The sequence below is a fragment of the Ochotona curzoniae genome, unplaced genomic scaffold (assembly GCF_017591425.1).
Source record: "Ochotona curzoniae isolate NIBS_2020 unplaced genomic scaffold, NIBS_Ocur_1.0 scaffold_4701, whole genome shotgun sequence".
Lineage (NCBI taxonomy): Eukaryota > Metazoa > Chordata > Mammalia > Lagomorpha > Ochotonidae > Ochotona > Ochotona curzoniae.
The window spans coordinates 14,946,164-15,090,342 of NW_024467122.1; the positions used below are offsets into that span (position 1 = coordinate 14,946,164).

At 40.9% G+C, this 144,179-nt stretch overlaps 2 protein-coding genes and 1 long non-coding RNA gene across 4 annotated transcripts; 2 read left to right on the forward strand and 1 right to left on the reverse strand.

Annotated features, from left to right (window-relative positions):
* Window positions 1-11,171: 11,171 nt before the first annotated feature.
* AP5M1 (adaptor related protein complex 5 subunit mu 1) lies at window positions 11,172-27,470 on the reverse strand. Of its 2 annotated transcripts, none has more exons than XM_040969833.1 (8): window positions 27,166-27,470; window positions 22,855-23,500; window positions 19,984-20,211; window positions 18,607-18,746; window positions 17,827-17,912; window positions 17,615-17,733; window positions 15,019-15,115; window positions 11,172-11,837 (listed from the first exon to the last, which is right to left on the reverse strand). In XM_040969833.1, exons 1-8 carry the CDS (start codon window positions 27,237-27,239, stop codon window positions 11,755-11,757), a joined length of 1,473 nt encoding a protein of 490 aa, XP_040825767.1. In that variant the 5' UTR covers window positions 27,240-27,470; the 3' UTR covers window positions 11,172-11,754. The 2 variants fall into 2 exon arrangements, with proteins under 2 accessions (XP_040825767.1, XP_040825768.1); XM_040969834.1 differs by lacking the exon at window positions 27,166-27,470 and adding an exon at window positions 24,387-24,442.
* A 6-nt stretch (window positions 27,471-27,476) lies between these two features.
* EXOC5 (exocyst complex component 5) lies at window positions 27,477-71,689 on the forward strand. Its single transcript, XM_040969832.1, has 18 exons — window positions 27,477-27,910; window positions 40,670-40,764; window positions 41,678-41,825; window positions 43,466-43,660; window positions 46,778-46,842; window positions 49,240-49,268; window positions 49,623-49,732; window positions 50,828-50,872; window positions 50,970-51,110; window positions 52,910-52,992; window positions 54,090-54,299; window positions 56,230-56,377; window positions 59,006-59,114; window positions 61,843-61,963; window positions 62,903-62,989; window positions 68,216-68,324; window positions 68,500-68,715; window positions 69,309-71,689. Exons 1-18 carry the CDS (start codon window positions 27,884-27,886, stop codon window positions 69,495-69,497), a joined length of 2,127 nt encoding a protein of 708 aa, XP_040825766.1. The 5' UTR covers window positions 27,477-27,883; the 3' UTR covers window positions 69,498-71,689.
* Window positions 71,690-73,547: 1,858 nt separating this feature from the next.
* On the forward strand, window positions 73,548-88,568 carry LOC121149191. Its single transcript, XR_005882623.1, has 3 exons — window positions 73,548-74,330; window positions 80,913-80,984; window positions 88,468-88,568. It is a non-coding gene; the product is annotated as an uncharacterized LOC121149191 (long non-coding RNA).
* Window positions 88,569-144,179: the final 55,611 nt, after the last annotated feature.

Here is a 144,179-nt window from a genome sequence, read left to right on the forward strand (position 1 = left end):
AAAAATATTTTCAATGAAAAAGGATTCCAAGAAACCTCAAGAGTTAACAGCTGGTATTAAAAGCACTTATACATATATCAGGTTCTGAGAATGTAATATAACTATGTAGTGTATCTAATCTTACATTTTTCCCTCCCTAGGACCTAGAACAGCAAATTGCATGATAAACACATGCATCATAGTACTCTGAATGCATTTATCTCTCTATTTATTTATTTTTTATTAGAAAGTTAGATATACAGAGACAGAGAGGAAGATCTTCTGTCTGCTGATTCATTCCCCAAGTGACCGCAACAGCCAAAGTTGAGATGTTCCAAAGCCAGGAGCTCCTTCCAGGTCTCCCACATGGGCACAGGGTCCCAAGGCTTTGGGCCGTCCTCGACTGCTTTCCCAGGCCACAAGCAGGAGCTGGATGGGAAGTGGAGCTGCTGGGATTAGAACCAGATCTCTGCCTGCTACCTGGTGGGCTTGACCTACAACCTACCTGCCATCCACATGTGGTGTATGTGACCTGTGACAGGATTGGAGGGTCTGGAGGGAAGGACATGCGTTTTAGCCAATTATAGTATCATAATTGGGCAGGAAGACTGTCAGGAGATGCTCCTCCCCTCTCCCCCCTCCCCCCGCCGTATTCTCCTTTCTTAGTCTATATAAGCTTGTGCTTGCATTACAATAAACAGACATGCTTGATCAGGCTGTCTCTGGTGGTTCTTGTGGCCAAAGAATGCTGTCACCTCGCCCCCTCTGTGGTTTCGGTGACCTGCTGGCAGGAGAAACCCCTGAGATAATAAATATTCCAGATTAATTGAAAGGAAAAATGAGCTGGTATACCTATTCTTATATCAGATGATATGGACTTTGATGTGAAAAACATTAAAATAGATGCAGAAGGACACTACACAATGATCAAAGACTCCATCCGGCAAGAAGAGATTACCATAAAGAATGTATATGCACCAAATGCCAGGCTACTCAGGTACATGAAACAAATATTAATAAATTTAAAGGAAGAAAGAGTCTTTAATAAATTAGTAATGGGGGTCTTTAATACCCCTTTAACATCAATGGACAGACTGACGAGACAGAAACTCAGCAAAGAAACAACAAAACTCATGCAGACACTACAGAGCAAATGCACTTAAACTGATATCTACCCAAACGTTCATCCTACAGAGAGAATACACCTTTTTTCCCCCTTCAGTGCACGGAACTTTCTCCTGGATTAACCATGTTATAGGTGACAAAACAATCCTCAGCAAATTTTTAAAAAGTTGAAATTATGCCATGCATTTTCTCAGACCACCAAAGAGTGAAACTAGAGACCAATAAGTCAGAATACCCCAGAAGACATGCAAATACCTGGGGACTGAATAATATGCTACTAAATGAGCAATGGGTTAGGGAAGAAGTCAAAGGGGAAATAAAAAAATGCTTGAAACAAATGAAGGCATCAACACATCAAAACTTATGGGACACGATCAAGGCAGCGTTAAGAGGAAATTTCATCTCAGTCAAAACTTATGTTAAGAAATTAGAAAAGCACCAAGTAAATGTACTAACCTTACAGTTGAGACAGCTAGAAAAACAACAGCAAAGCAATCCCAAGATTAGCAGGAAAACAGAAATAACCAAAATAAGGGAGGAAATAAACCAAATAGAGACCAAAAGAACAATACATAAGACAATGAGTTAGAGTTGATTCTTTCAGAAAATCAACACAATAGATTCCCCACTAGACCAATTAATAATAAAAAAAAGATACGAATCAATAGTATCAGAGATGAACAGGAAATACAACAACAGATACCTCAGACATACAGATAATTATTAAGAACTATTACAAGCAATTATAAGCCAACAAATCAGAAGACCCAGAGGAAATGGATAGATTTTTGGGCACATACAGTCCACCAAAACTGAATCAAAAAGCAATTACTAATCTAGATAGTTCTTGTCTATAACACGGACTGAGATTAAATCAGTAACTACATCCCTCACAACTGAGAAAAGCTCTGGGCCAGATGGCTTCACTGCTTAATTCTAAGCAAATGTTTCAAGAACTTACCCCAATTCTCCAGAGCTATTCCAAACAATAGAGAGGGAGGCAATTCTTCCAAACTGTATCTATGAAGCTAATATCATCTTAAAGCAAACCCAGACAGAGACACAACAGAAAGAGAGAACCACAGACTGATATCCTTGATGAACATAGATGCAAAGATCCTCAACAAAATACAAGCCAATAGGATCCAACAGTACATCAAGCAGATCACTCACCCACAACAGGTGCGATTCATCCCTGTCATGCAGGGATGGTTTAACAGTCACAAATCAATAAATATGATAAACTTCATCAACAAATTTAAAAGTGAAAAGCATATGGTCATCTCAATAGATACAGAGAAGGATTGGATAAAATCCAATACCACTTTATGGTAAAAGCCTTAAGTAAGATAAGCATAGAAGGAATATTCTATAGCACAATAAAAGCAGCATACAAAAAATCCAAGCCCAGCATCACACTAAATGGGGAAAGACTAGAAGCTAAGATGTGGAACTAGACAAGGATGTCCACTTTCACCAGTGCTATTCAATACAGTATTGGAAGTCCTTGCTAGAACTATTAGGCAAGAAAAACAAATAAAATGAATTCAAATCAGAAATGAGGAACTGAAATTATCTCTGTTTGCAAATGACATGATTCTCTACATAGGAGAACCAAAAGACTTAATCATGAGACTACTCGAACTAATGAGACTTTGGCAGAGTGGCAGGATAAAAATTAATGAACACAAAAATGAAAACCACACTGAGGTTCCACCTAACTCCAGTGAAATTAGCCTATATGCAGAACTCTACTAACAACACCGGTTCGTGAGGATGTGGGGAGAAGGACCTTCTGAGACAGGAACACCAAATGCTTCAAGTTTTGCTGAAAGAAAGGACCCCTTGGCTGTTGTCATCCTAACAGGTGGAGGCAAAGCTTGGCACAGTGTATTGGAAAAAGCAGAGTCACACGTGGCATCAAATTCTTCCAACAGTGCTAGAGCCAGTAATCTCAGGGTAGACTTCAGCTGGAATGCACGTTCTTGCACGCGCGTAAAACCCACCAGGGCTCAGGTTTCATTGATTTGTTTTAGGGGGAGGACAATCACATACTTAACGTTTTGCTACTTCATTAAATCAACACTAAGCCTCTTCAGTGCTTCTGGTAGTACTGGGAATACAAACATGTTAAGACGAATGTCATGTTATTGTCCTCAAAAAGTTCAAAGTGGTGGGGGAGGAAGTAGGGAGCGATTTGCATACTAACATAATGTGAGGCCAGAGCTCGAGACTTTGGATTTTTTCCTTATTATTTTACACACACACAATGATATTAAATTTTTTGTTTATTTATTTATCCCGACTTCTTGAGCCTTCGTCACTGCCTCCTGAGATATACATTAGCAGAAAATTGGAGTCAGAACCTGAGGGAGAACTGAGACGCAGGCACTTGGTGACGGAATGTGGGCATCCTAAGGAGTGTCTCGACCCCCATGCCAAATGCTTTCCTCAGATTTCAAAATGTTTTGCAAAATAAATGTCTTTTAAAAAAAATATTGCAAACCAGTGAAAGGCATGTGCACGCACACACACGCACAGAGTTCTCTCTTCTCTCCCATTTGTGTGGGACACTCACCCTCCCACATAGTCCCTCACAGTACCTGTAATGGCCAGGGCTGGGCAGGTGCCCAATGGTCTAGAATGAAACCCAGGTCCCCCGCAGCGATGGGCACCATCACTGCTACTCTCCCAGGTTCCATGTTAGCAGGAAACTGGAGTCTGAAAGAAGAGCTGAGAATCGAACCCAAGGACTCCTAAATGGTATGATGTCTTTCAGGCTGAAATTTTGGTCTCACTAAATTTAGGTCCATTTTCCTACATTTTGAAAATGCAGGAAAATTGTATATTTTCCTCTACTTGCAGACAGAAGTATATCTTCTCTCAAATATATTTATTCACTCTCTGATCCTTCAGAGGTTTAGGTTTCTGTAATTGCTGATCAGAACTCCATCGGCAGGGACACCAAGGCTCCCTGGAGTCCTTTCCTTTGCTTGCCTAAAGTTCAGTCTGTCTCTTATGCATAGCAAAGGTAGCACCTTGTGGGTGTTATCCTATAGGGTCCAAAGTCTGGAACTATCATTTGTGTCCAGTTCTAGAGTGGCAGTAACTGGACACAAGAGGGGCCAGCGTGTCGTACAGCAAGTGAAACTGCTGCTTGTGACCCCAGCATTCCACATGGGCACCCGTTCAAGACTGCTCCACTTTCAATCCAGCTAGCTACTGAAGTGCCCAGGAAAGCAGCAGCAGGTGACTCAAGTGCCTAAGCTTCTGCCACCCACATGGGAGACTGAGAAGAAGCGCCTGACTTCAGCTTGCTGCAGTCCTGGCCACTGCCACCGCCGAGGGAGTGAACCACCGAATGGAAGTATCTAACCCTGCCTTTCAAAGAAAGAAATCTTAAACAATAATTAGCACAGTAAGATTGAACAGCAATTACAACTTATCCTTGATCAAATGAAGTTATTCATTTCAGCGACATTGCTGTTTTTAATTCTGAATTGCCCCTGAATTTAATTTAATTCTGAATTGCCCAAATGTTTGATTGTTCAGGCCTCCAATATCAAATTCAAAGGCATGTCTATTTTAGTATGTATGAAAAAAAGTCCCCTTGGTGCTCTTAATTAGGAAGCTGTTGACACTACTAGCTGAAAAGCACTTAGGAACTTGGCATTTTCTTTACACACTCCTTGAGATTATCGATAAGGAAATAATTTCTATTGATTCTGCACTTCAATAAATATATGCAACTCCGTAAATGTGTTTTATAAATGATAAATAAAACATCTGGCTAAGAGGCTAATCTTTGGTAATGGTGATAAAATAGGCCTTTTGGGATGAAATGCAAGTGAAACCTGACAGCTTGTCCTGTTGGTGAATCTAAGAAAATTTAAAAATTATTCAATAAAGGATAACAGAGTACGGAAAATGTATTCAGTGACACCTGCTAAGACATCAGGTAAAATACAGTACTTGATTCCTGTCAAACACTACACTTGTACTACTTCTAAGATATGCAAGTGCTTTAAATTCATTTTTAGAAACATAAAAGCCACACATTTAAAACTTACTCATTTTATAGTATATGTGTACTAATAGTACACTGATAAACTTTCAAACAACTTACTACTGATCACAAACACTCGTCAACATCTGATAGGACATCGCCCTGTGAGGAGCAGTTCAACCGATGCCTTTCCAGTCTCCTGTAGGCTGCAGCAGGTGGCTCCAAGGTAACCGTGACCCGCAGAAGTGACCACAAAAACCAGCAGCTATCGCTTCAGTGAACGCATCATACTCAATTGCACATGTGCTTCCGTAAAATTGCTCCATTTTTGTTACTTCCAGATTAAGAAATAGGATCATTTCTATAGTTTCTGAAAGTCACAGGAAATATTTTGAAGTCACTGGGAGGTACCATCAAAAGTGTGTGTGTGTGTTTTTTTTTTTATGGGCTATTTTCCATTTAAGAAAAAACCCTGTCAGGTCTGATACTTAAATATTTCAAGATGGCTGAAAACTATTAAGTCCTTCATTCTTCTAATGTGTACAAGTGACTCCCGTCCCTGGTTCCCAAGTGACTCATTTTTATTGTCACTCATGCACTGTAGAAGTCTGAGTGTAGCAGGTTGCTTCAAGAGGCAACAAATATTCTTTGAACACTTCAAAAAACACAGTGTAAACATTCACTTTAATAATGCTTCCTTTGTTATGGCCAAACAGGAGTGCACTTCTCCCTCCCCTTTGGCTGGGCCCTGACAAGCTGAGTAGCAACAGCGGAGTGCTCCAAGAATTTTTCAACACCAATTCGCCTGTTCTAATTTGCTTTTCAGGGCTGACAATCACAATCATGATGTCGCTTGCAAAAAGATGTGTTTCTGTTCATTTGATTCAGTCATCCCTCTTGTTCTCATCATATTTCGTTTCCCTGGCAGCTTCACCCAGTAAGTTAATTGAATCAGAGGTGCCATTAGCACTCCAGTTCTAGTTTCCTATGCAAAATGTGTCTCTTCTCCATTAGAAACAAATCAGATACACCCCTTAAGTTCCAGCACATTGCAATTAATGATCACATAGACAGACCATGGTGAGGAAATCTGCCTTTTGCTCTTCCAGGAGAAACACCCTTTCTAGTGAGTAGTTCAGTATCTGGAACCAATACCAAAGCATTACCTGTTGAATTCTAACATTTGTTACCCTACAGAAATTCTAACACCTTTTAGTTTTAGCCTGAACACATTACAGTGCACAAAGATAATTTTTTATGATGATTTCAAATGTTTTCGTCTCATGTAATGATGTATGTCGGAAAAAGTAAGGAATGTCTATTTTAAAATGCATAACATAGCAAGCATGTAACGGGAAATAAACAGTTTATTCTCTACATCTTAAACCAATTTCAACATGGCTAGATGGTTCTTCAATCTCCTATCCATGAGGGAACATGGGTTATCGTGGTCTCAACGTTTAAAAAGCCCAGCCAAGCAATCTGGGAAGTTCACCGATGTCACAACCTCATCATTAAATGCAACTACAAGACCAGCAAAGAAACTTCCACCTCAATCGATGGCACATTAATGAAGCTAACAATATAAATGAACGGTATTTTCTTTGGGACTGGATATAAGCAGAACTTGCTTTTAAAAAGGAGAAGTCAACAAGATTTAGAGATACAGCCACTAATTATCTCTTTATAACCTGAAGGGGCACGCAAGTCCCTTGATGAAAAAACAAATTGAAGAGGGGTAATTTTTCCCCCCAATTTTAGTACGTTTACAGATCATTTCTTATAGGAACTTCTGTTCAAAACTGAAACAAAACATAGTTTGGTTTATTAGTTTATGACAATTTCAGTTCCTGCTGAGAAGACCATGAGGAGCAGGTGGCCTCCATGGCCGGGAATCCGTAAGTGCTGAGCACACGTATCAACAGCACCCAGTGGTCAGCTAGGCGGGTTGGCCAGATCCTCAGAGAAATCAACCAGGACCTCCAGAGGGCGGTGCCCAAGGCAGGAAGCTGGCGAGATATGCTATGGCACTGCTCCGGTTATGGAAGGAAAGTCCTGTCACCATCTGACACTACTGATGAAGAAACATAGGGGCTGCTTTCAACGACAGTTAACTATTTTTGAAGAGTAATCTCAAATGACCCATGACTGATCATTTCAGTGAATCTTGTAACTGGGTTTGCAGGGAAGACATTATTCTTATTCCGGCATGGTGCTGACACGCTTCAAAGGGAAACACAGCAGCTCTGACATGCTACAATTGTCTACGTTACATAAATAGCTGTGCATGAAAATACTGCTGCATACTCTGTGTGATGCACATCTTAGATTTACTGTCACATTTTATTAACTAGATATTGCATGGAGGTATTAAAATACAAATATTGCTTTATTTTAAAAATTCATTTTATAAAGGCAGAGAGAGATGGAGGCGTGCTCATTCTCTCGTTCTCTCTCCAAATGCCTGCACCAGTGAGCGATTGGAAATGCAATCGTCAGCTGGGATGGGGGTGACAGAGTCCAGTCCCGAACTGTCACCCACTGCCTCCCACGGTGTGCAGGAGCAGGACCCAGGAAGCCAGAGCATTAGAATGAAACACAGCCACACTACGCAATGTGGATGTGGGACATATGAGCCAAAAATCCACTGTCATTTAAATTCCTTTATGAAGAAAGTCTTGGTTCTGAAAATTATATAATTATTCTTAAGCTTCTTTTCCTCAAGATAGGTGGGAAAAACCTGCCTATACTTACTATTGTATTAATAAGAGCTTTGAAATCAGAAATTTGAAGATGGATAATTACATATTACATCATGTTTCCCCCAACTGGACTTCTGTATCCTTTGTGATATTTTCTAAGGGCGATGATGGTAGTGGAGGAGAAACTGCAGTTTAGTAAAACAAGCATTTTTTCAACCAAAGTTACAGTCATGCCCTCGGATTTTTGGGTTATTCAGGTCTGATAAGTGTATATTTCAGTCAGTTAAACAAAATCAGAAGCTATACTTAAAATGTAACTTTTGTTTCTTCTTTCTTCAAAGCCTATGTTTCCTAACATAATTGTACGTAAAGTAAAAAAAGAAGTGTTTGTTCTATTACGTAAGAAATAACCTTCATTTGGTTTTCAATTGACTTCCTAACTTAGCAGACAGGACTTTCCATCTTCAAATACTGAAAATAAATTGCATTCTTTGCCTTGGCTTTCAGAGGTTATGGAGAGGAAACGCACACCCTGGTGGTGTTGGAGTGATCGCCCTAATCTCAGCCGCACTTTGTCAGAACGAGGTAACTGGTAGTTAAGGGAAATACCCTAGATCAAAGGGGGATTAATCACCAACTGAATCCTTGCTGAATAAACCTGTCATTCAAGAAAATTATTTCCACTGAACTTAGCAGAGGATTGAAGGTATTTGCATAACAGGGACCAACGCACTTCAGCCAGGTTAAAAGGTTCAGAATTCATCCCATGTTTAGCTTTTTGCCTCCTTTTCCTTTCAGCAGCCCGGTACAATGGTTTCTAATCTGATAATACAGCTAACTATCTAAATGATGTCAGAACAGGAAAGTATTGCGAAGTTTGCATGAGGGATGGATCAATTTCACTTTCAGTAACTCCTAAATCTGATTTGTTGGAATTTAACATGTAATCCGAAAAAAGTCCCTTAAACCTGAGGACCGTTTATTAACACCCCTGTTTTGACCTTTGTCTCGGGTAAGCCTTCTCCTGCGACACAGCCCCTGTCGAGGTTCTGGAAGGCAAGACACCTCCCTCGCCCCATAGCACAGGAATCTCGGGATGCCCCTGAATATGGAGGATGTTTGAGGACTGCAGCCAAAACTAGAACAGTATCAGTTTTTATATAAAATGACTGCTTTGAAAGATCTTAAGTCATAGAGTATATAACTATCAAAACTTTAACCCAGTACAAGTGCTGACTTGCCATGAAAAAAATTAAACTATTTTATGTGACAGACTAATGTCTAATAAAAAAATTGTTTCAATTATTCTCCGAAGAGTTGCTCACTAAAAACTTGACATTTAATCATTCAAAAAGTACAAGCATGTCACTACTCTACAGGTATCCTAACTACTTTAAAACAGTCTTTCGAAAGTTTTGAAAGTCTTGTTACTAAACAGTGGAGAAAAAAACTGGTTTCACCAAAACACCATGAGCCCTGTTTCTACTGCTCATCCTGACATGTGCCCCCCGGCCCATTTTTTTTTTTTTTTTTACCTTTTGGGTCTACTGAAGAATAACTGCCCATTTGAAAGACATCCGACTTCATAATCATATTTTGGCACTAAAAAGGAATTTAGCAATTTTGTGTCGAGTAGGTCTGACACCATTTAAATCTTTCACTGGAAGTAGTTGCTCATATTCACTGCAAATGCAAAAGCATCTTTCAAGTTAAAAAATGCAAAGAATAGTTATCAAAGAAAATGAATAAAATCCGTAGTGAGATAATTTTTTAGAAATGATTGAAGTTTTAACCCAAGAAAGGACTCTAAGAGTGTCTTATAGCTTAGAATAAGAACGTGTCAATCACGATTAAGCTTCTGGAATCGGAATCCCTTTGAAATGCAGCTGTTTCTTCTTTAATTGTGGCAGCGGACTCTGAAGAAAAAGAAAGGTCCAGCCTTAAAGATGAGTAAGGAATACAAAATAGCTCAGGATTAGTTGTGGAGTTCAAAGGTCGCTAATTACACTAAGGAGTTCCCAGACATAGGGAAAACATTAAACAGGTCACCTACCAAACGGAAAACAGACTTTGTCTTCAGAAATGATCCTGAAGTGACAGGCTTCTAGAGAAAATCAAAAGCATTGCAGTGTGCCCACATGATCTCAGTGGATGCAAACCCAAGTTGGCTCAGTTCTGTGCTATACATTAGACTGGAATGGCAACAGATGGCAATCGGTTTTCCACCACCCTTACACTTTCCCAATACTCCTAGGTATTCCTCTGGTTTCTAGAAACACCAAATTATAGACCACTGGTCAAGTTTTGTTTAGGGCATGCTTATCTTGAATTTCTGCCTTCTCACTAAAAAAATGCCTGTCTATCTTTGTTATGATCCCCAAATGGTCCTGTCAATATTAATACAAGTGAAATGTTAAGCTTTGTGCTCAAGAGACTGAAAAAAAAAACTTAGGAGGCATGATATTTTCTTTTAGTGAAAGAATAATTTTTGCTACCGATTATCTATGATTAAGCTAGAATAACCAGTTCAACCCCTGGGCAGAGTCTATTGTTACTTGGGATAATTTTGAACATAGAACCTTCCAGAATTTAAGCTGTAGAAAATGAGAACTGATGATGAGTAGAATTGATCTCAATTAAAAAAAAATCATATTTCAAATCCTAAATTCATATGCACTATCCCTTTAAATTCTTATATTGCTCAAGGAGTTAGCAGCTAATTCTCTAAGCTTTTCTTTAGGAGATCCATTAAAAACATGGAACCCAAGATATAACTGGATTGAATATTAACCTATAATGCATATTCTTTAATAGTGCTGCTAATTTTATTCTGTACAAAGAACTTACCATGAATTAAGCGTTGAGGATCTTGAGATTTCATTTTTTTTCTTGAACAGTAACTTAAAGCGAACATGATCTCTGAAAACATAAGGTGATACGCAGCGCAGAGGAAAGGAGGGAATCAAGAGATCAACAAAGTGGTAGTTAGAAAATGAAAGCGACAGACAATACGCTCTAGGAGGCTAAAATAGAATTAAATGGTTCCATGGAATGGCTTTTGAAGTTTTACTTGAATTCATTCATTAAGGAATTTTACTTTCATAAAATGTGAAGAAACAATAATCTCTCAATTTATCTTAAAAAACTTATTTGCAAACATTAGATGGTTACAAATTGCTATGCTCAACTCGGGAAGGTGTCCCACCCATCTTAACGTGCCTACTGCCACCCGGCCAGCACGCTGCAGCAGCAGGTTCCCAAGCGCACTTCCAAGGGGTCTGGAGTGGAGGCAAACACCCCGAACAGAAGGACGCCTGCACGCGTCGGCAGCGCACAGGCCAACATGCGGACAAGCAGGATGATGCAGGTTCTTTATTAGCGCACAGGAGAGTTTTAAGAGCAGGACAGCACAGGCATAGTTCTCCACTGTCTCCATCGGCTGCCGGGTGGTTTCTGGCAGTTAACATGCTGAACGAAGAGCTCAGTACTTGAGCTGGAAGAGCTGAGCGCTGTCTTGCACGTCTTCCACAAATTACTGCAGCAGCGGCCTCCAACTCCGCACTCAGAAGGAGCCAGACCTCTAACCCAGGGAGGCTCAGTGTAGGAAGGAGCTGCGATTGACTGGCAATGTCTGTCGCGCCGAGGCAGGGCAGGAACATGAGGGGCATAGTGGCCCCGGAGGAGTCTGCAGGGAGCCAAAGTGATTCACTCTTTCTCCCTCTTGTGAATCACACTGTGCAAGATTAAAACGACATTGCCCTTGAAAATGGTCCTGTAACAAATGTCAGACTAAAAAGATCAAGTCAAAGGATTTTTTCTAATTAAAAATCAGCCAATGATTTTTCATTCACAGGTCATGAATCTGGGGAAAAAAAACCCCCAATTATGATATCATTTAAACTATGTTACCAGTATTGTAAGTCCCATTTACATATGAGAAAATTATAGCAACAAGGATCCATATGTTACTGGAGCAGGAGCTTTAGAATTCCAGATGTAGTAATCAGAAGAAATTAGTTTCCGATCTAAGAGAAACAAAAAAAAAATTATTATATCTCAGCAAAAACTTAACAAAAGTAGGCATGATCTTTCGAAACAGTGGAACACAATCATTTTTAGGTAGTATGTTTAAGACACTCATGTTGATTCTATTTTACCAAGGTTTTGTTCACTTTTCAAAACTTTACAAATAGGGGTTGAGATGGGGAAGACCTGAGTTCAGTTCCCAGTTCATAGATCTGGCCCCACGCCAGCTGGAAGCTACTATGGGCAACCAGAGAATCACTCCACATAGGAAGGGTGTCTCTCTCTCTCTCCCTTTTTGCCTCTCAAAAAAAGCAAATTAAAATTAAAATAAGAGGTAACTTATAGACAGCAGAATCAAATCTGCATTAGGCATTAACAAAACTATAAAAACATACAGTGGGAATCAGGAGCGATCCTGACAGCTGCTTAACAGGAGGTCATGTGCACAGGGCAGGTGGGAACCCCAGAGTGGAGCAGGTGGACAGGAGGAGGCTTGTATCCCAACCCTGGAGACTCCCAGATCCTCACCTAGGACTGTCAGCACGGGCACCAAGGTCTACATCCCAACTGCCAAGGAGAATACTGGGAAATGGAATGCCCTTGTAGGCCGAGAACTCTTGAGGTCATCCATTCCCTTTCAGAACTCCCACACAGGATGGAAGAAGCCCAGATCCTTCCTCACAGGATCTAATGTCATCAGAACAATAGCCGGGAGCCCTGAATGGTCCTCAGAAACAGAAGAACAGTAAAATTCCTTTGGGACTTGGGACGGGAGCTTTCTCTGGTCCTTAGTTCCAGCTTTGGATCCCCACCCTCTCTTTCAATGACCTCCGGAAGCACCTCCCCCCCCAATTAATCAGATTAGATAGACAGAGACCAATAAGCAAAGCTTAGAACAGACAGGAAATGATCAGCTTGGATTCACATATACCTTACTAGGTAGGACACAAAGGTTAGTTACTCCTCACTAAGGTACTGAAGATTTCTTTGCACACCCTCCTAAAACTTTTCTGTGCCCCAATCGTTAACATATGCCTTGCTAGAATTGTAAGCCTATTTGAACTATCCTAAATTCACCAAGTTCAGTAAAAATCATGGTTCAATACTATAAGGTGCTAAATACAAAAATTAAAATAGACACGAGAAAGCTGAATAATACCCTATAACCATCTTAAGCTGTATAGCAGCCGGCTGTGTATAAACTAAAATTGAAATGTCAATGAAGTAGTCACAGGATGAGGTTAAGAACTTCCATTTTTCTTTTTTTTTTTTTTTGGTTGTTGTTGTTGTTGTTAACATTGTATTATGTGATACAGTTTTATAGGCACTGGGGATTCTCCCCACCCCTCCCATTCCCCTCCCCCCATGGTGGATTCCTCCACCTTGTTGCATAACCACAAGAACTTCCATTTTTCTAACATATTAGTCACTCAATACCATGTCAATTAACTCCATAATGTTGTAAATTGTTGTTGATGTTGTGTTGTGAGTTTTCATTGGAGGGGATGATATTCTGCCAGGTGTATTCTCAGACCAGAGATGGTCTCCCCAAGAAACTGTTGAACTTATCTGGACAATAAGATGCTGGACTCCATGCATGGCACATGCTTGCAATGAGGGAATCATGACTGGATATGAACTGTACTACTGCAACAATGTGGAGGAATCCAACATGGGGGGAGGGCATAAGGAAGGGTTGGGGAATCCCAGAGTCTATAAAACTGTGCCACAAAATGAAATAAAAAAAATTAAAATACAGGCTTTTCAGTTATTGAATAATCCATCTTTGAGCTTGCATGAAATATCCCTCTTTTATGACAAATCTACCATTTCTTTAGGTAAGAAGACGCCTGTCATGATAATTAATTTATATGGGCATTTTCATTCAATAAAATTCATATTCAAACACAGGAAAGCAAAGAATACTGACTTAGGCTGCATTACTACTCTATACCAACAATTCAGTAGTCCTGTGTTCCATACTTTTTTTAAAATACTGAGGTCAATTCTTGTCCTATTCTTCCTATTTCAGGGATCCCAGTCCTCAGAATAATAAATACGAGGGGCGGCACTTTGTGACTCAGTGCCATGGTTTCTGTCACGGGTGGGGATCCCACATTCCATGGGCCCGACTGCTCTCTTTATGATGTAGCCTCCTGCTGATTTGCATCTGGAAGCCAGCAGATGAAGGCCTTGGGCCCTTGATGCTCACGGGAGACCAGCAATGACCTCTAGATCCCTGGCTTTGGCCTTGGCCAGCTCTGGCTGTCATGAGCATGTGGGGAGTGCACTAGTCGGGCGGGGGGAGGTTTCTCTTTTAACTAAAAATAAAATAAACATGCAAAGATTACCTAAAAGTATTATCATCATATTAAGAATTTTAATGAGGATTATCCTTATCTAAATATAATAGTTTATTTTCTTTAACGTATGAGGCAAAATATTTTGCCTTAAGTTTAACTACTTCATTCTAGCCACTTTTCTATCGTCACACACACACACATATATATCTTTGAGCAGAATAGATTATTTTCTTCATTTTATTTGCATGAAAACTCATAGAGGTTTTCCAACAACCAATAAATTCACTGAAGGTAAGAAATAATCATCTTACTGCCTTTTCATTGGCAGAATAAGATGCTAAATATTACCTATTACATTGATAAATATTATTTACATTTTAAATAATCATTATTGCTAACTTCCACTGAATCTCACTATATGCTAAGCATGTAGCATATAGATCATGTAACTGCCTGGTCAACATAATCTTATGTTTCAGAATAACTATGAGGTAAACAATACTATTATTATAGATCAGGAAATTAAAACTTCAAAAGTTCACTAATTTCCTTAAAGATGCCAGTCCCAAATCCTTGCCTGCCCGTATCAAAGCCCTGTGAGTCACTCTGAATAAAAGGGCCGAATGACTGCAACCAACGCAGAACAAACCCAACCTCACACTAAAGCTCATTCTTCCCACTGCTGCTCAGCTGAGCATTTTACACAAAACCGCACAGAGCAAAGTTAACAAACTGTTCTGTCGGGTGAGGTCAGGCCAGATTAAAAAAAACTAGATTTGGATTATTTTTAAACCTTAAATTCTGTTCATTTTAATTTTATACAATAGTTACACAACATTTTAATCCCGTCAAGCTGGTCTGAATCTACACAACTCACGTGTACTTATTTTTGGTTTTCCTGATGCAAAAACTTGAACAGAATGCTGATCCGCGTAACAGCCAGTGAGTGTGTAATCCAAGATCCTAAAATGAAGCTAGGAAACAGAGAGAAATGTACCAAACTGAAGTGGTGATCTGGTAAAAATTTAAAAGAAAGGTCATATTTCCGATTTGACCTTATGCAGTTCACAAATACGAAGCTGTGTGGTATATATACACGTATCTGCCTTCGCATCAGGCTTGTTTCTTCGTATGATGCTGTTACGAGCTGCTTGATCGGTGCCAAGCACCTCACCAACACCACTCTATCCATTCTGTTCTCAGTCATCACTGGACTTACGGTGAGGCAGGGTGTTACTAACAGCAAGGGATGACCCGCAGCCCGTGCTCTCCAGCCACACTTCTTACCATCAATATTTTATTCTGAGTACATCTATTCTATTGGCACATATTTATAGATTAGACATTGCAGACAAGACAACAAATGAATGAAATTCACATCACCTCTATCTTCTTGGTACACCAAATCTAGTTTGTTAAATTATTTTTAACACTATGTTCAACTTATACCTATTTCTTATCTCGTATTTAATGAGTAGTTAAGGCTCTATTTTTACCATGGCTCTCAGAACATTTCTTTGCTTTTCCCTTCTCTTTCTGCTTGTGACTCCTCTTTCATGACAGGATCACAATCATTAACTTACCCCTTTCATTTGGAATATTAATATAACTATAAAATTTTTTGCCTCTAGTTTTTCACTCACCTTCTTCACATTCAATCCAGACTGACATTCATAAAATGTAATGTTGTGAAAACCACTTTATACTTAAGAAAGTATATCATCCAAAGACATAAAAGACTCAATCATTTTATAATACAAAGGTAAATTACGGATCCAGCATTATACAAATTACTATTCTAACACTGGTTCCTTAATGTTTTAAAAAAAATTTATTCATTTACTTGAAAGGCAGCATTACACAGAAAGAAAGAAAGAGACAGACAGAGAGACCCTTCATCTGTTGGATCACTCCCAACAGCCAGGGCTACATCAGGCTAAATCCAGGAGCCAGGAGCTTCCTCTGTGTCTCGCACATGGGTGCAGGAACCCAAAGACCTGGGCATCTTCTCTGTTTTTCCAAGTGCAATAGCAGGGAGTGGGATACGAAGTGGAGCACCTGAACTGGTGTCCATATGGATCTAGCGTTCCAAACAGTAGTTTAACCTACTGTGTCACAACTCTGGCCTCTGGCCCCCTTCTTCATTTTAAGTCATTTTCTACACCTGAACAAGAGTTGGTCAGTCTTCAAAGTTTCAAACTCAAGGGCCAGCGTGATAGCTACTCTACAGACTAGGTGGAGAGGTCCATAAGCGTTATTTCCGTCAGAGACCACGGAGGCTCACAGAAGTGTTTCATAGCAGTAGAAAGAGGCCAGAGAAAAAAAATCTCACACTTAAGGAAACCATCATGCAAACTGGAATGTACAGTGGTGGAGTAATGGAGACTACCATATCCAGATGTGTAGACACAATGCAGCATGCATCCTTACTTCCAAACAAAAGATGGACTCTCAATGAAAGCGTTGAATATATCTAGACAATGGGATCATGGACTGTCTGACATTGTTTGTACCGGCAATGTTGGGGCACACTTAAATAGCAAACTAATGGGATTGTAACTCCTTATTTAGAAATGTACTGTTGCAACAATATGGGAAAAATCAGTTGGGAGGTGGAATCTGGGGGAAGGGGAATCCCAGACTATACAGAATTGTACGATAAAATCCAAAAATTAAAATAAAAATTAAAAAGACAAAAACTCAGACTTGGCTCATTCATGGTTCACAGAGGAAGAAACGCAATCAAGCAAATAAATTTCAGGGTCAGCATGATGGCTCAACTGGCTAATCCTCAGCCTTCAAGCGCCAGTATCCCTTACAGGCACTGGTTCGGTTTTATGTCCTGGTTGCTCCATTTCCCATCCAACATCCTGTTTGTGGCCTGGGAAAACAGAGGTGGATGGTCCAAAGCCTTGGGACCCTGTACACTTGTGGGAGACCTGGAAGAAGTTCCTGACTTTGGATCAGCTCAGCTCTGGCTGCTGTGGCCATTCATGGAGTGAAGCAATGGATGGCAGATCTTTGTCTCTCCTTCTTTCTGAGTATCTGCCTTTCTGATAAAAATAAATAAATTTAAAAAAACCAAATTCTTGTTTGCAAAGGCCTCAGAGCTTAGCTTAAATCCCATTTTCACAGGAACGCTGTCCCTGAGTACTTTCGCCACCCTGATCCCCTCTTGTTGGAAGACCAAAAGCAACCTGCAGCTCACTGCCACATGTCATGGAAAGTCCTGAGAGGGCTAGGGCTGCGTCTCAATCTGACGAGTAAGAGTTAGAGCCCAAGGCGTTGAAAACATTTAAGTGAAATAGACAAGTGACTAATACTAAAGAACGAAAATAAATTCAAAAAGGATTTAGCCCAGACAAAAAGAATAGAATTTCAAAAAAACTGCTGGAGATCATTAAAAATCAACTATATGCCATTTAAATTCGAAGAAGGGGCTCTAATGTGGTGAGCCATTTAAATGTACTTACCTTTAAATATGCTGTACCTCCAATGCAAATTGGGTCAAGTGGTTGCTTCTCAGAACTTCTGCCTCCAAAAGTTACAGTTCCAGAAAGATTAATTTCCATTGATTTGGGAAACTTCTGGCCTAAGATCATTAAAACACCAATCAAATATTCCAAATTAAGTGGATTGTACAGCAAATGAAAGAAGGAAGAAAGATCAATAAAACCCTGCTCACCAATAATCCAAACCAATAAGCCTTTCTCTCGAAACACTTCCAGCTGGCCAAAGCTAACTTTGTATTCCAAATGTGTAATTGGACCTCTTTAAAAGAGAAAGGGACAAAATATAAGGAAAATAAAAAGATCAGACATAACAGGTTTAAGAGGCTTATCATCTTCCTACTGTTACTAAACACTACATAAGCAGATCTTACAGAATAGAACAGAATAATGAATACTAAATATCAATAAACACTGGAAACCACATAAACATTTTTGATGATACGTGATGCAAATTTCATTACTGATGCTAAACACGAAACTACAAGATTGTATAGGATATATGAATGCATCATGTGAGTTGGCATAATGTTGGAAACTGATTTTTTTTACATATCTTGTTATACTTTTAAAAAATTATTATAATGCAGAATAACTGTGCAAATAAAACTCATGAAAAAGTATGTATTGCAACTGGCTAATTCTCTACGTAATTTTGATTTGGGCTTGACTGACGAGTAAGAGAAATTGCTAGAATTAAAACCTGCATAAAACAATGCCTGTGAAAGCCATAGTGGCTTCAGTTTGTAATACATTAACAAGCTTACTGAGAAAAATGAAGATGCATTTAAAGATGTTCCTTTTATGCTTTTTATGACTATGTTTTAGTAAAGAATTAACATCTATTTGAATATGATTATTTAGATCTCCTGGTAAAAAATAAAGTAATTTACTGGGGGCAATGGGAGTGTCTAGGCATTGGTTGAAATAACGTTGTCATATTATTTTATTCCTACCTGTTATAAAAAGGTATATGAGCTTCACACAATTCAAAACTGTTTTTTACACTTTCATGAAGTTTTAAATTAACTGTTATTTTTAGGTGTGTGTCTTCCTCCTTTATTTGATAAAATCCTAAAATTGGTGGGACAGGGACCTGAAAACAAACATAAACAAACTTTATATTTTTCAGGATAGTGTATATAAAATATCAGCAGTACTAGATACTATAAACATCATATTGTATATTATATATCCTGAATGTGATACATATCTATTATACATATATTATTTATTATATACAGATACGATTTAATGACTAATGGGTAACTATTGTTTTGACAACAGCTGTAACAGATTTACAATCATTCTAACTGCGGGATTCTTCCATCGCTTTCTGTTCACACAGATGAGGAAGATGTCCTTACAACGATGGACAGCATCTTCCTGCTCCTGCTCTTGCTTGCCCACGCTCCCTTCCTCTGGGTTCTCCGACTTGCAGCATAGAAGTGTCACTCAACAGATTGGTTGCTGCATTCCTGCCCACAGCTCCTGCTGCTCCTTTTGTGTTCTGTGACCTTTCCCACTCCCAGGCACAGCAAATTATTAGACTGGTCATCATGATGCAGGCTAGAGTGATTAACTCTTCCTGGTATATGTGAAGTAAGACACAGACAAATTCTATTTATACAGTGCAAGTTCAAGAGATGTAAGGTCAGGAGAAAGCAGAGAAAGATAACTGAAAAAGAACGGCTTATTCCCCCTAGGTTAGCTTACGCAGGCTTTTGTTTTTTCAGTTTGCTGATTCACAAGCAGGACAGAGACAAACAGTACAGTGTAAAAGAGATTGGGCTTTGGGGAGTCTTTAAAACATGGATTTAAATTAAAGCTGTGCTATTTCTCAGTTATATAATTGAGCTTCTCTAAGACAAAACGCAGATAATAAAAATTGTTCCAAAGTACCAGAGAAAATGCACGTAAAGTCTCCAGAATATGGTCTGACAAACAGCATTACTCAGTTAGTGGTAATGGTAATATATTATATACAGTAATGTATACTTGCATTTAAGTAACGTTACATATTTGTAAATAAGATTGCCTTGGACTAGAGGTATCTTATACTCATTGTTAAAACCATGAGTAAATCATACAAGAATCTATCCTCTGATCATGGATTTTTACCAGGGAATATTAAACAAATAATTCAATGACCACAAACTGCACAGCACTGACAGCCACCAGAGACAAGCGAACTGAATTTCCATCTTCATTCTTCAATAACTGGTAAATAAACTCATAAAAAGTTTTCATTTGCAACAAGAATATAAATAATTTGCTTACCCACAGTTACCTGTAAAGATTAGCAAAGTTTCACCTTGTCCAGGATTGTTTACCTGGGAAGTATAGTAGCACAAGTTGAATGACTCCAGAGGTGGAATGAATGGGAACTTGTAAGGTCCACTAAATGCAGAATCATCCATTCCATCTACACTACTAGAAGTCAGTATGGCAGAGTCCAAAGAAGTCACACAAGGATGAGCTAAAATATCCTGCAGTGGAGATCCATTGGTGGGGAGATTCAAGCTGACGGTTACATTTGGCATGACTCCTTCCAAATCACACTGCAATATCAACAGAAACAGGTGTTACCAACATCTCTGATCTTGACAGATACTTAGAGACAGTAAAACAAGCAAACATGAAAAATATCACTAAAACTTAACAATATTGTTCACACTTATCAAATCAATCCCTAACAATCCAATTTTTAAAAAAGATTTTTATTTTTATTGGAAAGGCAGATTTACAGAGAAGGAGAGACAGCAAGATCTTCCATCTGCTAGTTCACTCAACTGGCCACAGCAAACAAAAGAGAGAGAAAGACAGAGAGAGAGAGAGAGAGAGAGAAAAGAATCATAACCTTTCTTCCAGACACAGACATTAGAGGTAGTGAGAGCAAAGATGAAAACCTCAGTCTACTGGCTTTTGTTTCTACAAGGCTAAGACAAAATGAAGATAATCAGATTTCTATTTACAATGAGCATTATAGGGACACTCCTTTAAATATTAAATTAATGAAGTACTCAAATGTTTGGCAAATAGCTAAGCAATTTACTTAGAACCTTAGTACTTAGTGTGTAGACTACAGTACAGCCGAAACCCCGACATCCCGCCCTCCAAGATGGACTTTCTTCAGCAGCAGAGACAGAGACAGCGAGCTCTCCTGTTTGCCAGGTGACTCTCCCCTCAGCCACAACACCCAGGACTGTGCCAGGTCCAAGTCAAGAGCATGGAACTCTACCCAGGTCTCCTATGTGAGCGGTAGGGGCCAAAGACACATGTCATTTTCTGTTGTTTTCAAGTGCATTAGCATGGTCTGGATTGAATGTGGAGCAGCCAAGTGTTTTAAGAACTGAGCCATTATGCAGCCATTTATCTATATCCATATCTATATCTATATCTATATTTATATCCATATCTATATGTTTTTTAAGGAGAAAGTTTCTAAAGAAAAAAAATTTTCCATCATGGTAATCTGATTCAAGACTAAAATTGAGAACCAAAATCCAAAATTCCATAAACAATAAATTGAAGTCCACCTGTTAATGAACTGAGATATTTAAATAGTATATTGATATTATATTATACAATAAGTTATGTGTTGTCGATGAATGAAAAATGACCAGAAATGGTAAATTTTCATGCTTCACCTTACTGAACTTATAGGGGAAAAATGTGAAATTACTTTAAGATTTCTGAATGATATAATCTATAAAAAATCTGGGGCCTTTTATAAATAGAATGTCTTTCCGACCATGACAGATGTGAATTTAAGAGACAGAGAAACTTTTAGGGTCACTTAAGACAGAAGAGTGATCTGATTTCCCTATCACTGCTATTCTACTTCTTTTTGCTTCAAATTTACTGTTATCTATGGGCTTTATAAAGTAAGTTTTATGTGTAAAAAGTTTATATTCAATAATGTAGAGACTAAAGGAAGATATCAGAAAAACAAACATCTAAGAGTATTATCAGATTAGAGAGGAAGTTTGTTCAGGAGATTTTAAGTTTGGACCATTAGTCAACATAGCAATAATCCTTGCTAAGTGTGTTAGGACTTCCATTCATTTTTCTCCTATTTCCAAACCTTAAACCAAAGAATCGTATAGTAATCTATTAACTTGTTTGAATAAAACCAGAGCCCTTTAAAGTGATCTCAGGTGTCCTGTCAGACTTGCCTGTTCCACTCCTGCAGAGAGGGAACATATGTAGAGCGATGTCAGTGTGTCACAGATTGCTAGTACTCTCAGCAAGCAGCACTGAACTCACGCCCCACAAAGGTGGTCTTGCTGAAATGCTTGGATGGAACAGAATAGTGGAAATGATGCTGCGGGAGTTCCCAGTCAATAACAAAAAGTACAAGTTATTTCTTTTTCTCTTGCACACCATTCAAATGGAGGGAAGCCAGCTATGTGTGAGGACACTCGGGGAGCCTGTGGGCAGGTCCACATGGTAAGGAATGGAGGCCTCCCTCTGATCACCAGCACCAACCTTTGCCATCCTGTAAGTTGCGTTGCAAGTATGGGTGGCCTTGGCATCTGAGGGTGAATGCTGTGCATCAGCAAACAACATTGGACCGAGATATTCAGGGAAAAAATGGTCTACGCTGAGCACTAAGACCATATTTGGGGGGCCCGAGCTTTTTCTTTGCCTAATAGTATAATAGCAATTTATACCACATTAACAATTTATAAACCATTAACTGTGTATTGGGTATTAAAAAGAATTTTGAAGTGACTTAGAGTATACGGGAAAATATACACAGGGTATATGCAAGAAAAATATCCAAGTTTTTGGTATCTTAGGGGGGTTCTGGAACCAATCCTCTGTGGGTAGGGGTAACTTTACACGTTCCGGCCCCAGTCAAGCCATCAGGTAACTATTAGCCATAACACATTCAGACTGTACCTTGTAAGAGATTCAATCCTCCAAATTCGCAGCTGGGCTGCTCCTGGAATTCTGACCCACACAAACTATGATGACAATTTATGCTCATCCTGGAGTTAATGGGACAATTCAGGACCCGACAATTAATGTAATGGGTAAGGAATGCAAAAGGAGAAAATTTTGCATGACTAAAATCTAATTAATGCTGCTGAAGATTAAAAGTAGGAGTATAATCAAACAACGTCAAACAGTCAGCAACCGTGACTTTTCTTCCCGTCTGCACGGGGTACTGTACCGCAAGTGCCAGAGGCTCTCACCTTGCACGTGACGACTCCCACAACTTGCCAAGTGTCTGCTATATCCTGTTTCCCATATTGCATGGATTTTATCTTCTCAGTGATAGAAATTGAAACTTGTGGTTTTCCTTTGTACGTTCCAGCTCTCCAGGCTGGCTGTTTCTGTGGCTGAGTCACAGAAGTCAAGCTAACATTATCCAGTACGTTTTGTAAGTTGGCATCTAATAAAGTGCCAAACGGGCAAGTCTGTAGCAGTAAGTCAGGCAACTGGCTCAATTTCGTGTTTAGGTCCGTGTCATTTTTTTGACCTGAGGAAAGAAAATCCTGTATCCCAAAAAGCAGTTCCAAGCCTTGTGAAATCCCGCTAATGCTAATTAACGGTGGACGAGGGCACAGAGCCTGTTCAACCAGTGGGACACAAGCATATATCATGTTATTCTGCAGAAAAGCAACCACCGGCCAGAGTTCTTCACCTCCCACGGGGAGTCCATAGACGGAGGTTTTATTGACGTGCGAACAGCTATCGCGACTCTGCATGAAGGTCTCATCGTCATCCAGTAAGCGAAGTTCGAACAGCAGCGCTCTGAGAAAGGGCCCGTCTTCAGGGATCGGCACGTAACTTGCTCTGTTGAGGATGCTGGCTCGTTTCTCTACAGTCGGATACCGTCTGTATTATGGAAACAGAAACATGATTTTTCCAGGTAAAAAAAAAAATTAGGAATTAAAAAAAAAACCACCCAAAACACAAGGTAAATAGTAGTAACAATTAAACACATAACAAATTCATACACGCTCCCACAAAAGGCAATGACCTAAAACATTATATTACATGTTAAGTACCACAGCAACCTTTTCATGTTTGGGGTTATCACAAAATATAAAGTATCATTATTTACTATTGAATATGTTTCCTTCAACAGTTATTTCCTTTTCACATTTACAGAGGACAGGATTCTAATTCAAAATCCTTGTTTTGCAGCCACTCCGATTTCCCCCTGCTAGACCAGGAGCACGATGCAGGACCACTGTATGCGTTTGGATGGATTTTTACCCTCGTGATTTCATAGGGCCAATGACGTCGTTCGATTTAACCCTCTAGCATTGTGGATTTGCTAAGCTGAAATGACACTTTACAATGGACTGTTTTCTTCCACTCAACCTGCAGTGAATAGAAGGTACTGAGTCTTCTTGCCAACCCTACAACACCATGGAAGATCCTTTTAGTAACAGTGACTTCCCTCCACAGGCCTGGAAGACACTGTGAGCCAATGAACGAATACCTGAGCATCTCCAGGTCAAACAAAATTCTAATTCACTCCCTCCTCCTCCTTTTTGAAAACACAAGAAAAGACTCTTTTGCTTATTTAAAGAATCCTGTTAAATCACATTTTCCTATCTCTCTAAAAAAAAAAAAAAACAACCAGTTTTCTACCTTCCCTTTTCCTTAACTTCAAAGTCAAGAACAAGGTCTTTCACGAGCTTTTAACCTCTGCATAAGCCGCCTAACATCTGTAAGCTAGCTTACTTATAAAAGAAATGGGATGAATACAAACCAGTTTTACCAATAGTCGATAGCATAGCTGACTAAAACAATTTTTTTTCCTCTAATTCTGACGTACTTCCTTAATGGAGAAAGCGGAAAAAATAAATATCACATCAGTAACGAGCCAGCAAGTAAATGACACTTCTTTCTCAAAGTTTCTGAATTAGAAGAGCAGAAAACTCTGGACTGAACGCTAGTCCAATGTACTATTCTCCATTTCTAGAATAATTCTAGAAGGCTCTTATGGATAAAAACTTCGGGATGAAAAGAAAGATAAGAGGTTAGTCTTACACAACGCCTTAATAGAGGCTCAGTACAGATTTTGCTCAATGATTCAACCTGTTATTTCATACTGATTTTCTTCTTTTTTTTTTCAATAAAAGATTTATTTTGCTTGAAAGAGTTACAGAGAGGGGGTGGGGAACAGAAAGAGAGCGCTCTTCTATTGGGTTGCAGCATCCGGATTGAGGCCAGCCCAAGCTGGGAGCCAGGAGCTTCCTCAGCTTCCCACGTGGCTGCAGCGGCATGGGCTGCAGGCCATTCTCCACTGCTTTCCCAGACCATTTGGAAGTGCAGCAGCCATGACTCGAACCGGGGCCACCTGGGATGCCAGTGCCGCAGGCAGAGGATGAGCCTGCTGTGCCATGGTGTTGGGTCCCTGTTTTATCCTCTCTCTAAAATAGGAATCAGCCCTTATACAGCGCTACAATTATGACGTACAGCAGCAACCTAAATCACACTTCAGCTGATGCTATTTAGCATCAGTAATTTGCTTTAAATAAGATTTAATTTGTTTTATTAAATGTTAATGATGGCCATTGTCCTTAGCCTCACCCATGGATAAGCTGTGGCACATGCTGCTTGTCCTTAGAGGTGAGAACATGGAAAATGATAATTAGTTTGTTCGAGACACAGGAGTCAAGTGACAGACGGGTTATCTGAATCCAACGTGGTGTCTCTGTGCAGATGCTGGGAAGCTCACCAAGCATAATTACATTTTTCTTCTAAAATACTGAGTGCAGTAGGAAAACAACCTGAAAGCTACTTTTAAGTAGTATAAACCCTACCTCTAAGATCTAAGGTAAGTGACAAAGTCACAGGTGTAAAAGCAGTGTGGTCCCTGGCACAGGGCAGATCATCCAATGGACTGGTGCCTCTATGGGGGCCACAGCAAACAGCATCAATGGCTCCACAAACCAATGAAGATCAAATACACTGCTTGCAAGAGGATGTCGGGAAAACTGGCCCACAGGAGGGTGGAAAACAAAACGGGACTCCACTTAACACTGTATCCAAAGATGCAATATAGACGACTGAAGGCCTAAAGGAAATAGATAAAACAAGGAAAGTAAAACAAGAGAATGCCGGAAGACCTCTCTGGCAAATAGAAGCAGAGAAAGACTGCAATAAAACACCCAAATTTCATGTTAACTATTTGCATAAATATTAATGATTTCTGTGTAAGGGTAACCTAAAGCCACATGGCGGTGATAAATTAAAAAAATATAGGTGAAATACCAATAACCTGACATGGTGCTAATGTAAAGAACACACAAGGAACTCCTACAAATCATGAGAAACACGGCAACTTTCAAAGAAAAGTTTCCATTCAGTGGAGAGGAAACCAAGGGCTAGGATTCATTTTGGCAAAACTCAGGCTAAGGAAAGGATGGAGAGACAGAAGCCCTGCTTCCTGCTGGTGGGTGAGTAGATGGGAAAGCTTGGGGGTGCAGCAGGGACCTGTCTCGGGGTGCGTCTGTCCGCAGTGTCCTGAGCACTGCGCTAGGGACGGTGTCCCATGGAGGAGACACACCGCGGAGTCCCCCAGGGAGGCAGAGCCAGGGTCTAGAGCCTGCATCGCCCAGCCCATTGCTTATGTCACCTGAAACACACAGGAATACAAACAAAAGGATCAGGTCAAATGGATCTGAGCTCCCGTGAGAAGGAGACTTGTTTAATTAGGTAACCAGGGAATACGTAAATAAAACAAGGCTAATAAGCCACGGACCGAAGAATAGGAGGAACCTCCTGCACTTGGGGTCCAACTTGGGGTCTGGTATCCTTCAGCAAAACTCTATAAACTCCAACTCTCATGTTCCTCACGAACAGCGACTGTCTAGGTTAGAAAGGAGGAAGTATTGAATCTCATCTTGCCAATCACTTTTCATGTAAACTTCAACTGCACTACGCTGGGTCACTCATCATAGCGCTTTCCTCAGAGAAGAATTCAATTCTCAGCAAAGGAAAACTGTTAGTGGCCGCGTGGCTAACAGATGAAGGTCATTTAGTAGACCGTCACTCTCATCTTACGAATTCTCCTTACCCAAGCCGTTTGGACAATATCTGGCAAATTGTAAAGTGGGACCCGACCACTCATCCCACCTCAGAAAAGGGGGTTATAATTTAATTTTGTAAGTTTTCTTCCAGCAAAGACAAACATTGGAAATCGAAAACAATCTGATGCGGTCCACCAAGGGTTCTGAGCTAAAGCGTCCTAGAGCGATTTTTATCCACGGAAAGTGTTTGGCGTTCAGTTGTCCCCTCCCTTTCTGCATCGCCCCCTCGCGATCCGAAGCAGGTGAATTCTAAGGTACAAGAACACTAGCGTGGGTGGAAAACACAAGCCGTGGGGTCCGCGCCGGGCACCAGCTCCCGTCCCTCTCGCAAGCACTGCGAGGGTCAGCGTTAGCGGTCACCCACGTCTCCGCTTTGCAGCTGGGCGTTTCGGGGACCTCCTGGGTGGGCACCTCCACACCCCGCTCTGCCCCATCACCCCTCAGCGCCGTTACCTGGAGAACCTCACGGAGCCACACGGCGGAGTGCCCGGCTCGTGCCTGATGACCCACACGGCCCGCTGGGCCATGGTCAGCCGCTGGCCTTAGCGCATCCCCTCAGCGAGGTGGCCAGCGCGCACCGGCTTCCTCCGAGGGACCCCCACCCCCACCCGCCGCACCCCAGACCGGTGGGCTTCGGAGAGACACAGCGCCAGGCCCCCCTCAGGCGGGTGACACAGCGCAAGGTTCTAGGAACCCGCTCGTAGAAGCTTCACAACCGCCCTGAGTCCCCACCCAACGACCCCCGCCTCCCCGGGACGTTCTTCCTCGTCCAGCCCACTTCCGGGATGGTGGCCCGCGAGCCCCAAGCTTCCTCCGCCTCCCGAGCGCGAAGCCCCGGCTCGGTGGGCCCCGCCGCCCGCGACGCTCGCCCGCCCCCTCCCGACCGCCTTCCCGGGCGGCGCGCAGCTCCACTTCCGGCGTGTGAGGCGGTGACAATGGGAGCGGCGCGGGCGGCGCCGGGAGGCAGCTGACAGGCGTCTGCGGCTTCGCTTCATGGCCGCTCTCCCGTGGCGCCTGGGCTCGGGAAGGAGTCGGGGAGCCCGCCGCGGCCCGGAGCCCGAGCCGCCGAGCCGCCAGGCCGAGCGGGGGAACGTGTGCGCGGCGCCGCTGGGGCGCAGCATGTGAAGGGAAGACGGCGGGCAGCGCGGGCCGAGCCTCTCAGCCGGCCGGGATGGCCACGACGGCCGAGCTCTTCGAGGTGGGGTCCGGCGCGCGGTCCCCGGGGGGCGTCGGCAGGCCCGGGGCGGGCGGCCGGGCCCGAGGCGGTGGGCAAGCGGGCTGCGGGGGCCGAGGGGCGCGGCGGGCCGTGTGCTCCGGGCCCCCCGAGGCCGAGGGACGCGTGTCTGGGGCTGCGGGCCGAAGCGGGGCGCCCGGAGCGGGTCAGGGAGGGGACGGGGGTGTTGGGTTGGCTTTTGGACGGTGCAGGCCCGGTTAGCCCTTCCGACAGGAGGAGGGAGGCGGAGCCGAGATGCGGGTTGGGGTCGGCAGGCGTTCCGAGGCGCTTCTAGCACCGACAGGTGCCGGAGCCCCGGGTCCCGCCGTGGCTTTCCTCGAGCCCGTTCGGGCTCTGAATGAACCCTGGACGTTTTCATTTCGTGCAGAATCCGGTGAAAGAGACGGGGCGTAGGGGAGAGTAGGCGAAAGCCAAGTGGGGACCACAAAGGCAGGAAACATCTCCTCCTAGCCTGAAAAGAAAGGAAAAGAGGCTTTGGAAAAGAGAAAGGAAGGGAGGGCTCCTTATTTTTTTGCTTGCTTCTTGGGGGGGGGGGGTGTGCTCGTGTCTCTTATTGAGTAACCAAAGTGTGAGTAATACTCGGACACACACTGCGCGGCTGCTACGTGCAAAATTTCTCCTTCGGCGAAAATTGTTCCTTCTTTCTGAGAGTCAGCAGGTTTTGTGACTTCAACTCCTGACTCAGAGTTTGCATGCCAGCTGAGATTTTCCTGGCGTGTTTTGTCTGAGCGTGTGACCACCTGACTTGACGTTTGTCCCCTGGGGCCACTCACCGTTGGGGACGCCTCTTAAAGTCACTGTGGGGGTTCGGCTTCACCGCCAGGACTTTTTCTTAAGTCTGTGGAAAGAAACTGCGAGACACGAAGGTTCTGTAGGAAAGGCCTCTCGGCCGTCTTTGAATCTTAGGGGTCGGAGGGTTCCACGGGTGTTTCTGAATGTGACATAGAATAACTCATTCATCAGGTGAGGCTGTGAGAGCTTCAGAAGCAGGGGAACCCATGGGCTCCAACGCCCCGAGAGCAAATTGCTTGAAATTGTTTTCCCTGAGATTCCGGGTGGTGTTTGGACGTAGACGGATTTCAAGTGAAGATGAACAAAGAACTATGGGATGATAAGACGACCCTGATGCAGCTTTTGTTCAAAAGGTTGAAGATGAAGTAGATGAGGAAGAGCATACAGTGGAAGGAATTGCAACATGGGCAACGCCTTAAAATAAAAAAAATGTATCGCTTTAAATAATTTTACTTTATTACACAGTATGAAAAATAAACTTTACACTGGTTTGCAGGAAGTCACCATGCAGGATAACAAAATGACCGCTTCTCAGTGTTAGTACGTTTTGGACTTCATTTCATTGGCTTTGCTAAGAGGAATAAAATAGTCATTTATGAGTGAAGGATTCTAGAATATTGGGTGTTTCTTCTCGGATTTATATGTTAGAAGGGAGGGTCCAGTAGTTTCTCTGATTCCAAAAATTGGGCTGCGGGTGTGTTGACCCTGGCGTGAGGAGGTGGAGATGTCGTTCTTGCTAAGACTTTTGCTGACTTTGTTTCCCTGAGCAAGATGCTAAAGTGCTTTTGTACTTCCATGTTGTAAAGAGGTTCAACCAAGTTAGTGTCACTTGATGTAGAGACTGCAGTTACATAGTAAGATTCAGTGATGATAGAGACTATGATCTTGTGGCCAGAAGGTTCTAGAACAAATTTAAACACATCTATAGAGTTTCATTTCAAGAGGACTTTACTCCCTGCCACTTGTGGCCTGTTGCTTCATCATAACTTGAAAACATACATTTAGAATTCAGTACTCCTAGTTGAGACAGAAGTGTGGCTTTTCTGGGTTATTAGCAGACTAGTAGCCCTACCATGTTCTTTCTCTTGAATGGATTCTCGTGCTCAAGTGAGACGTAGATCTGTTAGCTTCAGGAGAAAGGAGTGGAGGGCAGAAAACAGCAACCCTCAGCCCCTGTTGCCACTTCCTGCAGCTGTGGCCTAGGATCTAGGCTGTAGGACAAGTTAGGGAGTGTCCGTGCTCTGGCTTCCCTTTCTTAGTCACAGCTGGAGGACTGGGAAGCCGAGGGCCGGATGTAGTCAAGGATACTGTCTCCATGCATCCTGGTTTTCAGGCACTGTCACACACAACTGTGTTTTCATTTTCCACACTGGAGAAGTTAAATGAACGTAAAGTGAAGCTTTTGAACCGATGATGCTTGCTTGTGTCAACTTTGCCTTTCTTAAAGTTGTGTTACTGGTGCTCGAACTCCTCCCTGAACAGAGTCGATTTCATGCATAAAGTCAAAGTTGTAGGAGATTTCCCTTGTTGACCGAGATGTGTGGTAGAGGATTCAGGGATTGTAGTAGTCTGTATCCTAGGAGCAGGTTGTTAGTGTCAAACCTTGTGGCACATGTTTTGGCAAGGAATCTCGGTTTTATAGTCCAGAATGGCTGTTACCAACAGAGATTTCCATGTGGTTTGCATGAATTATTCCTTCTGCATTCAGAAAGTGGCTGGGGTGATAAATTCCATTTTTGTTGCAAATGTTCCTCTTAGTGTAATACTAAGAATGTGGACTCCCTTCTCATCTGCTAATTTTCTTTTCTGTCATTCTCTTCCATTTCTCCTGGGCTGACTGTGTTTGTAGAAGTTTTGTTGTTTTTTTTTTTTAAATCCGTAAGATCCTTCATTCTTCCATTCAACAAGTATGATTACCGATGAAGTTGAAGATAAGCTGGCAAGGTTAATGAGACTGCAGAGCTCAAAGGACACAACCTTAGAAATGTTAATCCTACAAGATGTTCTGCAAAAAATCCAAAATGATTCGTAGGCCAAATAAGTTGTGAAATGGGCATAGTCTGTTTAATTGGAAATTGGCAAATATATCTTTCTTTGTTAACAATTCTAAGAGATCTATATCCAAATTTAATTGACCATGAGCCTGCTTTATTCTGCACACTTCTTGATTTTGTGAATTATAAGGTACTTTGCAGAATGTAGAATTAGATATAGAACCCATTGCTACTATCAAATACCAAGCAGGAGGTAGAAATATTGTAACAGTCTCTAGACAAAGCAATATATGGCATCGAAGGGCTCTAGATGAAGTGCCAACGGCATTAGAGGATGGGGACATTATGTGTTCTAGGAGGAAACGATTAGAAGGAGGCATCTCAGTTATATACGAAGGATGGATTAGCTTTGAGTCTGTCCCAGTGAAGCAGACTATGAAAGCCAGAGCATGGGGAGAAGCTGAGAGGCTTGGGAGACAGGGAAGAATTCATTTTGGCTGAATATAGTGCGTATGAAGAGGGGCCTTGGCGTAAATACAGATTTAATTGTGGAGATCCTAAATGTGGAATTGAAATTAGATTTTTTTTCCTTTCGTATAAACGCAGATGCTGTGACAGTATAGCAGTGCTTGAGGTCGGGTAGTTTGGCTGCGGTTGTCATTACTGACTTCCACATTGGAATGTGAATGTCCAAGACGTGTGAACGCGTCTCTCAGATTTTTCAAGCTAAACTTTCAAAGCTACTTGAGATAGAGTTGTTGAAAAAAGTGTCTCCTGGTCAGTTTGCTGGCTAAGCAAAAATATATCTGTGCTAAAATAAAATACTATTTATTTTAACCATATTAGTTGTTAAGTAAATTTGGGATTTAGCTCCTAATTAATGTATTAATCATTAATTAACTTTTTGAATGCCTCTCCTGTCTGAGAACTGCAGGTTTCAGGGACTGAAGCTAAAAGATGGTGAGGAAAAATCTCGCTGAAGGAGATGAGCGTGAGCCGAAGCCCAGTGGTGCGGGGGACAGAATCCCTCCCGGGGGTAGCGGGGGAAGCGGCGTAGTGCGGGCCAGGTGAGCGGGCGCTGGCGGAGGCACAGAGCCGTTTCCAGTCTGAGAGGACACTCGGAAGAGCCCGGATGATGGCTCGGGAGCTGAGGGCTGTTGAGGGAGTACTGAGAGGCTGTGACTGTGTTCGTTTAGGGAAAGGGGGTGACCAGGCGCTTAGGAAAGTTCTGAGTTGATTTTTGTAGAATGTGTTTAAGGGAACTGACTCAACTATTTTTGTGAGATGGGCAAGCGGGAGGCAGGCTGGGGGATGGTTGAAGAAGGCAGACAGCTTTAAAATTAGTGTGAAAAATAGCCTTCAGCCGGGAGGAAACTGTTAGCTGGGAACATAAGGATTGTGGGCACGCCGGCTAACCTTAGTTCTTGTCATTTTTGAGTGTTCTAGAATTGTTGATTGATTGGTCTGGGCTGGTGACATTGTAATCTAATTCTGTGAGGACAGAGCCAGCAGAACATGTAGGAAGACTTGGAGAGGCAGAGTCGGTTGGGTATGAAAGAGCAGTTCCAAGTTTGTGAACTCTGGAAAGTAGATGGTTGGTGATTCATTAATTGTGACAGAAAATTGGAAAGACCCTTTCAGGGGAGAAAATATATTCATTTACAAAGATATATACACATATATTTCTATATATCTTTATGAATGTATATAAAATTTGAATCTTTGGCAAGACACGCTGTGAAGAGTTTTGGAGGCAGTTGAACCTGTGTCAACTAGTGAATTGAAAGAGGACCTAGGGCCCGGCGCAGAAGCCTAGTGGCTAAAGTCCTCATCTTGCATGTACCAGCCACAACCTTCGGCAAGTTCTAGGTCTGGGTTCTTATGTCAGATTTCCACCATGGTCTCCACAGCCCCAGCTCTTGGCTCACCACTCTCCACCTCCTGTGATACTGAGGCTGCACTGTTGTCTCTGCAACCTTTCTCCCACTTCCAGTTGGAGCAGGTCCCAGGCTTAGAGAGACACCAGGTGTCCTATATAATTAGGTTGTTGGTGGCGCTGATCTTGTTGGAACCTGTTGTCTGTTAGATCTGGGTGCCACATGGACCTATTTTGACCCATATGAAGCCACAGTCGGTATTATTTTCCTGCAGGACCAGTGCAATCCACGGAACTCAGCGAGTTCTCGCAAGATCAGCACATGTGCAGTTCACTGTTGTCCGCTGCAGTCCTAAAGCTATTGCCACAGTGCACAAAAATGGCGCCTGACGCACCACTACTACAGTTCTTGATCTGCTGGCCATCAGATCTGAGGGCTTCCCAGACCTGTCTTGGGTGGAACCTGTAGAATGCCATGTTGATGTAGTTCACTGAGTCAGAAATGAGTTCACTCCCAGCTCAGGGCATGCTCAGTCCTTCCCCTTGCCCCTGCCTCCTAATGCAAAATGGCGCCCAATTCGGCTCTAGGGGGCCAACTGAGCTATGAAATCCAACCTGTTCTCGCACTGCCCGTCTGAGATCTGCTGCTCTGTCTCTGGTCCTGGTCAAATCAAACAGACCAGCAGGATGGACAGTTCTTTGTCTGGGTTTACCTCCCAAGCTCGCAGTGAAAGTCCCTTCCCACCTGGTTGCTGGTGGAGATCCGGCTGCTGGTGGAGTTCTGATCACCATTAGCTGAATGCCGCTGGAGTATCAGTCACTGCAACACCACACCATTGTGCCTGGTGCTTTCCTGTGTCTGTCAGTCTCCAGGGACCCCTCTGCTGTTGTTCTGTCCTCTCCTGTTTCCTGAAATATGTCCTCTCTGCTTCATCCTGATTAAATGTTTTTCCATCCGTTTAAACATGTCCTTACCCGATTCCGCCATCTTGATTCTCCCTGACTTTAGTTTTAAAAGTAAAACCAGTTTAGAGTGTTGCAAGTAGCTTTAAAATGGTTGCTGAGTTTGCTGTAATTATATTTGTGTCGTAATATATGTTCTTTCTGTACCACTTTGCAGATGTATTTTGCTAGCTTGAAACAAAGCAATTTGTAGTGCTTTTCAAAACATCAGTAAATCCATTTGCTAATTTACAAGAAACATAAAAAGAATTTGATGAAGATCAAATCAATGAGGTTAGAAAGGAGAGGCTGTATGAAAGGCTGTATGTGATAAAATTCACTTAGTTGTTGAGCTAATCTGAAGCCAGGAGCCAGGAGCTTTTTCTGGGTCTCCCACATGGCTGCAGTGTCCTAAGGCTTTGGACCATCCTCCACTGCTTTCCCAGGCTACAGGCAGGGAACTGGATTGGAGGTGGAGCAGCCAGGACAGGAGCTGGCACCAAATGCCGGCTGGAGGGTTAGCCAGTTGAGCCATTGTACTGCTCCCATTTGTACGTTACAGACAGATTTTGTTTCTCAGAATTTGTCCACTTCATCTGGGTTCCTCATTTGTTGGCATACAGTGTTCATGGTGCTTCCTTACCATTCTTTCGGTAAAATCAGTAGTAGCAGCATCCCTTCCTTGGTTCTGGAAGGTTTAAGTCCAAGGTTGGATGGTTGCATTTGTCAGGCGTATGTTGACGTTGGTGGATGGTGGTGGTAGCGTGTGTGGAGTAACTGGTGGCTGGGCCTGACTAAGGCCTTTGTAACAGCTCTGTTGGCATACCACCAGTGACTTAGCTGTCTCCCTCTAGGCCCCATTTTCATTCGCTACAATTGGAATGTTGGCAACTGATGGTACCATTGACTTGTGAAATTGAGATTTGATGTCCTGCCTGACATTGAGAGTCAAATCTTGTTGTAAGCAAGCTTTTGTGACCACTCTATTTTTTAATGTTCTATCTTGTTGCCTCTGCCCGTTTTTATTATTTCCTTCTCCTTCCCCCTCCCCCCCTTACCCCACGCTGCTTAAAGGAAAAAAAGATTTATTTGAAGGACAGAGTTAGAGAAGTAGAGCCAGAGGAGAGGAGAGAGGTCTTCTATGCACTGGTTCACTCCCTAGACGGTTGCATCAGCTGGAACCAGGAGCATCTTTTGAGTCTCCCTCTTGGGTGCAGGGGCCCAGGTACTGTCCACTGCTTTCCCAGGCTCTTTAAGCCGGGAGCTGGTGTGGAAGCACAGGAGCCAGTGTGGGTATGGGATTCAGCACTGCGGGTGTGGCTTAAGCTGCCACACCATGGCATTGGCACTTGTTTTCTTCTTTTTGCTAGCTTTAGTTTAGTGTGTTCGCTTCCCAGTTACTCAGGTTGTATAGTAAAGTTGCTTATTTGAGATTTTTTTGGTTGTTGTTTTTATTTGTCTGTTTGTTTTTAGTGTATGTGTGTTTTGTTTCTATTTTTATTAGTTTGAAAGGCCAAGAGACAGAGACAGATCTCCCATATGCTGGTTTCCTCCGCAGTATCCCCACCTCCAGCCCTGACCCACAGGGAAGACAGCAGCTCAGAGCTCAGTCTGTCTCCCCAATGAGGGCAGCGGGTACCCCACTGCTTCAAGTACCCTGCTGGCCCCTGGGTGTGCCTTAACAGGAAGCTGGAGTTGGAAGAGGAGCCGGGACTCCAGGAGAGGCACTCTGCCCTGGGATGTGGCAAAGAGTGGTTCAACCACTACTCTGCCTGCCCGCCATCCCCCTGCCCCTCCTACGAATATATTCATTTATTTATTTGAAAGGCAGAATGAGGGAGATATCTTCTATTCATTAGTCCACTCTCCAAATAATCCCAACAGTGAGTTGGCCCAGGCCCAAACCAGGGGCCTGGAACCACCTCTGGTCTCCCGTGCGCTGGCAGGGCCCACACCTAGGGGCCATCTTTTGCTGATTTCCCTGGTGTGTTAGCTGGGAAGCTGGACAGGAAGCGGAACACGGGATTTCTTCCTGGCGTTTGGTGTCTGATGCCCGTGTCCCAGTGGCAGCTTCCCCTGCTTGCAGCACCACGATGCCGCTTCCCCATTCTTGTTTTTCAGTGTGGGAGTTTATAGTTGTAAGTTTTCTTCTTCAGACTGCTTTCTTTGATGCATTGGTTGTTTAAGAATATGTTCTTTGATTTCCACAGTTTTGTGATTTTTTTTTTTTTTTGCTAGTTTTACTTATGCTATTGATTTTTTTCTTTCATCCTGTTGTGGTCAGGGAAAATACTTTATGTGATGTTTGTCTTTTAAAATTTATTTAGGCTTAATTTATGGCTTAATGTGTGGTCTGTCCTGGAAAATGTCCCATGTGCACTTGAGCAGAAGTGTGCACTGGTGGTGTTGGGTGTTTTGTAAGCAAGTATGGCTGTCGGATTTAGTTGGTTTATTGTATTAAATTCTCTGCCTCCTTATTGCTGTCTTGTTTTACTGAGGACTAGATGTTTAAAGTCTGTAACTTATATTGTAGAAGGTGCTAGTGCCGTCCTCTGTCTCCGTACTTAGCCTCTAGCTTGTTGCTCTGTCCGTTATGGAGAGTAAGATGTGGAAGCTTCCAGCGTTGGTTGTGGAACCTTTAGGACCAGTGTTGTGTCCTCGTGGATTAAGCCACTACCTGCAGTGCCGGTGTCCTGACTGCCTGACCTGTGTTGACAGTTGTAGCCCTTTGGGAAGTGGATAGGTAATCTTCCTCTCTTTGACTTTGAAAGAACTGCCTTTCCTTTCTGTACTGTTAGTTTGACCTATAGATTAGAATGGTCTTTCATTGGCTATAGGAGTTTTTATAGTTACTGTATCTTGCTGGCGTACTAAGCCTTGTATTAACATAGAATGTTCCTTTTTTTCTTACTATCTTTTTTATTTAAAAACAGGTGTTTTTTTTTTTTTTTTTTTAGATACTACTATAGCTTTCCTGCTCTCTCGATTACTATTTACAAGGAGTATTTTTTCCCATTCCTTCTCACTTCTAATTCATCTGTGTCTTTGAGTCTAACTTAAATGTCTTGTAGATATGTAGTTGGGGCCCAGCATGGCCTAGTGGCTAAAGTCCTCGCCCTGAATGCGCTGGGATTCCATATGGGCACCAGTTCTAATCCCAGGCAGCCCCACTTCCCATCCAGCTCCCTGCTTGTAGCCTGGGAAAGCAGTTGAGGACGGCCCAAGGCTTTGGGACACTGCACCCATTGGATGGAAGATCTTCCTCAGATATACAGAAAGGATGAAGATCTTCCTGTCACATATACAGAGAGGAGGAGAGACAGAGAGGAAGATCTTCTGTCGAATGATTCACTCCCCAAGTGAGTGCCATGGCCAGAGCTGCGCCAATTCAAAGCCAGGAGCCAGGATCTTTCTTCGGGTCTTCCACACAGGTGCAGGGTCCCAAGGCTTTGGGTCATCTGCAACTGCTTTCCCAGGCTACAGGCTGGATGGGAAATGGGGCCTGCGGGATTAGAACTGGCACCCATATGGAATCCTGATGCGTTTAAGATGAGGACCGCAGCTGCTAGGCCACTGTGCCAGGCCCCATGCTTTTTAAATCTATTTTATCTTTGGGGTGGAATGTTCAATCCAGAGTTGAATTATTACAGAAATTATATAGTCTGAAATCCTAAAATATTTCTTGCCCTTTTCTTTAAGAAGAAAATAAATGTTGGTCTTTGCCTCAGCTCGTTAAGGTTACACTGATTTTTGCTATCCTGTTTGATTAGCTAGCTTCACTAGGCAGGGGCGTGTCTGTCCTTTCGGCTCATGGACACAATGGACCTTGGCTAGGAATTTTTTGAATTACGTGGGTTTCACATGTCCTCACTTTGATAAGGGCCGTAAGACCTTGGGTCAGTCAGGTGTTAAAGTCAGCTAGGACCCTGTGTCCAGTAGACTTCGGAGTGGCTGTTCTCTGGTCCCTGGTCGAGGAAGGTGAATACTTGGGCTCTTTTTGGGAGAAGCGGTAGAGGATTCTGCCTGAATATCTGCCAGCATATTACAGGGTCCTTTCTCTGGGATACTCAGCCTTATTTGAATTAATACCAAAGTGTATCATAGGAGATATTTTGTATATGGCTTTGGTATAAACTCTGACCATTCCTTCCTCTCCCGCTGCTGCAAAGCTGTCTCCCTGGGCGCGAGCTGCCTGGGCCGGGCTTGGCGTTGTCACTGAGTGTTTCCTGTGCTTGGAGCGTTCGTGCCTCAGGTGGCTCCTGCTTTAGCTTCACATTTATTTTGAAAGGCCTTGCATGATTGCTTTTATCAGTAGCAATCCCAGTTTTACCTGTCACTCTGTGCTTTTTCTGTTCTTCCAAGTTGTTACCATTTTTCTATTTGCGCATTTGTCACCGCCCTTCAGTATATCCAGAGGAGCAGAGACAGTCCACTTTTCTGCTGTGCCCCTGGTATCTAATACAGTGGACTCCCCGTAATAGACTCTTAATTGGTCTGTTGAATGAGGATACTGTATTTTAAGACTTAAGTTATTGCTAAGGTATGTGAACTGCTAGGCACATGTCTGGTACATAGTAAAGCTAAAAAAGGTTAATTATCATCATTATTTAGAGCGTTTAATGTTCTAGTTGAGTTTAAAGGAATTTTAAGCAACTTTGCTTCCAAAATTCTGAATAGCTCTAAATATAAATTTCTTTTTCCTAAGTCAGTAATTGTCAATTTTCATAAATATAAGTTGAAGGTTATTATATATGCACCAGCTCTTTAGTCTCTCAAGAATTGAGATGTGCTAAAAATACAACTATGCAAAGCCTTCCCAGCTGTGTTAGCAGGGAGCTGAATCCTAAATGGAGCAGTGAGGACCTGAACTGGCGGTCATGTGCAGTTCTGCAGGTGCTGCTCACAGAACTGGCCCTAACTGAAAAAAAATTGGAAGTAACTATAAATCTTATTAAATCTTAAGCCTTGATCTCATGCCTTCCAATACTGACAGTTTTCTGAAAGAAACAGGGTTAGAATGCTCTGGTTTTCAGTTATTTGGCTGACTTGGAAAAGCCATTTATGTTAAAGCAAGATCTTTTTTAAAAAAAGATTTTAAGTCAGGTGTACAGAAAAAAGAAAAAGAAGGAATGAAAGATCTTCCATCCACTGGTTCACTCCCCAGGTAGCCGCAATGGCTGGAGCTGAGCTGAGGTGATCTGAAGCCAGGAACCAGGAGATTATTCCAGGTCTCCCAAGTGGGTGCAGGATCCCAGGCCTTGGGCTGTCCTCTACTGCTTTCCCACAAGCATGGAACTAGATGGGAAGTGGAGCAGCTGGGATACGTACTGGTGTCCATATGGGATCCTAATGCATTATAGTAGTGCCCATTAGCCACTGGGCAGCCATCCTGGGTCCAAACAAGATCCTTCTAACACCTACTTATGTGGTATTTTCTTTTGACCATTTACTTTCCTAGTGACTGGTGATATTCATATTAACATCAGTTAGGAGCTGGATTGAGTGTAGAACATCTGGGACTCAAGCTTAGGCCCATGTAAGATGTCCATGTTGCATGTGGCAACTTAATCGGTTGCACCACAGCACCAGGCCCTGTAGTCTCTGTACATTTTTTTATTCCAAAGCCTAGCAAAATGCTTGGAACTATAAGGCTTTTTGTTTTGTTCAAAGAATGTAATTTTTAAAAAAGATTTATTTTATTTTTATTGGAAAATAAGATATACAGAAAGGATGAGACTGAGAGGAAGATCTTCCATCTGTTGGTTCACTCCCCAAGTGGCTGTAACGGTCGGAGCTGTGCCGATCCAAAGCCAGGAGCCTGGAGCATCTTTCTGGGTCTCCCACGTAGGTGCAGGGTCCCAAGGCTTTGGGCTGTCCGCTACTGCTTTCCCAGGCCACAAGCAGGGAGGTGGGAGCTGGATGAGAAGCAGGGCCACTTGGATTAGAACTGGCACCCAAATGGGATCCCAGTGCGTGCAATGCGAGGACATTAGCCACTAGGCTAGCACACTGGGCCCAATGAATAGTTTTCATTGAAAATGATTTTACAGTATGATTAACAAATAAATAATTTTTACAGATATTTAAAAAGCCAAATTGGCATTTTCAGCTAATGCTGCCTGTTTAAGTATGCATATATTAGTTTTTTTACATGAAGAGTAAAGAAAGCAGAAATGCTGGTAAACATTTGTTATTTTGGTCATTGGACTTAGTGATCCTTTTTAGTAAATAATATGTTTTTCTTGAGAAAGCCAATTTTATATCTTGTTTTAAAAATCAGGTATCATGTTAGCATTTTTATTTCTTTGAATGTTAATTAACACTATTTTACCAGGAATATAATTTTTCATTGTGTAAATTTATCATAATTTGTCAGTTATGTTTTATTAAATATTTATAAAACTATTCACTATTATACATAATTCCTGGTGACAGTTCTGTGAATATTTTGTGTTCATGTATACTTTTCTGTTACAATTTAAAACTAGAATTACCTGGTTCAGGGTGTGAGTGTTTCTGATAGTTGATGTTACCCAGTAATGACCAACCTTTCAAAGAGTAACGAGAATGCAAGTTTCATTTTATCCTTTCTTGCACTTTTATTAATACTTTGTGAAATTTAAAAAATGATAAAATGAACTTACTTCATTACTAGTGAGGCTTCATATTTCCTCCATTTTATGGGGCATATTACATAAATTCTCTTTTTAAAAAATCTTTTGATCACATTTCTGTTTGATTCTTCTGGCTAATTATTTATTGGGTTCAGGGCCTAATGGTCTAGATGCTAAATCCTCGCATTGTATACACCAGCATCCCATATGGGATGAAGCTAGGAGCCAGGAGTTTCTTCTAGGTCTCCAACGTGGGTATAAGGTCCTGAGGCTTTGGACCATCCTCGATTGCTTTCCCAGACCACAGCCAGGGAGCTGGATGGGAAATGGAGCATCCAGAATATGAACTGACACCCTATGGGATCCTGGCGCATGCAATGTAAGGATTGGGCATATTTAGATAACTAATAATTCCATTTTTAATTCTCATGTAGTAGAAAGTATTTATCTAAGTAATACTGTCTCCCAGAGCACTTAGTCACAGCATGTTTGTGTTGTAACCCAGGAGCCTTTCGTGGCGGATGAGTACATTGAGCGCCTTGTGTGGAGAACCCCAGGAGGAGGCTCTAGAGGTGGGCCTGAAGCTTTTGATCCCAAAAGGTAAAGAAAAAAATCTATTATGATTCTTATAAAACCAAACTAATGCCACAAATTTGTGTTTAAAGTAGAGATCATTGTTGAGATTACTGTTAATATCATGTAGACATTTTTATTCAGTTAGTAAAGTACCCCAAAGATAAGTAAGTCTGAACTCTCTTTCCTTTTACATTCATGTTATTTTAAATATTTATCCATTTTTATCTGTTTGAAAGAGAGGAGCTTTTTCTGTCCACTCATTTGCTCCCCAGATGCCCACAACACATGGTGACATGTTACCCATGTTACCTGATGTGTTGAGAAGGTGTTCCTGGAAGCTGGATCCCCAGCACCCAGGGGAGTGCATCCCAGATACCCTGAGGGGGGGATGTGGCTCTCCTGGGTGAACGCTTAGCCTCCTGCGCTCACTGTGCCTGGCGCTGCCTTTTAGAGAAGCGCTCTGACTGGTATTTGAGAAGGGGCTTTACTGAGCGTGGGAATTTATTATATTCTTAGCTTAGTAATAAATTATAAAGGGTTATTAAACAAGAAAAATGTGTTGAACATATTGTTTTGGATTGATTTGTTGCAGAAAGTCACTGAATCCTGGAATGGGCAGTACTATAAAGTATACTTACCTCTTTTTAAGTAGACTATGGGGTATGACATTTAAAAGTTGGAGGTTTTGGGGGGAATTCTTGGTGAAGTGTTCATTCACCTTTGAAGTTACTGGCTGTGTTTTCACATGTCGTGCTTGAAAGCCATGTGGCTGGGCGGGACCATAAAAACGTCATCAGGTTACAGACTTTGTCTTTTCCCTGAGTAAATTGCTAGCAAGGTGCTGTGGAGAAAGTTAACATGCTCATCCTTGGCTCAGAGAAGTGAATTGGTCAGTTCATTTGGATTAAATATTGATGCGTTTTCTATTTTCTGTTAGGTTACTAGAAGAATTTGTAAACCATATTCAGGAACTCCAGATTATGGATGAAAGGATCCAAAGGAAAGTGGAGAAATTAGAGCAACAATGCCAGAAAGAAGCCAAGGAATTTGCCAAGAAGGTGCAAGAGCTCCAGAAGAGCAACCAGGTGAATATTTAGCTCAGCATTGGACATTTTATGTAATATAGTCTGTAATATCTGTATTTCCTTCTAGGTTTAAGCACTTCACAAGTTCAGTCAAATGATAGTAACTATTTAGCTTTCTCTTCACCACTGTGGTGTTTTGGGATAGAATGCTAAGTCATTATCAAGTCTGCTGGCCGTGGCTTGCTGTGGGGCGTTGGTTTGGGATCACAGCACTGGCTTTTCCACCAGTAGATTGCCATCCTGCTGATTGTGGTCCTTGCTTCATTTCTGACAGTGCGAATGTGCAGGAAGTTACTTCAGAAGACCTGCATTTTGACTATTGTGGTAGGCATTGTCAAACCCTGTTATCACAGAACAAAGTAGTGTCAGCCCACCTGTTGCCTGGGTCAGGTTTGTCCTGACATGTATAAGCAGTGAGAACTCTGTGTGGGAAAGCAGACGATGAACTCTCCCTCTGTCCTGATCACATGATGGGCTGTTTGACTAAGCAGGCCAACCTTTGTTGTCACTGTTAGTTCCTAGAATCTGGAACCCTGAATCCCTTTTATATGGAATTTGATCACCATTGTTTAGCTTTGTTGCCTCCTAAGAGCTATTGGTTATTAGTGTTAGGATTTAGCAAGTTTATTTCTGCTAAAACTTCATACATATGTTTTGCTTAAGCAAATGTAGTTATGAGAAATACTTTATTAAGGGAGCCGGTAATTTAAATAAGATAGGAAATGTGTTTTTTACTTGTTAATGTGACAGTTTTCAAATGCTTCTACTGAGTTTTTCCTAGATAGTAGCAGAATTAATTAACTAACAAGCTATGGGACCTGCCTGATTTTGAATTGCAGCTCTGTTACTTTTCAATATTTAATCTCAGGCAGTTTAGTCTCTTTGTTCCTCAGTGTTTCATTTCTGGAATGCTTTGTTGTGTGGGTCACATTTCTGTAAATACGTGTGATAAGCTTGGAACAGTGAGTAGCACACACAGTTCCCAATAACTGCAACTGTCCCTGCTTGGTTTAAAGTCAGAGAGCACCGCGCTGAGGTGGTGCCAGCTCTGCTCAAGGCTGTTCTAATGCATTTGTTGTGCACGATACCGCACAGCTCTCATGGGGTAATAAGTACACCTTGAAAGAAGGGAGAGTATTTTGTGAATCAATGTACTTTGCCTTAGAATAATGGGGTAGTCTTTTGATTTATAGCTGGAAAGAATAATTTTATCTTGTATAATATTATCATTGCTTTTAAGTATGTGATCTATACCAGATTTTTAATAAATATAGTTTATTTCTACTTTTTTAAAAGTAGTTCTCAGCATTCTTCATTGTCTGATACTTTAATACTTCATTGTTTAGGACTGAATGGTGCTGGGTTACTTTGTTAAACAGGAGGGAAGTAGCCTTGCTGTGTTGATCAACAGATGTATTCATGATAAATATAGTTATTTATTAATTAAATGTATACAGTAACATGCTTAAAAGGTTTTCAGATCATGGTATGCTAATGAGCATGAATCATTTATATAGAATATCTTATAATCAGTGTTATTATAGAGGGTGGTGATGTGATTGGGGCTTAGTTTTGATGTATATTAACTCATATAAAATCAGTTCTCTGAGTGTGTTTTATGCTTGTGGGCATTTTCCTAGGTTGCTTTTCAGCATTTCCAAGAACTAGATGAGCACATTAGCTATGTGGCCACCAAAGTCTGTCACCTGGGAGACCAGCTGGAGGGAGTCAACACCCCCAGACAGCGGGCAGTGGAGGCGCAGAAGCTGATGAAGTATTTTAATGAGTTTCTAGATGGAGAATTGAAATCTGATGTTTTTACAAATTCTGACAAGGTAAGCACTGGCAGGAGATAAAAGCAAATTGCAGTGCTAGTCACAAAGCACTGATCAGGAGCTACAGTGAATACTTTTTTAGAGTCAGACTTCAAATTTAAGTTTTTATTGTTCTCAAGTCTAAATGAGTACAGTGGCCTGCAGATTACCAATGAAATACTGATATTAAAATTTTTAATTAGATTGCCTTTTTTTGGTAACTTTTGTTTATGATTTTAAATGTGGTTTAAAAATGCTAAGGTGGGGCCATATTTGATTAAGCTTCTGCCTTGTCCCATAGGGGCACAGTTCAAATCCCAGCTGTTCCACTTTCAATCCAACTGTCTGGTGTTGGTTTGGGAAAGTAACAGAGAATGACCCAAATGGGAGAACCATAAGTTCCTGGCTTTTGACAGGCCCAGCAGTACTGTCATTTGAATGGAGGATTTCTCTCTCTCTCCTGTGTACCTGTAGGCCTACCTTTCACATGAAAGTAAATAATTTTTAAAAAAACAAAAAAAGAAATGCTGAGGTAATTGTATCATGAGTACTCACGTTTCCTTACATCATTGGCTTTTGATATTAGCAGATTTTTCTATAGCCAGTAATCAGAATCTTTGACAAGTGGAAAGTCTTTCTTTAAAGAATTTCAGAGCTTTTCATTTTTATTATTTGAATAAGAATTCCTAATAAAAAGTTAAAGCAGTTGGATCATAGGTGATAGGAAAATCTGAATTAATTCTTCATGTTAATCCTTTTTGTTGCACCAGTCCCTTAATCCTGGTGTACAGTTTTGTGGAATTGGCTGGTCTGTGATCTATAAAGATTTGGTAATTTGCCTCATTTTCCTCCCTAAAGGAAAGAGTGCATGAAAAAGACATCCTTCTGGAACATTAATACACGTTGCATTGTTCTCTTCCTGACTACTCCACATTGACTTCACAGGGTGTCAGAGACTAGGTATTACTGAAGTTCACTTTGAATTAAGCAGAATATTTTTGTATTATCATAAGGAATTGTAAAATTTACAATTTGTGTAGACCTAAGTCATCCAAAAAATAGAATATTGTAAAGAATGAGTTCCAGGAATTATATTTCCAGGATAAAATAATACTAATACTATGAAATGCAAGAAAAATAATAATTGAAAAGTTGTAAAATACAGAATCTAGCTTTTATTGATTGTTATTTAAAATTTTTTTCTGTAATATTTGTCTTACTTATTTGAAAGGCATAATTACAGAGAGAGAGAGATGCAAGGTTTGTGCACCATACTGTTTTTCAGGATACTATATAGAAGTATTTTTGTTTTTGAAACAGACATTTATCTAATGAGAATACTTAATACATATTTTAAGTATCCTGTTTTGCATAAGAAAAAGTTATCTATAATTCGAGTCTCATATCTTGTATATGTGCTGCTGAAGTGAACACTGAGACTCGTATTTTGAATTATACTTGTCAGACTGAGTAGTGCTTTTATGCTGTGTGGTAAGCAGAATGCAGCTGTCTTACCCCCGTGAGTCGGCCTGCTTAGGTGTACACCATTCACATTAGAGGGTCGTTTGATGTTTAATTTTGAGGTTTTGCAGTTCCCTTGTTTTTCTCTAAACTATATCACTGTTTGTCAATTTTGGCCTGGTACCCTCACAGTTAACCACATTAAGACCTCTTTTATACTTTCCTGATGGGAGTAAAGGAAAATTGTGCTGATAGCTTGAGAGATGTGTGATTTGAGGAGAATTAAAATGGAATATAAGTACCCTATTCTATTTTTCCTACCTCCTCGTCATTTTGTGTTGTTTGATCTTTAGTGTTCACCTTTCCTGTAAACATCCCGTATCCCCGCTCTCCTTCGGTGTGTGTTGGTTGTCTCCTTAGAACCTAGCGCAGTGTTCTTTCTGTGGATGAGGCCTAGTGACTCCGTGAGCCATATTTTTTTGTAACTTATTTAAGAGCTACTTGTGCCTTAAACAATTTTACAAAATAATCAACTGTGGGAGAAATAAGCATGATGGTTCTTGCTGTATTAAGCAGTGGTGGCATATAGCAAGTAGTGAGGGTTTCTGTCCCTTAGAACAGTAACAAACTTGAAAGAAGCGTGGAGTTGGCTGTGTCAGTCACATTCTTTCTGAAAGGGATATCAGTTAGAAGAAATGATGGACTGGCTGGCACAACCCAGCAGCGTGGTAAGGAGCACTTCTGAGCCCACGTGCAGCAGGAGTGAGTGCATGTTTGGTAGCTGAAATGACCTGACCAAGAGAGAAGATGACAGAAGCTTTAGTGCTGTCTTCAGTATCATTTGTAGCAGAAGTAGGAACGGCCCTGCCTTGTAATCTGTGCACCTGCCAGAGTTCACGACTACATAGAAATATCTACGTTAAACAGAAAAAAAAATATCTATGTTAATGTTCCTAGCTCTTCCTTCTCTTTTTTTAATGTAAAAGAAAATGAATCATCAAAATTAGTTAATTTTTGCCAAGATAAAATTCAGCATGAACATTGAAAATTGAATGTGAACATTACATAACTGCCTTACACCATTGTATAGATAAGCACAAATACCTATAATTAAACAATTCTGGCTTAAGTCCCTAAGTTCTGCAACTTGAATAACTATATTTCCATAGTTTGATTTAGGAGACTTAACAATAAATTTTATCTTTGCTTTTAGGTTACGTATTGGAAATATATATTACTATTAAGTGATGATTTTTATTCATTTAGCTTAATGTGTAGTATATGCAGCAATGTTCCTAATCATTTTCATAAGCACTGTTCATTGTTTTCGAGTTCCTAAACTTAGAGATTTACACTTGTTTTCAGTACATAAGTGATGTGAATTGATAGTTCTTTAAACATGAACTGCAGCTTTCATTGGGAAAGGTTGTTGCATCAAAATTAAAAAAAAAATCACAAATTACAATGTAAGTCAAATGTTTGGCTTGGATTTGATGATGCTGCAAGTAGATTCTTGTTGCTTACAGGTTTTATTTATGGTATAATTTTGAAGGAAATTTATTTGGGGGAGGGGCTGTTTGCATCTATATAGAGAGAGATTAATATTTCAAAACATGATTACCTTTGATATGTGTAATACTTTTTAAATGAAATTATTGCTTTTTAATCCATTACTAGATAAAGGAGGCGGCAGACATCATCCAGAAGTTGCATCTAATTGCCCAGGAGTTACCTTTTGATAGGCAAGTTTATTTCTTAAGTGCTGATTTGGTTATGTGATGTGTAATTTTACAAGATAAAATTGTATTTTTTCTCTGTAAGGTTTTCTTTGCCCATTAATTCAATAAGAATTTATAAAGCATTTCCTTTGTAGTGTAAAATAGAGTGTAAAATGAAAACTGTGGTCTACTGCTAATACTAAGTTTAATGATATACCTTGAAATTATTTTAATCCTTTTTCCTGTGAAAAAAATAATGGAGGATTTTGAGATTGACCTGGGGACAGTTTTGAATTTCATTGTTTGAATTATGAGAACTAGGCAAATAGAGGATGGAGACTAAGCATGGATCTTCTGTTGCTAATTCCTTTGTACAGATGAGTCTTTCATTATTTTGATCTTTGGTACCCTTGAGTAATTGGTAAAAGGATGTAGAATTTCTTCAAAAAAATTAGTGTATGCACAGGTTCCTATATGAAATATTATGGCATTTTAGATGCTTTGACCTATTCCTAAAATCCTTTCTAGAGACTGCAGGTTAAGAACCCCTGTTTTGAGTGGGCATTGTGGCACATTCCGATTGAGCCAGCTCTTGGGAGGCCCGTCTCATATCAGAGTACTGGTCTGTGTCCTGGATGCTGTTTCCAGTGCACTTCCTGAGAATACATCCTGGGAGGCAGTGTAAGATGGTTCAAGTGCTTGGCCTGGTACAGGCATCTGCTGCCCTGTCTTTAAAATATATGGAAAAAAACTTGGGGCCATCCTCCACTGCTTTCCCAGCTGGCTCGGAGGTGAAACAGCTGGAACTTGAACTGGTGCTCCTGTGTTATTCCAGCACCTCAGATGGAGGATTATCCTACTGTGAAACACTGCCAGGCCCCATAAAATCTTAGTAATGGTAGTTCCTCCACATGAATCTATAAGAAACTAGAGTCTCTGTATAATATATATTTTTTGGTGATGTGGTGATACTTAAAGCTTGAACGTTATCTCTGAAGTATACAATGAATAGTCCCAAATACATGCATACCTACATAAACCACGTTACATATACATATACACATATGTATGACGTGTGTATACATATATATACATCACAGGATTAGCAGTCGTCTGCCATTCTTCAGTTGGTAATAACCTCAATGGCATGATTTAGTGTACCATAATAACTTTTAAAATCACCCATCCAAACCTCTCTAGCTCATTCAAAATTGGATAAAATTTATTGAATGGATAAAAAGGTCTAGTTCTGGATACACAGTTGTAATTGGCTGCGTCCTGCATCCATCTGTCCTTCATGTCATCTTTTTACCTCTCAGCTGGGCACTGCACTCACTGTTTTGTTTTAACTTCTCTACCAAGCCTTAATATATTTCCTAATATATTCATATATAGTATATAATATGTAACCTTGTAAATATTTTGTACTTTCCATACCTTCCTTTCTTTCTTGAAGAAAGGTGGAGTCAGAGAGGAGAGGGAGAGCAGCTGGAGAAGGATGTTCCACCTGCTGCTTCACTCCCTCAATATCCACAGCATCTGGGCTGGGCCAGGCTGAAGCCAGCACCAGGAGTTCCATCTGGGATTCACCCCTGAGTGAAAGGAACTCAAGTGCTTGAAGCATCACCCTGCTTCCTAGGCACATCAGCAGGGAGAGCAGGGAGCTGCATCACGAGGGAAGGAGCCAGTGTTCAGCCAGCACTCTGATAACACATCCAAGTGTTCCCAGCACCAGCTTAACTTTTCCACAGCACTCACCCTAGGAAGCGAGTTTTCACTTTGTAAAGATTGAGTAGTTAACTGCTGCTCATGTTACTGGGTATTTTTATGATCTCTTTTGTTTCTCTTTGTTTTAAATGTCTGATTTGTATATTTGGCTGTTAATCCGCTTACTTCCATTAATGAGTTTAGCATCAGTAATGTATATTGTTTTATCGATGTTTTTATTTTAAATAATAACAGTGAAACTTTATTCTTAAAAATTGTAGTTGGGAGGAGCAACACAATATCTACTGCAGTACATTTAACATGTTGGTGGATATGAGTAGGCACAGTAACTTAATTTGGACTGGTTGGGTTGTTAGTGCCTGGTGTAGAGTTCTTCCTGCTTCAGCAAGGGAATTTGTTGTTGCAGTGAAGTTTCCTGAATGAGAACCAGCCATATCATCTGAATTGCTTAAATTGTATACTTTCTATTAATAGTCTCCTGAATTTATCTTTCTTTATGTTTATATATATTTATATATGTGCAAATTAAAATAGCTTTCTAATTTTATAACAGCTTTAGTTTCGTGGGAAAGATGCAGCAATAGCTGAGCTTTCCCACGTACTTCTGCACCTATTTTTCTCTCTTAACACCCTATGTCGCTGTAGTATGTTTGTCAAAACTAATGAATCTCATTATTGGCTTTTATTTTTCAGATTTTCTGAAGTGAAATCCAAAATTGCAAGTAAGTGCAGCAGTTGAGACACTGCCTGCTACCTCCTGGGTGCACGTTAGGGCAAGGGTCAAACAGGAAGTAGGCTCTGCAAAGAATTTTTTTTATCAGCTGTTGTTTAAATAACGGTAGTCCAATGGCATTTAAACTTCTGGGAGCTCAACTGTTTTACAACTTCTGTTGTTGTTTGTGTCTTAAATGTATTGATTTGTATACATGGCATATTATACGGATTAAAATCTCATGCCATTTTTGTATTTCTTCCAAAAGACAGCTAGATCAGTAGTCATTATATTTGTAAATAATTTATATACTCAAATTATTTGGCTGTCTTATAAGCCTCAGTGTAACTGAATGCTTTTTTAGGTAAATACCACGATTTAGAATGCCAACTGATTCAGGAATTTACCAATGCTCAAAGAAGAGGTGAAATTTCCAGAATGAGAGAAGTAGCAGCAGTTTTACTTCATTTTAAGGTAAATAGTAAAATTGTAAATGAGAATTAGTCTTCAAGGTTGAGAAGATATTTATTACACGTTCCACCTATCATGGTGTCATATTTCTCTGCTCGTTGTATAACTATGTGACAGTAGAAAAGTTTTATTGTTTTAATAATTTAAAAATGCAGTTTATGTTTTTCTTCATTAGTGACGTTAATCCTAAGTATTTAGTATTTAAATAAGGAGTTGATAATTGATAATATTAATATAGCAATCAACTTTGTGTAGTTTGATAAAATCCTATTATTTGCCTTCTTGGGTGTTAATATATCCTTTTGTCAGTCAAACATAAAATAAATCCAAAGTAAAAAAACTTGACTGTATATCTGGTGGGAATGTAACAATCAGGGAGTTGGTGGAATTTGACTAGCCTTAAATCCAGGGAATCACAGGTGGAATACAAAGAAATGGCATATTATAAACAGCCTTTTTACAGTTTAAATTGGTGAGAGAATCCCTGTGTGGGAAGTTACTTCTGCAAAGAAAGTGCTTACAAAGAAAGAAAGACCCAATTTGATTCTTCTTTTTCTATTAGACTCGGGATAAAGAAGTGTTTGCTGGACTTGTAATTTTGATGATGTATGAATGAGTATGGAGAATGGTGCTTGACAGTAATGAATTGTGTGCAGTTTATCAAAGACAAAAAATTCTCTTAAGACACATTAATTTAGCACATTTTATTAAAATAATTCAATTCTCAAGAGAAAACAGATCTTTTGAATTTGGGTGGGCACAAGAGTATGTATATACATGTGTAAAAATTTTTCTCAAGCTCTATAATGTTTGCTTGAATTAAAGGTGATGGTTGTAGGACAGTTGTAAAAATTCAATTATATTAATTTTTAAAATTTCAGTCCTAAAATCCAACATGGAACAATATAGCTGATGAACTTCATGATAGAAAGTAAGGGTGAAGACACACTAAGTTGTTGATTCTCTAATAGTTATTACTTTCAGTGGAACATCAGATATAGCTTTATTTTGAATATGTAAGAATACGTATAACATCTATACTCAAATTATGTATATATAGTGCTTCTTTTATTGAAACAGTGTATTTTTTCTTTGTAGGGTTATTCCCATTGTGTTGATGTTTATATAAAGCAGTGCCAGGAGGTAATACAGTTGTTCAAGTCATTGGATTTTATTTCATTTTAATTTGTATTTTGAAACCATCTAAAATTTTCCTATGTAAAATGCCTTTGCTATTTAGGGAGCTTATTTGAGAAATGATATATTTGAAGATGCGGCAATACTCTGTCAGCGAGTGAACAAACAAGTTGGAGATATCTTTAGTAATCCAGAAACAGTACTTGCTAAGCTCATTCAGAACGTGTTTGAAATCAAACTACAGGTAAGTTTAAATAATAACAAATTAAGTACTTCTCAACTCAGTGTGCAGCTTTTCATATTAAAAAAATTTTAAATTTAGTTTATTTAAAGGAGCAGACCTGTGAGAAAATGGAATTAAAAGTTGAATTTATTTTGATGCAAAAGAATTTTGAAATCCCTGTACAGGTTTTTCATAATCCATGTATTCTGTGAATTTTTGACGACCTTTTCTGTTAGTGCTCTTAGAAGGAGTAATGTAGTTAAGAGAAAAGGAATATTACTGTGACCGTTTTTAAAAATGTGTTGCTCTCGGCACCGGCACAGTGGTCTAGTGGCTAAAGTCCTTGCCTTGAACATGCTGGGGTCCCATATGGGCACTGGTTCTAATCCTGGCAGCTCCACTACCCATCCAGCGCCTGCTTGTAGCCTGGGAAAGCAGACGAGGATGGCCCAAAGCCTTGGGACTCCGCACCCACATGGGAGACCTGGAGGAGGTTCCTGGCTCCTGGCTTTGGATTGGCTCAGCACTGGCCGTTGTGGTCACTTGGGGAGTGAATCAGTGGACAGAAGATCTTCCTCTCTGTCTCTCCTCCTCTCTCTATATCTGCCTTTGTAATAAAAATAAACAAATCTTTTTTTTAAAAATGTGTTGCTCTTTATCAAGGCAGAAGCAAAAAGGCACTGTGATCAGAGTACTTGTTTGAAATTTGTGGAACTGTAGTGGTGCTGAGACACTGTGGTAAGGCAGCCCTGCCCGAGTTTTGCTTAGTTCTCAGTGTGCCTGATAGATGACGCATGTGGCATTGAGCAAGAATTGCAAATGTAGTCTGTAGAATCTAGTGATAACATCAGCTTGAAAAGGAAAAGTCCTGGAACTTAATTTACAACCTAGATTAATACTGTAAGACTGCACCTCCCAAACTCTATTTAGCACTGGGTTAAACAACTTTCAGTGTATTTTGCAGCCGGGTGGTGTTTAGATTCTCTAGAAATGGGGTTTTTAATGTACAGCATTTTTTACAGTGACCAAGCAACCCTGTTTTATAGTAATGCCTAGACCAATTTGGGAAATATTGTTTTATAGTAATGCCTAGACCAATTTGGGAAATATTGTTTTATAGTAATGCCTAGACCAATTTGGGAAATATTGTTATAAGAAGATGATGGTATTGGTGTAGCCTCAAGTGTGTGCGTGTGTATGCTGGGTTTTTTTTTTAATCTTTTTTTAATACCTTAAAAGGTCAATTTCAAAAGAAAAACCAAAGGGATTTTTTTGCAGGCAAATATGGGAAGCAGTAAAATAGAAAATTTACTTTTTAAGTTTTGTGACTGGTCTGTTTTCTCTGAGTTGCCTCCAGAGATTTATGTATTTATTTCCCAGGCAGAATGTCAGAGAGGGCAAAGAAGAGACAAGAAAGGAGTGGGAAAGGAGGAAAACAGGAGGAGAAAAAGAGGAAGGGAGAGAGGGAGGAAGAAGCCAGAATGAGAAAGAATCTCCATCTGATGTTTCTCTCTGAGCAGCCAGGCCAGAGCCGGAAGCCAGAGGCTGCAGATTTCCTGCCTGAGGGCCAGGGCTGTGCATGTCCTTCCCTGGCCTGTCAGCCAAGCAGCTGGCCCTTGAACCTCAGCTCCAGTGTGAACGCTGCTCTTGCAAGCTAAGCCACAATCCCGGCCTCTGGGTCACTTTTCTGATTAGATTTTACATCAGAGTAATTCGAGCTGTGGAAGAATTTGAGAAGGAAACAAAACAAAACAAAAAAAATCTTGAGAAGTTAAAAAATGTAATACTTATTTAACAGAATGTTGACTTTTTTTTCCTAGAGTTTTGTGAAAGACCAGTTAGAAGAATGTAGGAAATCTGATGCAGAACAGTATCTAAAAAACCTCTACGATCTATATACAAGGTAAACTTAATTCAGTAGAAAGTAATAATTCATCTCAGATTGTCACTCTTTAGTAGAAAATGGGAAAATACTGGGTGTTTTAAAATAATACTTTGTCAGATAACAATATACCTTTTATAATTAAATGCATGGCCTTCTACAGTAATAACATGCAGTGTTCTTGTACATTAACTAAAAATTGGGTGCCATACTTGATGTTCATGTTCATGTTCATGTTCTTTAAACCTAAGACCATGTTTGAACTTACGACCCGATCATTAATTTCTGATTTAATTACGGCTTGTTCAATATATTTTGTTTATAGTTTATATTTGCATATATCTGCAGTTATAAGTAGAAAATGAAAAAGGAAGTGACAGTCTTAAAAATGACAGTTTCAGCTTGAAGTCTGATGTTAGAATTTATTCTGTACTATTATTAAAAGACTGTAATAATCCAGTGTGCTTTTATATTTGGCTCTGTAGTGCTGCTTTCTGCGGCCTGAGTGCTTCCCCAAGGTCTGAGTATTTATGGCTTAATGTAAATAGTTAAAGTCACGTTGTAAAATACATCCTCCTTTGTACTGATATTATATAGATGCTGTCTCGGAACCTTCAGGTGGAGTTTTTGTTCTTCAATGTTTTTCAACTCCATTGCTTTTCTTTAGTAGATCTCAAAAACAAGTTTATGGTGAACCTATCTTCAATAATAGGCAATAAATAATTAGAGGAAAGTTCAGCTGGGCAAAGACAAAGGAGGCCTAGCGGAAAGCAAACCTTGCAGTACAGTTTTGGGGACTCTGTGGTCAGGGTCCCTCCAGGACACCTGAGGCAGCAGAGTATTTGCTGCTCTTGCCGTTTCTGGATTGGCTCTTTGCCTTATAGTTTTTTCTCATAGATCATCAAGAGGTGTTTATGATAGTTTTCAGAGTTATTTGTAATCGCCCATTCTGAATTACATATTAACCCTATTGAGCTACTCTCAGCATCCTAAATACTCTCCCTTGGATTAAGAAATGGTGGTTAGTAAACATTAAGGTCACATTGTAAGAATATATGTTCCTTTGAACTATTTACTAAAATACACTTAATCTTTTTCTCCCCTTTTTTTATTGAAAGAACCACCAGCCTTTCCAGCAAATTGATGGAGTTTAACTTAGGTACTGATAAACAGACTTTCTTGTCTAAGCTTATCAAATCCATTTTCATTTCCTATTTGGAGAACTATATTGAAGTGGAGACTGGCTATCTGAAAAGCAGAAGTGCTATGATCCTGCAGCGGTATTATGATTCAAAAAATCACCAGAAGAGATCCATTGGCACAGGAGGGTAAGTGTTTTGGTTAAAGACTAGTTAAAGTAGCAGAGATTGAGATTTTGGTAGATTTAGGCAAATACAACGGATACTAACTGTCATTGGAATTTTCATTGTGTAGCTCTTAGCCTGTTTGTATTGTGTTGACAGTTCATATTGAAAAGAACTAATATAACATGATTGTACTGATAAGCAGATATTTAATTTTAAAAGTATATTAATTTTAAAACATGTAAAAAGAGAAGAGCAATAATGTAAGAATTCTGTAGTTTTTTTTTCTGCCGAGTAAATTGTTCGAGGTTATTTTTGTAGGGCACCTTATTTTTGTTGCTGCTGTTTGTTACTTTTGCAAGGTGGAAAATATAGCAAATATTTCACAGTTTACATACCCTGAATTGATGAATTATTTCAGTGCTGGTATAAAGTGACTTGCTATAAGAATTAGCTCTTAGTTATCCAGACTTGAACCACTTGGAACCCAGTTGATGGCAGAAAGAAGCTGACTGGCTTCTGTGAATGCAGAGTCCACACAGATGCAAACCCTTCTCAGTCTGTGTGTCTGTGAGTCACCCTCCCCTTCTTTCCCCCTACCCCCCTCCCCTTAAGGCTTTATTCATTTGAAAGGCAGAGTTATAGAGAAGGAGAAATAGATCTTTGATCCACTGGTTCACATCTGATAAAAGATTAATATGTAGGATATGTGAAACAGCTCAAGAAGCTCAACAAAACAGTCCAGTTAAAAAATGGGCAAAGGGTGGAGTATAGATAAGCCAACAGACACATGAGGAGATGCCAGGATCTCCAGCCAACAGGGAAATGTGAGTAAACGCCACAATAAGGCTTTACCTCACCTGTTAGAATGGCTGTCATCCCAAAATCAGAGTAACAGATTCTGGTTAGGATTTGATAAAGGTACCTAATCCACTTTTGGTGGAAGTGAAACCTAGAACAACCATTATGGAAAACAATGTGGAGATTCCTTAGAAATCTGAAAATTTACCGTATGACTCAGCCATCCCATACCTGAGAATTGACCCAAAGTAGGAGAAATCAGCATGTTGAAGAATTACCGGTATCCTGCTGTATTTGTAGCAGCTCGACTCAAATTAGCTATGAGAGGAATCAACCCAGATATTCATCGACTAATGGCTACATTCAGAACTTATGATACATACAGGATAGAATACTATTCGGCCATAAAAAGAATGAAACCCTGTCTTTTTCAACAGTGATAAGTTTTAAGAATTGGAGGAAAAAAACTATGTATTTGAAAGGCAGAGTCACAAAGAGAATCTTGGTCTGTTGGCTCAGTTCTCAAGTAACAGTGATGGCCAAGGGTGAAAGAGACAATGGCCAGGAACTTCATCTGGGTCTCCTATGTGGGTGGCAGGGACCCAAGAACATGGATCATCTTCACCACTTTTTCTAGTGGTGGGCTGAGTGGAAATGGGACAGCCATGACTTGAATCATCACCATGAGCATAAAAGATTTTAACTTTCTAGTAATACCCTGTTCTGTAATATTCCAGGTTACCCTCAGTCATTGAGGATAGCTGAATAATTGTAATCTTGTTTAATAAAGTGAATATGCAATATATTTAAGTGATTATATTGAATCATTAAAACTTTTCATTTTTATCTTTAAGCAGATATTTGAAATATTTTATTAATTTATTTGGAGTGACTCACTGCCCTAGGACACCAAATGAATTTTAGTGATTGAGTCAGAATCATAAGAACCAAAGCCTCTTCAGAAGTCATAACTCTATAAATCTACTAGTTTTTCAGGTTACAGTCTTCTGTGTGGCAATCAGGGCTTCTTTCGGAAAGTGGTTATTGTAATTAGAACTGTTCTTGTTTTTTTGTTCTTGTGCATTGACCTTGAGAGTATTTGAAGTCAAAAATCTCTGTCAAATGTTGTTTGTTTTTGTTTGTGGTGTGCTAGTATTCAGGATTTGAAAGAAAGAATTAGACAACGTACCAACTTACCACTGGGGCCAAGTATTGATACTCATGGGGAAACTTTCCTGTCCCAGGAAGTGGTGGTTAACCTCTTACAAGAAACCAAACAAGCCTTCGAAAGATGTCATCGGGTAAGGATGGTTGTGGATTTGTTGTATAGAATTATGTATGCACTTTATGTGTATAGTTACAAATTTCAATTTTCATCTTGTTTATACCAAGATGAGAAATCTGGCGCTCAAGGAACAGCTACTTTTTGATATCTAAAATTTAGTATTTTTGTTTGAAATGCTAGAATTATTTTAAAATTAGACAAAGTTGAGTAGGTCAAATTTTTCTTCTGTAAGACATTAACAGATGTGAAAGGGAGTATCTGGGAGAGGACAGCATTTCAAGAACAAATGACAAAGGCAAAGGATGAAGGTTTGATTCCATGAAAAATGAGTGTTCTTAACAAACATACAGGCAAACAGACATAGATCATAGTAACTAATAATACTAGCAAAAGATGATGTGAAATAACCGAAATGAGTAATTTTATAGTACGCACTATGTACTGAACGCTATTTATAAACCCCTTAAGAATGTAAGTGAACTTAATGATTGTAGCACTCCCGTGAGGAGCTGTAATCAGTTTTGAGTTGACTTTTATAATTCAGATAGTATATGGAGAAAAGTTCTATTTTAAAAAATAATTAGATAATGCAGTTGTTTCACCATTGCTTTTTGAGAAGACTTCTTTTTCACCAAAATGGTTTTGAGCCACAGTGGAAAATCACTTGACCATTTCTCTACGGGTCTGTTTCTGGCTTCTCTTTTCTTCTGTTCTTTTGTTTGTTTTTATGCTGGTACTGTGTGTCTTAATTTCCTTATCATAGGTCCAATCAGATAGTGCAAGTCTTCTAACACTTTCATAAAAATCACTTTTTATTTTCATAGTAAGTGACAGTAGCGTGTTAGTTTCTTAGAAAAAAGTCAGCATGTTGATAGTAGTTTCTATGAAAATATGGTTCTGTTTGGAGAAAATGGACATTTTGTTGATGCAGTAAAACGTAGATGTCTTTAAAAATCTAAATAATTTATGGTTTAACTTAGTTGTTGCTACACAGAAATATTGTTGGTTTTAAAAGATCTATTCACTATGTATATAATTATATACATACAAATATATGTCAAGAATATATATGACACACACATGTCTGGCACATGTTTATATGTAAGTGTACTTAGTATATTTAGTTTATTTAGTATGTTGATCTTAGACCCCTGACAAAAAAATTAAACTTCATGTGCAGTCACAGAAATCCCATAATGCCACAGCAGTGCTGAATCCTGGAGGAGAGGGGTCAGGACGCCAGCAGGAGGCGTCACAGTGGCTGGCTTCAAGCACACAGGAGAAGTGTAGGGACTGAAACAGCTTGGTACTGGCACGAAGGCTGACACAGGGATCAGGGGAGCAGAAGGGAGAGCCCAGATACTAATTCACAAGACAAGACCATACATTGGAGAAATAAACAGTCCTGGCAAAACTGGGTAGTTACGTATGGAAAAATGTAATGAGATTCTATGCCCTACAACCTGAGCTCAGTAATGTAAGGTTTTTTTTTTTTTTTTTTTTTGGTAGATTCCACTGTGATCATTTTCATTTATACCTTTATTGTAGAATCCACATAACATTATTTATGTTGTCTGCCCAAAAAAGCAGTTAATATTACCTCTTATTTATATGCCTTTTATTTTGACTTCATGTTACAGTTCTGGACAGACTTCTGTGGTGTTGGTTGAAAGGCCAAAAGTAAACTTCTTGCATTGTTCGTCATCTTAGGATTAAAACATTCAGTGTTTCACCATTTTAAGCATCATGCTAAACTAGGTTTTTCATAGATGTTTTATTATTTTCCAGATTGAAGCAGTTTTTAAATTTTGTTTGCTTATTTTTTAAAATATGGATTAGATATTAGATTTAATTAAATGCTTCAGATTTAGTCAAATGTTTAGGTGAGTTTTATGGTTTTTTTTTTCAGATGTTTGCCTTTCTTTTGTTAAACTCATGTTGGTCATCAGTTCGCCATTGTCCTTTTTATAAATTGTTGGACTAGATTTACTAAATTATTCTTAAGAATATTTATATTTGTTTTCATGAGGGATATTTTCCTATATTTTCCTTTAGTGTCTTTCTGGTTTTCATTTCAGGGTAGTACTGGCCTGACAGGATGAGTTGGGAATTGTTTACACACACACACACACACACACACACACACACACACATACACTTTTCAGTTTTTACCAGAGTCTGTGTGAAACTGATGTTCTTGTTTAAATGGGCTCTCCCTTGTGCTTCCCCCCGCACCCCCCAGAATCTGTCTTTTAGCCTCATTACTTCTGTTGTTTTCCTGTTTTGTGTTTCATTGCCTTTTACTTTGTTGGCTGTTCATCCTCTGACTGTGACCCAACAGTAAGACAGCACACATGTTAAATGTCTATATGTGTGTGTATGTTGGGGCTACTTGTATGTATTACGAAAATATGCTTGGATCCCACTGATAGAAAACAATCCAAGTTTGAAAAATGTTGCTCTAATCCTGAGAGCTGTAGACAGATGTGTTCTAACTGCGGGGGAGGGGTTGTTAGAGCAGAGCGTTGTTGTGGTACCTAAAATAATGCGTCTTATACAAAATTCAAAATTCATTGAAAAAAATTTGACTGTTTTAAAAAGTTTACTTGAAGAATTATGTTATTTTTTGTTTGTTTTTTTAAAGCTCTCTGATCCTTCTGATTTACCAAGGAATGCCTTTAGAATTTTTACCATTCTTGTGGACTTTTTATGCATTGAGCATATTGATTATGCTTTGGAAACAGGACTTGCTGGTCAGTATGTTTGAGTTATACTTTGTGTTAAATAACTTTGATCCTGCCTGGATATATAATGTTTACCTGTATTTACCAAATCCAGTTTACTGCAGTGGATTTTGAGCTTTTGTAATATGAGGATTTGTCAGGTATTCTCTTGTATTATTGATATCTACTGTAAGTCACTATAATGTATGCCAGGATATATTGCAAAGCTAAGCTTTAAAATGTCAAAGAGCAGAAACGGAGAGTAATTCTAGTTAAGAAATTAAGTAATACAAGGCTTAGAAAGAAAAATACAAGGTGTGGAGAGAAAAATCATTTTAAACTTTGTTTCTGTACTATAGCTCGTTCAGCATTAGTAGTGTGTTAGTGATCTTTTCCTGTGTTCTGGTCACTTGACTTCAGTTGCTGCCTGACCTTTGTGTTAGATGAACACCTCATGATAATAATCCCAAGATGATTTTACCTTTCTCTTAGTCCTGTTCCTGTTCTGTTTGCTCCGTGTCATTAGAAGATCCCAAACCCAGGAGTTGTCTTAATTCTTTATTTTAATCAACTTGGCTGGCCAATCGACCAGCATACACTATTCACATACTTTGAGGTGTAATTCTACGTTTTATCGCAATCTGCTGATTCCACCTGTTTGGACACATTATCATTGTTCTTGTGACTGGTATCCCCGTAGCCATTAGTGCCTCTCCAGGCTGCTGGCTTATGTAACAGCCAGTGTGGTTATCATTTCCTGTAGTGGCATCCCATCACGCTTCTGACCCGCCTTCTGACAGGCTCGCCTCCTGTCCTGTCGCCTTCTTTGCCACTGCCCCCTGCCGATTTTGCCTTTGCCCTAGCTTCTGCCTTGGTGTCTCACACTCAGTTTTTCTCATGGCTGGCTTTTCTGCTTTCTGATCTCAGTTAAAATATCTTTTCAGAGAGGCTTTTGCTGATCACCCTAGCTAAATTAATACTCCCCTCCTATTCTGATTACTCATTGTCTCATTGAGTTAAACTTTTTACATTTTTTATAGCACTTATCTCTGAAATTTTTAGTTATTAATGGCTGCTTCTATTGTACAGAATTCGTACTCCTGTACCTATGAAGATTATAATCTTTTTGGGTTTTTTTTTAAGATTTATTTATTTGTTTGTTTATTTTTGAAAGGCAGATTTTACAGAGAGGAGAGAAAGAAAGAGGTCTAACATCTATTGGCTCACTCCTCAGATATGTACAAGAGCCAGAGCTGAACTGATATGAGGCTCCACTGAGTCTCCCATGTGGATACAGGGGCCCAAGGGCGGGGCCAAGCTCCATTCCTGTCCCAGGCCATTAGCAGGGAGCTGGATCAGAGTGGAACCACTGAGACGTGAACCAGCACCCATGTGAGAAACCCACGCCACAGGCAGGGGATTAGCCTGCCCCACACTGTGCTGGCACCTGGAGTTCACATTTTTAATGAAAAATATAGTCAAATGATTAGGAAGTACACAGTAGAGACATAAAAATTGGCTTAGGGATAGGTAGGAGGAAATTTCAAGGAAAGACATTGGCTTTTTTTTTGAAGGGTTGGTGAGAAAAGGCCTCTCCGAGGAGACATGATAGCCAGAGAACTGACTGAAGCGAAAAGGTGAAAAGATCCTTTTAAGTAGAAATCTTAACTGTTTTATTCACTGTTGAACTACAGTATCTAGAAAGTCCAAAGTAGATGCCGCAAAAATCTTAATAATGACTATTACACAATGACATTCCATTAAATTTCTAACAGTGAGCAAGATTTAGCCATAAATTATGTGCCATCTTGGCTTAACTATTATTTATTATTACCTATTTTTTTCACATTATTGCTTCCATGACGGACATAAGCTTTTTAAAAACTGAATTATGCACCCAGTGCAATAGTGTAGTGGCTTAAGTCCATGCCTTGCACACATCGGGGTCCCCTCTGGGCACCAGTTCAGGTCCCAAAGGCTCCGCTTCCCACCCAGCTCCCTGCTTGTGGTATGGGAAAGCAGTCAAGCACAGCCCAAAGCCTTGGGACCCTGCACCTGCATAGGAGACCCAGAAGAAGCTCCTGGCTCCAGATCGGATTGGCACTGGCCATTGTGGCCACTTGGGGAATGAATCAGCCGATGGAAGATGTTCCTCTCTGTCTCTCCTTTGTAAAATCTAACTTTCCAATATAAATAAATATTTTTTTAAAAAACTTAATTATAGTAGAACCTTAACATCATGTATTTTATGAAATATTTGCCATCCACAGTGCCTTAATGTGGTAGTTTCTGTTGGGATAATTAGTGTCATTATGCTTTAACTTTAAAAAGAATAAATACAAAAGTAATGTGAATTTGATTCAGTATCATGTGAAAGATTTTCTATTACATAATATTGAAACCTAGTATTTTTATTTTAATGACAGTATTCTTAATTTGTAGCAATTTATTAAGAAATTCCTTTGCAAGATAGAATAGTTTTTCATAATTGTAATTTATGTATTAGTTTATTTAGTACTCAGTTTAAGCCAAGATGAAAGCTCAGTAACTGGGATTAAAATATGCATAAAGATAACTTTGGGTGATTTTATCAAAATATTACAAATAACTTTCCTTTGTTCGCAAAATATTGTTGATTTTGTAACAGCAATTATTTTGATTCATGTTGTATATTCATGACCATATTTTTTGTTGGTAAGATAGATTTCTTCAAAGTTGATTCTAACATATATATGTATATGTATGTCTGCTACTTTAGGGATTCCTTCTTCAGATTCTAGGAGTGCAAATCTCTATTTTTTGGATGTTGTGCAGCAGGCCAATACTGTTTTTCATCTTTTTGACAAGCAGTTTAATGATCACCTCATGCCACTGATAAGGTTAGTCAGACATTTTCATTTGTACTCCAGTGAATATTATGTCAGACATTTCAAAAGTAATATGTTCATTAAAGCAACAAAAGAGATTTAGAATAAATGTGTTTTTCCTTCTTCATCCTATTTTCTCTTCCTGCTGGGGTGTTAATTTTTGTGTATTTGAAGATAGTCATACTCTGAAGACCTGCAGCTCAGGGAAAGTGGCAGGTGTGACATCGTTCGGAATATCCAACAGGCATGGCTCACTTGAAATAATATGAACGCATTAAAAAACTTTATGAGATTAAATAGGTTTTGATGAGGCGGTTTGGTTTATATCTTGGTACCAATTTATGTGGGTTTTTAAAACATATGAGAATTAAACAAAGTAAGTATATGTCAACATAATAACCAAATTGACAGTATTAAAGAGGAAAAATATTCATATGAAAGATGTATTGGCATATGAAACTAGCCCAGAAATAGTGTAAAAGGTAAAAATCACTTGTAATTCCTGAATATTTCTTTGACAGAAAAGTTTGTTTTTTTAATAAAGAGTTCACATAATTATTTGAACTACCTTAATTTTTTATTTGTATTGACTTTTTAACATTCAAAATATAAATATGATAGTTTTTTAAAAAATTTTTAATCTAAGAAAGCTAAATTCAACAGGATTTACTTTCAGCCTCCCAGTATTAATTACTGTGATTTACCCTGGTAAAGGTTGTGATGCCCTGGACTTTTCTGGTATGCCTGCTAGATATTTGTAAAAGAAAATCAGATAATTCTAAAATTCCAAAATCAATACAAAATAATTATTTTACTGTACATGTGGTTGTTGGACTTTCTGAGCAAACTAAAGTGAGTGTTAAAATATATGTAATATGCATGCACATAAGAAACTTTAGAAATTATAAGGTCATTTAATGTGATTCTTTTTCTTTTTTAAATGTGCAATAGCTCTTCTCCCAAGTTATCTGAATGCCTTCAGAAGAAAAAAGAAATTATTGAACAAATGGAGATGAAATTGGATACTGGTATTGATAGGCAAGTTGCTGGTTTGTTTGTTTTCTCTTTTTTTTAATTGTAGAAATACTGATGCAATAACATGAAAGCAGTTTAGGGAAGAAAAAACTTTACCTTTATTCCACCATCTTGCTGTATAACATTTAGTTTTCTATTTGCAGATTTCTTTCATTCTTACTATGATATTTTTCAGTCCTAACTTTTTTTGTGTGGAAGCCAATATGTTCAAATTAACCACTCTTTTTTTTAAAAAAAAGTAAGATTTCATTTATTTGAAAGGAATAATTACAGAGAGGGCCCGGCGGCGTGGCCTAGCGGCTAAAGTCCTTGTCTTGAACACGCCTGGATCTCAGATGGGCTCAGGTTCTAATCCCGACAGCTCCACTTCCAATCCAGCTCCCTGCCTGTGGCCTGGGAAAGCAGTCGAGGACGGCCCAAAGCCTTGGGACCCTGCACCCGCGCGGGAGACTCGGAAGAAACTCCTGACTGCTGGCTTTGGAGTTTAGTTCTAGCTTTTGGCAGTCACTTGGGGAATGAATCAGTGGACGTAAGAAATTCTCCTGTTTCCTGCTCTCTGTATATCTGACATTCCAATAAAAAAATAAATTTTAAACAGTGTATCACATAAAAATCATATTTTCATTTAGAATTTTCACAATTATGTATGAAATATTCTAAATGAAAGAATCCTCCAGAAGTAATTTCTAGATGTAAATAAAAAACTTCTATAACGTTTCTTGTTATTGTTTGCTGACCTTAGTGGCAGCTCACCTCCCTGCTGATTTTGTGGTACTAAGCTTTAGAATTACTAGTTTAAAAATGAGTAGGCAGTAAATAAAACCTGGAAAATAAGATGTTATAAAATTAATTAGTCATGGGTAAAGTACAGAGGTTCATCCATACTCCGCCAGCGTTTCGTATGGATGCCGGTTTGTGTCCTGGCTGCCCACTTCTCGCCCAGCTCCCTGCTTGTGGCCTGCTTAAACAGTGAAGGATGGCCCAAAGCCTTGGGAGCCTGTATCCACCTGGGAAACCCTGAGGAAACTCCTGGCTCCCAGCTTCAGATACTCAGCTCTAATTGTTAACGACTATCTGGGGAGGGAACAAGCGGACTGAAGATCTTTCTCTCTTTCTCTCCTTCTCTGTAAAATCTACCTTTCCAACACCAGTTTTTAAAATATAGTAATAATTAATCAAACTAGTTGAAGAATAAGGTTAAAACAATCCTAAAAATAGTCATACCTTTTAAAATTCAATGTTATTGAGATGTAAAGGACAGTAAAAGTATATATATGTAAGGTATATAGCATTATGATATAGATTTGAAATAATCACAATAAATTTATTTACATTTTTACTACCTTACATAATTACCATCTTTTTTCCTTACAGTGAGAGTACTGAAAGATCTGCTTTCAGTAAATTTCAAGTATATAATATTGTGTTATTAAGTGTATCACCATATTTTAGATCTCTGAATGTTTAAACTGTCTTTTTGTCGACATCTCTTTTTTTCCCAAGGCCTCAGGAACCACCATTCTACTCTGCACTTCTGAGGTCTGGTCTTGTAGATTCCACCTCTGAGTGAGACCATGTTGTCTGTGTCTGGTTTGTTCCACTTAGTATAAAATTCTTACAGTTTCGTCTGTGGTAATTTACTTGACAAAAGTTCCTTTTTTTTTTTTTTCTTCCAGATTCCATAGTACTCTGTTGTGTAAAGGCACCATTTTTTCCTTGGCTGGACCTTTCTGTTTTTAGGTTGTTGTCTAATGCAGTAAACCTGGAGATGTGCGTGTCTCTGAGATGCTTTCTTCACTTTCTTAAATACATACCTTTCAGTTTTATGGTGACCTCTCCACTGTGTTCCATCATGGCTTTCCGAGCTGAGTTCTTGCCAGTGGCGTGCAAGCACTCCGTTTGCTGTGCAGCCTCACTGGCCTTGTCCCTTGTCCTTGGTCATCGTCTTCCTCACAGGTGCAGTGGTTTCTGTTTGTGTTTGATTTGCTTTTCTTTGTTGACTAGTGATATTGAGGATCTGTTCACGAACCTGTTGGTCAATTGTGTATCTTTGGAGAAATGTCTGTTCAGTGGCTTTGTACTGTCTTTAAAAGCAGGGTTATTTGTTCTTTTGCTATTACATTATTCATGTCTTTTGGATAGTAATTCTTAATGCCATATGTGGTTAGCAAATATTTTCTTCCGTTCCATTGGTTTTTCTCTTCACTGTTTTTTTTTTCCTTCGTAATGCAGAAACTCTTAGGTTTAATGCAGTCTTTTACATTATGCCTATGTTGCCTGTGTTTTGGGGATTATATCCAAAAAACCATTGCCAACATGAGTGTCAAGAAGGTTTTTTGCTGTGTAGTTTTTCACGTTACGTGTGAGATGAGGGATCCAGTGTCTGTTTTGCATGTGCATCTGCAGATCTCAAGACGTGTGTGGGAAGGCTGGCTTTTCCCATTGTGTGTGCTTGAGCTTTTGAAGATCAGTTGACTGTAAATGCATCTGCCCATTTCTGTGTTTTTTATTTTGTTCCCAGTGTTTTGAATGCTTTCTTATGCTGGGGCTTACTGTTTTGTATATTAAGCCTTTGTTATCTTTTTAAACCAGAATTTGATGTTTCTACCTTTGCTGTTACACTGCTCAAGCTATTTTTCTGCCACTGTTATTCCTGCTTGCCTCCTCAGGATCTTTGGTGGCTCTGTGTGGATTTTAGGCTTGTTTTTTTCTATTTGGAAAAAAAATTGCTGTTGGAATTCTCATAAGGAGTGTGTTTAATCACTTCATGTGGTATGGAAATTTTAACAATGTTAATTTTTAACCTTGCAACACAGTGTATTTCCACTTTATATATGTCTTTAGAATTTTCTTGACAGTGTTTTGTAGATTTTAGTAGATAAGCCTCTTACTGCCTTGGTAATTTCTGAGTATTTTATTCTTTAGATGGTATTTCAAGTGGAATTACTTAATTTTATTTAATGTTTATTTATTTGAGAAACAGACAAAGAGCGCTATTCACTTGTTCACTCCACAGATGGCTGCAAAAGCGGGGACTGGATCAAGCCAGAGACAGGCAGTTAGTGCAGGGGTTCCATCTGCGTGGCAAGGACCCAAGTGTTTTCTGTCTCTAAGTGCGTACATATATCATCAGGAAACTGGATTTGGGAATGGAGCCAGCATTTGAACCTAGGCATTCCAACACAAGATTGTGAATGACCACTGGCAGCCTAACTGCTACCCCAAGTGCCTGCCCCACCGTTGTTCTCTTAATTTCTCTTTCGTATGGTTTGTTGTTAGTGTTCACAAACAAAATTAATTTTTCTGTCCTGTAACTTTACTGGCTATTGATGCAACTTCTTGGTTTTCTATGCATAGGATCACACCATCTACAAATACTGACAGCTTCTTTTGTTTATTTTCTTTGTCTAGTTGCTTTGACAAGGATTTGCATGTTGGATGGTAGTGATGCGTGAGCACTTCACTGTTGAATACGCCAGCTGTGAGATTACCACAGATAGCTCTAAACGAGGAGCTTTGTGTTTTCATTACTTAATCTGGTTTTTTTAATTAGGAAAGGAAGTTCAGTTTTGCCAAGTACTTTTCTTTTTTATCTTTCTGTCTGCTTCTGTGATGTATTATTTGTTGACTCCACGTTGATGTCATTTGTTGACTCTTGGCATATGATACTTTTAATGTACTGAATTGAATTAAATTTGCTAGTAATTTTTTAAGGATTTATTTACTCTTTTGAAAGGCAGAATGCCAGGAAAAAAAAATCTTCCATCTGATAGTTTACTCCCCACAAATGCCTGTAACAGCCAGTTGTAGGCCATGGTGAAGCCAAGAGCCAAGTACTGCACCCAGGGCTCTCACCTGGAGTAGCAGGAATACCAATGGAAGGTGGATCTGAATCCCAATGTTTGATTCCAGACAGATACTCCAGTAGGGGATACAGGATCCCAAACAGCATAATCCTGTGTCGCAGTGCCTCCCTGCTCATATGTTTGATGGTATTTATATCTGTGTGCACCAGGGTTAATTGGTCTGTAGTTTTTGTTTTTGTTTTTTTCTACTTGTACTATTCCAGCTTTGTTGTTACATAAATGCTGACTTCATAAAAAGGGTTTGAAAGTTTTCCCATTCATTTCAGAAGAGTTTAAGGAGAAATTGCTGTTAATTTATTCTTTAAATGGTTTGTAAAATTCACCAGTAAAGCCTTCAGGTCCTGAGCTGTTTTCTCCTGGGAAGGTTGGGTTACCAATTCAGTCTCATTACTCCATTGTCTGATTCGATTTTGTATTTCTTGTATAGTGTTGGAAGGTTTTACAGTTCTAGGGATTTACCCGTTTCTTCTTGGTAATCAGCTCGTTGGTGTGTAATCTCCTTTTGTTTTTATGTAGGACCATATGAGATTTTACAGGTACAGAAATGTGTGCCTTTCCAACAAGTGAATAAATAAATCTTTTTTTATTTGAACCTGAATAGCCTGCTCTGTGCTTATCGTCTCTTGTTTTTGAAATCTTTTAATTCGCCATTTGCCTGTTTACTGACCTAGTCAGAGCCCTTACCCTTTAATCTCTTCATTTACGCCAATCCCTTATCTAGCTTTACTTCATGTATAATTGTGTTTGGATCACTTGGGTCCATTTCTTGAATTACTCCCTTGTCATGACTCCAAAACCATTTCCTTCCACACAACTGTCTTACAGATGCTAAACTCGGTTCAGTGCAGTGTTTCTTTAATTCCCATATGTGAATTAATGCTTACACATAACTCATGCAGTATTGTTGCCGGTACAGATCTCAAGTGCATCTTGAGTATCACCTGTCTGTCCCAACTGTCCTTGGACTGCGTGGCTCATGCTCCCACCTGCTCTCCTAAGCCTTGCCCATTCCTAAGCTCTTGACCTTCCCCATTTCCTCAGCATTCTCTATATAGTTTTGCCTTTGAGAATCCTTGTTGCTGATTAAATAAATTAGTCACAGACTTCTAAGGTCTTTAATTAAAATTTCCTTAAAGTGTTGATCAAGAAATCTTTGCCATTTATTTTGAAAAGGAAGGTGATAAAACCAAAAGTTTTTTGATGTATGCACCTTAAATTACTTTTTCTAGAAAATATCTGAAATTTATGGGAAAATGTTCTATGGTGATTTGAAATTAAGTAAGTCTAATACAGTATAAACGATATAAATAGGAAGCGAGTATCAAATAACCAGAACACATCCATTGCGCTCTCACTTCTCTAGGACGTTAAATTGCATGATTGGACAGATGAAGCACATTCTGGCTGCGGAACAGAAGAAAACAGACTTTAAGCCAGAAGATGAAAACAATGTGTTGATTCAGTATACTAATGTGAGTATAACAATGCTATTAGCTAGTAAAAATATAATATTTTGTTAGCACTTTCATTGTTATACTTACCATCAGCTAAGTTTTCTCTTATATTCAGACATTGAGAAATAAATATTTTCTCCTTAGCTAAGCTGATGTACGTTTCTATATAATAAGTGTAGAAAAACTTTTACAGGCCTGTGTAAAAGTCTGTGTTTATGTAAGAAAACAAGTGGAAAAGATTAAAAATTCCATGGATGGGAAGAATGTGGACACAGTTTTGATGGAACTTGGAGTACGTTTTCATCGACTTATTTATGAACATCTGCAGCAGTACTCCTACAGCTGCATGGGTGGCATGTTAGCAATTTGTGATGTAGCTGAATATAGGAAGTGTGCCAAAGACTTCAAGGTATGTATACCCAAATATCAAACCTGTACAAATAGGCTCAGGAACAGAGAGACCATTAATGGTTTCTGTTGATTTATGATTAGTAAAAAAAAAACTTTTAAGAAATATTATAGTAATAGTAATCTAACAGCCCTTGCGTGAATAAATGTTTTAGTTTTATTTGCAGTATTTGCATGTTTCTGCTGTGGCCTTGATTTTAGGCAAGTGCATGCTTTGTCATGACCTTTCTGACATCTGTGGCAACTGCTGGATGTGTCACACATGAGAAAACGTTCTTTGTCTACGTCTCTCTGCAATAATCTTTTTAGAATTTGAATTATTTAAGAAAAATAATATGTGAGTAGTGACTGCTTCTGGTCTACCAAAATATAAATATATGTTACTATTGAGGAAAACTGACAATGAAGACTTTCAAGAGAATATTTTCTATAACTACTGAAATCTTTTGAGTTTTAATATGAAAAATGCTAAGATAGCTAACTGTCTCTTCTTTGGTAAATCCTGATGGTTTATAAATGAGTGGGATTTACAAATGAATTATCACACTGAAAATTACATTATTCCATTGTTATTTTTTCCTCTTCTCTATTCAGATTCCGATGGTATTACATCTTTTTGATACTCTGCATGCACTTTGCAATCTTCTGGTAGTGGCCCCCGATAATTTAAAGCAGGTCTGCTCAGGAGAACAACTTGCTAATCTGGACAAGAACATCCTTCACTCCTTCGTACAGCTTCGTGCTGACTATAGATCTGCCCGCCTTGCTCGACACTTCAGCTGAGGTTGAGGTAACCGAGGGAGTTTGTTGACGCGGCAGCCTCGCTGGAGGGAGAGTACGGAAGATTGCCATGATGCAGCCAACATTTTATGAGAAATGACTGGGAGAGAACAGCAGCCATACTTACTGTTGGAACTTCACTTGAAATTTGGATACTATTATATATATATGTATATATATATAATATATATATTTTGCTTTGTAGCTCCCTAAGTTGAATTTTTAAAACCATTTTTGACTTATAAATTTCAAATTCTGTAAAACCACATGTCACTGTTTTTGTCCTGGGAAATAGTGTCAGAAGACAAATGAAATATTACCAGTGTTTCAGTTCTTGTTTTTGATATGTTCTGTCTGGAAATTTTGTCATCCCATTTTTTCATTGGTAACAATTAAAATACAGCAAAATGGCATTTATTATTCATCACTTTTTAATGAACAGCACTGGTAACTGTCTATCAGATTGTTCTAGGATTCTTGAAAGAAATTTTTGCCTCTGTCAAAAGGTGAACAATTAAATCATATTCCTATAATTGAATTTTTTTCTGAGGTGCAATAATAAATAATATGGTCCAAGAAAAATGTTACAAACTAAATATGTGGACAATAGGCATGCACATCCATCTGTTTTCTCAGTTAAAAAAAATTTATTGTTTTTTATTTGGTAAGTAAATTTTAATCCAGTTAAAGAAACTACCTTATTTTAAATTTTCAACAAGACCCCTAGCTAAAAGACAATATTTATTCATTATTTGAATATAATGGCAGTACAAGAAATGTGAGGTAGCGCCTGAACGGTGCATTTGAGAAGTGTAGACGAGTTTCTCAGCAGTGCAGTTCTGTGAAGATGTGCAAGATGGGACGTTTAAACATGCGGTAGTCCTCTGTGTTAAGAATTGACAATTGGTAGGTAACGTTTATGATCTAAGGTAAGGTTGGAGACAAATTTTTCGTATTTTATAGGTCTGTCATTGTCCTTTTACAAGGCTTTTCTGAAATTGGTCCCAGTTGTGTATAGTTCATCGAGTTGGCTTCCCACGGCGATATTAGTAAATCACTGATAAAAGTTCAAACATTAAGTAAAAATTGCGAAAGGCCACTATTCATTTTCCTGCAAAAATACATTTTAAATTGTATATAGTGTTTCAGCTTCCTTTTTGTTTATAGTCTCCTGGGAATTTATAAATTAGTAATTTATTTTTGGCATTTTTCTTTAATGTGAGCTTTTTGGACCTAATTTGGGGAAATGCACTTATTTTATTTTATTTTGAGAACTTGTTTCTGAGAGATCACCAACTTTACCAAACCTTCCATATCCAGGACTAACTGTTGTTTAAGTTACCATTGATTGTATTTTCTTTGTTTTCTATTAAGCCCAGTGTTATCATAGTCAGCAAAGGAAATGAAATATGCCAACTTTTATCAAACCATTTTAGGACATTGTGGCGCCATTAGAAAGTTGAAAAGATTTGTAATCCCTAGCCAAGGAGGAGTCAGAACATGTTTTGAATATTAGAGTTATTTCTGTGTATGGTTGCCATTTTAGAAAGAGCTATGAATGTGAATTCAAATTATACCTCTGTTCCTAAAGCCAACAATTTTAAGGCAGTAGTTTTATGGGCCATTTGAACTCTTTGTACAGTGACAATTTGTAAAATAAATAAATACAAAGACCTCACAAAATATGAGAGAACATTTTAAGACTACCAAATCAGAGATATGTTTCAAATTATTTTATTTGGATTAATTTTTTAATGTAAAGCATATACTTGTTGCTAGATACTTTGTTAATTATTATTTCCATGCTTGAGTTCTGTGCAATATTTTCCATTATATCCTTTGACAGGATAATGACAAAGCTCATAAGTGAATATTTAATTTAGAAGTGTTAACATTAATGCTCAATAAACAAATTCCCTCCAATTGCTTTTTTCATTTCACTCCAGTCTTACATTTTAAAATATCCATACTGAGTTTTAGGAATGATTTTAAGATATTTCTTCTTTCTCTTTTTCCTTTTTAGCAAAAAAAATCCTGATCCCTACTGTAGAACCAAGATTAGAAATTTAACCTGAACAGATGGTCTTTCTGTAAGAAAAAAAAAAAAAGAATGTATTGAATGAATCATATGCATTCTTGCTGTTCTCATTTATAAAGTGCTTTCATATTTATAGCTATTACAAAAATTTCCCCAACATTTATAGTTCAAAAGTGATGGTGAATATATATTTTACACATACATAGTAACTTTAGATTAGAGATAATGGGAGCTAGTAACTTTAACCAAATAGAAATAAGGCCAATTTTGCAGTCTTCTGCATATAGAGGTAATGTATGCTGAAAATGTCTGGTACACTTCAGATGAAGTGTGGCCTCTGTGAATTACGGGGTTGAGATTAACAGTGAAGCGGAGTAGGTGAAGATGCTGAGTTGTTCAAGAACAGCAGGTTCTTGAGATGGCCTCTTGGCCGGTCTAAAATAGTTATTGGCTACATTTTGAAGATAAGTTGCACGTCTTTAGGCTCTTCCTGATTTTAGAAAGAGCCTCAAAGTAAGTTGATTAAGTTAAATGTGTTAAAGGAAGCTTTGTTCATGTTGTATTTGATGTCATCCTTCTGAATCCTATCCTTCTGACTCAATGCAATCACAAGTTCTCAGCCAGTACATTGGCTCCCATGGGAAGTTCACTGCTTCCCCTAAGATTCCAGATGCAGAGGCTTTGGCTACTGAAATGGAACCCCTTAAGGTGATCATATTTATATGAGGGTAACTAAAGCATGTTTGTATTTCGTGCTAGAGACCACAAGGCTCACTCGGTGTATAATTTGTTGGTCACTGTACAAGCTCACATTGGGGCAATTACTATTTCAATGCAGAAATAGTCTGCATATTACCCAAGCATTGCCCATTGAGATCTCAGAAGTACACTGAGTTCTCCTGATTGCTAGTGGAGAATTTGATATACTGAACATTTTACACTTTGTTCCAGTTATTTTAACTATATATGCATTTTGTGTACTGCAGCTCTTTGCTTGAGGTTTGTTAGAACTTGGGAAGAGACCAGTCCATGTTGCTAGACTAAATCATTCTATCTGAAGTGAAAACCGTCATCAGTTTTAAGATGACAGTCAGGATGATTAGTTATAGCTCCGTTTATTGACTTAAAGTCCCTCACACTACACTAAATTATTTGCATGTATTATTTGGTTCTAAGGCAACTCTAGGGTTTGGATACTATTATTTCCATTTTATGAATGTAAAATATAAGTTGCAAAAGAAAAGGTAAGTAGACCTTTCATGGTCTACAGTTAATAAAGTGCTCAGTTTGAAGCGTAAATCTATGTGCTAGATATTGCCTAATACTTAAGTAGGTCTTTCCGTTTGACAGGTGCATTATTTCTGCTTAATCTAACTTCTCACCCAGTATTTGGTTCCCAGTGCAGTGTTTACATTATGTACCTGGTATACCAGGGTGACGCTCTAATTTATCCCCCTGTTTTTTCATGTGTTCAGTTATCTTTTATATGGTTTTGAATGTGGTTTCTATCTAATGGAGATCTTTTCATCACAGAGTTCTCAGTAGGAGAGCGTGAAATTCTATCACTGTTTCTGTTTCTGGCTGCTTCTCTCCATATAGCCAAAGTGCTTAGTTCCATATTTTATAATATAGAAATAAATGACTATTACACCCTGAAAAATATGAAGTTCAGAAGTATGAGTTCAAATGTTACAAGCTTACCGGTTATGTTAACTGTTTTGTGGATTAATCTTTTTAAGTGACTGTGTGAAAATGAAGGGCAAAAAAACATTTAGTATTGGTAATGGCTGTTGTCTTGTAGTCAAAATTGCAGATCAAGTCTGTTACCTTGTATTTCTACTGCTGATCAGTCATTTTTCTTCCAAGCTCAGAGGGGAAGCAACCCTTCAAGTGTCTATGGGAAAGAAACCAGAAACATTAGCGAATAAGAATTTTAGTGGTTACTTGGAACAGGTAGGTGATAACCATAGGTTTGGCAAAATTCATACTTTTATAGGCCCTGTCTTTTATTACTGTTACTTGGTAGGCACCACTAAACTTAAGAAGTTGTTTTCAAGTGTCTGCTTTGGAGGCGAGGAATGAAGACAAGTGATAAAACATGCCCGTTTGCTAAGTGATTTGGGAGGTCGCAGTCTGCCTCACCGTAGAAAGTCAATTTAAATAGGAATATATCACATCACACTCCAACTGCAAACAACCTGAGGAAAGTCGTTTACTGGGAAGGCAGCAGTGATGCGTTACAAATATATAATTATTTGCACTAATATTTGAGCAGGTGGAATGGATTAGAACATGGTCAACATTATGCTGCTGATAACATGTATTTTTCTGTATTAATATGTACTGTCCAACATGTATTAAAATTGTCAATAATTAATTTTAGCCAAGACGCTAATACCATGTTCAAGGGACAATATCCAACTGAACCGCTTAAAATTTCACAGTGCGAAACTGGAATTAAGTTTACTTTCACATATCACTTAAATCACTTTATAAGCATTGAAAGGTCAGTAAGACATGAAATTATCAGAGTGTGTTAACTGAATAGAAGCAAATACACAAGGTTAAGGATCAGGGTAGAAATCTGGAATACCAAAGTTTAACGAAAGCTAAATAACCCCCTTTATAGCTTCATCATTTGCAATCTTAAAAAGGCAAATGTATTTTATTCCTTCCAGCATATCTTTATGCTAATAAACTAAGAGTGGATCAAACCAAATTGAAGGAATTTGTCTCCACTGTTGCATTTTCAGGTTTTGAATTGGGAAGCCTTGCTGATACCCTCTATACTTAAATAGGTAGGTGCCTTTGAGGCCACCCTTCATTGCCTGTCCTTTGTAACTGATTCTCTTGAACTCTGGCCATGACTTTTATAGCTATCTTACCAAATTTGCACCTTTTTGCTGTACAAGGTATTACTTGAATAGAATTTGGACAATGCCAACAAAAACTGCGAAACTGCCTCTAAGTAAATTATTTGCAAATATTGTATGCTACTATGTCTAGAGGAACTTACAGTATATTGCAAAAATAGTATGTAAGGTACAATATGCTAAGTGCTTTTCTATTAGAATTCAATAATAGAATGTATTTCCGATTTTTGCCACAAGAGGGAGTTTTTGAAGAGTGATAGTCTTTTTTGTTTGTAACTTCTCTCTATTGAATATGACCCATGAACATATCATTATCCTAATAGGACATGTGTGTATTTGTGTATTTAGATAAGATCCATGATTGAGAAGAGTTTCTGGATGCAGTTAATGACACAAAACCAAAGTAGTTTTGAAGAGCATGACTGTGAGCAGCAGACACAAGAATTTGAAAAAGTTCAATGTAATTAAAATCACATTTTTAAAATAAGACTTATTTCATTGGAAAAGCAGATAAATAGAAGAGAGACGGAGAGAAAGATCTTGCATTTGCTGTTTCATTCCCCAGGTAGCTGCAGTGGCCAGAGCTGAGCTGATCCGAAGCCAGGAGTCTCGTCCAGGTCCCCCACATTCTTGGAGCATCCCAAGGCTTTGGGCCATCCTCACCTGCTTTCCCAGACCACAGGCAGGGTGCTGGATGGGAAGTGGAGCAGCTGGACATGAACTGACACCCATATGGGATCCTGGTGCATCCAAGGCAAGGACTTTAGCCTTCAGGCTACCACACCAGGCCTCTGAAATTTAGAATTAGTTATTACTTTTGAATTCCTTTATCAACTCTAAGAGTAAAATCAAACAGTTTTGGTTGCTGCATTCTGGTTTTTAATGAAAATTTAAACAATGTCATACTTAGAGGAGGGTTAGAAGTAGTCTGTAACTAAACATTTTCATCCTCAAGAGTAAGTTGCTGCCATAGTGCTGCATAATCCTCCAGGACTTTTGTGTTGCCAGAAAGAAAATTCTTTGATATTACTGCAGAATAATCATCCAAAGATAAGGGTAATAATCACTGCCACCTAATCTCGGCTCCCATCCAAGTTTGACAACTTGCCTCATTAACGCGAGAATCCAGTTCAAAATGATGTGTTGCTGGGGCCCAGCGCGGTGGTACAAGTGGTTAAGGTCCTCGCCTCACATGCCCTGGATCCCATATGGGTGCCGGTTCTAATCCCGGCAGCCCTGCTTCCCATCCCGCTCCCTGCCTGTGGCCCAGGAAAGCAGTCGAGGACAGCCCAAAGCTTTGGGACCCTGCACCCGCGCGGGAGACCTGGAAGAGGCTCCTGGCTTCTGATCGGCATAGCATCGACCGTTGCGCTCACTTGGGGAGTGAGTCATCAGATGGAAGATCTTCCTCTCTGTCTCTCCTCTCTGTATATCCGCCTTTCCAATGAAAAAATAATAAAAATAAATCTTTAAAAAAAAATGATGTGTTGCTTTTGGTTGTAGCATCTTGATCTTTCACTCTGGAACAATTTTTCATTTTTTCCTTTTGCAGTCTTTCACACTTATAAAATTATAGGGAAATAATTTTGCAAAATATCTCTACAACCATCAGACTTCTCCATTGTAAGGCTACTTCTCCCTATAGAGTTTGTGGAGACTGTGTGTCATCCTAATCAGAATTTCGGTTTATTTCATGATTTTCTATTCAGTGTTGTCCTGAGTGTGGTCAGTGGAAGGCAGTAGGGGACACATGCCCTCCCTGGAGAGTGAGGAGACCTACTTGTTCATACACATGTGCCCTCTGTTTCCTGGCATGTCCTTCTCGGCTGACTTGGGCTTCGTGTTCCCTACTGAGTTTCATTCCTCCCCCAACTTTCAGAAGATGGTGTTTGCATCTCACTCAGCTGCTAAAATTTTGCTGTTATGTCCAGACCAGGGGAATGACAGTGGTCATTATAAAAATCATGTGAAGGTTTAAAAGTTCTTAATTTTAAAATACTCAATTTTATCATTCAGGAGCAAGCATATTTTGGTGCAATTTTTGTTGTGTTTTTTTTGTTTGTTTGTTTGTTTCTCTTCCCCCAATGTAGTGAGCAATTTATAAAGCTAAATTGGAGAGGATATAGTATTAATGCCAAAAGACATTGAACTTAAATTTTGAAGAAATTGAATTTGAAGTACAAACCACATGTTTTTCGATTACACATTATCTTAATACTGTAAGTACTATTCAGTCACAGTACATCACAGAAATAATGATGTGTGGAACTTCTATTAAGCACTGAATACCATACAATATTTTTACTAATAAAGTTCAAAGTAAAATGGTTATACAATTGCTTTTGTAGACCTTTAAAAAATGTGTTTGAGTGAGAAAGGAGTCTATACCAAACTGGATGTTGTATGTGCTAAAAAGACAGACTCTTCTGAAATAGGAATTGGAGTCAACCGGAGAATTTAGTCACTTTGTTCTGTTAGCTCTAGGAAGCTCTCACAAAGGGGCTGCATGGAGCATGTGAGCAAGAGGGGGCAGGGGAGAGGTTCTCCCTGGGGGACTTGAGTCAGATGGTCACTGAATGGGAAGACTGCTATTTTGAGTTGAGTTTGGAGTGTGTGATAACTCAATAAAAGGCCAGGCAGACTGGAACTGTTGGGTTGAGGTTAGCTTATTAAGAATCCCAAAGTGTTTTGTCACTTGTTTTAAGCAGCAGCAGGCAACCTTTGAGGATTAGGTAGGTGAATGGCGTGAACTGTTAGGGTTTTGGAAGAAGACACTGACAGGAATGTGTGTGGTAGGCTAGAGGAAAGCGGAACCCAAGCTGTGGTAGTGCTGTGCTAATGGACAGTGGTGGAAGGTGAACTAGAGGAGCACAGAAATGGGAATCTCCGTTTGGAGGATTGAAATGATGCACCTGTTTATTGTAATTTGCATGTGGAAGGTGAGCAGGAGAAACGAGTGCCCTTCCTGGCTTGCATGTTTGGTGCATACAGGTACTGTTGACTGATGTTCTGTGGACGGGAAACATAGGAGCAGCGACAGTGCGGAAAAAACATCTGTTCTTCAAGAAAACTTGGTTCAAGCTATATAAAAACTTTAAATTTTAAATCAACTTAAAAAAAAATAAAAATTGTGACTTAAATGTGAATGAATCACTTTGAAATGTTAATATATTTGGTAAATGAATAGTTACTTGAAATGGTTTTGATTTGAAGTTCACAACACCCCCCCAAAATTTTTTTTCCAGTTTGTACATAAATATAAATGAGTACAAATAGAAAAAAAAATCACTGGTTGTCCCTGAAATTGAAACTTAGAAACTGTTAGATGGGAAGTCTGGAGACCTCCCTTAGATAACTGTACACATGCGTGGAATGTATTCAGTGCTGAATCCCAATCCCAAACCGAAATACTGCATTTTTTAAACACTCAGGAAGTCAAATAATATTTTGTGAGAAGACACTAGTTTTGAGATACTGCAGGTTGATAACAGTTCTCACTCATTATATAATCATCCATGGATTCCAGGCATATAAGCTGCAGGCACTCTTCTCTTGCACATGAAATGACCTCTAGATACCATAATACACTGTGAAATAGTTACACCGTATTACTTAGGAAATGAGGAGGGAACACCTGTACATGTTCGGTACAGATATACTGGACCTTAAATATATTAAGCTTTTTAGATTTGTATTTTATTTTAGTTGGAAGGCAGAGGCATCTTCCATTCATTGAATCCCTTCCAGGTGCTGGGGCAAGCCAGTGGCAGGATTCCAGAACTTGACGGATCTCTTGCACGGCCAGGAGGCACCTAAGTACTTGAGCCACATCTCCTAACTCCACAGTGTGTGGGTAGCACGAGTTGGAATTGGGAAGAGAGTAGCTAGAATTCAAACCAGGATTCTCGAATGGGATGTGGGCGTCCCATGGGATGATCTAACTCTAATGCCAAACATTCATCCCCTTACTTAACTTTAAATCCGTTGCTGGTTTATCCTTGGATACAAAACCCACCCATCTGGAAACCGGCTATATTGTAATGAGAAAAAATTACATCTATGTTTCAGTAAAGTCAACAGAATGATTCCTTAGCAGTGAAAATATTTATAAACCATGAGTATAGTTTGATTGTATTGGTTTCAGACAGGTGTTTTGAAAATGTATTTTTTTTAAAAGGCAAAGAAAAGTCAGCCCTCAATTGGTTCCCTCTCCAGATGCTCACAGTAGCCAGGACCAAAAGCTGCTGAAGCGGGGAGCCTCATCCGGGTCTCCCTTGTGGGTGGCAGGGGCCCAGACTCTTCGACCATTGTCTGCTTTTTCCCGGCCATTAGCAGGAAGCTGGATCAGAAGTGGAGCAAGCTGGACACAAACGCACCCATATGGGATACCAACATTGCAAACTTGACTGCCCACTGAGCATTAATGTTGGCCCTTAATGCCCCCTTTTTTTTCTAAGTGGAGATTTGGCATAGCCAGGATGAAGTGTGCTAATACTTAACTAAAGGATAAGCAAATTCTTTTAGAGGTAATTTTTATTTCTCAATCTGGTAAGAAAGTTATAGGTTCAAATTTTGCTAAAAGTCTGGAATTACACATAATGAATGATTTATTTCAATGAATGATGGTGTGCACTAGTAAAAAGAACTGTGACTTTAAAACCGATTTCCATTTTCTATTTTTCTATGAAGAATATGTAAAACTAAATGAAAGTCATGTAGCAATCACTAAGTTAATTTCAAGCATACGTGGAAGTTTACAAAATTGACCATATAGGGCCTGGTGCAGTAGCCTAATGGTTAAAGTCCTTGTCTTGCATGTGCCAGGATCCCATATGGCCAATGGTTTGTGTCCTAGCTGCTCCACTTCCCATTGAGCCCCTATTTGTGGCCTGGGAAAGCAGTAGAGGATAGACAATGCAGGGCCTTGGGACCCTGTGTCTGCGTGGGAGACCCAGAAGAAGCTCCCGGCTCCTGGCTTCCGATCAGCTCAGCTGTGGCTATAGCAGCCACTTAGGGAGTGAACCAGCGGATGGAAGATTTTTCTGTCTTTCCTTCCCTGTGTAAATCTGATTTTCAATAAAAATAAATTTTAAAAAAAAGCTGGCCTTATACTAAACTGTGATGTCTTAACAATTTTGAAATGATTCCAACTGTGTCCTCTGACTACAGTGAAACTAAAGTAGAAATAAAAAGGATATTAAAACTTTTCATGCATTTGGAGATGAAACAATGCAATTGTAAATAACTCAGGAGTAAAAAACGCTGCAATGGGAACCATCACTGTGGTATGGGTGAAGCCGCCACGTGGGAAGCCCATATCTGTGTCAGAGTTGTGTGTGTGTCCCCACGGCTCCACGTCCAGTGCAGCTCCGTGACAGCTAGCCTGGGAAGCAGCAAGTGCTGTCTGTGTACTTGAACTTCTGCCACCCTGGTGAACTTCCTGCTGTGTGCAGCTGCTTCAGGTGTGAACCAGAAGATACGAAAGTCACTGTGTCGTCTGACTCAAAGTCAGTTCATGAGAAAATATTTACATGGGCAACAGACACTTTAAAATTGAAATTTAAGTCATTCTTACTACAAAAACATCCGCTAGTGAAAGACAGGCAAGATATCTATGCCTGAGACTATACAGACAGTGAATGAAATAAAGGGGGTGAAGTGAGAGGAATGAACGGGCATGTTCATGCTTAAGAAGACAGTGTTACAATCACATCTCCACAAAGAGATGCGCAAATTTAACAAACAGATTTGTTGTGGGAATTGACAAACTGATTCTGAAATTCCAGTCCATTTTGGGCAAGATATTCTTGAAAAGCTTGGAGAACTTTGCCCACCAGCTGCTAAACACCAAGTTGCAGTAGTGAAGGTGGGGCTGACACTAACACAGGATTGACAGGTCGGACTGTAAGCAGGAATAGAAGGTTCAAAGGTAGAACCACTTCATTAATGGATACTTGATTTCTTACAAAAGTGGCATGGAAGAGGAGAAAGCAGTTTTTTAATAAAATCCTTTGCATATGATATATACATAAAAAATTGATCTTGACTCCCTGCTTACTACCATAAACAAAATAGGCTATAGGTGAATTAAGCACTCAGAAGTGAAAGTTAAAACTTGGGTAACATATTTTTATTATAGTTTAGGCATGTGCAGGTAATAAATTCATCTTAACTTGGATGCCATTCAAATTAGGCATTATTTGTGCTAATTTGTGTTTGCCGTGGGTTCAACAGAGCTTTTAAGAAATCCATACTCGGGTTCCTGCACCCACTTGGGAGACCCAGAAGAAGCTCCGGGCTCCTGGCTTTCAGATCAGCTCAGCTCTGGCCATTGCAGCCGCTTGGGGATCTTCCTATCCGTATATCTGCCTTTATAATAAAAATAAATCTTAAAAAAAAAAAAAAGAAATCCATTCTGCTATGGTAGAATTGTTTTTGGAACTCTTGTTTTTAACAATGAGAATCGTATGTGGATTAAAAGGGGGAAAAAAATGTTCTCTTTCCCAGTTGTGTAAGGCAGAAAACGAGTGGACTTTGGAACTTCCAGAGCTGGCCAGCAGGTTGGAGAGCAAGTTACAGGTATGGAGATTCTTGTTAAGTTTTATTTATAGAAGTTAGGACATTGAAAAGATACAAAAGGAAAAAGATTTGCAGAATCAATAGCTATGAAAGATTTGTGTCCAAAACATATGAAGAATTTCTACAAAATTATGAAGAAAAATACCCCAACAGAAAACTAGGCCAAAAAAAAAAAATTAAGACATGATCCACAAAAGATTTTTAGTGCACAAAAGATTGATTAAAAAAAAAAAAGTGATTGACCTGCCTGGCCATTGAAATTTGCAAATCAAAACCATGTATAATGAGATGTCATTACGTGTGCCACAGAATGGCAGACATTCAGGAGCTCTTACAGTTCTTTTGGAAAGTTTGAAACAAGTAGAAGTCCTACATTTCTAGCAGGAAAAGAAACATTGCCACTTGGATAACTTTTCTACCTCCTCGTGCTCAGCATCCCACACTGGGCAGGGAAGGTGAGTGTTTTGTCTGAAGCGAGCTGCTGATCAGAAGTGTGTTCACTTTGCAATACTCCTTTGGGAGTTTGTATAGTCTGAATTTTAAGTTATATTCTAATAAGGCTAGTTCAAGAAACGAATTGGATGAAACATAGCTAAATTTTTATTTAGAACCATTAGCAGTAAAAAAAAATTGTAGAATATTTTAAATAGTGTTAAAAATATTGTAGAATCCAACGACACATGTTCTCATATTTTTGAAAAGAGTAAATAACTAGCATGATCTGTTTGTTGAATAATTAGTATCATTTGGCCTCAAAAGAGAAAATACCAATTCCTATGTAGATGGATTAAAACATTATTTATACTATATTTCCCTTTTCTCATTTCTGAAACAATGTATGTGTGGTTTAAGTATTGTAAACATTGTAGAAATGCAGCATAGGTTAGCCAGAAAAAACAGCAGTGCACTCTCTGCTTTACAGGCTTGAACTATGGAAGTCGATGTGTTAAAATAAATGGAAAGTTCCACAACTCCAATCCAGCACCTCAAATTTCCCCCAACCCCAAGCTGGTGGTGAATAATGTTTACTGCATGCATGGGGTAATAGCCAGAGGACAGCTCCAGAAGAGATTTTCTCTGCCATTGGCTGTTTTTTGTCAAGTTCATGAACCCCAAATGCCATCCTGGACCCTGTGGAGTTTCTATCAGGCACCAGATGTTGAGGCCAATTTAACGCCCATCCAAAAACCCTCCAAGAGCCTTCATGCTCCAAATCCAGGCTCAAAGAGGCTTTCTGCCCCACCTCCTCACTCCTGATTCCAAGGCCCATTAGTGTTTTTTTTGCCTCAAAATGATTGAGAAGGAACAAGGTCAGTCACAGCAGAGTGGATTTCTCAAATCCTGAGTTAGTCCATTTTAATGTCAGTCACATACGCACATAGAAAGCCTGTCTAACTCTACTCAGACGAAAGCACTTCTCCACTGCCTCAGGAACCTCGCACAGGCCAGTGCACGTCTGCAACACCTAATGGTGATGGTTGTGGAACGCTTACCCTGTGCCATTGCCCTTCTAATGATTTCTCATTAAGTCTACACAAAGATTGTATGTGGTAGACTCTAGTCGTACCAATACCATTTTATAAGTACAAGAGTTCAGACATGAAGAAATGCAAGGCAAACTCTACTTATATAGGGGAAGGTAGAGCTCAAATGGGCACCTATGCTATTAAACCCCCAGATCAATAGATCCTATTATAGTAGCTGGATTTGGTTATTTTTTATAACTACATATTCAAGTTCAACCACTTGGTGTTGAACCATTCATGGTATGTAACAAATGAGCCTGTCCTAGATAATTTTCTTCAAAGGTAACATCTCAGAATGGAATGAATTTTTCTCCTTTGAAAAACCCTAACTGCCCAGCAACTTTCAAAAGGCAAATCATAGCAAAAACCAAAAAACTTGAAAAGTGTAAAATCCCATTAATTCTCAGAATTGAATCCCATTACTTACTCATGTCATGAATTTTTATCAACATAACTATTTAAACTTGTTCTAACTTTTGAAAATTCATGCTTCTCACACTTAATTGTCCAACAAGTTCATAGAGTGGCCCTCCATTGCATCAGAAGTTGCAAATCTGAAAGCACTTCAGAAAATCTGTGAGAACAACGAAATTAAAAGATAAGATTATTTTGTTGCAAAAAAAATCTGAAATCCATGCATAGTTTTTTTTTTTTAAATTATTGATTACATTGCATTATGTGACACAGTTTTATAGGCGCTGGGATTCCCACCTCCCCTCCCCAAAACCCGCCCCCCCCCATGGTGGATTCTTCCACCTTGTTGCATTACTACAGTTCAGATTCAGTTGAGATTCTTTCCTTGCAAGCATCTACAAAGCATAGAATCCAGCATCTAATTGTCCAGATAAGTTCAACAGTTTCTTGGGGAGACCGACTCTGGTCTGAAGGTAGAGCCAACAGAGTATCATCCCAATCAATTAAAAGCCCCGACATTACATCAGTAACAATTTATAACATAATGGAATTAGTTGACATGGTATTGTGTAACCAGCATGTTAAAAGAGAGAGAGAAAAAAAAAAGAGTACAAGTTCTGAATCACATCCTATGACTTCTACATTGACATTACAATTATTAGTTTATATTCAGCTGGGTTCTATACACCTTAAAATGGCTATAGATTACTATTCAGCTGTCTCATGTCTATTTTAATTTTAGTATTTAGCAGTTTATAGCGTTGAAGCATGATTTTGCAGAATGTGGCTGTTTTTCGGGTAGTCTAACTCTATAACAAGACATATGTCAACAGTTTAGGTGAACAGTTTTAGGAGGGGTGTGCAGAGAAATCTTCAATACCCCAATGAGGAGCAACTAATCTTTGTGTCCCACCCAGTGAGTTATAAGTGCATCCCCCCTGCCCATTTCCTATTTCTAAGCTTTCCTTGCTGTTCTCTATCTATTCTAGTTTGTTTGTTCGTTTGTTTTGAGGGGTTTCTGGAGTGATCCTGATGGTCATTACAAGAGAGGGTGGGGACCCAAAGTCGGCACCAGGCAAGCCATGCATAGTTTAACAATATGTATTTCCTTAAACTTTTTGGACAGCCTTTATATACATGGGTTTAAAAGAAATTTTGCAGCAAAATAAATTCCACTTTGCACAACTTTCTTTTGTTAGTATCAAGAGATTGGATTTATGTTATTTCGAAGTTACAGTTGTAAGACAGTAATCGTTTCCTTCCTTTTCTCTCAATCCGCGTCCTTGCCTTTTTATTTTTTAAAAATTTTGCAAGAACAGGCTTTCTCTTTGTTCTGTAATCACAGGCTTACTTCACCACCAGCCATAGTACTCAGCAAAGTGGGAAGACCGCAGTTTCATGGGAGTATGGAAAGGGCTAAAAACAGCACACATACCCCGAGGTGTCCGTTGCATTCGTTTGTCTAGGTCTGAGAAGCGTACCCTTGGCATTTTAATTGGGATTACATTGCATCTCTGAATTGTTTTGATGGAATCAATTCTTCTAATCTACAAGCATGATAGATTTTCTCCATTTTTGTCTTCTATTTCTTTAGTGTTCTGTAATTTTCATTGTAGAGATCTTTTCACTCCCTTGTTTGAATTCCTTCCAAGGTAATTACATATTTTTGGAGCTATTATGATGGGAGTGATCTTACAAGTTTTTCTTTTTTTAAAAAAAATTATTTCCTATGATTGTAGGTACCAGGATTTCTCCCCTGGTCTCTTGTTCCTCCCTTTCCATTCTCCCCCCACAACAGAATGTTTTCCTCCATGTTGTTACAAAAGCATAGTCCTTTAGCAACAGTCACAAGTCCAACGTTCTGCTGTTCATGTGCCTCGTGGCATTGTCGTAATAGGCAATGGTAGGAATTCTAGTATCATTTTGTCAAGGTATTTTTGGGTCTCACTGTGGGCGGTCCTTTTATTGGGGAGTAGAAATGCGTACTGCAGCCTTCTCAGTCATTAAAAAGAAATGATATTCTACCATTTACAGCAAAATGGTCCCAACTGGAGGCCACTATGTTCGGTGAAACTAAGCCAATCCCAAAAGGACAAGTATCATGTTCTAGGGTAATGTTCATGCACAACACAAAACATTTACGTCGGTGAACATGTATTTACATATATTCTTGTAGAAGAACTGTGTGATGAAGACTAACACTGGGAAGTGAAGATATATGCAGGTTCTGTCTCGGCCATGACATTATTTGTATATTACAAAGGCTGTTGCTTTTGTGTATTGGTTTTATGTCCTGTAACTTTCCCAAACTCCCTTTGAGGTCCAGTAGTCTCTTACTGTGGTCTTTTGGTTTCCCTGTGTAAAGGATCATGTAATCTGAAAACAGAAATAATCTGACTTCCTCCTTTCTAGTTCGTATCCCTTTGAAATCTTTTTCTTGCCTAATGACTGGCTGACCCTTGCAGAGCTGTATTGAATGACAGTGATGAACGTGGGCAGCCCTGCTTGGCTGTGGATCTTGGTGGAAATGCTCCCGGCTTTTCCTTGTTCAGTGTGATGCTGGCTGTGGATTGGCCATGTGTTGCCTTGATTGCGTTAAGGAACGTTGCTTCTATACCCAGTTTACTTAAGGTTTTTATCATGAAATGATGTTGTATCAACTGTTTCCTCTGCATTTATTGGGGGTAATTATGTAGTTTTATTCTTTGATTTGTTCCTATGAAGTATCATGTTTATTGATTTGCACACATTGACCCATCCTGCATACCCACTTCCTGTGGGAGAATGTTCTTTCTGATGTATTCTTGGATCTGATCAGCTAACATTTTAATGGCAGTTTTTGTGTCTATGTTAATCAGGGATATTGTTGTTATAGTTCTGTTGCTTTTTTTGTGTCTTTCTCAGATGTTACTGTTACGGTGATGCTGGCCTCAGAGAAGGAGTTAGGGAAGAATTCCTCCCCTCCATTCATTTTGAATAGTTTGAGTAGAACTGTAATTCTTGAAAAATTCAGTAGAATTCAGCAGTGAAGCCACCCAGACTTGGGAGTGCCTTCAGAGGTTCAGGCTCCATCCTGGTTGTTGCTCTGTTAGGTTTTCAGTTATCCTGACTAAATTTTGGTCAATTTTGTGTTCAGAAATCTATATACTTCTTCTGGATTTTCTAGAACATATAGCATATAGCTGTTTGTAATCATTCCTGGTGAGTCTTCATTTCTGTGGTATCCATTGTAAAGTCTCCTTTTTCGTCTCTGATTTTATTTATTTGGATCTACCCTCCTCCATGTTTTGGTTAGTTGGGCAAATGGTGCATCAATTTTGTGTATTTCTTCAGGAAAACTAACTTTTTGCCAGCTTCTTATTTCACTGATCTATTGCATTATATTTAGTTTATTCTCTAATTTAAGTGATTTGTTTCCTCCTGTTAATTTGCGGTTTGGTTGGTTCTTGTTTTTCTAAGTTCTAAGGTTATATCATTTATTTGATTCCTTTGCAGTTTATTTTTTTTAAGGTTTTATTTTTATTGGAAAGTCAGATATACAGAGAGAAGGAAAGACAGGAAAGATCTTTGGTCTTATGATTCACTCTCTAAGTGGCCATAATGGCCAGAGCTGTGCCTATCCGAAGCCAGGAACCTCCTCCGGGTCTCCCATACAGGTGCAAGGTCCCAAGGTTTTGAGTCATCCTCCACTGCTTTCCCAGATCACAAGCAGGGAGCTGGACGGGAAGCAGGGCTGCCGGGACTAAAACTGGTGTCTATAAGGGATCCCAGCATGTGCAAGGTGAGGACTTTAGACACTAGGCTATTGCTTTGCAGTTTCTTGATGCAGACACTATTGACTGTGATCTTCCCTTTTAATACTGCTTTTGCTGCATCCTATATGTTTTGATGTGTTGTTGCCTCCATTTGTTTCCTTGGACTTTTTGGATTTCCCTTTTGGTTTTTTTTCTATGAGGCCCTTCATTCAGGAACACATTATTTGGTCTCTAGATGTTTGGGTATTTTCTAGAGTTTCTTAAGTTGTTGATTTCCAGCATTCCATTGTGATCAGAGAAGATTCATGGTATGGTTTCAAATTTCAAACCATGGTATGGTTGTAATTTATTGAGACTTGCTTTATACTCCCACATGCAGCTTATTGTTATTGTGTTGGAATCTCCCTTTAATTCCAATAATATTTATTTTAGATAGGCAGACACCCTGGTATTGAGGGCATACACATACATTACAATCACACAGCCTACTTAATCATTACATAACGCTCTTTTAACAGTTTTCCTGCTAAGGCTTCTATTGTCTGACTTTAGGATGGCTACTTCTGCTTGTTTTCATTTTCTATTAGCGTAGAATACCTTCTTCTGTCTTTTCACTTCCAGTCTGTGTGTTGGTTAGGTGTGGTTCCTGTAGGCAGCAAGTGGAATGTTTTTAGTCCACTAAGCCAGTCTGCATTTTTAATTTGAGAATTTAGGCCATTTACAAAGTTATTGATCTGTAACATTTACATTCCATATTATGGATGTTATTGATCCTGCTGTGTTCCTGTTGCTTGGATTTCCTTTCCACCTTCACATTCTTCCATTCTGGTGACTGTCTCTGTTTCTGTGTGTAGCAGATCCTTAAGTCTCATCTGTAATGGTGAAGGAATCGTGGCAAGTTCTTTCCATTTCTGTTTGTTTTGGAAGGTTCTTATTTCTCCTTCAATAATAAGGGTTTTGCTGGTTATGGAATTGTGGGTTGACAGGTTTTTGTTGTTTTGTTTTTTGACTTGGACTTGCCCTTGTCTGTATGGCTTCTGATGAAAAACTTAGTTGTCTTTCTGGTTGTAGACCCTCTAAAGGTGATCTGGCATCTCTCTCAGGCATGTCTGAGAAGTGTTTGTGTTTTACCACTGAAAATTGGACTGTAACGTGTCCAAGTGAAGACAATTTCGGGTCATGTCTATTAGGAGTTCTGTGTGTTTCCTGTGCTTGGATGTCCCATCATTTTTCCAAATTAAGGAAATCTGTTACTTTTATTTCCCTGAACAGGCCTTCTAATCCATTTTTTTCCATACCTTCATAAGCTCCTAAGGAACGTATGTTATTTCATTTCATAATATCCCATGAGTGTCTAACAGTATTGTAAGTTTTTCCTTTTTTCTTCTTTCTTTTTGTCAGATATTTCCACATATTTGTCTTCTAGCTTGGATATTCTTCTTTTTTTTTTTTCCTCACCAAGTCTGTTGTTATGGCTTTCCATCATACTTTTTTTTTAATATTGAATTTTTCTTTTTTTTAAGTTTGATTTCTATCATTATTCTGTCTTCTGGTAAATATTTTTATCCATGACGTGTATGGATTTTTTTAGCACATATACTTGCTTCTCTGTTTTTGTTTTTGCTTTTTTAGATATATTCTTATAGTCATTATTTTGAACTCCTTTTAAGATATACCACCAAGCTCTTCGTCTTCACATTCTGATGTTGAAGTGTTGTTTGGTTCCTTTGAGGGAGTCACATTTTTTTCCCTTGCTTATGTTTCTTGTATTTCCATGTTTATTTTTAGGCATTTATGGAAACATCTGATTTTCTTCTTTGCTGGCTTCTATCTTTGAAATGTACCTCTGTGGCTTAGAGGCGTCCCTGCTCTTCAGTGCATATCCAGAGGCGTGTACTGGGTGGAGCCACGGAGTCTCCGGCAGCACCAAGGGTGAGACAGAAGTCCATGGTGATATCCAGGTTGGGTGTGGTGGGCTTCCTCTGTTGTCAGCCTGGGAAGGGTAGGATCATGTCAGCCAGCATGATTGTAGCCTCACTTCCTCTCTGCCTAGGGGGAGGTCACAGTGGCTGTGTACCCCACCTACACAGATACGTGAACCGCACAAAGCTGTCTGTAGGGCCCTTAGTGTGGAACCTCCGTCAGTGACTCACTCTCTGCCAGCCCTGCAGAGTCAGTGAGGATCACGGACTTGTACTCTGATAAACTCCCCTTGCCAGGCATGTGCCCACAAGCCACAGCAGCCTCTGCTCCCCTCAGTGTGGTCCACAGGGTTTCCTTCAGGGAGCATCATTAGTGGCACAGGCTGCTACAAGAAGGTGGCGTCTCATCCAGTGCCCGCTGCGGACACTGCTGCTGGTTTTTCCATTTGTACCATCCATGCTGCTCAGCAACATCTCTTCATTTTGTAGAATTTCCACTGTAAACTTTTCTTCAAATCTCCCCTCAAATGCAGTTGCTCTGTTTCTCTTCTGTTATCTTCCGGTGGTCAACATCAGCACAACTGTTCCCTGTTTGGCCATCTTGGAGCTTCTTCAACAAACTTTAGAAATACTCAAGCCAATATGTAAAACTTAAGGAATGAGCTCTGCTTTGTGTTATGCTGAGGCAGTGAGTAAGAATGAATAGATTAGTTGTTAATAATGTTGCCTGAATACTGGATTGGACCTGCCAGATCCTAAAGCTTGGACCAGCTTCAGAGATGGGCAATAAAAGGGGCCAATTTTAGGATACTTTGCCCACTTAACTTAGAAATTCACAAATGAATAACCATAAAAGCTTGTGAATTGAGAGCCCCTGGTGTCTCTTTTGTTTTCTGTGGAAGGATGCCCAAAGTTTAGAAAGCAATGTGGCATGTTTCCAGTGAAGAATCACCACTACAGAGTGACTTGGAGGCCTAAGCAGTACCCATGAGCTTGTCTTACCATTCCTTCAATTCAACAGATGCTTAATGAGTCCTCACTGTGCATGATACTCACTGTACTGTGTATGATAGGCGTGTGCTTGAGTCTGTAGAGCCAACCACTGAACCAAGATGTCATAAGCTTAGATTCTAGCAACTAAAACCAGGTGATCAACATAATTAAATAATTCTGTATTACATTAGGCATTCTCTGGTGCTTTAAGGGGAAAGACACATTAGGTATAGAGAAAAGGTTGGTGAGAGAGAAGCTCAGGTTTTAAATACAGTGGTAAAAACAGCAGCTTCATGTGTACCACCTGTGCAGTTACTCAAGGTGTAACTTAGAATTTAGCTTAACTGGCATCACCATGAGATTCTTGGTTAAGTTTATCTTTCAGTTTCTGTGAAGTCAAGTCTCAGGGACAAGAAATGGATCTCGTGTCAACTCAATAAAACTGTGACTTTTGAAATTTTAATTGACTCAGTAGACATAGAAAAATAGCTCCTGTCTGCTAGTTCACTCCCAAAATGCCTGCAACTGCTGGAGTCAGGCAGGGACTAAAGCTGAGACTGTAATCCAGGGCTCTCGTGTGGGTGGCAGGGACCCAAATCCGTGAATTCTCACTGCTGCCTCCCTATGTCTGCATTAGTGGAAAGGCTGGGATCAGAAGCCAGAGCCAGGAATTGAACCCGGGTACTCTTAATAGAGGAGGCAGATGTCTTAACAGTTAGGCCAAGTGCCCACTCCCTAGGCTATCAGTCTCATTGTAAGGCACAACAGACATATACTGTGGGCAGCAGTGTTTTCCACAAGTAGTGTGGAATGTTTCAGTGGGCACAGATAGAGAAGCCAAATGAAACATAAATGCAGCAGCACCATGACAGAAAGATGTGAACATTCTAGATTCAACTGAATTCAGAAGTGTTTGGCGTGCTGCTGCAGCCTAGCAAAATTGCCTGATACGTTGTGACTCCTGGAAGAAGACACTAGAACAAAGACACTGATGCAAGAGGAGTTGAGGCTGGGGGAGAAGATTCAGTGTGAGATTGTGATTCCATCCTCTCGGCTAGATGGTGTCATGTGAGGTACAGTGAAATGGTTGTGCCAGAGCCTGCCTTGTGGTGGACTTTCTGCTAGTTACTCATAGAAATAGTTTCTTGCCAATGTGTTCCTTTGTTTGCAGGACATGTTACATTCAGGTGTTGGAGCAATCTTGCACCTAGCTTGCTGTTATGCAGGACACAGCATCCTGCCAGGCTCCGGTTCTGTGAGCACTCTAGTGTGAGGTTGTGACAGGTAGCAGGAGAAGGTGTCGTTTAGCTCTAGGAAAGACAACGCTACTGTTGATATTCAGTATTCACGTTGGGCATTGAGGAAACCACAGGCAAGGAAAGAGTTAAGTACGCCGCCCGAATACACAAAATAAGAAAGGGGGACAAAGCAGTGTTACTACCAGTGTATTTTTTAAACAAAAGATACAAAAATGGCTGTCCTTCTGGGTATGGAAAAAATTTTCCTTTTCATGCATATTGACAGCCAGAGGGGGTTATTATTGAGAATATGGCTAAAGTCACTGCCAGTTTCTGCTGGTACTAATGTTTAAAAAGAAACTATGGAAACCAGGAGAAGGAATATTAATTAAGTTGAAATTTGGAATGGCTTTGCCAGGAGTGGATGAATGAATTCCAACAAGCAACCTGTTGTGTTGTAATTCACTGTTTTGTTAGCATTTTAATAGAACATTGAACTTCTCATAAATTAACACTTTGCTTTAATAATCTTATTAAAAGGTTATTTCTTGATAAGATTAGTTAGTCTTGGAATATGACTTAAAATTTGAATAATCAGCATATGAGTATGTTCTTCATCATTTTAACTCCACTGTTGGTTGTAATTTAAGAATATTTGATACATTTCAAATGTTAATACATTTACATTGTAAGAAGCACAAAATAACAAAAACCATGAAGTGTATTTCCTCCTGCCGGCTCTCAGTGTCCCACCCCACTTTCTCGGAGACACCTTAAAGGTACCGCTTGCACGTGCAAAGATCTCTTGGCTGGGATCACATATTTTGCCGTTAGCCTTGTTCTAACTCCTTCACAAACTTCCCTTCTCCATCAAACATAAAATGTCTCAAGACTCCTTAGTTATTACATCTTTCTGTTTTTACTTGCTGACATACCTTTTCAAAAACTATTTTCTAGCAGTGGGAGTAACCTAGATGCCTGGAGAGGTAAATGCTAATGAGAAACTACAAAATGGGGAGGTGGTTCCCGCGGGTAAGCTTGGAGAGTTTGTCAGGAAATCCGCCGGTCCCTGCAGAGTTTCAAGGAAGTTCACCCTCCAAAGTGAATGTGTTGAGGTCGTCTTCGTTCTCAGACTAATTTACTTTTTTTCTGGTGAGGAGGACAGCAGTGTGAGGAAAACACTGAGTAAACGGAAAATCAGCTCTATTTAAATGTGAAGCTGTGTTCCAAGCAGTGTGCGGAAGGGCTGTGGGCGTTAAGCCGTGTGCCTGGCTGAGTTTTATCCCGAAGAGGCGACAGCAGATGTTAACAATGTACTTCTCAAGGATGGTAGGAGGGAGGCAGTCTTGTTTCAAGTAATACTATTTCTGGGCCATAATCCAAACTGCGCAGTAGGCAGAAGTTAAAAGGAAGCGCTGGCTTTTAGGGTTTAAAAATATATTCCTTAATCCTAGGTGATGATTGACAATCATGATTTAGAGTATGAGGGGCTTCGCTTTAATCCAGCAAGTTTGATGTTATTTGCGTATCTAGTAGGGCTTTTATTCAACTAAAACTAAGTGGAAGCCTGTGCAATTGATGCCGCATTTCAGAATTGATTCTTGGCCCGGTTCTCTGTTTACAGATTAGTAAATGCACAGGATCCGTCCCCCTCATCTTTCTGAAATGTAAAGGTTCTGAAAGGCAAGTTTACAATGAAAACCTTGCTGTGTTAGAGTGTGACCAGGAGGTGACGTTTTTTCCCTGTGATTTAATTTCTTGAGAAAAGAAGCATCCTATTAATCCTTATTCGATTGTCAAAATGCAATGATGTTAGGTATTGATCCTTATGGTTAATTAAAATATTATCATTACTGGCTTTATGTAGGCTGTTACAAGTAGTTGGAGGAAATTTTAGTGAATTATTACCAAACCTCTTGCTCATATTAGAAGATTTTTCTGAGCAGTAGATCAATGCTCAACCATTGTTAACTCTATTGTCTTATCTGCTATGATGCAAATTTTATTTAAAACATGCATTATTGAACTATAACTAAAATCAAACTCCAAATCTAGCTATGACTAAAAAATTAAAATCGCAAAAATGAAAGTTAACAAGAATGAATTTTAAAGATGTAATTATTACTATTATTTTTTTTTTTTTTTGGAAAGTCAGATTTACAGAGAGAAGGAGATAACAGAGAAAAATCTTCCATCTGCTGGTTTACTCCCCAATGGTCTCAAGTGTCAGTGTAAATGCATTTTGCAAAAAGAGTGAATTTCTTTAAGGCATTTAAGCAGCACTGAGGTTACTGTGTCTGTCAGGGTGGCAATAAATCGGGTAAATGGGGTCATAGAATTGGGGGAGGACTATTTGGAAGGCCTTCAGTAAAGTGTGTGTGTGGTCCCAGTGCAATGGCTCAGTAGCTAAATCCTCGCCTCGATGTACTGGGATCCGATGTGGGTGCCAGTCCATGTCCCCACTGCTGCTCTTCCCATCCAGCTCCCTGCTTGTGGCCTGGGAAAGCAGTTGAGGATGGCCCAAAGCCTTGGGACCCTACACCTGTGTCAGAGACCAGGAAGAAGGTCCTGGCTCCTGGCTTTGGATCAGCTCAGCTTTGGCCATTAAGACCACCTGGCGAGTGAACCAGCAGACAGAAGATCTTTCTCTGCCTCCTCTTCTCCCTGTAAATCTGACTTTCCAAGAAAAATAAATAAACCTTTAAAGAAATAATTAAAATGAAAAACTAGGTGTGTATAAATGTGTGTTTACTTTGGTAAAACAATTTTAAATGTATGCATAGTTTTTTCATAATATGCATTTTTCATAAATTTTTTAAAATGCATTTTTATTTGTTTGAAAGGCAGAAATACTGAGGGATTGGGACAGGTAAAGAGAGGTCTTCTTTCTGCTAGTTCACTCCTCAAAAGTCCACAACCAGCACCGATCTCAGCAGAAACACAGAGCCAGAAACTCCGTCCAGGTCTGCAGTGTGGGTAGCAGGAACCCGGGTGTTAAGCCATCATGTGTTACCTCACGTCCGACCCTCGCTTCCTGCTAATACAGAAGCTGCGCAGGAGTAGTATAGGGTGCAGAACCCTTTTTCTTCCAGAAGCCATTTAGACATCTATACCATCATTTATGGGCCATACAGAATCATCAACTGAAAAATTAACCTGCAGTTGATTTATTGAATTTCGAGTCCCATCTGCGGTTGTGATTTCACAGGCCTTATGTTGCCCGTGGACTAGATGCTCTCTACCCCTGAAAGTAATGGAGTTCCTGGATTGTATTCCTGTCTCCCTGCTTCAGCTTGGCCCAGTCCTGGGGTCATTTATGTTTAGAATATATTCTAAGTCAATGTTGGTAATACCTCTTCCTGTTCACATTTCAGAAGACCGTTTTTGTTGCAGTCATACATTTGATATGTAAAAGTAATAAGACAAGTTCAAATCATGGGGAAAACCCTACCAGAATATTAAGATTAAGTTCCCTTTTTGCATGTAGACTTGTGGTTGCCTGCCAGTGGATGATTGATTGCTGCCATGAAAACACTACCAGTCTGCAGTTATGCTGAAGTTCTAATTGCATTTTAATGAGGATTTCTTTTTTTAAAAATTATTTATTTACTTGCTCATTTGTGTAAGAGACAGGGGAGGAGAGGGAAAGTATGTGTGTGTGTGTGTGTGTGTGTGTGTGTGTGTCTTTGTGAGAGAGAGGGAACGAGCTGTCATCCTCTGGCTCTCTTCCTTAATGTCCATTATGGCCTGGGTTGGACCAGGCCATAGAAAGCCTGAGCCAGGAACCATCTCAGGTCTCCTTCATGAGTGGCAGGGACACAGCAACCTGGGACATTACCTGCTGCCTCAGGAGTCTGCTTGAGCAGGAAGCGAGAATTGGGGACAGGCAGTACTCAACCCCAGGCCCTCCGAGATGAGATGCAGGCATCCCAACCCAGCGTCGTAGCTGCTAGGTTAAACACTGGCCCTTGAATTTCTGCAAAGAATAGTAAGTGGAGCTAAATCTAAAGACTAGAGAACTAAGTCTCAACCAAGGTCCTCTAAATCCTGAGAAAAGTTAAGGCCCTTCCATCTTAGAAACCTAAACTGTCACTGACTTTTGCTTTGCTTGGAATGCTTTCCCCCTCTCACCACCTCCCCTCATATCAACAGCTGCAATTGTTGGCTTTTTTTTTCTTGTTTGTTTTAACAGAAAGAAGGAGAGGCAGAAAGATCTTCTTTCACTCCCCAGTAGTCACAACAGCCAGAGTTAAGCCAATTCGAAGCCAGGAGCCAGGAGCTTCCTCCGGGTCTCACACGTGGGTACAGGGCCCCAAGGCTTTGAGCCATCCTCTGTTGCTTTCTCAGGTCATAAGCAAGGAGCTGGATCAGAAGTTGAGCAGCTGGGACTGGTAGACTGGTGGCTGGGACCTCACCTTGCATGTGCTCAGGATCCCATGCAGATGCCGGTTCTAATCCCGGCTTGTCCACTTCCCATCCAGCTCCCAGTGTGTGGCCTGGAAAAGTGGTAGAGGATGGCCCAAGGCCTTGGGATGCTGTGCCCATGTGGGAGACCCAGAGGAGGCTCCTGGCTCCTGGCTTTAGATCAGTTCAGCTCTGGCCGTTGCAGCCACTTGGGGAGTGAACCACTATATGGAAGATCTTTCTTTCTGTGTATTTGCCTTTCCAACACTTAAGTAAACCTTCAAACAAACAAACAACAACAAACAAACAAACAACAACAAACAAACAAACAAAAACCAGGAGGTGGAGCAGCCAAGACAGAATACAGCCACATATTGCCCCTATGGGTTGCTGGCACTTGCAGATGGAGGATTATCCAATTGAGCCAACATGTTAGCCACAGCAGCTGCAGTTCTTAATTTGAGATGCTGCTCAAATATTTCTATGCCATAAACCTTTGGCTACTGTCTTCATCCCCATTCCAAGGTCCCTGTCATTCCCTTCCCACTGTCAGAGCATCACACACACACACACACACACACACATACACACACCCCTACCCCCTACCTCTCCATCACCACTCTCAGCTTTGCTTTGTCTTTCTCTTACCTGTGAACTCCCACAGTCTAGCACAGCACTTTAAAAAAAAAATTTGTTGACTGAATGACTAAAGAGATGAATAAATAAATGGATGGATGAATGTGCTCCTGAGATGAAGTACCAAGCATTCAGCATGTGGCCAGCACATACTATACGTTCACAGCAGTAACGGTCTCTGCTTTGGCTACTGTTAACTGAGTAGTTACTGGACGTCATGCTCCAAGTTTGAATGAATGCTTGCTATGATGATCTTCTTATCATCTCTGCTTTACAGAGGAGGTAACTCTGAAGTCTAGAATGAAGAAATCACTTGTCCGAAGATGAGTAATCAATAAGTCACAGGGTGGACACTCAAACTCATGCTGTCTTGTTACAGAGCCTGTGTACTTTGCAGTAGCAGATACTGCCCTTTTCCAGCAGTGAGCTGTCAGAACGTGTGAATAAATGAATGAACAGGTGCTTTCTCTATATGAAAGAAGTTAGAGGAGGCAGTATCAATAATTGGCAGTGCCATTTTCTTTATGTTATCATTCAGTCTGCCTGGAAACAATCAAGCAGTAGTAAAAATCTAATAAAATATCAGGGATGTTCTTCCCTCCCCTCCTCTCCCCCCTTCCCCCTCTCCCCTCCCCTTCCCTCCCCTCCCCTCCCCTCCCCTCCCCTTTTCTTCCTTTTCCTTTCCTTTCCTTCCCTTCCCTTCCCTTCCCTTCCCTCTCCTTTCCTTCCCTTCCCTTCCCTAGAAGAGACTGCATACCAAGGGACTGACTTCCCTTGACAAGACCCTTGTAGTGTTGTCTTTGATTCCTCTGCCACTCCCAAATCTAACTCCCAGAAAGCTGGTATCTGTTTCAGACAAAGAGGAGTGAGTGTGGCTGAAACAGGAACTCCTGGCGTGTCGTAGTCAGTATGAGCCATCTGAGGCCGTGACACCTCCTACTCACTGGTCAAGCCGAGTCAGAACTCATCAAGTGGAGAACCGGGCCCTGATTTGATGACAGTCTCACCAATTGCCACCATACGAGGCCCATACAGAATGGGGCCAGCTTTCATTTACTTATTACACAGATGAGTCAGGGATTCAAAGCACCTGCTAGCTTAAACGAATCAGGACACCTTACTCCCTGAGCTGAGTGCTCAGAGCTGCAGGTGAGTAATAGGTTGGGTCTCCAAAGGCAGTTGGTTTGCCAGCATGGAGGAAAAAGCCCTGACTGCAGGATCTTCCATGGCTGGGGAGTGTCGGCCCACAGGCCACACGAACCTATGAAATCATTTGATTTGGCTTGGGACCTGAAAGACCATAAATCTGTAGCAACCTGGTTTGAAATTTGATAATTTTCAGTGGCCCACCAGATAACATTACAAACATCTTCAATGGCCTTTGGCTGAAAAAAAAAGCAAATAATGGTTCCCCCCATCGTGGGAGCTGCTGCTGATGTATGAGCACCAGCGAGTGGTGTGCCTGACAGGTGTACCAGGAGGCAGTGACTCTCAGCCCGATGTGGGCAGTGGTAATAGAAGGACTCCCTAATTCCTTGCCCCAACAGGCTCACTAACAAAGATGACAATCGTAGGAAAACCACCTTCAAGCAAGTGACTTCAGTCTGCTGTCTGAGTAGACGCTCCCGCTACTAAGTCTTCACCGTGTCCTAAAATGCAGATATTTCCAGGAAGGGTAACACAGTAAGCCTTTCCTACGTAAGATGATTGTCCATCATGACTGCACTGCTCACATCATTTGGGAGAGTGGGTTTCTCTCTCTTAGTACACATGTCAGCAATCCTCTATCAGAGAGTCTGATTCCACTGATCTAGGGTGGAGAAACTAAGCAATTATGTATTAAAATAAGTAAATAAATCAAAGGTGACTTTCATATGCAGGTAAAATTTGGAATCTGATCTAGAGTGTGAAAAATCTAGTCCGATCCTTTCTGGAGGGTTGCAGCTTTTGATTGGGGAGAAAAGAAAATGGAATCCTTGGCTGAAGAGAGACTGGGAAAAGTATCCAGGGCTCATAGGGAGCAAAAATTAGGAATAGGGTACTGAAAATGAACTCCTATTTGGCAGTTTTGCCTCGGGCCACCTGTGACCCAGGACACAAGGAGGAACAAGGAGGAACAAGAGCTTGGGAGAAATGTGCACCTTCGGGAATACATATTTAAAGCTGTCCGAAAGGGGCCACCTTTAGCAGGGCCATTCTACTTCCTCACTCATCCTGAAGAACCCCAACATTAAAACTTGAGCAAGATCGAGTGTTAAAACACGTCTGGGGAGTGGTGAGTGGGCGTCTGCTTGAAATCCTACAGGGTAGCCGATGCAGGAACCTTCAAGTGTGCCCTTGGAAAAGTCTTAATCCATTATTGTGAAATCACTGTGTAAATGTCTTTAAGCATTCCATTTCATCTTGTTTTTGTTTGCTTCTCCCTCGTCTGCTGGCCAAACAGCTTACCCCTTGCCCTGTTCTCTTGTTACTTTGCTTGGCATGAAGCATCTTAATTAGTTTTGTTGGGTGTTCTGCCTTCGGCTCAAATCATTTCCCAGGGCTGCTGCCCGCTGTCTGTCCCTCGGCCTCCAAGAGGCAGTGTGGCCCCAGGCACTGAGCTTATGCTGCCTGCGTTTGAATCTGTTTGGTTTTGGTTTTTTTTATTTCTTTGAGTCCACCTTCCTAGATTTCCTTTATCTGTAGAATGGAAGTGACTCTCATAGAATTGTGAGACTCAAATTAGAAGAGATGTGAAAATTACTTTGTCCATGCAACCTGTGTGTGAGAGAAGGTTTCCCTTTTAACAACACACCCCCGTGGAAGGCCTGTTGAAGGGACTGGTCTGTTTGTGATGTTTTTAAGGCATCTTAGTCTGAACAGGTGTGCTGAGATCACCCCCACCGGTCTGAAAGGTTGTAGCTCGGGGTCAAGCAACATTCGTCAAATGTTCTTCCCCAGATTGTGGCATCACCTAGAATGTGTGGATGACTGAGTTTGTGAATGTGACCTTGACTGGGGCTCTAGATTAAGTCACTTCTACTTGTGGTAATCAAAGAATGAGCTGTGTGACTTCTGAGGGTACAAGACCAGAGATTTCTCTCAAGATCACTTTCACCAGTCTCAGCCCTTAAGAGACCTGAAGGGACCCCGAGCTTAACTCCCTGAGGATGTGGGCATCCCAGACCATCAGTCTCGGGCAACGTATGAATAAGTCCTGTGTTATTTGTAGGCGTGGTGGGTATGAGAGTGATGGAATCTGATTTGTAAACAGAACTCAGGAGGATATACGGGAATTGGCTTTTTGCTTCCCACACCGAGGCTGCTGTAATTCAGATTCAATTCAGAGGTTGAGATGTTAGGAAACTATATAAGGGCAGGGACCAAAATCAGTCTTGCTTCAAATCAGAATGTTACCCCTGTGGGAAGAATTTCTTTCCTTTTTAAAGGCACCATGCCTTTCTCAACTGGAAACAACATAATTTAGCAGAGAGGAAGGTGTTTCCAACGTGCAGTCCACTGATCCAGCCCCACCTGGCCATCACCTCATTGTGAGTCTGCGGCAAGTCCACTGACTGAGCCTCTGTCCTGCTAATCTGTCCTGCCTCTGGGCTGCAAAACCCAACTCGGAAATTCCTGCATCCTTTCCTCCATGTTCCCAACAATGCTCTGTCGCAAGCTCGGTTGTCCGTGTCCCTCTCAGCGTCGGTGTCTTTCTACCAGTCCTTTTTCTTGCAGAGATCCAGGTTTGAAATCCAGAGTGGGGAGAGCAAAGACTACTCCATGCTGTGTCCTGTCGCAGCAGCCTTGAGGGCTCGGCAGCAGGCTGGTGAGTCTCTGGGCAGTGTGTGGGGGTTGACGGCTCTCCGTGGCCCCGTGCTCTGAGGGCTGCTGGGCCTGCCAGGTGTCCATCAACTTCCTGGATTCAGCGGCTTTCACTTTCAGGAGTCACAGTTTTGGGCAAGAAAAGCCTGCGATTTCTCTTCCTGGGTAAATGTGCATTTTGTTATCTGACCTCAAGAAATAGCATGAAATTAACTTATTTCCCCTACCGTTGGTTAAAAGAAATGTAATTTTGATCTGTGGCTCTTCACACGTTTGGTAATATCTGACCATAAATAGTTTTAGGACTAGAGAGGGTCAAGCAAATAAAACAGCCTTGCCCATAGGCTGGGGGGGAAAAATTCTGCCCAACAAATTTAAATTGCCTGTCCTTTGATCATAACGCATATTGGTGGCCCGAAGGAGGATAGCACCCGTGTGCTGAAGGCTAAAATTTTCCATTTCCATCGCTTTTCTTTACCCACTGCAGTGGCTGTCCGAAGGACTCCTGGTCATATTCCCTGGCTAAGTTGGGTTCTGTGTTACTAACTGCTTTCAGAATGTGCTGGCGATCAGTACAAAATGGCACTTTTAAAAAAAAAACCTATAGCAAATAAGGTATATTTTCTTCTTTTGCATCGGATCATTCTGAGTGGTCACGTGAAAGGCAGTAAAAGGAAAAAGCTTTTTCCTTACCTGTGTTTTGGTCTGGAGCTCAAAAGGATTGTTCCTTGAGTTCTAATTGATAAAGCAAAAAGACACAGCAAACATACAAACTAAGAGCTGGATTCTTCAAGATTTATTTACTTATGAGAGTGAGTGAGAGAATATAAATATGTGTGTGTATATATAGAGAGAAAATTTGTATATGTATGTGTGTGTACATATATATGTACACACACACACACACACACACAACACCAAGGCCTTGGCCACAGTACCCAGGTAGCAGTGAGGAACCAGGCCCTGAGTGCCAGGGCCTACATCTGCTGCCCTCCTGGGTGCATAAGCAGGGAGCTGGTTAGGAAGTGGAGGGATGTCTTGAACTGGCACACTGATATGGGATAGGGTGTCCCAAGTGGCGGCTTAAACCACTGTACCAGAATGCCTGCCCTCCACAGAGTGGTTTTTAAATATTATTTCACTTTAAAATTCTGTGAGGTAATTCCAAGACTAAAGAAGCTGCCTTTTTCATTTAATCATGGATTTACAGTTTATCTGGGTGGGCATGATCCCTGTAGCAAACTTAAAGTGAACCTGTGAGAGCCTTTCATTTCTTTACCACCAAATGCTTAAGAGGAAAGACAGGAATCTTGGACCTGCATCGCATGTAAGTTTTTTTTTTTGTCATCGTTATGCACCAACACGTGATACATGGGAGCTAAAAACTTAATGGGTGAAATAAGGGCCAATAGAGTTTGACAGAACGGCCGGAGTAGGCTTGTTCAACTAGCTGCTCCTAGCTGAGTAAAAAAAGAACTAAATTCCTTCCTTTTCCAGCTGTGGCTTGGCACTGCCTGTGGCAATTTTTTCCTTCTCTGGCTTGTGTATCAATAGGGAAGATTTTGGGTCTGGTGGCTTTCTGGGACAGGACAATAACAGTAACCCCAAACTTTCCTAAGTCAGTTGCCTCTCCTTTGGTCTAATGGTGGGGTAGGCGGTCCTGCCCTCTGTTTCTCTCTAGCTTGCTTTAATTTTCCCCTGACCTGCAGCCTCTTCCTGTGGGACCTAACAGCTTTAACCAGACCCATTGAAGAGTAAGCGCAGAGCAATGACGACAGCCAGTTGCTGAGTAGTTAGAGCCACATGCATGTTTTCTGTAAGAAGACTAGCTAGCATGTTCCAATAACAAAGTGCTCCAGTTAGATTTACTACATTGAACTGAAAAACCAAGGTAACATGCTCCAGGAAGAAAGTACCAATTTTAGTAGAATCTTACATTTCATCTCATCTCATCATTGAAGCTTTGTTAGGCAGCTTAGGATCTTTTTCGTGATCTGTATTTCACTTTACTTTTCAAAAAAAAAGTTTCTGAGGCTTTGGTAGACAAGTGGCTTGTCCAAGATCTCATAGTGAAATTGCAATAGACATGACACCCGGGTCCCTGCCCTGGAGTCCAGTCAGCCCCTTCTTTCTGTATCCTGAAACGATGACCAGAGGACGCCACTGCTCTCACAGAGATGCTATAAACTTCGTCCTCCCCTCTTCCCCACCCAAGAGTAATCCAGACGAGGTTCCAACATTCGTGCAAACATAAACAGCTTTTTCTTTTTCTTTTTCTTTGTAAAGATTTGTTTGCTTTTATTGGAAAGGCAGATATGAAGAGGGAAAGATATTCCATAAACTGGTTCACTCCCCAAGTGGCTGCAACAGCTGGAGCTGAGTTGATCCAAAGCCAGGAGCCAGGAGCTTCTTCTGGGTCTCCCAAGGCCTTGGACTATCCTTGACTGCTTTTCCAGACTACAGGCAGGGAGCTGCACGGGAAGTGGGGCAGCTGGGATTAGAACCAGCACCCATATGGGATCCTGGGCTCATGCAAGGCTGGGACTTTAGCCACTAGTCTACCATGCCAGGCCCAGAAACAGCTTTTCTAAAGAGAAGAGGATGGGCAAGCTGAGGTTTGGAGTCCACAGAGGCCAGCTTTCTGCACATGTGCCCCGGCTTTCGGGGCGGCATCCTTACGTTAGGCACAGTCGTCAGCTCAGTGCTTCACTGCCCCAGTTCAGTGGGGGGCGAAGGAAGTCCCTCCCATGTCTTACCTCCCCTAAGTTCACAGGTGAAATGATGTTTCATTTTGTTCATGGTACAGATCTGGAAATTGATTTGTGTGAATAGGAGAGATTGTAGAGGAACAGAAGTCATGGACATATAAATTTATCTCATTCCTGCACAATCAGATGCTATTAAATGAGCAATTATTTGGCTTAGTTGGTGGCATTTTTTTACTTCTAAAGAGGAGTATGTTTTTATTGCTATTTGTTTTCCCAACTCCTTCCTCTTTAAAGCCAGAGAAATAAGATTTTATGTTTAACTCTTTGAGTTTTCTTTTTGTTGTTGTTGTTGTTCTTCTTTATTTAAATCAACCAGGCAAGTATGTACTCTTGCTAGTGTAAGATGAGCATTCCTTATGCCCATTTATTATGACAATAAAGAATGATGATTTTATTCAATAAGCTGGGATCCCCCCTGGAGAAAGTAAACTCATAAAATGTCTTGATATTTATTGCTTCTCAGCCTTTTGGCTAAGATCAAGTGTAAAATGTCTTGATATTTAAGTTCAAGGTTGATTTTCAACGATTTGACTGTGAGACATATGAAGAAAAACTCAGCGATTTGGAAGAGTCTGTCCTGTATTTTGTACATCAGCTTTGGATTTTAACTCAGCCTTAAAGTAAACCTGTCTTTAGTGGCAGGTATTTGGCCCAGCAGCTAAGCTGTGGCTCAGGACACCCTCATCCTGCATGCCTTGTTGGGGTCCTATCTTCATGCTCCATTCCAATATCCTGGGAAGGCAGCAGCAGAATGTCCAAATAGCATCCCTGGAGGAGAGCCAAATTTAGTTCCCAGCTCCCAGCTTCAGCTTGGTTCACCACTGGCTGTTGTAGGCATTTAGGGTGTGAACCAGTGTGTGAGAGATTTTCTTCTTTCTCTGTTTCTCTCCCTTTCTAATAAATACATTAAAAATGTTAAAGAAGCTTATTTTTTGCTGATGAAAATACGTCCCATATTATTCATCTAGGGCAGAGATCAGCAAGCTGTCTTCTGTAAAGGAGCAGGAGGTCAATCTATTCAGGCTTGTGGTCACAGAACCTCTGTTGCAGCTACTCAGTTCATCTATTGTAGGTAACTAGTCAGCATGGAGGTGTCTGATCGTTTGCAACCAAATGGGCCAAAATGGAGACCAGTATGCTAAATGAAATGAGCCAGTCCCAAAAGGACAAGTAGCACATGTTCACTCTAATATAAGACAACTTCCAACGAAAATACAGGATGGAAAAAATAAAGGTGAATAAGCACACATGCGTAAAATGAAGCATGTAATGAGAACAGAGTACTGGGAATCAAAGAAAATCAGCAAAATGCACGTCTACTATGGAACAAAAGTACACTTCCAATGAAATGTCTGAATATAGCTAGATAACAAAATGTCGGACTTTCCACTACTGCCTTCATCAACAGTGTCATGACCCACGTAGAGCAGAAAGTTGGACCCGATTCTTTTTTATCTCTAATTTTAATTTGTGCTTCCCTCGTGCTGCTCTTTGTTAATATGGCTGAAAGTTTGTTCTGCTCATCTTCTTTTAAAAAAAGTGGCTCTTATTTCAATTTATTGGTTTTAGTTCCAAATCCATTTATTTTTACTGTGAATTTTAACTTTTCACTCTTCCTGTTCATTTTTTTCTTTTTAATAAGCTCTTGAGATGCAGAAACAGATCATGTATATGGGAATTTTGGTTGTTTATAAGCACTGGATGTTATAAATGTCCCTTTCAATACTGTTTATGCTAAATCTCATGGGCATTGATTTTTTGTTTGTTTGTTTTTATTGTCATTTCTTAAAACGAGTTTTTTTCTTTTTCTCTTACTAATTTCTTCAGCGAAACATAGGTCATACAGTAGCATCAGTTGCCTTAACAAGATTTTTTAGTCTCTTCATTTCCTTAGTGACACATGGTTCATTCTGTAGCATGTTATTTTATTGCCTGTTGTAAATTTTCTTATCTTTCATCCTGCTGTTGACTTTGCTTTATGGCATAGTATTTAAAGGGATGTATAATAACTGTGTAAAAGAGGTTATCCCATCCAGATGTGAGGATGCAGTGCAATATGCATCTCTATTTCCAGATCAAAGGAAGACTCCCAATGAAACTATTAAGTATATTTTGACAATGGGATGCTGGACTCCGTAATTGTCAATACTTAAAATGTCAAAGGATATAGTTAAATTGCAGAAAAAAGGACTTATGAATGTTCATAATGCACTATACATTATGACAACAGAGGAGAAGTCGGTGGGGAGGGAGGGAATTGGAGATTTATAGAGCCAATAGAACTGTATCATAGAATAGTGATATAAATAAATAAATACTTTATAGAAATAGACAATGGGCTAAATTTGGGTCCATAAGCTATGCTTTGCTGACTTCTGATCTAAGGGCTTCTTGGAATACATTTGCTATTCTGGGCTATAAAAACTGTATCAGAGAAAACAAATTGACCAGTCAGCTGTGGACAAGAAGCTGCCACCCTATGTTTGCAGCTCGTATGAGTCAATCTGCAGAACTGTACCTTTAAAATAAGGACTACTGTCCTCAAATTCAGAATTAGGTTAAGCAACGAAGAGAACTTCAGCTGCTTCATTTTAAAATAACAACTTTTAAATGGAGTATATGCCACACGAAAAAATATATATGTTTGCCTGTAAGGACTCTTCAAGAAGTTTATAGCAAAATAGAGTTAGAACATAAGCTGCCAGGGAGGATTTACCCCAGGGGATGGTGTGTGGCTGTTATAGCCCTTACATTGCCCACTTGCATAATTAGCCAGGTTGTCTGATGGAGGTAACAACGTGATCATCAGAGTCCAGGTCACAAAGACAGGGGCTAGAGGCTGGTAGGACTTCTCATTGAACAGGGTAAGTAGCAGGACATAGAGGTTTAGCAAAGAGATGAAACTGAGGGCAGCAGATGAGAGAGCTGTTCAGAGGTCACTCCAGTGCCCCTGGAATCTTAGACCTGCTGGGATATCGCTGCTCAGCCTGGCCCCTCTTCCTGACCGTGACTGGATTCTGCGGGTTGTGCAGTAAGCTATTCCAGGATCGCTAGAGCTCCAAGAGGCCAGTTCACCTGGTATCCCATGCAGGAGCTGCAAATGTCTCACCCCTGGATTGTAGAGGGCCCGTGTAAGCATTGGGTCTAGTCCTGGCTGGCAATACCACAGGTCGGGCTCAGAATTTACTAAGTCCATAGCAGGCTAATTTTTTTAAGGTGATAATTTTGTATGGCCCATAAATGATCTTATATAAATATCCAAATGGCCTTAGGTAGGAAAAAAAGGGGGGGGGCGGTTCCCATCACTACAGAGCATAAATTTGGCTAAAATGAAAATCAACAAAACTATTATCAGTCCACTGGTGAGCACAGAACCTCCTGCAATTGTGTTACTGATGTTTTCAGCTTGAGTTAGGGGACCCAGTCAAGGTGAAAGACAAAGGCTCTTTAGGTCAGCTGTCAGGGCTGTTCCCCTAGTGCTAGGTGCGCCATACTGGCTGTGCACCGTACTGTGGACAATAACCGCATCTTTTAAAAACAATCTCCTCTGTAAAAAATAATCTGGTCTTCTTTCTGAAAAGCAGCGTGTGTCTGCCTTTTCTCCCACTGCCCCACCCCCTACCCCAAATATTTTCCCCTGGCTGCCGCAAATGTCTGGGCAGAATCACATGAATTCTAAATTACTTTTGAAAATTGACATGACTTTGCTGCAAGCCAACTCCTTCATAAGCTGTGTCAGCTAAAGGTCTCCCTACCAGTGAGTCTGAAGAAGTTTTTGCTGTCATATCTGTCCTGTTAATTTAAGCAGAAACTGTAATTAGATGTAAGTGGTCCTGTTCCCACAGAAATGAATGACAGCATCTGTAGTGAGACAACCGTTCCAAACCCTTTTGGCTACCAGTGCTGTACAAGTCAGCTATGGAGCGAGGCCCAGATCCAGACTTCTGTCGGCCTAATTTTCTATCTGTGGACACACAACGCTAAATCCAATATTCCTAATGCCTTGCTGTAATGGGTGCAAAGCCAAGCACATTCCAAACTCCTATACTGGTGGCTCCTCCTGAGACAGACACACTACGGAGGGGTGTGTGTGTGTGTTCACTTTGGAAAAATAAATTAGAAATTTGAGAAGGAATTTTGTGGAAATCCAGAAAACTGGCAAAAAAAAAAAAAGTTATGCATATAACTGAATAATATGTGTTGAATGAAGATGTCATGATTTTTGCTTCTGATAAGGGAACGCACAGCTCCTGCTGTGGAGGCCTGACCAATGAGAAGGCCAAGCGTGGCAGCAGCTTCTTTGTGCGTCTGGTACACATACACATCTTTGTTCCTGGATAGCCATTCAGAGGCAGTCCGTAAGTCCAAAGTCAGCCAGGCAACAGAGCCAGCTGCTGTTGAAAATCATTCTTTGTGCCAACCAGATACTGTGTAATACACAAGAAAATACAGAAAAAGTGGTTCTTTTCTGTGAATATGCAAATTGGTGGTGAATTGAAATATACAAATTCAAAAACAGGCCTATATAGAACTGGGCAGAATAATAAGAAATAGAGTGAAATTCTCTGTCCATGATGACAAAAACGTGCTCCAAAAATTCACTTGCATAAAATCTTATGTCATAATGCTAGATCCATGAAATGGCAGAGTGAGCTTGTCCAGTTAAAACCAACTGAGTGAAAACCAACTGGGCATTCCGGGGTCTGTGCCATCCAAGTCCATCCTGGTCTGGGTGCTGGTTTGGTGTTGGTTCATTCCAACTTCAACGGGCACCTCAGAGTCTGGGACCTGAGATGCAATGAACTTCCAGAAAAGATGTTGTCATTTCTGGAATCTCACAGAGTTGGCATCCTTTTCCTTTGCTGGATCCAGGGACACTGAGATATGGGGGATCCCACTGGACTTCCTCTTCTTTTTTTTTTAAGATTGATTTTAATTTTTGGAAATTCAGATAAACAGAGATGAGGAGAGACAGAGAGGGAGATCTTCTGTCCGATGATTCACTCCCCAAGTGACTGCACCAGCTGGTGCTGTGATGATCCAAAGCCAGGAGCCAGGAACCTCCTCCAGGTCTCCCACACGGGTGCAGGGTCCCAAGGCTTTGGGCCGTCCTCGACTGTTTTCCCAGGCCACAAGCAGGGAGCTGGATGGGAAGTGGAGCTGCCAGGATTAGAATCAGTGCCCATATGGGGTCCCGGCAAGTTCAAGGTGAAGACTTTACCCGCTAGGCCACTGCGCCTGGCCCCAACTCCCTCTTCTTGATGGGATTCCCTGCATAGTTTCACTGCATTCCCTCTCCTTTTTCTACCACCCACCAGTGTCTATCAGAACCACACCTAGACAATGGCAGCCCGTTGTGAATTTTGTCACATCCAAGTTTGCATCTTGGTTTTTTTGGTTTTTCTTTTTCTTTTTTTTTTTTTTACTTCTTTGAACTTGTAGAGGTGTTGTTCCAGTGTAGATGTTAGCTGCAAAGGTTTCATGGGCCTTATGGAAATGTGGAATTCAGTTATCTCAAGTGATGGTGAGGGAATTTTAGGAAAAATAAACTTTAGAACACCAAGTAAAGAAAAAATTTCCTAGCTGACTTTGCAGTTTTCTACAAAACTGATTTAACAAGTATGAAGGACCTTCAGAATATTTGTGGATAATAAATGAAAAGATATTTATTTTGGGGTCAAAAATTTTAAAGTCCCTGGGCCCGGCACCATAACCTAGCGGCTAAAATCTTTGCATTGCAAGCACAGGATCCCATATGAGCAATGGTTCGAGTCCCAGTGGCCTCATTTCCCATCAATTTCCTGCTTGTGGCCTGGGAAAACCGTCAAGGATGGCCCAAAGCCTTGGGACTCTGAACCTACGTGGGAGACCAGGAAGAGGCCCCTGGCTCCTGGCTTCAGATGGGCTCAGCTCTGGTTGTTGCGGCCACTTAAGGAGTGAGCCAGCGGATGGAAGAGCTTCCTCTCTGTACATTTGACCTTTCAATTAAAAAGAAAAAAGTCTTGGGCCCGGTGGCATGGTCTAGTGCTTAAGTCCTCGCCTTGAACGCACCGGGATCCCATATGGGCGCCGGTTCTAATCCCAGCTGCTCCACTTCCCATCCAGCTCCCTGCTTGTGGCCTGGGAAGGCAGTAAAGGACAGCCCAAAGCCTTGGGACCCTGCACCCGCATGGGAGACCCGGAAAGAAGTTCCTGGCTCCTGGCTCCGGATCGGCATAGCACCGGCCCGTTGCACTCACTTGGGGAGTGAATCATCAGATGGAAGATCTTCCTCTCTGTCTCTCCTCCTCTCTGTATATCTGACTTTGTAATAAAAAATAATAATAATAAAATAAATCTTTAAAAAAAGAAAGAAAGAAAAAAGTCGTTTAAAGAATTTAAAATCCCTGCCTTCAAAAAGTTCTTGGAAATTGCATCTAGTGGGGAAAAAAGGAGTGTGCATGAGTTTCAATATTCTGCACCAAAATAAGCTGATTTGTTATTTCTGATTTCCACTGACTTTTTGAACTGCTTTTATTTTGACCAAAATAGGGTACTTTGCCACCTTTTGGGGTGGCGATAAGGGAATAGTGCATGTATTATACCTGAGAATTTTGTCTGTTTGCAGCATTTGGCTTCTAACCGTTTGAACAAGCTGGGCTCCTGAAGTAGACATTTAATTGCATCTGTGCATGACATTGACTGTGACATGTTTGCATTTGAAGATGAAGAATAGAAAAACAAAGAGATGGGGGTTGGGGAGATAGAGACAGAGCCCAATTCACCCAAGAACCACCCTGTCTCCCATTTTTGTAATTCATAAACTGGGCTTGCTTTTTTATAAAAACATAGTAGCTTTGTCTGAAATCTTGATTTCAGTTAAATCTCAATCAAGCAAACTACAAATACAGGGATCAAGACAGGAAACCTAAGTTTATAGCAGTCATGGAGCTCATTTTAGTAAAGGCTTACCTTCTGGTTGATTCACTTGTCATTATCTCTTCCCTTGGTGATTTTTCTATTTTCCCCAATGGTTAATACTTTGCTTTTTTTTTTTTTAATGTAGTACATTTTAATCTTTAAAGTGCCATGCAGGCAGGAATTAATCTCTGGTGGAATTTTTCCATTTTGTCAATGGTGGAGATGGCAGAGGAGATGTGGATAGGCTGCCTGGGCTGCGGAGTAGAATATTTTCAGATATGGGATCTGGTGAGCAGTTCCAGCCCTAGGAATGCTGAGGCAGCATTAGCATCCCAGCCAGCTCCTGCAGAACAGAGCCTCTGGCTCCAGGTTTGTGGGGGAAGAGGAGGAGAATAGAGTGAAAGTGATGTCTGTCACTTGAAAAGAAAACAAAACCGTGCACACCCAAACAAGAAACATCCAGCAGCACTAGATACAACAAAGAATTCTGGGCAATTATCTTCTCCCTTTGCGGTGTAGTGTTCCCATCCATAACAATGAACACAAAGAAGCAGTTAGTGAGCTACTGTGCTTTCCTGCAGGACTGGAAGGGAGTTGGTGGCTTCCTGTGGTCTCTGACTTAGACAAAGGAGAATGAGAAGGATGTCAGGACTTGCCACCGTGCATTGAACTAAGAAGCACAGGAGTGTATTTCTCTGGCCTAGAGCTAGTTCACTCTGTGTCATGGCATAGCTACCTCATGAGAGAGGGTAGGAAGAGCCAGCCTTGCAGGTCCTGGATGACTCTAAGGTCATGATCCCACGAGAGGGGCGGTTCAGTGAGTCGGAGTGGAGGATGGGGGATGACTAAAGAGCAGATTCTTGCAGGTGTGGCTTACTAGGTCAGGACAGCGGGTGTCAGTGTTGACCGCACATCAACATCACCTTGGGAGCCTAAGAAATATCCTAATGCTTCTATCTATCCCAGGTAGGTTTAGATCTGGGGGAAGGACGTAGACATCAGTGGTTTTAAATCTTCCCTGGTAAGACCCAAGTGCAGTCGAAGTGAAATACAACTGCCTCAACTTGGGAATTCATGTTGTGTAATGCCCTTTTGGAAGGTGCTTTGGCACATCCCTCCCCGTTTCTCCCGCACCTTGTCTCCCTTTGCTTTCCATGAGCAAACAGAAAGGACAGCATTCCCCAGCTTCTTGGTCCTTTCTTCTCACCCTTTAGAGCAGAGTGTGACTACTAGGGGTGGGGAAGAAGGAAAATTAATAATAACAGGCATGAACAACACACATTGGCAACAGGTTTCTTCCTGACAAAGACTTAGCAGTGCATAATCATGACATGCCAAAACATTAGCTAGGAGACTACTCACGCATGACTTGCTGGGGTGGCTCTGCCAGCAGACATCAACTGGCTCTTGGGAGTAGCTTCGCCCCAATCCTCCGCCCCAGACAGGATGCTGTGACTTGACTTTAAGGGGAGGCACCAAAGCGATGCGCAGTGTCAAAGCATTCTCATGTTCAAAATGACCCAACACCATATGGAATCCTGTGAACTAGAAAATGCTTGATTAAAATTTAAACCCTGTCCACAGACCAAAAGGGACTTTATCCCTCAATCTGGCATATCTAAACTGTGACTGCTTCTAGAGTTGGATTATAAGGGTTCTTGTTCAGCGTCAGATCTCCTGTTTTGCATTCTGCTTTAAATCCTAAGACAGATGGAATTTTACACTACTTGCAACAATAAACATGGCAGAACTGTAAGCAAATCTCTAAATCACATTACATTCAAGGCATAAATGTACTTAAATGTAAAGTGAGAAAATGGAACAGGGTGGTAGGTGGTAAATTACTTCTAGGATTTTCCTTAGTTCTCGAGGCTGAAATGAGTCAGTCTTTTGCTAAATGTTCTTTGCCCAACATTTTGAGTTTCAGTTTAATTTGGGTTAGTGAATGTAGTGGAAAGAAATGTTTTTAATAATTTTAAACTGTCCTGTTTTGGAGGTCCCTTCCACCGGCATGGGAAACCTGGACTACATTTGTTACTGTTACTCTGCGTTAGTCTAGCTCTGGTCTTTACAAGTATTTGGGGAAAGAAACAGCTGAGCCTTTTAAAAAAGAAAGAGAAAGCAAAAGAAAACTAGAGAAAAGGGAAGGCGAGAAAGGAAGGAAGGAAAGGAGGGAGGGAGGGAGGGAGGAAGGAAGGAAGGACGGGCCCAGCTCAATGACCTTTCATAAGGGAATTTGTGAATCTACCACCAGCCCAAGAAACAATATTATGTGTCCTCCTACAGAAAAATTTTCAGAATTGGGGTCATCATTTTGAAATTCTTCTTAGCAGAGTGAGAAGCTGAACATTTGAATTTGGCTCTGATTCTTAACAGGAAAAGAAGGGCCGCCTCCAGCCCGACTCCAGTTGCCATGTTGCTTTTCCTCTTCCTGTGCCTTCACCCTGCTCTTGGTCTGCATGAAGAGTCCTTCCCTGCACAAGGGGACTTGGCAATGTCTTTCCAACCCGAGACTTTTATCCCATGTCACTTGAACATAAAGTGAGGTCTATGTCACCCAGTGTCTGTGGGGTGATGAAATGCCATCATTTATTGGACTCCCTTCCAACTATTATACATATTTTTTAAAGATATATTTATTTGAATGGCCAAGTGACAGAGAGAAAGATCTTTCATCTGCTGATTCACTCCCCTAAAGGCTGCAACAGCTGGGGTTGTACCAGGTCAAAAGTGGGAGCCAGGAGCTTCAGCTGGGTTTCCCGTGTAGGTGGCAGGGACCTAAATATTTGGGCCATCTTCTGCTGCTTCCATAGGTGCCTAGTAGAAAGTTAGGTCTGAAGAGGATAAGCTGGGCCTTGAACTGGCACTCCTATATGGGATATAGTGTCCCTGTGTACTTCTCTTGTTGGATATTTAAGCTAGCTCTAGCTTTTCACCATATACACCAGTCTGTAGTGAATTTCTTCTCCCTCCTCCCCTTCCCTCTCTCTCTCCTTCCTCCTTTTCTTTCTCCCTTCCTTCTTTTCTTTCTTCCTTCCTCCCTCCCTTGTTTCCTTTTTTCCTTCTTTTTTGTCACATAGACAGGCAAAGACAGAGAACTAGACTCAGAAAAATAGGTCTCCTGTATCTCAACCCTCAAAATGCCTGCAGTGGCTGGGGCTGGACCAAACAGAAGCTGGGATCCAGGGTCTCTATCCAGGGCTTTCCCAATCAACTGCGCCATCACCGTGCTGTCCAGGGTGTGCATCAGCAGGAAGCGGGAATCATAACTGGAGCCAGGACTCATGCTCCAGGCACTCCAGTATGGGGTGTGGGCATCCTGACTGGCAGTGCAGTCTACACACTTGTTCCTGCAGATTGTTTTTTGAGTATAAGCTACCAACTTTTCACTGACTGAAGTGGGGCTATTGTCACAGTGCTTTCCACAAGGTTGTGAGCAGCATTGGAGTGTACCTTTCCCAGGCATGTCCTACAGACCACACTTCCCCATCTGGAAACATCTACCTGTACTTCTCCACCTCGTCTGGGCCACACTGGTTCTGGCAACCCTGGCAACAAAGACCAGGCTGTGTCTTCTGCCATCAAGATGTCAGTGGGCCTCATACTGGGATCTTGCTCTGTAGTCCTGCCACATCAAATAATATCCTTTCTTGCTTTTTATAGTCGTGCATTCAAACTCTTTATGGCAACATTCCCTCCTCTGGGATTTCACTTCAGTGAACCCTGTAAGAGACAAATCTCGGCAAATCTCAATTCTATTTTCTGCCCAGGCAGACATCAGCTGTGTGACGTCGGCAAAGTGATTTATCCCCTCTGTCACACGGGCCTAATCAGTAAAGCAGGGGAATGTGTAGAGGGTCTTTGTACAATATGACATTTACCACCAACAATTGGAATAAATTCACTACAAGGTAATTTGGACGATAGGCATCCACGTGTAAGTGTGTCTAAAATGAGCGCACAGGGCGCTTCAAAAAGGCTGTGCAAAAATGACAGTAAGATATAAGTTTATTTTGCTGCAAAAATTATTTTGAAATCCATACATAGTTTTTTTTCTCTAGGATGCATTTCCATGGACTTTTGGACAATCCCTTCCTAGGCATGAATTTCAAGTTATTTTGTACTGAAATAAGCTTATTTGGATCCCCTTTTTCTCCACAAACTTTTGGAGTCCCCTTACCCAAAGCACATAATTTTATTGCCTTGATTAAACGAATAATTTGCTAACAAAGCTGACTTTAGCATTTCCTTCAGTATCGAAGAAGGCCGCTAACACTGATTGCATTCTGTAGTTTAGAGCAAGGGAGGCTGTGAGAAGGTGATGAAAGAGAAGAGGTAGGTGTGTGGTAGGTGCTGACGGAAGAGGCTTCCGGCAGTCTACGTAGCAGGTGTATTGATAGCATTGGTCAAGAACTCAGCAGCAAAGGAGTCAGGGACAAAACAATGCTGTGTGTTTAGCCAGAGGCAGAGAGTTTGTGGCAGTTCCTTTTCCTCTGCTTTCATCCATATGCAAGCAAGTGATAACATGTACTAAGTTAAATAATGCATGGTACTTCAACACTTCTTACTTTCTATCCTTTGGTTATTGTAATTACATGTAATTTTGTGATGGATTTTCTATTTTTTAAGAAATCACACTTTTGTACTTGATCCAGCTAACAGGATTTTCTTACATTACTTCATAAAGAGACCATCTTTAAACTTCTAATGTTATTTCTTATTCATTAGTACATTTGCCTGTGGGGTATGTTCATAAATGGGTTAAAGTTACAAAGTTATGCTTATAAAAGCTCATGGTAATTTAGAGTATCAGGAGGATTTATTAATTTTGAAATCTTAAAAGAGCAAAAGCTAAAATGAGATTGGATTAAATATATTCTTGCATGCAGTTATTCTAAACACCCTTAAGGACCAAAGACTAACTTACAGAGGACATTATGCAAATGTGAATATATCTCCAAGTGCCTTGTAGGCCTGCTGATGTAATATTTTACATGGTTAGTTAAGTACATCAAGTAAAAGGTTTGACCTTGGTAGAATACAAAGGTGCTTATTTCAAAACAACTCCGTTATTTTCCAGGCCGTTGCAGAGTAATCAACATAAGGTGAACAAAATCAAGAATCTCATCAACAGTGTCTGAGTCAGCCAGGCAGCTGCTCCACAGGAAACCAAATGTATTCATTAGAACACATCCGTATCTCCCATATTCATGCCTGCTATCCAAATATCTCATGTGTTTGAATGCTCCTTTAGGGACCACGTAGTTAACAACGTTGAAGAAACAGGCTCCAGGCGTGGCTGACCCTCAGCATTACCTGGGCAGGTCAGGCAGGTGTCTGGGTCTTTTTTTTTTTTTAAGATTTATTTATTTATTGGAATGTCAGATATACAGAGAGGAGGAAAGACAGAGAGGAAGATCTTCCATCCGATGATTCACTCCCCAAGTGAGCGCAATGGCCGATGCTATGCCTATCAGAAGCCAGGATCCAGGAACTTCCAGGTCTCCCACGCGGGTGCAGGGTCCCAAGGCTTTGGGCCGTCCTCACTGCTTTCCGGGCCACAAGCAGGGAGCTGGATGGGAAGTGGAGCAGCTGAGATTAGAACTGGTGTCCATATGGGATCCCGATGCGTTCAAGGCGAGGACTTCAGCCGTTAAGCCACACCGCCAGGCCCAGGTGTCTGGGTCTTATCAAGGCTCGCTTCAACTGAGCTTTTGAAAGTAGGTCCAAGCATCATTCGCTTGTTTTACTTTACTTTTGAAAAGATTTTTATTCATTTGAAATGCTGAGTGTCAGAGAGGGAAACACAAACACACACGGAAAGAGAGAAGGGCCATTCCCTACATGGCCACAGCAGCTGGGGCTGGTTCCGATGAAGCCATAGGCTGGGAAGTTAGTCCAGATATCTTGCATGAGTGGCAGAGACCCAAGTCGCTGGGCCATCTTCTGCTGTTGTCTCAAGAGCATGAGCAGCAAGCTGCACCAGAAGTGGAGCAACTGGAATTTGAACCAGCTCTCTGACTGGGATACCAATGGTTTCCCAAGGGATGGCTGCACCACAAAGCCAGCCCCAAATTATGAATTCTAAAAATGTCCCCCACCCCAAAACTGTCCTGATCTGACTTAGGAACTGCTAGAGTCATTGTCAACCACAATTTGATGACCTAATATGGTAGGATTTTTATCGGTCCTTTTGGCTGCACTATCATTTCCGTAAGATAAAGATTAGAGATGCTTTGTGGGGATTAACAGTTTCTATTTTAACAAAGAAATAAATTATGAGTGAAATATGATAACTTAGACTCTGGAAACTCAGAATACAGGGCCATCCTGGGAGATCTTCAGCATCCACTTGTGCTGCTCACACTTGGCATGACAGGAAGCAGGGTAGGCGTTTGGAGAGAAGATGGTTATGCAGAAGCCCAGACATTGTCTTACTTCTGCCTCAGGTGGAATATTTCTTCTCCCCAAACAACTTAAAGTAACCCAAATCACTGAGTGCTGGTTTTTGTGCTTATTGACTTTTTAAAAACCAAACAAATACAAGCATTTACAGAAAATGGAGTTCTCTGCTTGCCTTGCGGTCATGCACGTTGCAGCCAGACCAAATGCCAGAACTCGCTGTGGAGGAGTCTGCAAGGGGGTGGCTGGAACTCAAGCACTTTAGCCATGACTTGATGCCTTCCAGAGTGTACATTTTCTATAAGCTTGGTCAGAATCAGAGGCAAGATTTGAACCCAGATGTTCTAGGGCTTTTATTTCAGAAATTATTCTGAAATTGTGGGAGCCAGGAGAGATATAATTTCTCCTTTAAAAAAAATAGACTTGTTTATTTTTATTGGAAATGAAGATATACAGAGAGGAGGACAGAAACAAAGATCTTCTGTCTGCTGGTTCACTCCCCAAGTGACCACAAGAGCTGCAACTGAGCCAATCTGAAGCCAGGAGCCAGGAGCTTCCTCCAGGGGTTCCATGTGGGTGCAGGGTCCCAAGGCTTTGGACTGTCCTTGACTGCTTTCCCAGGCCACAAGCAGGCGTTGGATGGGAAGTGGAAAGGCTTGGATTCAAACTGGCACCCATATGGGATCCGGGCCCGAGGAAAGCGAGAATTAAGCCACTAGACTATCATGCCAGTCCCTAAATTTTTCCTTTTGAGCGAAGTGCATTCTTTTCTCTTTTACCAGAAAGTGTTGGTGTTTCTCACCATTTGATGTGTCATTAATGACCCAGCAGACTGACATGGGGGCAGTTGGCAGGAGGGCAAAAATGGCGATGGTGGAAGTAAAACGTAATTTCTCCCTCTCTAATTTTGCAGGAGCCATGTAAACTCTTTGCAGTTAAACACTTTTAAAGACACAGCTTTTGCATTTTCATTCAAACACTGCTGGTCGCACTGCTCACTTTCTCTCTTTTGGAGCCTTCCCAAACAGCCCAGAGATTTGCATTTTCTCTAATAGTCTCAGCAGTATACTTCCTTCCAAAAACAGAAAAGAGAAAATGAAAAACCTCGCATTTCCTTTAATGCCGAGTAAAACCGCACAACTATATTCCAGGTGGCCTAGAGAATGAATATACAATCACGGTTAATCTTCATTGTTGGGCGGAGCAAATTCACAAAGCATGGGATGTTCACTGCAGGGAAAATGGTGTTGTTGCCTTCCTATCCAATAGGGGAGACCTTAGCTTTGCTCTGCACAGTCACAGCTGAGTCTGTAGAGAAAATCCTGAACATTTGAAACAATGTGCGTATCGGGGACATGGCCTTCTGTTTGGGGATGCTTTAACTTTCTAAATTTCATACTTGTATTGGGGGGAAATGGGATGTCTATGGAGAATGGACTGTAGGAGTTTTTTTTATTATTGTTTTTTTTTGAAGGACACACACCTGGGGTGAATAAAGAAAGAGAAGCTCTAATATTCTGATTCTGAAGCCACATGCCCACCATGCCCCAGACAGGAGCTGCACACTGCCACGGGGATTGTAGGGACCAAGTGCTCACGCCTTATCACCCTGCTGCCTTCCAGAATTTGCACGAATAAGAAACAAGGCAGGAACCAGAGCAGGATGTTACACCTAGCTACTCTGCTAGGGTTTGTAGGCCTCTTACCTGATGGCATAACCAGTGGGCCCAACACCACCCGAGGAGCTGCCTTACGGTGGGGAAAAAGAGCATTGGCGTCACGAGGACTGTGACTCCGACATGCTGTCCTTCCTCACTGTGTTAAGTTGTCCTACAGGTCCCCCTGCTTTTCCCAAGCAAACCATCCTGCCTAGTGGCTTAAGTTACTAACGCTTAGGTAGCATAAGTGACCTGAATACACACTGGAAGCTAGAGATCGACGAAATAACCAGACCTGCACGTTCCTGGTATCTTGGCTATCAGTCTTAGTGCTGCCAGAAGACAAACATTTATGTGACGTTAGTTAGATATGCTTTTTCATCCAAGAACCTCGAAGACAAACATGGAGTATTTCCAGTTATGCAATTTCTAGTACATTGCGCCATACAACATACATTTTAATAGGTGTAGAAATGAACTAAATTTCTATCACCTTATCTTGACTTCTGTAAATAAACCAAATGCTAAATATTGCCTGATAATACTTTGAAGGGAAAATATTAAGTGTTCATAATTATTTTAGACTGAACTTATTCTTTTTAAAAGAGATCTATCTATTTTTATTGGAAAGACAGATATACAGGGAGGAAGATCTTCCATCCGCTGATTCACTCCCCAAGTGGCTGCAACTGCTGGAGCTAAGCCGATCTGAAGCCAGGAGCCAGGAACCTCTTCCAGGTCTGCCAACAGGTGCAGGGTCCCAAGGCTATGGGCCATCTTCGACTGCCTTCCCAGGCCATAGGCAGGGAGCTGGATGGGAAGTGGGGCCGCCAGGACATGAACCAGTGCCCAAATGAGGTGAGGACTTGAGCCACTAGGCTACTGCGCCGGTCCCTATAATTCTTGAGAGAAAATGGCACTGAAACATTTACATTGATGTTACGGTTATTTCTGTTGCTTGATGGAATGGAGATGTGTCTGACTCGACTAGTGTAGAGCAGACATAGAGGAGTCTTTAATGACCAGCAATGGAAATGAAAGAGATTTAAACCAACAGTGAACACCGTGGTGTTTGCTCTGCTCTGCTTCATAGCTGAATTGTTGATCTGAATTTCCCAAATTGCTGTTGAAGCACTGCCTCATGGCAGGTTGTGTTCTAAGTTCTTAGAGCACTAAAAGTGGGTGAGACGAGGGAGAGGGACTGATAGTCACACTTTGATCGCAAACCACAGAATCCTAAATTCAGCTGACTGAAAAAGCTGAAACCTGGGAGCCCACGTTCCTGGGAAATGAGACATTACAGGACGCAGCGCTTCCATGATGATACCAGTTCTTGTCTTTCTCTGCCTCTCGGCTTTAGGCATTTCTTCTGCTCTTTGTTTATTGGCTTCGTTCTTTCTTGCTGCAGAGAAACTTTCCCCATGCACAGGGAGGGGCTTACTAGTAGCCCTCCGTAATTTAGTGTGTCATCACCCACAGGAAGAGAGACACCTGTCTTCCCGTGCTCACGTACCGTCTCTAGAGGAAGATTTCAACTAATGTTATGTGTGTCAAATGCATTCTCTCTTTGACCAGCCAGTACAGTCAAGGCCACAAATCTGATCCGACATTCAACTTTGTAGCCAAAGAGGAAGGGAGATGTTGTGATTGAGAAGTTCTGAAAATTAACTTAGAATAAACAAGGGGCAAAGAAAATAGGGGTGCTTTTTCTCAGGAGGCTGGAGAGAAGAAAAACATGTAAGCAGATGGACATGTACTCCCAACAGCCGCTCAGAACAAGTTGTGGAGCGGAGTTGCAGCGAGGGTGGGAGGGGAAGCCAGTGCTGTGTGGCTTGCAGTAACGTTACGGGGAGCAGTGCATCCTTCCCTCGGGGATCCACGGTGAGGAAGCACCCCATGGCTGTACTTGGAAACACCACTCACTGGATCCGTGGAAGGGATGTGTCCATACTCAGAATAGAAGCTACTCTGATCCTTGCAAAGTCATCAAGCTCCAGTGGCTTTGCAGAGGCTGTTTCGGAACCACTCATTCATTCAGTAAATGTTTCAGGAGCTACTGCCATGGATCATGCATTGTGGTGTGTTGCTACTGTAACAGTAAGGAAAAGCCGGCGTGATCCTCGCGGAGCTTACAGCCTACTAAAGACGACAGACATTAACCAAAGAATTGTGCAAATATTCTTTTAAATTTTGTTTCTATTCTTGTGTCCCTGCCCTGCCTATATAAAGCTGATCTTTCTAAAACGTGTATCAAGATGTATTCTTCAGTGACTTTTTATTTCTGAGAATAAAATCTAAATGCTTATTCTGACTTCCCCGGATCTTGGGACCTGATTGCAGCTGAACTCATTCTCTGTGCCGTGTTGTACGCACTACACCTGCTCCTTGCCAACTCCAGCCCCTTTTCCAGTCTGGCACTTGCCCTTCCTCTAGCTTTGCACATGACTGGCTCCTCGTTATCCTTCTGGTGCCAGAGTCAGAGAGGCCTGCCTGACTGGTCCACATGAAGGGGCTCCCTGCCCTAGTTCATCTCTGTCATTATTCCTCCTGCAGCACTGATCGTGATCTGCGATTGGTCTTCCTCACTGGTTTTCTTCCTTAATGTCTGTTTCCTCCCGGAGGAATGAATGTGGAGACCATGTTGGCCTCATTCAGGGCTTCATCCCCGGTCTGAGCAATGGACCAGCTCTCACATTCCTGGGGTGATCCCTTTAAGAATCAACTCCACAGCGACTTCCTCCTCTGTGACTCCTGCCTTGGGCAGAACTGATTTCTGCCTCTGCAGTGTCCCCACCGTTCCTCACCCCATGGACACTTCTGTGGCAGCACTCGCCGAGGCGAGGCTATAATTGCTTCTCTCCATGCCTGGCTTCTCTGCTGCCACACAAGCTGGATGAGATTAGACACTGCAACTTATCTCTGTGCACCCAAAGCCCAGCAGTGGTACCCAGGACATGGCGGGGGCTCTGTCTGATGCCTGCTGATGGAATGAATGCAGCCCCAATTAACCAGTAGTCCACACCCACATGTTTGTGTATTCGTCAGGGCAGGGAAGGGTGTCAAGCCACAGCAAGGTTGCTTTGCTTTATGTGCAATCTTGTGTAAGGTGGGGTGGGGTGCCAGGAAGATGGAAAACAAGCAACTTGTCAGGAAAAGAAACATACTTTTAAGTATTTCAGGTTTAATTAGTAGCCTCTCTGGAGGTTTAAGACAGAAAAAACTCTTAGGGGAGAGTCAAATGATTGGTACTTGACAGTATTCCTGTAATGCTTTTCCTGTTCCTTGATGTATTGTCTTTTTATGGAAATGTCAGCATTGTGTGTATACAGGGAGAAAAGCATCATCTTCAAATTGTAATGAATCTAAAATGGAAACAAGCCACGCAGTTGGCCAACACTGCTTTAAAATTGCACATCAAGAACACTCCCAGTGACAAACACTTTCAAGGCAAACAAACCAAACAGAAATTAAAAAATCTCTGTGGGATATAAATATGTAATTACACTCACACAGGGAGCATTTTATCAGGTAAACCATCCCACTTTGTTAATTGAAATGCTCCGGCACTGGGTGTTTTTGACAAAGCGTCTGCGTATGTGTGTAGACACGCTGGTTAGCCGCTGCTCTTCCTAGCTGGGGTTAACTGCCTCAAAGCTATTTTCCCATGCAGCTGGGAGGTCAGCTCTCTAAGCCTTCCTTTTGTTTGTTTGCTTCTGTTTTCATCTAGCTGCCTTTGCCCAGGATGCAAACTGGTTTGGAATTCCAAATTCACAACGATGTTAAAAATTAAGACTTAACACTTGACTTTTATAAAGCTTATTTGAACGACATAGATGAGTAATTTTCATTGGCAGTTTAGAAATGTTTCAACAACCAAAAAGAGAGGTGTTCCAAAAATGTCCTGAGTGCTGTGTTGCACTGTGCCTCCAATTGCCTGTGCAGCCCCACCTTGAACGTGAGATGGGAGTCATTTGTAACGTGAGAGACACCAGGTGTGTGTCACATGGGAATGTGTTAGAACAGAAACCCAAGCCCCATCACACAGACCCAATAGTACAGCGAGAATCCAGAGTATAGATTTTTCCCAGCTCCCCAAATCTGCTATACACAGATTCCAGGGCTGCCATAAACAGCAGCACAAAACATAAGCTTTCTGTCTCTCTCCTTTCTGGGACCAGAAATCTAAAATTAAAGTAGTAGCAGTGCTATATATCCCTTAAAGCCTTCAGGGACAAATTCTGTTTCTTTTCTCTTCCAGTCTGTTGGTTGCAGGCATCCTTGACTTCCATGGCTTGAGCCTCTGCCCTCATGGTCACACTTCCTCCTCCTCTTCTGGTTCCCTGTGTCCTCCCTTGTACCCCTTATAAGGTCATTTGTTGGACTTAGGGTCCATCCAGATAACCTATGATAATCCTATCTCAAAATCTTTATGTCAGCAAACGTACCACTTGCTGCTCCAGGAATTTCCATCTGGACAAAATTGTCTGGGGCCACCTTCAATTCATCTCTGTTCCAAGATTTCTAAGCTGGTAGTATAGGAAGCCTGAGTCTAGTTAGTAAGGATATAAATAAGTAGTTATCATTTGACTAACTTTCAGATCACCTTAGCTTGTTTTGTTAGCTTATTTTGAGGAACTGTGGGAAAGGGTAGGAATAAAAGATAGATGCATTTGGGATTTAGTGAGGGTGTCAGGACACATAGCATACCAAGTCTGGTATTAGCACTGATGACCTCTGCTAGGGACTGTGAGTACTACAAAGGCATCCAAGAGAAGGCCCTACCTTTTGGCATCTCACAATGCATTAGAGTGAAGATATGAGAATCAAAGTTATGGAAGCATAGGAAAACAAGACATTCATATTTCTAATGAGATCATCTGGTAATTGCTTTTCCCTGAGCTCTCAAATATTTCTTCTGAAACACATTTTAGAAATGTCCTCTAACTCCAAGTGTTGAGGGATGCTGCAGCAGCTGAAGGCTGTCTTCTTTTTCATCTAGAGATGATCTAATTAGCCCTGACATCTGTCTCCCTTGAACAGGGAGTTTAGTGTAAGGATGAGCACAAAGCACGGTTCTCAGCCATGCTGTTGGGATCCACAGTTGGAGAAGGGAAGAGTTAGGACTGGGTGGAGACAGAGCTCAGCTGTGGTATACAGTCTCCATCAAAGTTCCCAAGGAACTCTGGAACCCAGATGGTCCTTCAGGGTTGAACCTGAATGGGGCAAGACCTTTGGATCAAACACTAGTCAGTCAGTGGATCCGATGCTGCCCTAAGTGAAGGAGCCCTCATCAGGCATGGCGTTCCCGCAGTGGCTGACAGCCAAGAGTGGTGTGTCAACAGTAGTTCCAGAACTGAGGGAGGATTTTGAGCAGTCCTGTGGGAAGACCTGGGCTGGTGCATCACATCAGCTGGTTCAGATCCTTATTCAAGCGCCTTATGCAACCAAATTGCATAACACTGTTCCACAGCCTGACAACTTTTGAACTTCCTTGTCAACACACATCACATCACATCACATCACATCACATCACATCACATCACATCACATCACATCACACCACATCACATCACATCACACCACAACACATTTTCATTGCCTGCTTTGAAATGCTCAACTCTGAATGCCGTGGGGTCTGGAACCTTAGTCATTCTGCGCCCACGTACATCTCCAGAGCTCTCGTGGAATTGCTCATATGTAAGTGCAGAAAACATGAAGGAGGAATCAAAAGGGCAGGAGTGGGGAAACACTTTAGACAGCAGGAAGTGAGAGGGGCAGGCAACAAACATTTTCCAGAAATTTTTGTCCAGGTTCTGGAATACTGCAGTGGGGAAAATGAAGATGGGAACAACATAGAGTAGCTGATGTCTGGTCTGTCCAGTCTGGGGACTTGCATTCGTTGTGAACGGCACGCTTCTTTCCTACTCTCTCTCTGTCTCTCCTGCTCTGTCACTCTGCCTTTCAAACAGTTAAGGAAACCTTAAAAAGGAAAGTTTATTGTGGCATAAAATAATTTTGAAATCAATAATGCTAAGAAGGGTCTTCAAAAAGTTTATGAAAATTACATATTATAAAAAACTATGCATGCTTTCAAAAATATTTTACACTAAAATAAACATTCTCATTCTGTCATGAAATTAAGTATCTTTATTTATATAAACACAAATGCTTATATACTCTTGTATTTGCATACTATATGTATATATATTTACATTTATGGACACACACTGTTATTACTTTCATGAAATTTAATATATTGTTAATTATTTAGCCCAATTCCTAGATTAAAGTAAGTGCCCAGATTTGACAGTTATTATTATTATTGATTTTAAAGATTTATTTTTATTGTAAAGTCAGACATAGAGGAAAGGTAGAGAGGAAGATCATCTGTCCACCGATTCACTCCTCAAGCGACTGCAATGGGCAGAACTGAGCCACTTTGAAGCCAGGAGCCTGGAGCCTCTTCTGGGTCTCCCACGCGGGTGCAGGGTTTTAAGGCATTGGGCCGTCCTCAGCTGCTTTCCCAGGCCATAAGCAGGGAGCTGGATGGGAAGCAGGGCTGCCAGGATTAGAACCGGTGCCCGAATGGAGTCTCAATGTGTGCAAGGTGAGGATTTAAGCCACTAGGCTATAGCACCAGGCGTGACAGTTATTAACATGAAGTTTGTTTCGGTAGTCATGAAGGATTCCTTGGTGTCATCTTCTATGAGATTGGCAGCTGAGGCCACTACCACTTCTTCCTTGCTCATTTGTTATCACTTCTTCCACATTACCGTTTAGGAGCTCTTGGGCTCCCCAATATTCAACCCTGTCTCACCTCTACCCTCAGGGGTTTTCTCCTGGATGCAACCTGACTGCTTCATGTAACCTTAAGAACCTTCTGATAAAGAATATTTCCAAACACAGTCACACTGAGGGTCAAGGCTCTGATCTGTTAATTTGGGGGTAACAATGCAATCCATGGCATTCCATATCCAGCCGCCCAAATTCCTGTTTTAACATGGAAAATATGTTCATTCCATCCTAGCATCCTTCAGAACCTTAACTCATTTCAACATGAATTAGAAGGTTCAAATATCACTTGAATATCTAAACCAGGTATAAATCTAAGTCTCTCTCATTAGAAGGGTACCAGTATCATCACAGGTGTGCCCTGTTCTTATGACCTCATTTAACTTAGTCACCTGCTTATAGGCTGTTTCGGCAAATCAGTCCCATTGTGTGTTAGGGATTCAACATGTGAACTTTGAAAGGAACACAGCTAAATTTACAACATGCAACATTAGTCATCAGTGTGAGTTATGTACAGAAAACACTAATATAAAGATATATCATGTTAATAGAAGGATGTTACCAGAAATATTTTGCTTCATCCCATTTGGTTATGAATGCCTTGCTTTAGACAAGAACATAAAGCAAATATTTATTGTATGCATACCACGTATGATACTTTATGTACTCCTTATCAGTCATGTAAGATGCTGGTATCACAGGCTTCATTTGCAAAAATGATCATCTTCTGCCTAGAATATACTAGTATCTTCCCAGAGTTAGACAATAAGTAGGGAAATAGGAATTTGAACCCAACTGAGAGTGCTGGGAGTAAGAGGTCTTGGAAAGTGAAAAAGGGAAAGTTCAAAGTATAATAGGTGACTATCCTGACACACAGCAATTCATCAGGCTAATTCATAATGATTCCAAAAGATAAGTTGGTAGGATCTACAGGGAAGTTTTGGAATTTATGTAAAATTTTTTGCAAAGGCTATAACTCTCCAAAGCAGAACAGGTTGTTATATGTCGTGCTACTTGCTGTTGGTGAGTAAGATTCTACTCTAGAGGTAGAGTCCTTTGTTGGAGGAGATAATTAGGTATAACCAAGCATCAAATGGGCTACAATGGAACTTTGGAATTGTTTATGTAATCTTAGCAGGAATTTTACAAGAGTATGTTTCGTGCATGAAATTCTATATACTTTTACTTTTGGGCAGTGGTTCATAAAATGTATTTGACACAAATTACTTCTCATGGACTTCTAAATATTTTCAATTGTAAAAATTAAGTCCACTTAGTAGAAATCTATTTGAATTATTAGAATAAAAAACCACCCTTGGGAGCTATTTCCGTTTATGACAGCTGGAAACTATTTCCCAAGTATGCCTCTGCAATTACATTTAGAGTTACTTATCTAGGGCACATCACAGAATTAGGTGCAAGTGGTCATTGCACTAATGTAGTGCTCATCTGCCTCTTCTCATCATGCTGAAGAGCTTTTAGAAACGCCCGATACTGGGACTCTTCTTCTACTATTAATTAATGGGCTGGGTATCAGGGTTCCCAAGCTCTATTAAATTAAGAGGCCTAGATTAATTCTGTTTCTATACAATAAATATGTTTGAAAAGCAAACATTTTTCAACACAGTTATACATAGATCCAGGTTGGGATGCAGGAGAAAATATTTGTTTCTGCAAAATTGCCTTATGATAAACAAATAGAAAAGACTTTAGATCTTGTAAGGAATCTAAAGTTACGTTTGCATTGTTGTTCTTTTAACAAGTCTTCTAACATTTTCTGCAAAGGTGGATTATTATGGTTCTCTAGGTGCACTGGGACTCCATGGTTGAGTCTGGAATGTGTTCGGCCCAGCAGCTCTTGGTTAAAATCCCTCGCAAAAGAATATTGTTTACTACTTGGTCCATCCCGTGCAAATATTTCTGGCAAATAAGTTCAAGGGGAAGAGGCTAAATACTCTCCCACTGTATAAAATCTCCAAGCCTGGGCAAAGTTTTGTTTTGTTTTGTTTTGGTTTTTTTGAAATTTTATTCATCTGTAGTACCCAAGTAAAAACTAGTCTTGACTAAAAAAAAAAAAAAAAAAAAAAAAAGACAGTAAACATTCCCAATTGGAGATCACGGACAAATTTACAAAAAAAAAAAAAAAAAAAGTTTTTCCATGGAAACGGGATGGTTGGTTGGATCACCAACACCACTTTGTTGGAGGAAAAAAGTTTTAAATATTCAGAGGAATTCTTGACTTCATAGGGCCTTGCAGTGTGACTGACATCTTGAAGACAACTTTGGCTTTTCTGAGCCCCCCTATACAGCAGCTCTGAAAACCCTAGGCTCCTTTCTCAGCCTAAGTCTTCAGACTCCTCTCCCTGCCCCATCCACTCACTTGAATCTGAAAGAAAGCTTCAAGCAACTGGTCTAGAGAAACACTCTGCGTGGACTGCTCTGCATGGGTACTAATTATTTCAAGCCATGTTTGTTTGTTAGTTTTCACCTGCTGGGGTGAGCCTCACTTCCCATGCAAGCTGCCACAGGCCAGCTTTTGCTCAGAGCCCAAACACATGTTGACTCCACCGTGACTTGAAGACTTATGGAGAGGAGCACATTTGTAGGTTTCGGATTACCACTGCATTGCCAGCTAAACATGATGTCAGGGTTTGACAGTTTCCTTTGAAGAAGTTAACCTTTGACTGAACACAGAGGGGAAAAATGTATACTCCGTTGAGTAACTCGATGCTGAGGAGTGGGAGAATGCCACTGACATGTGGATGATTGGAGGGATGCTAGAGGGCTCTGCGTTTCCCTTTCTGAAAGTCTCAGGTTGGGTCAAGTGTACGAGATGATTATTACCTAGTCAGGAGGCCACGAAACCCGATCTACCGATACAGCGGCAATTTGATAGGGAGATTCCAGGCATAATCTGCACAGGCAACTTGCTTCTCCAGAACAGTTGTGTGAAATTGCTTTTATCTCCTTTTCTTTCTGGGTGACGGACTGGATGATGATTCGGTAATCACTGTGTTGTGCTTGGCTGGCCTGTGGGTTTTGTCAGGGCAGCAGGCAGCTGTGTTGTCACTTTTAAGGGGCTCTAAAAATATTCTTTCCATTTCTTGTTCCCCTAAAATGTTTCCCTCACTCGCCCTGTAGGAGTCTGAAATACTTGAGTTGATAAGTCGTAGGATTGGGAGGAAGTTCCAAGGTCAGGTACTTCTGTTCTTTTCCCCGTGGACCAGCTGTACACAGTTATCCCAATTTCTGATGCTGTTATTTACCTGAAAGAAGAGTTCTATCCCAGGGTGTCAGATCTCCCAAGCAGTTACTTCCACTGAGCCCTGATTGGCCCATGGCAGATCTCATCAACGGATCTCAAGCCTTTGTTCAGCTGGTTGGGACCTGGGCTGCCTCTGGTCGCCCCTAGTCACCCTTAGTGCTGGGGCCTGAGAAGAGAGTCGTTCTCCCACTTGTATTTCCAGACACTGAGTCCTGCACTTGCAGTAAGCTACTCGGCGATGCATCTAGACCTAGAGAGATGTTTCACAGGATACAGGGGTTTTGTTTTCAGTAATTTTTCTAACATTTTGTTTCTTTTTTGAAGTCACAGGCAGGCATACCAACTTTAACCTGAAAGATATATTTTGATATTCTTATTGTCATCTGTTTATACTCACAATGTTAAAAGCATGCATGCTTTTCATATAGCTGGTGTTATTTTCTTAACATGTTGATTATTAAGTTTCCTTGTGATCATTTGATATTACACATAATTGTTAGGAATATGATGGCATTAGTTTTTGCATAAAGAGATTTGCCGTGATTTGGGATTATTTTCGCAGGTGAGTTAGATTGTCACAAGTGAATTTATCGTGTCATGAGTATTTTGAGAAACTTGATAAATTACTCAACTGATTGTGAATGGATTGTATCAGCTTACGCCCCCACCATGTATTGAGTTACCTGCTTCGGCTCTTGGAGGAGCAGGGTGTGCTCATGGCTCCACTGTCAGGCTGCCTTCTGTCGGGAGGCTGTGGGTGTTGTCATGTCTCTAGAGCATCTGGAGCTCTGCCCAGATGCTCCAGACATTGGCCTGTTGTTTGGCCAGAAATGACAATTCTGCTGGCAGTACTGGTTTTTGTTGTTGTTGTTGTTTTTAAAGGTTTATTTATTTATATTGTAAAGTCAGATTCACAGAGAGAAGGACAGAGAAAAATCTTCCATCTGCTGGTTCACTCTCCAAGTGGCCTCAATGGCCGGAGCTGAGTTGATCTGAAGCGAGGAACCAGGAGCTACTTCCAGGTCTCCCACACTGGTGCAGAGTCCTGAGGCTTTGGGCCATCCTCTGCTGCTTTCCCAGGCCACAAACAGGAAGCCAGACAGAAAGCAGAGCAGCCAGGATACAAACCAGCACCCATATGGGATCTGAGCCCATGCAAGGCAAGGACTTTAGCCACTAGGCTATCACACTGGGCCCCGCTGGCAGTATTTATAATGAACAACTTTAATCTCTGCTCCTAACTTCTACTTTCCTCACTACTAACAGTAAGACCAACTGATGCTGCTACTGCTTCCATGTAGTAAGTGCTGATTCTGTGCTGGACATAGTAAGAGCAACTGCACACTGCAACTCAACCGAGATGAGTCTTACTGCCCCAACTCACAGTGAGTGTGGCTGCTTAAAACCAGAGATGCTCAACCAAGTTAAGGGACTTAGAGCTTTGGTGAGGATCCCACTTATCTCCCACCCTAGGTTTTGAGCCATTTTATCTGATGCCCCTAAGTTCCTGAGCTGCCCACCTATAGGCACAATCAGTTCTTTAGCCAGTTCCAAGTTGTGTATGAGTAAGGACCCTTAGCCCAGTATCTGAGGTCACTGTTGTTTCAAGACCAGCTCAATGACTTCTGCCCAGTGATGTAGCCGAGACACCTGGGTGACTAAGACTAATGAGAACATTTCCTGAAAATGAGCCCTTGCAGGCGTTGCAAGACAGTCATGCAAGGTGACTACTTGACTAAGGTGTTTCCTCTGGTTATATTTCTGCTTCTGCATTTTTCTTCTTATAACCCGTTCCCTTCTTGCTTCTCAATTCCTCTGCTTTTTCCTCGGTTTCTTATGATGACTTGTTTTGATAGCTTTCCAGAGGCTTAATTTCTATAGTAGCCGCAAAGGAATAGTCAAAAATCTGTCTATTGTCTACTTCCAGGGAGGTAGAAGTGATTTTTAAACAAGAGAATGGGGATATTCACCCATTATTTTGGACCCAGTGTTAGTTCAGGGAATTGTGGACCCAGCCTAAGAGTTTTCCAGAATGATTCTTGAACCCGTAGATTTGAATGGCTTCAGATTAAAGGTGGAGATATCAAAAGTTTCTCGGAACAAAAGTGTTTTTATTAACATTCTCAAGGATGTGAGAATCTTAGAAGAGACCTATAATATTGAAACTTACAACTCAGTTTTTGGTCTCAATTGCAGAAGCAAGGTGACAAAATGAATGTCATTATTTGGAAATCACAATAAAACACATATAGCTGTAGCTTCAAGGTCTATTGCCTTCAAACGTCAAACTACGAGAAATGCTGTACGCTGCTTAGGGCAGTGGAAAGTGTACTTGGAGCATCAAGGCTAAAGGAGAAAATATCAACTGGACTGGTCAAATGAGGCACATGAAAGTTGTGTGCCAAAGATTCAGGTATAGATTCTGTAAAGTAACTGCACCTAAACCCAAGAGGGAAATTTGATGTATTGGATTTATTTTGAGCATGTCAACCATTGATCATGACATTAATGTTCTACAAGTGAAAACAAACAAACAAACAAAAAAGTGAAAGGAAAACCTTGCAACCCATCAGCCCATCACTTGACTGATTCCCTGGTAAAGTTTAGAGGACCATCTCTATTTTAGTGATAAGAAATGTATTGCCAAGTGGATGGGATGAGAATCACAACTTTTCTATACTCGGTGGTAGCTGCCTTGTAGAAGCTGAGATTTGGAGAGGGTTATGCTGGAATTGGTTTATATTGTCAAATAGGGATGAAAGAACTGATGAAGAGCAGAGACCAGACAGAAATTCTGAACTATGAAGAATGGATACTGTAGTACTCTGCATGGACCTCTTTCCAGGGCCAACACACCTTGCTACTGGGAACATTGGCTACTAGCAAACAGATCACAGATGTGTCTTTTGCTGGAAAATGCCTCACCCAAAGTTACACTCCTTCCCAGATAATCTTTGGCTAATAACTGGAAGCTGTGAAGGTATAAAGGCTTGATTCACCTGACCTTAATTTTTAACAACACTAATAGTCCATCCCTAGTCTAGAGCTCTGTGCGGAATCAGCTGAAGCCTCAGGGACAATTTCATTGTGTGTCACCTTTGTCCTCTGCCATGCCTTTCCTCTTCATTCCTCTCAGATGTGTCTCCTGAGACCACTTCTTTGTGAGCCTTCCACACAAAGCTTTTCATCACCGAGTGTGTCTCCAATAAATGCAAATAAAGAGAACTTTTCCTTTAAGGACTCCAAAATGAGATTTTGGAACTGGTCCACTTCTAAAGCCATCTAACCTAATAACACCATCACTGATAGACGATGGGGTATGATTATTCTCTAGCAATAATTTGAATGTCATCAGTGGTGAAATAGGATGAGAGACCCATGGCGGGGTGTGCTCCATCTTATGCAGCATCCTTATTGCCTAAGACTTGTCAAAGAAATTATTGTATTAGGACAGTGAGATTGTGTGGTGCTGTCACTTGGATATCTCCCACCCCAAACTCATACAAGAGTTTAGTTCCAAAAGTCTTACACTAATGTTGCTAAGAGGGTGGAAATTCAATCCAATGAAGCTTAGAGTTGAGACCTTTGAGAAGTGATTGGATTGGTTGGGTTGTTGGGGTGGAGCTCCCAGAACTGAATCTTGATGAGTCTTCAGAAGAGAGTCATGCATAGGCAGCCACGTGTACTCCCTGACACTTGCTAGGGAATGCCCTGTGCCCCTTCAGAACTCTGCAGCAAGAACACCATCACCACAGGCCATACCGGTGAGGCTTTTCCAGTCTTGGACTATGAATATTCATAAATCTGTTATGTGTAAAACGAGCCTTCCTCATGTATTTCATGGCAGTAACAAAAAGCTGACCAGTACACTTACTTGAATGTTGTTGAACGTTAGTTATTAGTTGAAAAAAAGAAAAGGGGAAAAAATGTCAAGTTCAGCCAATTCAAGGCAAAATGTGACAGGCAAAGTTTATCCTTGGCTGCCTTTAAGGAAACACTAATGCCTTGTGGCCATGGCATGGACAAAAAGGAGAACCAGACTTAAAACTCAGTCATTAATGTAGTGAAATTTACATCAAGGTTTGGAAGAGACTTTGTGTCTTAGAATAGGGCCTCTGGATATATGAGCCTGAAGAGATTGAACTGGTGAATTCCATGAGGCCATTGGACAAGGGGTCTTCTTCCTTGTCAGGTTATAGTAGAACTCATTTTTTGGTTTAACGCTTCTTTCTTTCTTTAAGAAAGAGAGAAAACTAAAACACATTTCAATGTCTGCAATGAGTCCGCTAGCCGGGACTTGGCCTAGCCCAATCAGGAGCTGTATACTCAATCCAGGTCTCTCATGTGGGTAGCAGGACTCCAGTTACTTGAGCCATCCCTACTACTACAGGGTCTGCATTAGCAGGAAACTGGAGTGAAAAGCTGGAACCAGAAATCAAACCCATGCATTCCGATGCTATGGGGTATTGGCGTCTTAACCACTTGGCTAAGTGCATACCCTGAAGCCACGCTACTTAAGAGCTTGCACATGCCTCGAATATTTCAGGTCCTCTGCCCTACCAATCCCTCATCCCTCCCCCTATAACCAGACTAATAACAAAGATCAAATCTCAGCATAGCCCCATGGTGAAAATGCCAGACTGGCCAGAATATACCCGAGATGTGTTTTGGGGTTGCTAAAATCAAGGGAATAGAACATAAAAGCAATGAAGAGTTTATAGAAATGTTATCAATCCTTTGTGCTGCGAGACACCAATGATAGCATTCATGACAGCTGCCGGACCTTGGCGCATGTAATAAGCAAACTGAGTGAAGAATTTCCAGAGCTGTTATGGCAGGAGGAAATGGACCAAAAAGCACAAATCAGTGAGTATGCTGAAACAAATATGCTACAGAAGTCTAAAAGTGCCCACTTTAGGGTCTGGTGTGGTGGTGCAATCATGAAGTTACTGCATGAGACCCCTGCATCCTGTGCAGGACTGGCTAATTGAAGTTGCTGCTCCTCCATTTCGGATCCAATTTCCTGCTAGAGTGCATTTTGAGAGCAGGCGATGGCTCAATTACTTGGGTCCCTGCCACAAGATGGAGACTAGGATTAAAATCTTGGCTCCAAGCTTCAACCTGGCCCAACTTTTTGGCTTTTTGGCTTGCTTCTCATGACTCTTTCCACAGCAGAGCTGGGCTGGAGCTGGGGGGACGGAGCCAGCCCTTCTGCGAATCAAACTGTGACTTAGAGGAACACCTGCTAATCAGAACAGCTAACATTGATTGAGTGCTTAATGTGGACCTGAAACTGTACTAAATATTTGACATTCATTATCTTACTTAATCCTCAGGATCTCTATTATTCTCATTTTATAGATGGAGAAATTAAGGACTAGAGAAGTTAAAAAACTTGTCCAAGGATGTATGGTCACAAGGCTGGGTAACAAGGGATCCAAACCCTTGTTCTGCCTGTCCTGTATGCTGTACATTCTTGTCGACACCTGAGCGTAAGGAAAACTAGTGGGAGACTCACCGGCTGCCAAACTTCAGGTAAGAGAAGTAGATGTTTTTATCTTGGTTTAAAACTTTGGGACAATATTCCTTATGTATCATAATAAAATGTAAATTATAAAAAATTAAAACAGCAAAGATGATGCTTGTTACAAAACCGCACTTAGCCTCCTTAATGCCCTTTGGATTTCCCAAAACATAATGCAAACAATAATTAATGTGTTTTATAAGAATGTATACAGATACACCACACTCTTTAGGAGATAATTTAACATTTCTAAAGTCATGTGTATTTGGAACTTGCTTGGAAATATTGCTGATTCATAATGAATATAGTTTAATGAGATGATAATGATTTCTATTTGTAGAGTAGATAATGCAAGCACCACTTCTATTTTGCTTTAATGTATGTTTGGTTATTTTCGCAGCAACAGATTTATTTTTCTACTAAATATTGCTTGTTCAGACTAGCCAGTCAGCCAGTTGAGAAAGCTGGACTGGGTGCCAATACCATAGAGAAGTATGAGTGTGCCCATGACAATCAATGAGCATTTCCTGCCTGCATATTCTCGTGCAGAAGTCTGGACTTGGTCCTTTTTGAGGATATTGAAAAGTTCCTCCTCTTGTGGAGTTTACAGTTTAGTTGTAGAGATGAAATATGCACAATTAAGGACGGGCCCTCATCTGGCAGCTAACAAACCACTTAAGAAGTTATCATTCTAAATTGAAATCCTTGAGCTCATTCCTGATTCTCACTTTTTTGTTTTTAATTGCAAAGTCAGATGTATAGAGAGGAAGAGCGATAGAGAGGAAGATCTTCCATCGGATGTTTCACTCCCCAAGTGCCTATAATGGCTGGAGCTAGCTGATCCGAAGCCAGGAGCCTCTTCTGGGTCTCCCATGTGGGTGCAGGATGGGAAGCAGGGCTGCTGGGATTAGAACCGTTGGCCATATATGATCACGGCACATTGAAGGCAAGGACTTTAACCGCTAGGCTACTGTGCCGGGTGCAACTATCACTTTTTTTTTAAGATTTGTTTATTTTTATCACAAAGTCAGATATACAGAGAGAGGAGAGACAGAGAGGAAGCTTTTCTGTCTGATGGTTCACTCCTCAAGTGGCCATAATGGCTGGAGCTGAGCTGATCTGAAGCTGGGAGCCCAGAGCCTCTTCCAGGTATCCCACACAGGTGCAGGGTCCCAAAGCTTTGGGCTGTCATCGACAGCTCTCCCAGGCCACAAGCAGGGAGCTGGATGGGAAGCAGGGCTGCCGGGATTAGAACCTTTGGCCATATGGGATCCCTGCATGTTCAAGGCGAGGACTTTAGCCGCTAGGCTACTGTGCCAGGCCCCTGACTCTTATTCTTGTTTCCAGCTTCCCACTAATGCAGCCTGTGGGAAATCACAGTAATTGTGCAAGTAACTGGGGTCCTGTCATACAAAGTGCCTCACTCCCTGCTTTGGCCCTGGCCCAGCTGTGGTCTTTGGGAAATGAATCAACACATGGGAGCGTCTATCTCTCTTTCTTAAAAAGGAAGGAAGGAAGGAAGGAAGGAAGGAAGGAAGGAAGGAAGGAAGGAAGGAAGGAAGAAATGCACCCATGTGATGGAAATTTGATGTGTTTGTCAAGATGCCACTGGGGACAGTGCCCTATCAGGTGGGTCTCCGGGCTTGAGTCCTGCTGCCTCTGAATACAGCTTGCTGCCAGTCGATGCCCTGGGAGCTAGCAGATGCTGACCCACATGGGAGTTCCTGGCATCCACATGGGAGACTAGATTGAGCTCCTGACTTCTTGTTTCTGGATCCAGCCTCACCAATCTCAATTCTTGTGAGCATTTAGCGAGTGAACCTGCAGTTACTCTGTGAAAAATAAACACAAAAGTTTTAAGGAGATGAAAAGCATAGAAGAATTGCAACAAAGATTTAAGTAATAAATAAAGGATCCTGAGCAAGTTTTATATGAAGTCTTTGTAGGATGCAAAGCTTATGAAAGGTAATCTCACAATATCTGGGCCGAGTTAAATAAAAGCTACTGCTCCATGATGTTTTTTTACATTAAGTATGACAAGAAATAAGTGTGATTCTCTGCCAACAGTTACAAAGAGAGCTCTGCCTTTTCCTTGACAAGCAACAAGAAATTTCAGTAGCTCTTGGTTTTTTTGTGTAAAACAGGCATTTCAATGCCCTACTTGCATATTGGGAGCTAACAATGCCAATTATACTATATTTTTTTATTTATTCACATTTGCATTTATTTGGGTTGAGGAAGGCGGACATAAAAACCCATATTTACTATACATTTTAAGATAAACAGCTATTAAATTATGTTGCATTATGCCAAAGTAAGAAGTTGCATGACTCATGGCCAGTGAGAGATGCGTCACTCTGTAATGACATACTAATAAGATGAAAATACACAGTATAAGATAGATAATTGTGGCCACAGAAGAACTTAAGCATATCATGGTGTTTCTCCATATAAAACAACTTTTATTTTTTCTTTGTGCACAAAAGTTCAGAAATGAACTATTTAACAGCAATCTGGGTTTTTGTTTGGTTTTTGATTGTTTTGCCTGTTAGCATATTTATTAGCCTAGCCATTGCAAGCTGTCTTACTCTATTTTGTGCTATAAAGGTCTTTACATCCCAAACTCTGGAACCCCAGTGTGGGTCACAATGACCAGATGATGCTGAAAGCAATTCCGGAGGAAGCAGTTCTGTCTCTTGATTTTCCAACTTTAATAACTGTGTGAGATACAGAAGTGGGTCTGACTACTATGGGTCAGGCTCAGCATAAGGAGTTCATGTCATGAGAATATTTATTTTATTTCACTGGCCAGTCATGAAAAGTTCTACAAGTAAAGGTGGAGGAGGGTCACTCCAGGGCTTGTCTTCAAACGCTTTAAGACATTCATTACACACACACACACACACACACACACACACACACACACACACACCCCTCAGCTCATGCCAGGTCTACACTTTCAACACATTTGATACCCTTCTTTTATTTCCTTCAACCAAAGTGTATTACAACTACAGACATATATTTTTAAAACCAGTACCATTAAAGATGGAGTATAATGTCAGAACATTTTTAATGTAAAGCAGGATATTCAAGTCAAATTCTCTGCATAAAAAATACTATTAAAAATACAAAAAAGAAAAACAGAATCCATGTTGGTTTACTAAGTAGAAGGCAAGACAGATGAAATTAAAAGATGGTATTTAATGAATTATAAAGTTAACCCCTTATTTCCTCATTTATTTCCTTAATTCATGAGAAAGACAGTACCCATCAATTGGGTTACTCTTCAGATATCTGTAATGGCTGATTGGGCTTGGAGCAAGAGGCTGAAACTCAGCCCAGGTCTTCCTTGCAAGTGAGAAGAACCAAATTATTTGAGCCATCAGCACTGCCTTCCAAGGTCTGTGTTAGCAGGAAACTAGGATTGTGAGTGTAACTGTGACTTGTACTACATCACTCCGCTAGGGCACCCAAGTGTCGCAGTCTGCATTGCCACTGCTAGGCCAGATGCCCACCTCCTTCAGGTCTTATTCTTGAGAAATAACAATCATGACCAACATTCACTTTCATTTTACTAAATCAGTTTAAGTCAAAATCTTTCCTATGAATATAATGTTATAAGCATAGAAGTGTTCTCATAAAATATGTTTGTGTGCCCATCCTAAACCCAGCAACAAGCCTAGCCTGACTGTGACGTCATCTGCTTGGTGGCGCGATATTCAATATGGGCATGGCATTTCATTTTCAGGCTCACTCTGATGAGATGTGGCGAAGTGCCAGTCCTGCAGACACACAAGTGACATGCATGTGAAAATACCGCAAGGTTCCATTCTAACCATGGTTCAGAAGTCAGACTCCATAGAAAGTTTTGAAACAAGTTTATTACTCTGATTTAATAAGTACATAGCGTATTCTCAAACATATGTTGGCAGCATCCCATTGTATGCCAGAGGCAGGTGTCATTACACGTCAATCAGTTTTCTAATAATATTTAAGGAAATGAGAAAATGATTTGAAATAAAATCCAATTAATTTTTCATCCGAAATGCAATTGCATTCAATAAAAATGACTAGTAGAGACTTATTATTTCTAGATGTTCTGTCATGACTGTTAGCTCATTTGGTCTTGCCATCAGCCCCACAAGATGGGCACTGCTGAGCAAAGAGCAGGACTGGAAGGGTTTAAGTGGCTCATCTGACAAAAACTCAGATTCGCTGATTCCAAATTGTCCAGGGAACAGACTTCAAGTTCCACTTTTTGATTCAGTGGTAATATCAGAATTTTGATATCTTGTTAATGCTACGAGCAAGTATCTTCACTCTCTATGTATTTCTTTGACCCACTGTCTATTGAAGGAAAAGAGAGAGAGAGAGAGAGCAGTCTTTCAGGAAAATGTCTGAACCTTTCAAATATATTCTTGAGTCCATGAAAATGTTCACCAATTTCTTCCATTATTAAAGATAGAATAATAGGAATATACATATACAAAAATAGCTTCAAGCTGCAAGTTTCAGTGTATGCTCAAGGTTAAACAACTCAGGCTTGGTGACTCAAATGCTATTATTGTAGAATTAAACACGTAAATCCTGAAAGGCATTTGTATTTTGTTTGGGATGATCAGAAATGAGTCTGAACCAAATTATGTGGCTGAGGAAAAGAAATTGCTTCCTTTAGGGGGCCAGCATTTGGTGCAGGGGTTACTATGTCTCTCAGGATGCACACATCCCATATCAAATTACCTGGATCAGAATTTTAGCTCTTCTTCCAGTTCCAGCTTCCTGCCAATATGTACCCTGGAAAGCAACAGGTGAGACACCCCAGGTTTGTGTTTTTGCCACTCACATGGAAAACCTGAATGGAGTTCCTGATTCCTTGCTTCAGCCTGACCGAGTCCTGGCTTAGGCAGATATTTGGAGGGTGAACTAGCTAACTGAGACATCTCCACTTCTGCTCTTCAGATAAATGATAGCTAAAAATAAGATTTATAAGAGAATCTCATGTATGTTATATTTATACATTAATGGATCTTTTGCATACATACACTCATATTTCCTATTTGACACTAGCCAAATCCAGCCAATCAAGCTACTAGTAAACTAGTTGTGTGACATTACACCCATTGTTTAAAACAAAATAATTTAGAAAGTAAGCTTCTGGCATTAAATTTAAAGCTTAGAAGTTTATTTATTTTGTTATTTTACTTTATGATTCTTTCGAAAATGGGACACATGTACACATTGAACTTGGTAATAGAGTTTCAGAAAATACAGAAGTGAAATCCTGGTCTCCCATCACCTACCACCTGCTCAGTCCCCAGATTCAACCTGATGCTTCCAGAAATAATATCTATGAGGGAATTCAAGCATTCACCTCACCTGCTCAGTCCCCAGATTCAACCACTAGGATGCTTCTTCCAGAAATAAATAATCATATATGAGGGGAATTCAAAGACAAGTTTACCTATCACCTGCTCAGTTCCCAAATTTAACCACTAGGATGCTTCTTCTAGAAATAAATAATCATATATGAGGGGAATTCAAAGACAAGTTTATTTTGGTGCAAAAGTTGCAATCTGTGTATAGTTTTTTAGTAATAGGAATTTCCGTGCCTATGTGAAGATGTCTATTTTTATTTTTTTGATAGAAGCAATAAGATACCATGCACATCATTCTCCATCTTTCTCTTTTGCATTTAATGATTTGGAAATTAGCCTGTATCTACACATATATACTCATTCTTCTTAGAATTGAGTAGTATTCAGATTGTTTCCACTGTTACTGTGTTGAATTTAACAAAGGATATTCTTCCGCACATGATTTTATGCATATGGATATTGATAACAAAAGTCACTAAAATACTTTTTCTCATTCAAAGGATGTTAGATTCACACTCATTCAGGGAAAAAAAAAGTCAACAGTAAGGATTATCTCTTTCACAAAGACTGTTCAAATGAAAACCATTTTCAAGAGCTGCAGTTGTATTGTGTGTGTGTGTGTGGCAATATGGGAAGGTCAGAAAGGAGAACAGAGGAACTTCTAGCACTTGGAGTATAGTCAACTCATGAAGACCTCTGTAGGAAAGGTATGGAGGACATACTTCACAAAGCTGCCCTTTCCCTCAAGGGAGCTGCTCTCCCGCCACCCCTACTGCATGCTGTAAAGTGGCTGAAATGATATAGGCTAAGATATACATACATAGCCCTGTGTATGTAGTGTACATACATCTGTGTATACATAGGCGCACACATGGGTGTGGCGAGGGAGGAAGGGAGGGAGGCAGGGAGAGACTCGTAAACCCCCAACAGTGGTCTGCACGGAGAACAAACCTCTCATCCTCATCTGAAACTTCTTATTCCTCAGGGTCTCCTTGGAGGCTTGAAGAAAAAGATAAGGAAACACTCAACCTACCTGTCATTTCTGCATCTTAGGAAGTGATTTTCACGCCAACTCTGACTTTCCCTGGCACACCTCATGCCATGGTAAAACTCGGAGCTCAGTGGCCAACCCCCAATATTTCAAGGTGCTTAAATAAAGGCAGGGTCTGGGTGAGGATAATGTTTGCTTAAGATGAAACATAAAAGCGCCTGTCCTTTCTTCACACACACAGTTAAAATCACCTTCTAGTTTACTGCAGGGAACGGGAGATGGTTTTTCTTTTTGTCAGCTCTCAGCTGCCTTCCTTCGAGGCAATTCAGGACAGCATCTGTCTTACCTCATGTTTCACTGCAACACAGGTTCTGAAAAGCAGCCTGGAGATGACATTCTGGGAAGCGGAGTGGTATTCTGTGTGGTGGGGGAGGAACAGGGTGGCTGGGGCAGAGGAGGGGGCTGAGCAGTGTGAATGCAAATGTATTCCCCGGGCTTAGTCGCTGGCAGACTGGGTGGACACTCAGCCATCTGAATCAGGGCCAGCGGGTTTGGCACGTCTTGTGTTGGCAGAACAGGGGCCCGGCCCAGCATCCTGCTGCTGCTGGCATGTATACAGCTGTCTTTCTTCATCGGACGCCCTCTGCCACCGCAGCAGACTCAACAGGTGTCGCCAGCGACACAGTGTGTTTGGCAGCTGTCAACTTGGAGTAATCATCTCTGGAGCAGATCCCTTTCTGGGCTCCCGCCCCCTAGCCCTGACCCTCCTCCTCACCGCCTTCCCAAAGCCCAGTGCCATTTGGGCCTTCGCAAAGAACAGAGTTAAGCAAAGGGGGCTGCTCAAGGCCCATGGTCATCTGGAGGGAGAAAGCCTGCCAGGGGCCTCAGCAGAAGAGTGTGTGGGGAGCTCCCCACCACACTAGCATTCGGATTGATCCAATTATCCTGTTTTCCTGGTGTTGTGTTGATTTCAGCCTTGAGGTTTATTTTATACACAGGCAATATAGTCCATGGTGATTTAAGTTATTGCCATGTGTAAATTGCATTCATCATCATCATCACCTCCATCTACATTTGGCTTGGTCCCAGCATATCCATATCTGTGTTCGGCTCTGGGATTTATTTGAGAGTACTGTTGGGGATGAGGCTTATTATGGTTTTAATGGGAAAAAAGCCATATGTATATTACAATGTTGTTGAAATATGTAGGCACTGTAGAATTACTAAATTAAGCTTGTCAACAACACTAAATACTGTAGTAAACTGGCAGCCCGTATTTCCCCTGACCTTGGATTTGTGATTAGTTATTTTGCATTCTAGTTTTTCCCCTTAAAGCTTGTGGCTCTTAGCCATGTTCATTGATAGTTCAAGCCTTTGTTTCCCTGTCTGCCACAGGAAGATAATATTTGTCATCTGTACTGATGAGAGAAAGTAGACAAAATATTTTAACATTGAATGCCCATTATACGTTAAGTATTGCCTTTCTCTTTCATTTCCTCTTGAACTTCATCCTTAAAAACCCCAGGTTTCCACTCATGCCCTTGAACTCACAAACGTGTGAGGGCTTGTCTGCCCTCAGCGTGCGGTAGGCGCGTGGAAGAGCCCTGTTCCAGGCCTTCCTGACTGCTCTTATCAAAATCAGAGTCAGAACAGAGGCAGGTCTAGGGGAGACACTGAGCAAATGCATTTAAAAGACAGAACTATACATTTCTCTAGGATGGCTTTATTTATAATTCTAAATATTGGAACCCCAAAATGTGGAGGACTGGTAAAGAACCTCATCTGAGAGTCCTCTGTGTAACAGGCAAAGTCAGTGAACTGGGTTGTTTGCTTAAGCACATGTAATTGTTACTGTGTGCCAGATATTTTAGAAAGGTGAGTTCTTCCCAGTTCATGTCATTATACCCATCGTGTCTGCCGAGGAGCAAGCCAGGGCAGGAAGGAGCTTTTTATAGTCACATGGCTAGACCTCATTTATAATTGGCAGAGTAGTACAGGAATCACAGACTTTGTGTCAAGTTCGGAGATTTCCAAGGAAATAGGTTATGCACGGACACACATGTTTAGTAAAATCATAAAAAATAAACAAGGTCAGAAAGAAGATACACCAAGTTCATTGACTAAGACAGAACTGGAGATTGCACAAATAATCATTTGGTTTATCTGTAGGTTCTACATGTTTTTAAAGGACAACATGTTATAATCTGATCTAAATAATGCAGACATTTTTTTAGTTTAATTTTCTCTGTATGTATCTATATTTTTATTTCTTTTCTTTTTTTTTTTTTTTATTGGAAAGGCGGATATACAGAGAGGAGAGACAGAGAGGAAGATCTTCCGTCCGATGATTCACTCCCCAAGTGAGCTCAACGGCAGATGCTATGCCGATCCGAAGCCAGGAGCCTCTTCCGGGTCTCTCACGTGGGTGCAGGGTCCCAAAGCTTTGGGCTGTCCTCGACTGCTTTCCCAGGCCACAGGCAGGGAGCTGGAAGGGAAGCGGGGCTGCCGGGATTAGAACCGGCGCCCATATGGGATCCAGGGCGTGCAAGGCGAGGACCTTTAACCACTTGCGCCACCGCGCTGGGCCCTATTTTTATTTCTTAATCATTTTATGTTCTGGAGACAGAAAGTACTGTCACGTGCTTGTTCACTCCCCAGTCTACTTGTTCACTCCCCAGTCTGCAGGCAAGGCTGGGGTCAGGAGTTGAAATGTAATCCAGGTCGCCCATCTAACTGTCAGGAATTCAGTCACTTAAACCATCACCTGGCCTCCCGTGGTTTGCAATGGCAGGATGCCAGAGTCAGGAGCTGGTGCCGAGACTTGAACTTGAGCTCTCAGACATAGAATACAAGCATCTTATCCATTAGGTCAAATCCCTGCCTGCCCCTTCGCTGTCTTCTAAAATTGTGAATCATAAGGTACATAGAAAGGACACAAAATATATTTGGAATACCTCACAATTATTAGGCAAATGTCACATAACTCACCATCCACATGAAGAAATAGCTTGTGAATGCTTTATGCTATCATGGGTCTTTGCTCAATCATGAACTTTTTAAAAAAACAATCTTATTTTTTTATGATGTTTACATATTTAGATAGTTGAGAGAGATGCATGCCCATGTGGACCATCGATTAGGGTGGGGCAAAGTGGATGAGGCAACTGCCTCCAATCTCCTTTTTTCCTTCCTGTATCTGGGGAAAGTGGGGAGAGAAGGGGAAAGGGCTGCTCCCAGCAGCCCAACCACATCAGTACTCGATGTCATCCCAGGGCCCTTGATGTGGAGCATGTTCTCAGGATACTGCTTAAGTGGCTTTGATAGCTCTGAAGTGCTATTGATTTCATTGCTCCAAGGTTGAGGAATCCTTCCATGGTCCATTGGCTGCCATAGTCCACCTTGGAATTTCCAATTATCCAGATACTGTCAAAGCTTGACCGGGAGAACTGCCCAATTTGTTCTGCCCTCCATGCTTCAAGACATCCTCTGGAGGCCTCAATGAACTGGTTGTTGTGTCCTCCATGAGCATCTGGGCATGCTGCCCACTACACAGGCCTCAGTGACTGTGGAGACCCAGTTCCAGTTCTGACACATACATTCCAGAATCAGACCACAGAGCCTATGATTTTTACCGTGGTTGGAATTCGGAGTCCAGTAATCCAGTTGGGGATTTGCCAAAGAAACATTACTAGAGGTGCCCCCAACCTGATTCCTGTGTGTGTGCCACCAGTGCAGGGTCCAGCCCAGTCTGTCACCCACATCAGCCTACACCCAATGGTGGCTATAGTCAGTTCTGTCCCCAGCCCCACCTCATATGCAAACCAGTGGATGCTGTGGCCCACTCTAATCCTGCCCACCATGTACTCAGCCCTGAAGCATACCAGTGGAAACTGCAGCCTAGTTGGAACAATCCCCAGTAACCCCATTAGGCCTGCCCCAGCCCCAATTCCTGTGCATGCCAGTAAATGCAGCAGACCAGTCTGTCTCACATCCCGTTAGGCTCTTGTATACATCAATGGACATTGGAGCATAGCTCAGCCCAAATGGCTCTGCTGCTCAACCCACACTCATACTGGTAGGTGCCACTGCCTGTCCAACCAGGCCAGGATCTTGCATTTTTTTTCAGGTGGTGCTACAGTCTAGCCTGACAGGAATTACCCCAGTCCCAGCACTTGATAGCGGGTGCTATGGCAAAGCTAAATCAGCTTGCACTTACTCTTACTGTGGCTCATACATGCTTCCTGAGGTTAGGAACAGGCTGAGCTGGTCAAAAATGTAGCAGCTGTAGGCACACCCAAGAATTGGGTGTAAAGCGGGCCAGGTTGCAGCATCCACCAGCACAAACAAAGGCAGAGACTAGGGGGCAGACTGTGCCAGGTAAGGCCCTAACTCCTACCGGCATGTGTGAGATCTGGGCCTGGAAGTGGGTCTGGTGGGAAATTTGGAGAACTCCCCAGTGGGCTATCGCTCCTGCTGGTGAGTGTGTGAGTCAGGGCTGGGTGTTGGTCAGGCCAGGCAGGGCTGTTTCCCTTGTTGGCAGGTGTGTGGATTGACTCGGGTGAGGGTGGGAGAAGGCAGACCAAGCAGGGCTAGGCCAAACCATAGCACACTGGCGTTCATGGGAGCCAAGATGGGGTGCAGACCATGCTGGGCTAGATTAGGTGATCAGACCTACCAGTGCGCATGAATTCCAGGGATGGGGCAGACTGGGCAGGGCTAGGCTATAGCACCCACCAGCTAGAGTTGGGACTGGTGGGGCTGGGAACTATGTTAGGCTGCAGCATCTGTTAGCAAAGGCCAAGATAGGTGAAAGGTTATGCTGGGC

What these genes read in the sequence shown, in the direction of transcription:
- EXOC5 (XM_040969832.1), top strand. Translation starts at nt 27,884, where the DNA reads ATGGCCACGACGGCCGAGCTCTTCGAG. An exon ending in AGCTCCAGAAGAGCAACCAG is followed by an intron (nt 41,826 to 43,465) that starts GTGAATATTTAG and finishes GCATTTTCCTAG; the next exon opens with GTTGCTTTTCAGCATTTCCA. An exon ending in ATATAAAGCAGTGCCAGGAG is followed by an intron (nt 50,873 to 50,969) that starts GTAATACAGTTG and finishes TTTGCTATTTAG; the next exon opens with GGAGCTTATTTGAGAAATGA.
- AP5M1 (XM_040969833.1), bottom strand. Translation starts at nt 27,239, where the DNA reads ATGGCCCAGCGGGCCGTGTGGGTCATCAGGCACGAGCCGGGCACTCCG. An exon ending in GGCTCCGTGAGGTTCTCCAG is followed by an intron (nt 23,501 to 27,165) that starts GTAACGGCGCTG and finishes TCCATAATACAG; the next exon opens with ACGGTATCCGACTGTAGAGA. An exon ending in AAAACCAAAAATAAGTACAC is followed by an intron (nt 11,838 to 15,018) that starts GTGAGTTGTGTA and finishes TGTTTCTCTTAG; the next exon opens with ATCGGAAACTAATTTCTTCT.